Here is a 121,896-nt window from a genome sequence, read left to right as displayed (position 1 = left end):
AGTGTTTATGTCAATGTTGTGTCTGATGCAATGTGTCTGTGGTACTGCTACAAATCCGTTGTTCCTCTCACCTGTGAGTAAATAAACTCGATTTGAACTTTACATTGAAATGTCCAAATCTCTCCTTCGCTCTCCTGCTGCCCTGTGTCATGAACTGAACCTCTTAGTGTTTATTTTCACAATATTTCATTTGATTTTATTTTCATTCTGCTTTTGATATTTGCGTTTCCCTTTTCAGTTTCAGGCCGCACCCCCGCCTGTCTCTGCCCTTCTGTACTTCCTCCCGCATTAAACGACAGCGGTAACCGCCACACATTGGCGCCACTTCCCATCCACCAGCGTTCTGATTGGTGATTCATTTCTCCAAACAGCCAATGGAAATGCTCAGCATTCCCATCCTCATTAACATACCACTTTGGGCGCTGCCTATTTAACCCGCGCTCCAAACAGCTTCTGCATTATTGTGTTTGAAACCGACGAGGAAATGCCTGATCCACCGAAACCCGCTCCCAAGAAGGGCGCCAAGAAAACTCTGGCCAAACCGGCGAGCAAGTCTGGCAAGAAGCGCAAGAGGTCGAGGAAGGAGAGTTACGCCATCTACATCTACAAAGTGATGAAGCAGGTTCACCCCGACACCGGCATCTCTTCCAAGGCCATGAGTATCATGAACTCGTTCGTGAGCGATATTTTCGAGCGCATCGCAGGTGAGGCTTCCCGCCTGGCCCACTACAACAAGCGGTCCACCATCAGCTCCCGGGAGATCCAGACCGCCGTGCGCCTGCTGCTGCCCGGGGAGCTGGCCAAGCACGCCGTGTCCGAAGGAACAAAGGCGGTGACCAAGTACACCAGCTCCAAGTAAAGCTCCCCAGTGAGATGATCATAAACAAAACGGCTCTTTTAAGAGCCACTCACAATTTCAATGAAAGAGTTGTACTAGCACTAGGTAATAAATTACACATACTTTATGTCTGGTGACTTTTACAACAGCTAAATCACGGTTTTAGTAAGCTCCCACTGAACTGACAAGGAATTGTTACCCCCCCCCCCCCCCAATCAGTCCGTCCCACTCGGTATCCATGCCAAGCGGAGGATTGCTGCCGTTGTTTTATTTGTGGCTTCTGGAGTTTATAGGTTCCAGTTGGGTAACTCCTGAATCTCATTTCAACTCGAGCCTGAAAGACATCATGGCTCTTTCATATGGAGAAGCGTCGACACTGCTTCTTATAGATGTTGCCTGGCCTGCTGTGTTCCATCAGCATTTTGTGTGTCTTGTTTGAATTTCCAGCATCTGCAGATTTCCTTCTGATGGCTCTTTCATATAATAACTTTATAAAATTGCAGACTATACTCTGGTCAAAGTTTGAGAAGAGTTGTTTTCCATAACCTGATAACGTTCACACAGAGACCGACCGCGGGCAGAAGCTGAGGGTCAGTTTTATTCGGTTCCGTTACGGGTTGAAATAAATTAGAGAATTCAGTTCCCAGACACTCCAATATCAACTACACTTAAATCAAATGTGCCCGGTTTCAGTAACAGAGGGAAATGCGAAGACCCAATCTTAAAACAGAACTGCAATTATTTAACTTGAAAATACATTTGAACAATAGATTTATTTTTTGGCGGACTTTTTTTCCAGATTTCAGTGCACTTTGGGGAGGAGACGGTTATTTTCCGCGCTTCTACCTTTACGGACTGCTGATTGGTGATTAAGGCAGTTCTTCGATTGGAGCATTTCTCTTCACCAATGAGAATAAGCAGGATCAGACCAATCACAAATATCAGTTTGCATTCTCAAAGAGGGTATAAAAAGGGCGAGTTGGGGCTGTTTGAACATTCCTTCATTCTCGTTGGAGTAATATCGTGACGGTGGAAATGTCTGGACGTGGAAAAGGCGGCGCTGGCAAAGCTCGGTCCAAGGCCAAATCTCGCTCGTCTCGGGCTGGACTGCAGTTCCCGGTCGGCCGTGTTCACAGACTCCTAAGAAAGGGCAACTATGCTGAGCGGGTGGGTGCCGGAGCCCCGGTCTATCTGGCTGCTGTGCTCGAGTATCTGACGGCCGAAATCCTCGAATTGGCCGGCAACGCGGCCCGGGACAATAAGAAGACCCGCATCATCCCCCGGCACCTGCAGCTGGCCGTCCGCAACGACGAGGAGCTGAACAAGCTGCTGGGAGGAGTGACTATCGCTCAGGGCGGTGTGTTACCCAATATCCAGGCCGTCCTGTTGCCCAAGAAAACCGGCGCTGCCAGTAAGTGAAGCGACGTAAGCTGAATCTATTTACCCAAAGGCTCTTTTCAGAGCCGCTCACAATGTCTGTGGAAGGGCTGAGCGGCGGGTGTTTTCCGTCTGTTTGATATCCTGCATCTGTCAATGCCTCGACATGTTTCTTCCGCGAATAAACCGATATAAATCTGCAGGGAAACCGGTTCGTTTCAGTACCGGCTCGTTTTCCCCTCTCAGCCGACCGAATGTAGCTCTCTCCCCTTGCAGAGAGTCAGCGGGTTCACTAGGCGCAGAGTCGTGAAATGAACTTCCGGAGTCAGCCCCGAGAGGGAGAATTTAATCTCCGACCACTGAACGACTCCGCTCTTCATCACCCAGAACCGCGTTGTCTGGGTTCCACATTGCGGGTTGACCCCGGACCGTTCCGGTGTGCAGAAGGCGGGAACATCGCCTGTTCGTTGCTTCATGAGCGATTCCCATCGCCTGACAGAAAAATAACATTTGCTTTTTACATTTCAGAATCAAGTTTATTATCACCGGCAAGTGACGTGAAATTTGTTAACTTAGCAGCAGCAGTTCAATGCAATACATAATCTAGCACAGAGAGAGAAAAATAATAATAAATAAAATAACACATAATGAGAAAACAAGTAAATTAGTTACGTATACTGAATACACTATTTTAAAAATGTGCAAAGTCAGAGAAACTGTATATTGGAAAAGTGAGGTATTATCCAAAGCTTCAATGTCCATTTAGGAATCGGATGGCAGAGGGGAAGAAGCTGTTCCTGAGTGGCTGAGTGTGTGTCTTCAGGCTTCTGTATCTCCTGCCTGACGATAACAGTGAGAAAAGGGCATGCCCTGATGTTGGAGGTCTTTAATAATGGACGCTGCCTTTATGAGCACCGCTCCCTAAAGATGTCCTGGGTACTATCAGCAGCTTCTTTCGGTGCTGTGCAGTAGCCCCTCCACACCAGACAGATGCAGCCTGTCAGAATGCTCTCCGCGGTACAGCTACACAGGTCTCTGACTGTCTACAAAGGTACGTTTACCCTGTGGAACCGACCGTATTTACTGAAAAAAAAACCTCGTCCATCCAGGCCTCTGAATATAAATGAACATTTTGCGAAAGAGACCCTAATGACTGTCTTCATGCCAAAGAAACGCATTGATTGATCACCTTCTGACGAAAGAAATTACTCATCTCTATTCTAGAGGGGCATCTTTGTATTGAGGGTGTGGTCTGGTTCTAGATTCTTCCATTATTGGAAACATCCTCTCATATAAACGCTATCTAGGCTTTTCAACATTCAATGTGTTTCTATACGATGCTCCCTCATTCTTCTAGATTCCAGTGAGTACAGGCCCAGATCATCAAACATCCCAGTATTCTTCTAACACATGCAGTGATATCTAAGCCCCTGAGTCTAAGGGAGTCCCAGTCAACATTGGGGAAATTAGTCACCCTCTACAATGAGCCTGTTGCTTTTACATCTTTCATTCCCTGCTACATTTCAGTTTCTTTACCTCCTGCTGTGCATTTGGGAGGCCTGTAGCACAACTCCGTCAGTGAATGCACCTCTCTTATCCTGAGCTCTATTCACACTGTCTCACTGGATAAACCCTCCAGTGTGTTCTCTCTTAGTCCCTCACCCACAATTCCATGCAAAGGCTGATCTGTCTCTTGTATGTCAATCACAATTCCATGATTTTATAAACAGTTATCTTGCTTCTCTTTAAATCTTTATGGTCATCCAGCATCTCCACTCCTCTCAGTTACGGGATTCTCGTGTTTGTTATACAGTGTTTTGTTTGTTTTATCATTTGTGGCCTTGTGGAACAGTGCAGGCATGTACTTTGGTTTCCTGCATTTCACAATTTTGTGTGCCACAGTCATATGATTATGCAAAGGCAGAGGGAGTTTAAATGAAGTAAACATGGGGATTTGGCACATTTTGCATGTCATAGTTCCCAGGGGGATGTTTGATTGTGCATAGTTAGGCTCTTAGCACGATCCAATAAAAAGAAGTTAGATTTAAAGAGAGCGGTCATTGTATGAGTGGGCCAGAATTGGAGTGGGGAGTTGAGGCTTCGGCATTTCTGAGAGGTGTAGGCTGTAGAAAGATATGTTTTCCTTTATTTTTTATTTCTTCTGTATTACACATTTGGATCAGAAAGGATGCCAGAGAAGATTCTTCCCAATATCAGCATCACAAAATTGTCTTGGTGGAAGGAGAGAGAGGGTGGTTGTGGCAGCTTGTCATTCAGGTTGGAGGCCTCTGACCAGTGACGTTCACAGGGATCGGTTCTGGTACTGTCATTTGTCATCGATGTGAACAGTTCCTCTGACATTGTTGTGAACTTGATTAGTGAGGTTGCAGATGACAGCAATGTTGTTGGCAGAGTGGACAGTGAAGATTCTTTGAGAGTACAATGGGATCGAGATGACCTGGGGAAGTCGGACAAAGAATGACAGATGGATGTTGATGTGGACAAGTATGAGCTCTTGCATTTTGAGAAGTCCAACCAGGGAAGGACCTGCACAGTAAATTCTTGTTCCTTGGAGAGTATTGCAGACAGAGTGTCCATGGAATACAGGAACATCATTCACTGAAAGTGACAACACAGGTAGTCAGGATGGTGAAGATGATGTTTGGCCTATTTGTCTTCATTGGTCAGGGAACTGAGTTACAGGATTTGGGATGTCATATGACAACTGTAGTCGTCAAAGTGAGATTGCACTGTATTGTGCACAGTTCTAGTCACCCAGCTACAGGAAGGATGTCATGAAGCTGGAAAGTGTGGAAGGAAGTTTGATGAGGGTGTTACTGACACTGGAGGATTTGAATTATTAGCAGAAGTTTGGACAGACTGGGACTCTCTTTCTCACCAGAGAGATTAAGGAGCTGTCTGATGACCATCCAAAGGTTTACAAAATAATTAGGCAATCACTCTTTGTGTCTGGGTAGGGAAGCATAAATTTACAGGACAATTGTTTAAGGTGAAGGGGAAACATTTAATGGCTACCTGACAGGTGGGGCGATGTGGCATGTTTGATTAGGGAGACCAACACTACAGTAATAAGTGAGGAATTTGATGAGGTCTTGTAAGTAGAGGTTTTAAATAAAATGATGAATGGTGATTTTGATGGGATTACACTGCTGGCCTCCCAGTAGGCTCAGGTATTGTGGAGCAGACATGTTGGTAAATAACACAGAGGTGTAATCAGAACAGGCTTACAGCAGTCGGGCATTTTGACTTCCCCAGCATTAACCAGATTACCTTTGTATGAAAAGCTTGAGTTTCCAGGAGTAATTTGGCAGATGCAGGATCAGTTCATCCCTCAGCAGAAACAATATTCGAAAGGGAGAATGAGGCAACCATCAGCAACAACGGAAGACAAAGGCAGCATAAAGGAACATGAGAGAGCAGAGAATATCACAAAAGTTAGTGGGGAGCTAAAGGATTAGAGTACTTCAAAAGAACAGAATGTAACTAAATAGCAATATGGAGAGAACAGATGAATAATTAAAGTAACTGGCCAATAGTATAAAGGGGAATAAGGATTTCTTTCAGATATTTAAAGAGTAAAAGAGGCAAGAATGGATCAGGTTTCAGGTTTCCCATTCTCACCTTCGGAATCACATCGCTCACTGATCCTCTTTTACACTGTTTAGTTTATTCTGTATTTCTTATTTAACCGGGCAATCTTGATCATTTAGCACAGCGTGATAAATGCATTTCAATGGTAAGATAGATAGATAGATAGATAGATACTTTATTCATCCCCATGGGAAAATTCAACTTTTTTTTTCCAATGTCCCATACACTTGTTGTAGCAAAACTAATTACACACAATACTTAACTCAGTAAAAAATATGATATGCATCTAAATCACTATCTCAAAAAGCATTCATAATAGTTTTTAAAAAGTTCTTAAGTTCTGGCGGTTGAATTGTAAAGCCTAATGGCATTGGGGAGTATTGACCTCTTCATCCTGTCTGAGGAGCATTGCATCGATAGTAACCTGTCGCTGAAACTGCTTCTCTGTCTCTGGATGGTGCTATGTAGAGGATGTTCAGAGTTTTCCATAATTGACCGTAGCCTACTCAGCGCCCTTCGCTCAGCTACCGATGTTAAACTCTCCATCACTTTGCCCACGACAGAGCCCGCCTTCCTTATCAGCTTATTAAGACGTGAGGCGTCCCTCTTCTTAATGCTTCCTCCCCAACACGCCACCACAAAGAAGAGGGCGCTCTCCACAACTGACCTATAGAACATCTTCAGCATCTCACTACAGACATTGAATGACGCCAACCTTCTAAGGAAGTACAGTCGACTCTGTGCCTTCCTGCACAAGGCATCTGTGTTGGCAGTCCAGTCTAGCTTCTCGTCTAACTGTACTCCCAGATACTTGTTGGTCTTAACCTGCTCCACACATTCTCCATTAATGATCACTGGCTCCATATGAGGCCTAGATCTCCTAAAGTCCACCACCATCTCCTTGGTCTTGGTGATATTGAGACGCAGGTAGTTTGAGTTGCACCATATCACAAAGTCCTGTATCAGTTTCCTATACTCCTCCTCCTGTCCATTCCTGACACACCCCACTATGGCCGTGTCATCAGCGAACTTCTGCACATGGCAGGACTCCGAGTTATATTGGAAGTCTGATGTGTACAGGGTGAACAGGACCGGAGAGAGTACGGTTCCCTGCGGCGCTCCTGTGCTGCTGACCACCGTGTCAGACCTACAGTCTCCCAACCGCACATACTGAGGTCTATCTTTCAAGTAGTCTACTATCCAATCCACCATGTGAGAGTCTACTCCCATCTCCGTTAGTTTGTGCCTTAAGATCTTGGGCTGGATGGTGTTAAAGGCACTAGAGAAGTCAAGGAATGTAATCCTCGCAGCACAAGGCAGTGCACATTGCAATAGACAATAGACAAAATCAAACCAGTGTAGAACTTACACTATGAATGATCGGTCATCAGGGAGTGTAATGGGCCGGAGAGATTTAGGGGTAAATCTCTCACACACAGTTAATTGAAAGTCGTGTCACTGGTAGACAGGGTGGTGACGAACGGGGTTTAACATGCTGGTCTTCATTAGCCAGGGGATTGAGTATATCAGTTGGGGCATTATGTTACAGTTGTGTAAGTGACTGGAGGCCACACTTGTATTGTGTACAGCTCTTGTCACCGTTTTAGGAAACGGGGTTAAACTGGGGAGAGTGTAGAAAAGATTTCCAAGGATGTTTCCCGGACCTGAGGTTCTCAGTTACACAGAGGTTGGTCAGACAATGTCCGTTGTCCTTTATTCCTTGGAATCACAATCATTGATCACTGTGTTATATGACAAGGAATCTGTCATTTTATTTTGACGGCAGTACAATGCGATGAAGGTGCAGATGTGAACATTGTGTCAGCAGAACGCCAAGGGATTCTGGGAATCGCGAACAACGCGGACAAAATGGTGCAGGAACCCAGTAAGTCAGGCAACATCTCCCACCAGAGTCCTGATGAAGGGTCTCAGCCCGAAATGTCGGCTGTTTATTCCCACCATTGATGCTGCCTGACTTGCTGATTTCCGCGAGCATTGAGTGTGTATTGTGTCAGAGAGAGTGAGTTAAAGGAGCGGGCGGGTTAGACCAGTGTCACTGTGTTTGTGGGTCCGAACACATCGTAGGATTTCTCAGCGCCTCCTGTCGAAAATGAAAATATTTTTCTGTTACGGAAGCGCCCCACTCCCCAGCTCAGTCCCGAAGAGGGAATTAACCGCAAAGTTTTAATTAGATTAAATATTTCAGCAAAAAGCAGAGAACAGGTCAACGATCGGGAGAGAGAACGCGGGCAATGCAGTAATGAAACGGGTTGAAATAGAAAGTGCTGCCTTTAATCCCGATTAAACTTTCTTTCCAGCGAACATTCCAGTCTCAGGGACGGACAGGGACTAGTCAGAGTCTCCGCAGTGTCCGATTTGAATTGGAATCGGCGAGTTTTTGAGGAGAGAGAAACACAGAAAAATGAAGCCGCCGGGAGCTGACAGCAGGATGTCTCCGCCCCGTCCGCTCGCTGCCTTTAAATTGCTCTGTGCCGCCGCCTTTCGCTTCATTTCTCATTCGTTCTGATTGTGAGAAGGATTTACCACAGTCGCCGACATGACTGAGACAGCACCCGCCGAAACGGCTCCTCCAGCCGCACCCGCCGCCGCAAAGAAGACTCCCAAGAAGAAGGCGGCTGCCCGGAGCAAACCAACCGGTCCCTCGCTGGGCGAACAGATCGATAAGATCGTGGCGGGTTGTCGCGATAGGAAGGGTATGTCGGGTACGGCCATCATTAAGGCTCTGGCCGGCAGCGGTGTCGATGTGGTGAAACTTCGCCCCCAGATCAAGATGAGCATCAAGAGGAAAGTGGAAAACGGCTCCTTGGTTCAGGCCAAGGGCTCGGGTGTTTCGGGATCCTTTAAATCCGGTAAAGGAAAAACTGCCGTGAAGGTGGTGAAGAAAGCGAAGAAGCCAGCGGCAAAGAAATCTGCCACCAAGAAATCTCCCAGCAAGAAGCTTGGCGCCAAGAAACCCGCGGCTAAGAAAGTGGGAGGTAAGAAACCAACAGCTAAGAAACCAGCGGCTAAGAAAGCGGCGCCGAAGCCCAAGAGCCCCAAGAAAGCCGCAGCCCCGAAGACGAAGGCGGCCAAGAAGCCGAAGTCGAAATCCGCAAAACCCAAGAAGACAGCAGTCAAAAAGTGAATTGAGAATACACCATTTGTGTGTATCTGAACCCAACGGCTCTTCTCAGAGCCACCCACATCTCAGAAAAGAGCTGATTCAGAGTGTTGTGATTCCCGCGCCGGGTCCGATTGAGTTTTCCGGGGGAACTTCTCACATGGAACCCGAGATTACCGGTACCTCTGACATTTGGTGCGGCCGTGCCGTCTCAGTGTCTGAAATGAGACGTGGATTCCCGAGCTGAGATTGAGAGATAGGGGATGTGGGCAGTTTCAGGCCCAATTCCTTCTCCGATCCGGGAGAGAGTGACTGAGACATTGACACCAGCGGAGATTCAGCTGAGTTGATTGGGAACTGCTGAAAGCTACGCGAGAGGGGAGGGGGCGTGTTGAGAGAGGGATCCGTCTCTGGGGACGGACTGCAGCGGGAGGATATGTGATAAACTACCCGGTGGCATTGCCGACTGACCTTCATTCAGGCCCCAGCTACAAAACTACATAGTTAATTTACAAAAAACACCAATACCAAAAATGTACGAGAGTGAAATCTAATGTAAAAAAAAACACTATTTCCTGGTAGTCACCACCCCCCGAAATCCCCCACTGTACCCCTCGCGTCGGCATGCTCCCACTCCAAGCACAGCGGGCACGAACGTATCCCCATGTCCAAAGCAAACAAAACGGTAACAGCCGCACCAGCTGTACATGACAGGTTTGTGGGAGAAGTGAAGGGCCAGATGAGATCCTGACGGGGAGGGAAGCGCGTTAATCTCTGGATGCATTCAAGAGAGAGTTAGGTAGAGCTCATAGATAGCGGTGTCAAGGGATATGGGGAGAGGGCAGGGACTGGGTACTGATCGTGTATGATCAGCCATGATCACAGTGAATGGCGGTGCTGGCTAGAAAGGCCGAATGGCCTACTCCTGCACCTACTGTCCATTGTCTATTATCTCCTGTCCCTCGCTGAATTACCCTGTCTGCACAGAACTGATGCTCGGGGTCAATTACTGCAAAACCGATCGGGAAGGCAGATCGCTACTACAATAATGATCAGCAAGGTACAGCCCTTTCCTTTGCCGTGGTAGTGGCTCTTAAAAGAGCCGTTTCTTGTGTTCGGTGTGTAGGCTGGGCTTAGGCGCGCTCCCCGCGGATGCGGCGGGCCAACTGGATGTCCTTGGGCATAATGGTGACTCGCTTGGCGTGGATGGCGCACAGGTTAGTGTCCTCAAAGAGCCCGACCAGGTAAGCCTCACTTGCCTCCTGCAGGGCCATGACCGCCGAGCTCTGGAAACGCAGATCGGTTTTGAAGTCCTGAGCGATCTCCCGGACCAGGCGCTGGAAGGGAAGTTTGCGGATGAGCAGCTCGGTGGATTTCTGGTAGCGCCGGATCTCCCTCAGAGCCACGGTGCCGGGCCGGTAGCGATGAGGCTTCTTCACTCCGCCGGTGGCAGGAGCGCTCTTCCGCGCCGCTTTGGTCGCCAACTGTTTGCGAGGAGCTTTTCCGCCAGTCGATTTGCGCGCTGTCTGCTTGGTGCGGGCCATTCTGCTACGGGAGTGAGAACACAGGCTGAAATACACGAGCAAGATAGACGAAATGGGCTCCAGGACAGCATTTTATACAGCTGGGAGGGCCGTCCCATCGATTATGATTGGCTCAACACCAACTGTCTATTAAAGGATCTAGTTGCTGCGACTGGTTTATTGATTTCATGCAGGCTGGCGGCGAATAACAATTTTCGACAAAATGGGAAACTGTTAACTGGCGGTCGGACTTTATCCAATCGGAATGCACTGTGATTGGCGCCCGATTAATTTCAAACCGCCCGCCAATTTCAGAGCACCCAGCGATGGTGCTTGATAACTTTTTATTTACAATTAATTCTATCACGGATCATGGATTTTCAGTTTCATTTAATATCTAATTCCCTCAGTTAAGATTTGAATGCATGATTACGGAATCGATTCTCTAAACGAGGGAACTGATTTTTGTCCGAGATGGACAGAATGATTAAGATCGATATGAATGCATTCAACATTTACGGTAATCACCGCCTGGAAAGGCACAATCGCAGCTATATATATTTCAAGCGGAATGATTAATCTATTTCAAATGGAACCAGATTAATATATCGACAAAAAATAATTAAAAGGTTGTGGTCACGGCTCCCTCTGTGAGGTGGTGGGTGGCTCTTAGAAGAGCCTTTGTTTTGTGCTCGGGAGGAAGTGGGAGTTTTTCAGCCGCCGAAGCCATAGAGAGTGCGGCCCTGGCGTTTCAGAGCGTACACCACATCCATGGCAGTGACCGTCTTGCGCTTGGCGTGTTCAGTGTAGGTGACCGCATCTCGGATCACATTCTCCAGGAAAACCTTCAGCACCCCGCGGGTCTCCTCGTAGATCAGACCCGAGATCCGCTTGACGCCGCCACGGCGAGCCAGACGGCGGATGGCCGGTTTGGTGATGCCCTGGATGTTATCACGGAGCACTTTACGGTGCCGCTTGGCTCCGCCTTTGCCCAGTCCTTTGCCTCCTTTCCCTCTGTCAGACATGATGCTGCTTCACTCAGGTTGCTGCTCAGTGACAAACTTAATAATTAAATAATAATAAGTAAATTATGCCGTGGAAATAAGTCCAGGACCAGCCTATTGGCTCAGGTTGTCTGACACTCCGAGGGACGAGTTGTAACGTTTGATGGCCACAGGCAGGAATGACTTCCTATGACGCTCAGTGTTGCATCTCGGTGGAATGAGTCTCTGGCTGAATGTACTCCTGTGCCTAACCAGTACATTATGGAGTGGATGGGAGACATTGTCCAAGATGGCATGCAACACGTACAGACTGGAAGATTTCTGGAAATTTGCTGATTCTCCTGCTTTAAGTTATAGGAAGTGCTTTTCCATTCCGCAAATCCCCGAGGACCTCAGTCTGTCCCTCCCCGGCCCCATGACCAGTGCCAGCGTCCTCACACACAGCAGTTGGTGGGCGAGGGTGCAGTCACTTCCAGTGATGAGAGGGTTAATACATCAGAACAATTGTTCCTCTGGGTCGCGAGGGAAATGAAAGTCCGGTCACATAAAGGAACAGGATACATAGGCAGATAGAAGGATATACAGACCTCGCTTTGGCGCCTTCTAAGGCCAGGTAAAGTGGTGGCTGAGGAGCTGGTGCGAGGTGGGTGGGGGCTTTAGGTACGAGGATCATTGAGGTCCCGAGGGAAAGGTGAGACGAGTCCAAGGAGGGGAGCCAATATGTTTACCGGATCATTCTTCGTGCTACACGGAAGGGTTTAAATGAGCATGTATGAGGTCCTACACAGTGATTTTCGGAAAAAAGGTTAAAAAGCAGGACTTCCAGGATTGTAATTACGGAATTGTGGCCCAAACCTTGTGCTGGTGTGGTGAGAAAACAATTGCTGCTGAGGAACTGATGCAGGAGTGAGGGCTTCAGATTCATGGATCAATGGGCTCCCTTCCAGTCAGGTGGGAGACCGGGACAAACAAGGCCATTTCCATCTGAACGGAGGGGAACCAATATCCTCACCAGGAGGTTTGATGGTGTCACTTGGCAGAGTTTGAACTGGAGTAGCAAGTGGGAGAATGTATGTATGACAAGACAGTCTGTAAAGAACGAGAGCTAATGGCAGGCCAATAAACATGGTGGGATTGATGGGCTGAAATAAGTTTATTTCAGCATTAGGGAGTATTATGTTGTCGGACGTTCAGGGCTGGCAGCTCAACATCTCTAGGTTTCATTGTTTTACATGTGAGTGGGGGGGAGGAGGGTTATAAGATGCAGAGGTTATCCCACTGGGAATGTCACAGCAAACTGGAGGGCTCACTTACAGAGGCAATCTACAGTCACACAGATTGGATTATAGTATTGGCCCCCAATAACCACCGGGAGGTGGAGGAACACAGAGGTTTATGTTTATGGAGAGGTGCAGAACAGAACTGTCATAGTGGGGGACTTTATCTTCCCTAGGATTGACTGCATCTTGATCAATGCTTAGATGCTCAAGATTTCTTCAGCGATTCCGAGGAGTGTTTGAAACATTATGTACAGAGCCCCACCAGAGGCGAGAACAGATGGGAATTAGTTCAGGGAAACGAGCCAGGCCAGCTGACGATCACAATAATTACCGTTGGCTCTGTATGGATAGGTCTCCATCCGCTTTGCACATCTGGACACTGAAAATTCTCCCCATTTTTCTTTACAAAACTGCTGAAGCTCTGTCAGATTGCATGCGGTTCATGAGTGAACAGATCTTTTCAAGTCCAGTTACAAATACTCAATTGGATTGAGGTCCGGACTCTGACTTGGCCACTCCAGGACATTAACTTTGGTTTTAAGTCATTCCTGTGTAGTTTTGAATTTATACTTGCAGTCATTCTCCTGCTAGAAAATGAATCTTCTCCTAAGTCACAGTTCACTTGCAGACTGAATTAGGTTTTCCTCCAAGATTTCACTGTATTAGGCTGCATTCATTTTACCCTCTACTTTTATGAGCCTTTCAGGGCCTGCTGCAGTGAAACAGCCCCACAGCATGATGCAGCCTCACCATGCTGGGATGGTGTGTTTTTGATGCTGTGCGGTGTTTGTCTTGTGCCAAGCTTAGTGTTTAATCTGATGGCCAAAATGGTCAATTTTGTTTCATCAGACTATAGAACCTTCTACCAGTTGACTTCAGAGACTTCTGGCAAACTCCAGGTGAGATTTCATGAGAGCTTTTTTCAACAGTGGCTTTCTCTTTGCCACTCTCCCAGAAAGCTCTGACAAGTGATGCATCTGGGCAACAGTTGTTGTATACACAGTCTCTCCCATCTCAGCCACTGAAGATTGTGATTTCTCTAGAGTTAGCATAGGTCTGTTGGTGGCCTCCCTCACTCATCCCCTTCTTGCACAGTCACTCAGTTTTTGAGGATGGCCTGATCCTGGCAGATTTACAGCTCTGCCATATTCTTTCCATTTCAGGATGAGTGACTTAACTGTACTCCAAGGGATATTCAGTGACTTGAAAATTTTCTTGTATCCATCTCCTGAATTGTGTTTTTCAATTACCTTTTTGCAGAGCTGCTCAGAATGTTAATTTGTTTTTATGGTGTAGTTTCTCCCAGGATACTGACTACCAACAGTCGTGTATTTTTACTACAATCAATTGAGACAGATTGACTGCACCCAGTGACCTCCACTGAACTGATAATGTAATTCCTAAAACTACTTGGCTGTACCAGTGATAATTTGGGGGTGAATATTTATACAGTCCATTATTTTGAGTTTTATAACTGTAATTAATTTAAAGCACTTTGTGGAGATCTGTTTTCACTTTGACACAAAAGTCTTTTTCTCTTGATCGGTAAAACAAATGCCAAATTCAATCCACTGTCATTCAACGTTGTAAAACAATAAAACATGACAACTTTAAAGCAGCATGAATACTTTTCATAGGTACCTTACATGTAGGGACAGTGACGGTGAAAAGGGAGGGAAAGAAGACATGGGGAGGAGTGGTCTCAAGATCCTCAGGTGTTCCTTCCGATGGGATAAAGCACAAAAGGGGAAATATCAAACAGAGGTGAGAATGGAAATGTGATTGTCATGAGAGATTTAATCGGAAGCAGATTGGGGTACCACTACATCGAGTAACTTTGCTCTGTGAGCTGCAACAACCACATTGGGGACAAGCTGTCACTTCCTATTAATTGCTGCTTCAAATTGCCTCTGTCAACCAAGTCCAGCTCCTGGCTTTTACATATGGCTTAGCTACGAAGCCTGACAAACTCTTTCCAGTGACGAGGAGGGTCTAAATGGGTTTACTGGCATCATATAACTAACTGCTATGGGCAGATGGAGCTTTCACCCATGGTTGGCAGCTCATCTAGTGGAAGGAAAATTCTGATCTGAAACCTCTTCCGGCTTGTGGCTCGACCCATTCATGGGGAAGGCTTCGGGAGTAAACCCCGAGGAACAATCCAGAGCTGGATTCCCTGTCAGTCCGATATTCAATGCAGACTGGCAATCCTGTGACACCGTTGGTGCCTGACCCCACCGGTCTCTGTCGTTGATCTGGATTCATCAGCTGTGTGGAGAGCAGGAGCCCCTGCATGGGCAACAGCTTGCTTTACGTATCGTACTACCCTGGCTTGCATATTGACTTTCAGAGCGAGGGTACAATATCCATAGTCGACCCTGACCCAGCAGAGGGCCATCACTAACATCTCTGTCCATGGCCTCCTCTCCTGCTACGATGAGGCCAAATACAGGTTGGACGAGCAACATCTCATATTCTGATATTGATTTCTCCAAATTTCAGAAATCAGTGCCCTCTGTTTCCACACATTCACCGAACTACTATTTATCTTCTGACTTTTCCCCCATTCTGGTGCCATTTACCCGCTTCACCTTGTGAATGGGTAACTATGATGTTGTTGGGATAACGGAGACATGGCTGCAGGGAGATCAGACCTGGGAAATGAATGTACAAGGGTATACGTGCTATCGTAGGGACAGAAATGTGGGCAGAGGTGGTGGGGTGGCCCTGTTGGTGAGGAATGAGATTCAGTCCTTTGCAAGGGGGACATAAGATCAGAAGTAGAGTCTGTGTGGATAGAACTGAGGAACAGTAAGGGCAAAACGACCCTAATGGGTGTTGACTACAGGCCACCAAACAGTAGCATGGATATTGGGTGCAAGTTGAATAGGGAGTTAACGTTGGCATGTGGCAAAGGTAATGTCGCAGTAGTTATGGGGGATTTCAACATGCAGGTGAACTGGGAGAATCAGGTTGGTGCTGGACCCCCGGATAGGGAGTTTGTAGAGTGACTACGGGATGCATTCTTGGAACTGCTTGTACGAGAGCCGACCAGGGACAAGGCTATTCTGGATTTAGTGTTATGTAATGAACAGGATTTGATAAGCGATCTTGAAGTAAAGGAGCCATTAGGAGGTAGTGATCATAACATGATAAGTTTTTATCTGCAATTTGAGAAGGATAAGGGCAGCTCGGAGGTGTCAGTGTTGCAGTTGAACAGGGGAAACTATGGAGCCATGAGGGGGGAGCTGGCCAAAATTGACTGGACGGATATCCTAGCAGAAAAGACAGTGGAACAGCAATGGCGGGTATTCTTGGGAATAATGCACAAGTTGCAAAATCAGTTCATCCCCCGGAGAACGAAGGATTCAAAGGGGGGAAAGGGGCCACAGTGGTTGACAAAGGAAGTCATTAAAAAATGCATAGCATTAAAAAAAAAAGGAAGTATGACAGAGCTAAGGTGAGTGGGAGGACAGATGATTGGGAAGTTTTTAAGGAACAACTGAACTTAACTAAAAAGGCAATACGGGGAGAAAAAAATTAGGTACGAACGCAAGCTAGCCAGGAATACAAAGGAGGATAGCAAAAGCTTTTTTAGGTATATGAAGAGAAAGAAGATAGTTAAGAACAATGTTGGGCCCTTGAAGAATGAATTGGGTGAAATTGTTATGGGAAACAGAAATGGCAGAAGAATTTAATAAGTACTTTAGATTTGTCTTCACTAAGGAAGACACAAGCAATCTCCCAGATGTATGGATGGGCCAAGGACATAGGGTAACAGAGGAAATGAAACAGATTGACATTAGGTAGGAAACTGTGATGAGTAGACTGATGGGACTGAAGGCTGACAAATCCCCAGGTCCAGATGGTCTGCATCCTAGGGTACTAAAGGAGGTGGCCCCGGAAATTGCGGATGCATTGGTAATCATTTTCCAATGTTCCTTAGATTCAGGATCAGTTCCTGAGGATTGGAGAATGGCTAATGTTATCCCACTTTTTAAGAAAGGTGGGAGTGAGAAAACAGAACTATCGACCTGTCAGCCTGACATCGGTGGTGGGGAAGATGCTAGAGTCCATTATTAAAGATGAAATAGTGGCATATCTAGATAGCAATGATAGGATTGGGCCAAGCCAGCATGGATTTACCAAGGGTAAATCATACTCGACTTATCTGTTGGAGTTTTTCGAGGATATGACCAGGAAGTTAGATGGGAGAGATCCAGTGGATGTAGTTTACCTCGATTTTCAGAAGGCATTTGATAAGGTCCCACATAGGAGATTGGTGGGTAAAATCAAAGCTCATGGAATTGGGGGGAAGACATTGACATGGATAGTAAACTGGTTGGCAGATAGAAAGCAAAGGGTAGCGGTGAATGGGTGTTTCTCGGAATGGCAGGTGGTGACTAGTGGGGTGCCACAGGGCTTGGTATTGGGACCACAGCTGTTTACGATTTACGTCAAGGATTTAGATGAAGGCATTGAGAATAACATCAGCAAATTTGCTGATGATACTAAGCTGGGTGGCAGTGTGACATGTGATGAGGATGTTAGGAGAATTCAGGGTGACTTGGATAGGCTGGGTGAGTGGGCAGATACTTGGCAGATGGCGTTTAATGTGAATAAGTGTGAGGTTATCCACTTTGGGAGTAAGAACAGGAAGGCAGATTATTATCTGAACGGTGTAGAGTTAGGTAAGGGAGAAATACAAAGAGATCTAGGAGTCCTTGTTCATCAGTCACTGAAGGTGAATGAGCAAGTGCAGCAGGCAGTGAAGAAGGCTAATGAAATGTAGGCCTTTAATTACAAAGGGAATTGATTACAAGAGCAAGGAAATCCTCTTGCATTTGTACAGAGCCCTGGTGAGACCACACCTGGAGTATTGTATACAGTTTTGGTCTCCAGGGTTAAGGAAGGACATCCTGGCTGTAGAGGAAGTGCAGCGTCGATTCACGAGGTTAATTCCTGGGATGTCTGGACTGTCTTACGCAAAGAGGTTAGAGAGACTGGGCTTGTACACGCTGGAATTAAGGAGATTGAGAGGGGATCTGATTGAAACATATAAGATTATTAAGGGATTGGACAAGATAGAGGCAGAAAATATGTTCCAGATGCTGGGAAAGTCCTGTACCAGAGGGCATGGTTTGAGAATAAGGGGTAGGGCATTTAGGACAGAGTTAAGGAAAAACTTCTTCTCCCAGAGAGTTGTGGGGGTCTGGAATGCACTGCCTCGGAAGGTAGTGGAGGCCAATTCTCTGGATGCTTTCAAGAAGGAGCTAGATAGGTATCTTATGGATAGGGGAATTGAGGGATATGGGGACAAGGCAGGAACCGGGTATTGATAGTAGATGATCAGCCATGTTTTCAAAATGGCGGTGCAGGCTCGAAGGGCCAAATGGTCTACTTCTGCACCTATTGTCTATTCACCTCTCTTCACGCACCGTCATGACCTGCCCATCAACTCTCTCTGGTTCTCCACCTCCTTCGTGTCATCCCATGGTCCAACGTTCTCTCCTACTGGATTCCTTTCTCTTCATCTCTTTGCCTTTCCTGTCTGTCACCCAGGTCCTCACATCATCATCCCTCCACAAACCACACCCCTCCCCCACTCACTTGTCCTCCTCCCCTTCGCCAGCACCTTATTCTGGCTTTTGTCCCTTTCTTTCTAATCCTGATGAAGGTTCTCAGCCTGAAATGTCGACTCTTTGCTGAGTTCCTGCAGTATTTTGTGCGTGTTTGCGTCAGTCTGTGTGTTGATTAAGCTGATCAAACTGGTACAGTGGAAGAGGAATTTGTGGAGTGGTCAGAGACAGTTTCTTACAGCAGGATCTTACCCAGGAACAGGCCATTTCAGATGTAATCTGTGTACTGAGGTGGGATTAAAGAGAGATCTTTTGGTGAAGGATCCCTGAAGAAGTGATCACAATGTGGGAGAACTCCAGACCACAGATTGAGGGTGAACTCCAGGGTCCAGAACCAGTGTCCTCAACCTAAATAAAGGCAATTACAGAGACATGACAGTGGAGTTGTCTGGGGCAGATGGGGTAAATATGCTCAGGGACAGGTCAGTAATGAGCAGTGGCGATGTTTAAGGAGACTGTTCATAACAGTCAGCAGACATTGATCCCGATTCTACAGAGGGATCACACAGAGCAAAGAACATTCTGTGGTCAATGGAGTTCAAGGGAAATATTAAATCAAAGAGTATAAAAAGAGGCAAGGGTTGGCAGTAGAAAAGAGGATCGGGATTTTTCCAGGAACCAGTGATGAGACAAAAGCTAAAATTAACAAGGAAAAAGCAGATAGGTTAACTCAATAATTTTAATTACCGGTAGTGTTCACAGTGGGGACACAGCAAACTTCCCAGAGATATCTAACAGTGACATTTCAACATTGTGCCATAATGTGTAACAATCACCATCTGGATGGAGAAACTAATGGGACTAAATGCAAACATTTCCAGGTCCCAACGACCTGCACTGGAGGGTTTCACAGGAAGTCTGGAGAGAAAGTAGAGACACTGAAGTCCGTCAAAACTCACTGTTACAGAAAGGTCACAGTGGAGTTGAAAACCATTGTTGAAGAAGGGTGGAAGATAAAATCCAGGTGACTGTAGTCAAGTTAACTTCACTTCAAGTACTGGAGTCTATAATCTGTGAAGAAATAACAAGTCATTTAGAAAAGTTTAATGTCATTGTACTAAGTCAACAGGGTTTACAGTCAGATTCACACAGCACAGAAATGAGCCCTTCAGCTCAAATGGTCCACGCTGACCAAAGTTCCCATCTGAGATTGTGGTCTGTAACCCCCCTCACCACCACATTAAGAGCAAGGCTATCCTCCTCCTTAGCCCATATTCTTCAAAACTTTTCCTTCCCATCTACCTGTCCAAGTACTTTTTTTAAACATACCTGTCTCAACCACTCCCCCCGGCAGCTCACTCCATACACTAACCAGCCTGTGTGTGGAAAAGTTGCCCTTCAGGTTCCTATTAAATCTCATCTCAAACCAATGCCCTCCAGTTCCTGATTCCCCAACCCTGGCAAAAATATTGTTATCTTTGACTCAACCCAGGCCCTTATAATTTTATACACCTCTGCAATATCGCCACTCATTCACCATTCCAAGTAAAACCATCCAAAACACTTTCCACAAATCAGACCTTCGAGATCCAGTAACATGCTCGTAAATCACCTCTGTACTCTTTCCAGCTCAATGGTGCCTGTCATATAACATGGTCATTCTCCAACATTCCAAGGAGGAGGAGCAGAGAGTGATGAATCCCCGATTGTTAATGATGGGAATGTGGTACGGGCATGTTCTGATTGGACATTTGGTCTCTACAACAGGATATGGGGAAGCTGGTGTTGGATACTTGGTAAATGGAGCTTAATGTGGTGAAGTGTGATGGCATGTGGTAGGAGAAATCAAAATTCCCTACTACTTATGTGGAGATAAATTGTAATTGAGAGAAACAGAGAGGGGTGAAGGTGTTGCCTGCACAACAAAATAGACACGGGTGCAGTGAGGGGTTCATAAGACCATATATGACAAAGGTTCAGAGGTGAATGGTTCATTACTTATTGCTGGGGCATTAGTGCAGAGAAACAGAGAAGTGTTGTTACAGTGTCAGACAAATGCACAATGATGGATTTTGGGAAGTTAAAGCAGGTCAGAACATACCCAGTGAATGGCAGGGTCCTGAGGAGTGTTAATGAAAAGATAAACCTGAGGCACAGGTAAATAGTTCCCTGAAAGTGCCAACACAGGTAGACAAAGTGGTGAAGAAGGTGCACAACATGCTTACCTTCAACAGCAAAGGCTCTGAGAGGAGTTGGGACATCACATTACAGTTGAACAAATCAATAATTACACCACACTAGGAGTACCCTGTGCAGTTCTGGTCACCACGAGAGGAAGGATGTGATTAAGCTGGAAAGGTGCAGAAACGATTCACAGGAATGTTACCTGGACTGGGGGCTTGAGTTACAAGGAAAGATCAGACTGACTGGGACTGTTTTCCCTGGAGTGAAGGAGTCTGAGGGGAGACCTGACAGAAGTTTATAAAACTATGAGAGGTGTAGACAAGGTAGACAGTCAGAATCACTTCCCCAGGGTAGAAATATCAAATATCAGAAGGCACAGCTTTAAAATGCCAGGGTGAGAATTTAAAAGTGGATTTCAGGGCAGGTAAGATTTCTGTTTCCGTACAGAGAGTGGTGAGGGCCGGGTTTGGGCTGCTATGAGGAGTGGTGGAAGCAGATATGATAATGACATTTAACAGGGTTTTAGATAAGGCCATGAATATTCAGAGGATTGAAGCACATGAATTATACGCAGGCTGAAGAGATTTAGTTTCATTTGACATCGTGTTCAGCACAGACATCATGGGAAGAAGGGCCTGTTCCTGTGCTGTACTGTTCTGTGTTCTCGGTGAGCCTCAGTGACGGGGGATTCTTTAGCCGGGGTCACAGACAGGTGTATCTGTGGCAAGGAGAGAGACTGCAGGATGGTGCATTACCTCCCTGGTACCAGGGCCAAGGATGTAACTGAACAAGTACAGGCCATTCTGAAAGGTCAGGGTGAGCAGACAGAGGCCATGTCCATATTGGTTCTAACAAAGGAGACAAAGTCCTGCAAAGAGAACTTAGGGAGTTGGGGAAAAAATTAAGTAGAAACACTGTGGTGAGGAGGGGGGTAATCCCAATGTCACCTGCTAGTGAGGGAAGAAAGAAAAAGGTGGTACAGTTATATGTGTGGCTCACAAGCTGGTGCAGGATGGAGGATTTTTGTTACATGGATCATCAGGCTCTCTTTCAGGAGAAGAGTGAAAGGTCAGTAGTGGCATTGATGGATGTGGATTAACACAGAAAGTAAGTCCAAATAGATAAATTACAGTGTCTCAGTAGCACTACAAGTGCATAGATAAACAAATATTAGAAGTAAGAGAAAGAATAAAAAGTTTGCAGATGACAAGAAGGCAGGTACTGTTCAGGAAACAGGTAGGCTGTAGAAGTACTTTGACAGATTAGGAGAATTGGCAAGACAATGGCAAAGGAAATACACTGTTGGAAAATGCATGGTCGTGCACTTTGGTAGTAGAAATAAACGTACAGACTATTTTCCAAATAGGGAGAAAATCCAAAAACCTGAGATGCAAAGGGACCTGGAGTCTTTGTGCAGACCAACCTAAAGATAATAGGCAGGTAGAGTCGGAGGTGAGGAAAGCAAAAGCAATGTTAGCATTCATATCAAGCGATTACAATACAAGAGCAGGGATGTGATGCTGAGACTTTATAAGGCATTGGTGAGGCCTCACCTTGAGTATTGTGATGAGCTTTGGCCTCCGCATCGAAGAAAAGATGTGCTGGCACTGGAAAAGGTTCAGAAGAGGTTCACAAGGGTGATTCTGGGAATGAAAAGGTTATCATACGAGGAACATTTGATAGCTCTGGGTCTGTACTCGCTGGAATTTCGAAGGAAGGTGGGGGGGGGGGGGGGAATTTCATTTCAAATGCTGAAAGGCCTAGACTGAGTAGATGTGGAAAGGATGTTTCCTATGGTGGGGGAGTCTAGGACGAGAAGGCACAATCTCAGGATAGAGGGCTGTCCATTCAAAACAGAAATGCGGAGAAATTCTTTAGTCAGAGGGTGGTGAATTAGTGCAATTTATAACCACAGGCTGCTGTGGAGGCCACATCCTTGGGTGTATTTAAGGCAGAGCTTGATAGGCTCATGATTGGACACGGCATCAAAGTTTGCAAGGAGAAGGCCAGGGAGTGGGGCTGCACAGAGAGAAAAGGGTCAGCCATGATTGAATGGCAGAGCAGACTCGATGGGCCAAATAGCCTAATTCTGCTGCTATGTCGTACAGCATTACTCAGTAAATCCAAGAACCACAACAGAAAGACCGCAACCAACAGGGTGGCTAAATCACCAATGTGCAAACGACAATAACTTGTGTAAATACAAGAGAGAAAATAATAATATTGTGGTGACTCACTTCCCAGCGCACTCGAACCGGCTCACAAAGTGGCGTGTGCCGGCATTGAGGCCAGTCCCAAAAAGGGCACCAAGCCTGCTTCTCCAGCAAGGGGAAAGCCCGTGCGCGGGACGGGACTGAGGGCGGGAACAGGAAGGCTTTAAAGCGAGGCCACCAAGTTTGAATAAACCTCTTTTGCAACTGCAGCTCACCGACTACGTGTCGTTATTTCAGCGCTGCGTGTAGCACACCGCTACAATTGGTGACCCCGACGGCCCAAACGATATTTAGACCGGAGATGAATGACGCCGCATCTGTTCATGCATTTTCATTAAAACTGCCAAGCTTCAGGACGCTGCGACCTCACCTATGGTTCCAGCAAGCAGAAGCCCAAGTCCACATTCGGCACATAACCTCGGATGCCACATGTTACTACTACGTGGTGAGCTCCCTCGACCAGGAGACAGCCACCCAGGTTGAGGAGTTCATACAGTCGCCCCCGGAGGACGGCAAATACACAAAATTCAAAGCCCTGCTCATAAGGACTTTTGGACTGTCATGGCGCGAGCGAGCTGTCCGCTTACTGCACCTGGATGGTTTGGGTGACAGGCCACCGTTGGCTTTGATGAACGAGATGCTGTCCCTGGCCGGAGGTCACAGCCCTGCCTCATGTTTGAGCAGGCGTTCCTGGCGCAGCTGCCCGAGGACAAACGCCTGCTGCTGTCAGACGTGGATTTCAGCAACCCCTGGAAGGTGGCAGCCCGTGCAGACATGCTGTGGAAAGCCAAAGAGAGTGGGGCGTCCGTCGCATAGCTCACCAGGCGACGCTCCCAGCAGCATACCAGACCAGGCCCGGCCGCAGAGCCCACTAACCCCAGATGGAGGGGTAAGGAGACCAACAGACAATGGTGCTTCTACCACCAGCTGTGGGGCGCAGAAGCCTGCCGCTGTAGCCCGCCCTGCAAGTTCCTGGGAAACGCCAGGGCCTGCCGCCGATGGCTACAGCGGCTGGCCATCGGGATAGCCTCCTGTATGTCTGGGACAAGCAGTCCGGACGCCGCTTTTTGGTTGACACCCGAGCCGAGATCAGCATCTTACCTCTGACAAGTTACGACACCCGCCACAGAGAACTGGGTCCCACACTGCGGGCCACGAACGGCAGCACAGTAAGGACCTACGGCACCCATATGGTGCGGCAACAGTTCGGCTCCAGCCGGTTCACGTGGGACTTCACACTGGCCGCCGTAGTCCAAACGCTCCTGGGAGCGGATTTTTTGCGAGGTCACAGCCTACTGGTTGACCTGCCAAGGAAGAGACTGGTCCACGCTGAGACCTTTCAAACGTTCTCCCTGGGTGAAGCCCAGTTGCCGGCCCCACACCTGGGCTCCATCACGCTGTCCGACAATGATTTCACCAGAGTCCTGGTGGGTTTCCCATCGGTTCTGGCGCCGCAGTTCACGGCAGCCATGCCCAGACACGGCGTACAGCACCACATCCCGACACAAGGACCACCCCTCCACGCCCGTGCTCGACGGCTTCCCCCGGACAAGCTCCGACTGGCGAAGGAGGAGATCAAGAGGATGGAGGAACTGGGGATCTTACGGCGGTCCGACAACCCATGGGCCTCCCCACTGCACATGGTGCCCAAAGCAACAGGGGGCTGGAGACCATGCGGCGACTACCGCACGCTGAACGAGGCTACAACACCGGACCACTACCCTGTGCCGCACATCCAGGACTTTGCAGCAAACCTGCACGGGGCACGGATCTTCTCCAAGGTAGACCTCGTCCGGGAATACCATCAAACTCCGATGCATCTGGACGACGTCCCGAAAACGGCACTCATCACCCCGTTCGGCCTTTTCAAGTTCCTCCGCATGCCGTTCGGCCTAAAGAATGCCGCACAGACATTTCAGCGATTAATGGACGCGGTGAAAGGCAACCTGGACTTCGCTTTCATCTATTTGGATGACATCCTCATAGCCAGCAGTAGTCGTCAGGAGCATCTGTCCCACCTTCGTCAACTCTACACCCGACTGAGTGAATACAGCCTGACAATCAACCCGGCCAAATGCCAGTTCGGACTCGACACCATCAACTTCCTGTTCCACAGGATTACTAAAGACGGGGCAACCCCTCTGCCCGCCAAGGTAGCCACGGTCCATCATTTCCCCCGACACAACACAATCAAAGGCCTTCCGGAATTTGTGGGTATGGTAAATATCTACCACCGCTTCCTCCCTTCAGCTGCCCGAATCATGCGCCCCCTGTTCGCCCTGATGTCGGGTAAAGGCAAGGACATTACCTGGGACGAGGAGTCCACCGCCGCTTTCATTAAAACCAAAGAAACCTTGAAAAACGCCGCGATGCTAGTGCATCCCAGAACGGACGTCCCTACCGCCCTCACAGTGGACGCATCTAACACGGCAGTCGGTGGGGCGCTGGAACAACTCATCGAGGGTCGCTGGCAACCTCTGGTGTTTTTCAGCAAACACCTACGTCCACCCGAGCTCAAATACAGTGCTTTCGACTAGGAACTGTTGGCGCTATACCTGGCAATCTGGCATTTCAGGTACTTCTTAGAAGGTAGGCCCTTCACCGCGTTCACAGACCACAAACCTCTTATGTTTGCGTTCACGAAAGCATCCGACCCCTGGTCGTCCCGCCAGCAGCGACATCTGTCCTACATCTCCAAATACACGATGGATGTCCTGCATGTCTCGGGAAAGGACGATGTTGTGGCGGACGCCCTCTCCCGCCCTAACATCCAAGCCCTGTCCCAGGGGGTAGACTATAAAGCGCTGGCGGAGGCGCAGCAGGCAGACGAGGAGATCCCTGGTTACAGAACAGCAGTCTCCAGTTTGCAGCTCCAGGACCTCCCTGCAGGCCCGGTGAGAGGACCCTACTCTGTGACGTCACCACCGGCCAACCCCGCCCCGTCGTCCCGGCAGCCTGGCGGCGGCACATTTTCATCTCCACCCACAAATTAGCTCACCCCTCCATCAGGACAACCGTCCGGATGGTAGCAAACAGGTTCGTTTGGCACGGACTCCGCAAGCAGGTCAGTGAATGGGCCAAAACGAGCATGCACTGCCAAACAGCCAAGGTGCAGCGGCACACCATAGCCCTGCTGCAGCAGTTCCACCCCACCCGCCGGCGTTTCAACCACATTCATGTGGATATCGTGGGCCCCCTGCCAGTGTCGCGAGGAGCGCGGCACCTATTGACTATTGTGGACCGGTTCACAAGATGGCCAGAGGCAGTCCCGCTCACCGACACCGCCTCCGAATCTTGCGCCCGAGCACTGATTGCAACCTGGGTATCTCGGTTTGGTGTACCGGCCCACATTACCTCCGACAGAGGCGCCCAGTTCACCTCCAGCCTGTGGTCAGCTGTGCCCAGCCTTTTAGGGACACACCTGCACCACACAACTGCCTACCACCCACAGTCGAACGGACTAGTGGAGCGTTTCCACCGTCACCTGAATTCGGCTCTCATGGCCCGCCTCAAAGGGCCTAACTGGGTGGACGAGCTGCCCTGGGTCCTGCTCGGAATCCGCACGGCGCCCAAAGAGGATCTGCACATCTCGTTGGCCGAGTTGGTGTACGGCGCACCCCTGGTCGTCCCAGGATGAACACTTCCCAGGAACCTGTCATTACTGTGTTCATCCTGCCCTGGTTTACCTCCCCAGTGCTGGGTCCATTGTTGTTTTCCATCTGTATAAACGAGCTGGATGAGAACGTGGTAAACTGGATCAGCAAGTTTGCAGATGACACCAAGATTAGGGGTACAATGGACAGCAAAGGCGGCTAGCAAAACTTGATGTGGGATGTGGACCAGCTGGCAAAATTAAGTTAGTTACAATCTGGAACACTCTGGCAGATGGAATTTAATGCACACAAGTATGAGGTGTCTGCAACATAAATTTAACAAGAGAAATGGGTGGTTTACAGAGGACCTGAGGTCCTCTCTCCTCTGAAGGTGGTTACAATTGGGAACACACTGCCTGTGGGGGTGGTGCAGGCTGGTATTTAAGGACCATCTGACTGAGCATTTGAATCACCAGGGCAGGGTAGGAGACAGACCAAGTGCTGAGTTAGTGGAGACAGATTCTCGATGGTCAGTATAGACATGCAGAAACCACTGACTGTGAAAGTTCAGTGGGAACCTGGAACACAGAACTTCAGGATGGACTTACCTAAAACACTCAGAACCCAGGACAATGGATTTCTGTTAATGCATTAAGGTTAATAGTGAACCAACCCCCTCAAAAGGCTACCAAAATGCATCCATTCCCCGTGCACCAGTAACAGGACTTTTAAATGGGAATTTGGTGAAGAACACCGGTTAGTATTAGGAGAGATGGCGGACAGCTTGGTCACAAAGGAGGGGTGCAAATATCTTCTCAGAGGATAAGGGGTTCAGTGGAACAAGCCCACAGCTGAGAATGAAGGTAACAAACCCCACTGCAGTGGAGGACTGCTGTTGCCAGGGTTGTCCAGGATAGAAACAGACCCTCTGACCCATCACATTTATGCTCCCCATCACGCACAGCTATATACAGTTCCCTGTATGTGGCATCACAGGTAGACAGGGTTGTGTGTTCTTCTTGCCTTATCAGCCAAAGAACTGCCTCTCATTAGAATTGTACAAAATTGTTTAAAGACAGATTTAAAGGGGATCTGAAGGGTACACACTTCACACAGAGAATAGCTGCTGTCCCAAATCAGCTGCCGGAGGAGGTGTGGGGACAGAAACCCACAAAGTCTCTGTTCATTAAACCTTCTCAGGAACCTGTCATTCACTGTGTACATCCTGCCCTGGTTGAACCGCCCAGAATAGAGTCAGTGATTTATACAGAACTGAAACCTTCCCTTCGGTAAAACTCATCCACGCCGACCAAGTTGTCGACCTGAACTCGTCCCATCCGCCTGCATTAGGCCCGTGTCCCTCTCAACCTTTCCTATCCATGTAACTGTGTAAATATGGTTGAAATATTGTACCTGAGGCAGAGAGCCGGTGCGGTGAGGCGCTGACAGACACTCACTGTTCCGTGGGCAGGAAGAGGAGAGGCCGATTCCCACAGTGGAGCCGAAACCCAAAGTAGAGACCGACTCCACTTTACTACAACCCCGTGCCCACCATCCCGGACTAACCGCCCGCCCCGGACCGTTCCCCTGGAAACGACGTCGGTGAAGGCGGGTCATGAATGACGTCAGCTCGTCACAGATCAGCACACTCGCATATTCACGTGACGGTGTCCATCAGCTCGGGAGGCGGGGCCGGGAGAACTGTCAATCAGTGGAGCCGCTGAGAAATTGCGAGCATTGTAACAAAGTGGGTACAGAGGGGCATTTCCGGGAATAGTGACCCCCCTTCCCACACCCACAGGAATTGAATGTCTTACATACAGTAATATTCACATTTTAATTTGACTCTTGGGTCTTATAAATAGTTAATGTTTGTATTTTATATAATCTTGTGTATATAATCTTTTATAATTTGGGGTGAAATAACGTTGCATCTGGATCACTGAACCTCTTCATGAAAACAGAACGTATTGGAAAAATATTGTCAAAGTCAACATTTTAATCCAAATTAAGTTAGTAGAAACGTAGAAAACCTCCAGCACAATACAGACTCTTCGGCCCACAAAGTTGTGCTGAACATGTCCCTACCTTAGAACTTACTGGGCTTACCCATAGCCCTCTATTTTTCTAAGCTCCATGTACCTATCTGAAAGTCTCCTAAAAGACCCTATCTTATCTGCCTCCACCACCGTTGCCAGCAGCCCATTCCACGCACTCACCACTCTCTGAATAAAAAACTTGCCACTGACATCTCCTCTGTACCTACTCCCCAGCACCTTAAACCTGTGTCCACTTGTGGCAGCCATTTCAGTCCTGGGAAAAAGCCTCTGACTATCCACACGATCAATGCCTCTCATCATCTTATACACCTCTATCAGGTCACCTCTCATTCTCTGTCGCTCCAAGTGGAAAAGGCCTAGTTCACTCAACCTATTCTCATAAGGCATGCTCCCCAATCCCAGCAACATCCTTGTAAATCTCACCTGAACCATTTCTATGGTTTCCACATCCTTCCTGTAGTGAGGGACCAGAACTGAGCACAATACTCCAAGTGGGGTCTGTCCAGGGTCTTATATAGCTGCAACAATACTTCTCGGCTCCGAAGCTCAATCCTACGATTAATGAATACCAAGGCACCGTATGCCTTCTGAACCACAACGTCAGACTGTGTAGCATCTTTGAGTGTCCTATGGATTCAGACCTCTGATCCTGCACACTGCCAAGAGTCTTATCATTAATGCTACATCCTACCATCATATTTTAACTACCAAAATGAACCACATCACACTTTCCTGCCACTTCTCAGCCCAGATTTGCATCCTATCAATGTCCCGCTGTTACCTCTGACCGTGCTCCACACTATCCACAACACCTCCAACCTTTGTGTCATCAGCAGATTCGCTAACCCATCCCTCCACTTCCTCATCCAGGTCATTTATAAAAATCACGAAGAGTAGGGGTCCCAGTACAGATCTCTGGGGTGCACCACTGTTCACCAGCCTCCATGTAGAATATATCAACTCTATAACCACTTTTTGCCTTCTGTGGGTTGTGGGATGCAGTTCTGGATCCACAAAGCAACGTCCCCTTGGATCCCATGCCTCCTTACTTTCTCAATGTGCCTTGCATTGTGTTCCTTATCGAATGCCTTGCTGAAATCCATATACACTACATCTACGGCTCTGCCTTCATCACTGTGTGCAGTCACATCCTCAAAAAATTCAACCAGGCTCATAAGGCACGACCTGCCTTTCACAAAGCCATGCTGAATAATCCTAATCATATGATGCCTTCATAAATCCTGCCTCTCAGTATCTTCTCCATCAACTTACCGACCTCTGATGTAAGACTCATTTTTTGAGACTTGGTCAGAGCACAGCAATGGTTCGATTTTGTTTTGCATCGGCCTTGCCTGAAAACCTGGACTTTGGAGTCAACTGACTCTGAAGACTCACGCTATTCGTTCAATAATTAGATGTTCTTTTGAGCCCGTTACCTGTTTGAGAGTTTTGGTTACTAGTCCTGTTTTTGCCTAGCATTTATTGATTTACTTTCATTTGAACACTGTTCGCATGAAAGATTTGTGAACTATCGACCCGCTTCAGTGTCTCTCACATTGCACTTTGGCCATATCCAAACCAGGGCAACAAAACAAACCCAATTTCAACAATGTATCGGATCACTGAAATATCACACCTTAGAATTAATGTCTTTGCTGATGTATGGAACCCACAGATGAACCCAATACTCTGAGAAACAGAGAAAATGCTGAATAGTTCAGGCGGCATCTGTGTAAAGTTAATGTTGCATATGGAGTCATTAATTCAGCTACTATTGACTGCTGTGTGATGTGTGTCTTCATCACTGTCAGTTTCGGTTTTCACGTTCATTTTCTTCCACACAACCTAAAACACCTTGACCTGTCACACAACCCCAAGCCCCACGCACTACCACCACAGTGTGTAAAAGGACGTACTCACCAGGACTCCCTCCCTTTGCTTCCCAATATAAGTCCAGGACTAAATCAGCCCGATTCTACTGACATAGGAAATTCCATTTTCACTGGTAGGTTTGCAAATGCCACATTACGTTAATCAAGGTTGCTTTGTAGTTTAACAGAATTGCTTCAATAGCAATTCCTACCCACAATCGTACGGCTGTGGATCGTATCTGATCTCAGGACCTCATATTATATTCAATAACGCTGAACAAACAGCATCGTTTTGGGCCATTCTGAGGGCGTTTTTTCAACTGATAACTTTGTCATTCCAGGCATTCGGTGTAGCCTCCTGAGCATTCCCAGGTTTACTGAGTCTCAGTTTGAACTTAAAAGAAATTCATAGAATCAGGTAGAGACAAAAGTCACCAAGAGAAACTCGCTTATGAACTACTGCGCTCTGATATTGAAGATCTCGGACAGCAGGCCCACAGGTGAAGTATTGAATGGTGGGAATTGAAAGTGACCGCACTGGTTTCCTTTCGTAGACCAAAGTCCAGCTGGATGGACTATCTGCGACTCTCTTTCTTTCTCTCTCTCTCTCTCTCTCTCATCTATTTTGTATCTTATGCTTGTCTGTTTCTCTTTCACTTCCAGCATCTATTCCTCTCCCAATTTCGAGCACAATTTTTATTATTTAACCGGACTGTCCATTCCATGGCAGAATGGAGCATTTCTTCTCAATATTCTTTTGACCTATGGCAGATTGAGATGCTCATAAAAGACTGTTCATCAGCAACATCACACACAACATTCTGGTGGAAATCAGCAGAGTTCCGTGGGTTACCTTGGATTTCCACCATCTGTAAATTTTCTCCTGTTTGAACATTAAAAACGCGTTCATTTGACCGTTTCCATATTGACGTCTGTCTCCCTATTGTATCTTTGTTCGAACCTGTGTTTCTGTGTGTGTGTGTGTGTGTGTGTGTGTGTGTGTGTGTGTGTGTGTGTGTGTGTATGTGTGTGAATGTTGGTGTGTATATGTGTGTGCATGTGTGTGTATGCGTGTATGTGTGTGTGCATGTGTGTGAGTGTGTGTGTGTGTGTGTGTGTGTGTGTGTATGTGTGTGAATGTTGGTGTGTATATGTGTGTGCATGTGTGTGTATGCGTGTATGTGTGTGTGCATGTGTGTGAGTGTGTGTGTGTGCGTGTGTGTGTGTGTGAGTGTGTGTGTGTGCGTGTGTGTGTGTGTGTGTGTGTATGAGTGTGCGTGTGCGTGTGCGCGCGCGCGCGTGTGTGTGTGCGTGTGAGACCAGTAAGGAACTGAAGGATAAAGGACGGTACCAAATGGGAAACTGCAGGGAGAGAAGGTAATTGTCGGACAGTGTCGCTGGTCTCCGTTTATCGATGAACAATTAGCCAGAAGAACGTTGAAATCTATAAATGTAGCTGCTCCGTGACCAGGCCCAGTACTTATAATTAAATCGTGAGGCCGCATTGTCACCAGAGACAGTGCTGATGTAATGCACAAGATTTCCGATGTATTTTACTTCAGTTGGCGCAATACTTACATCAGAGACAATGGTGTTGAATTAAAATGTTTGTTTCTGCAACTGTAGTTGAATTAAAGTGTTTGTTCAAGTGACTGTAACTAGGAAAGTTAGTGAGGTGTATAACCGTATCTCTGGAGATTAATACTCTGTATAAATCAGCGCTGCTTTGAATGGATGATCTGTCTGCCGGAGCTGTGAATTCTGGAGGAACAGAAATCACCGATTCTCACTGAAATGGTGTATCCAGTCATCCAGCGCATACGAGAAGTTTACTATCCTTTTATTTCAGCCTTTGGAATTCCCGGTAAGCCGCAGTGTCAGCTGCCGATGGTGGAAAATGAAGTTTAATTCTAATGTTTCTATCTCTGGTTCCACTGTTACATCCCCATTCCTAGAGTTCTACATTTCAGGAATGGAATAGACCCACTGGGATGTGGGTTCTGGGATCTGGATTTAAAATCAAACTGTTGCAGGAATTCAGCGAATCCACAAACATCTGTGATTCAGAGCGGGTCCGGCAGCGTTCTTCCAGCGGATTGTGATCAATGACGGGACGTTATTGGGCTTTTGGGCTCTTAGCAGCTGCACTGCATTTGCAAATATTGTGTTTATACAGCCCGCGGAGATCATGCCAATTGATTATCTGCATTTGTATGTGAGCGGTTGTCTGAATGAGATGCAACAATCAAGCCAACGACTGGTAGTGACACTTCAGCAATCTGCGATATGGCTGAATGCAAAGCGATTGATGGACAGCACAATGAAGTCTTTGCCGAGCTAATTAGCGAAAGCGAGGTGGTGTTTCATAGTCATCAGTACAGTGAAATGTATTCTATTATATCTACATCTGACACCGTTACAGGCATTTCACTGCGGCGTCGAGTTTGCTGCTGGGCGATGAATCCCTCCCCCCTGTGATGGATTCAGTGGGAGGCGTCATGTTTGTCTGTGAGGTTGTGTCAGACCGCGCTGTATCTGTTGGAATCAGTCAGTGTTCTGTTTTCAAGTCACTGCACCGCGCACACCCCTCATACAAACTATTCTCCCTCCTGGCATCTGGCAAAAGGTACCGAAGCATTCGGGCTCTCACGACCAGACTGTGCAACAGTTTCTTCCCCCAAACTATTAGACTCCTCAATTCCTGCTAAAACATTACATCATTTATTAATACATTGTAATTTGCCCTTTACAGTGTCTATTGTCTTGTTTGTTAATTATTGTACTGTCTTTATTTATGTAGTTCCGTGTTGGTCTGAAGTTTAATATAGCTTTGTGTTGTTTCACGTAGTCCAGAGTAGTTTTGTGTTGTTCCATGTAGCACAGTGGTCCTGGAGGAACGTTGTTCCGTTTTCACTGTGTACTGTACCAGCAGTTATGGTTGAAACGACAAAAGAAGCGACTTGACTTGACTTGAGGAGAGATACTTCAACTCTTTTACCATATCGTCTGTTTTCCCTTGAAGAGTTTTCCGGCATTTCCTGTTTTTCTTCCTTCCTTCACCTGCTCTGCTGCTGACAGGGATCGCCATGGAAGCTGATGATTGGCTAATGGAGAGAACCCCGCCATCAGAGCCCGGATTTATTCACTTCATCCAGACGAGACGCGGGTAGAAAATGTTCCACCCAGTATTGACTCTGAGGAGGTAGTTTCCCAGTTTTAGCTTTCAGCTGTCACTTCACATTTCTGTCATCAGTAAGGAATCCGTATTCAGATCATTTTGACTTTATTTTACCGTGCAAACTCCTTCTCTGTCTCTGCCAGCTCTGCGCCCTTTCTCGACCCTCCCACCACTAATTGTAAAAATAAAGTGGAAATATCACAGGATCCCCCCACCCCCCACAAACAGCTGTATTCTTCAACTTTCTGTTTCCTGTCTCTCCTCCAGCGAACTTGGTGTCGATTGTGATCCTGTCCCGGGGAAAGTGCGGTCTCTCCAAATGTGTCACTCGCTACCTGGTGGGAATGGCAGCGGCTGATCTCCTGGTCGTTATCTCGGAACCGCTGCTGAAGTGGACTTCTGAGATTTATTTCCCCCGATCATTCCTGCGAATCACTCCTGTGTGCAGACTCGTCGAATGGTTGATTTCTGCGAGCACTGTGTCCTCAGTCTGGCTGACTGTCGCTTTCACCGTCGATCGATTTGTGGTTATTTGCTGTGAGAAGCTGAAAACAAAATATTGCACCGAGAGAACGGCGGCTGTGGTTATCGGGACAGTGAGTGTACTGGCCTGTTTGCAGACTGTCCCCTGGGGCTTTGCATTGGAGCCTGGAGAAATAATTGATGGTGTTCCCTGGGGTTGTGTTCCCTCACGGAGCTTCACAAACTCTCCCTCATGGGCGGCATTTGAGATGTGTATTCTCATTTTAACCCCTTGTGTCCCATTCTTTCTGATTTTTCTGTTCAATATTCTGACTGTCAGGCGGATTCTAGCGGCCAGTCGAGCCCGCAGGGGCCTCCGGGGACAAAAGAGTGGAGAGAATGACAAGGACCGGGAGATGGAGAACCGACGCAAATCCATCGTTTTGCTCTTCAGCATAACCGGTAGTTTCATATTGTTGTGGGGAACATTCGTGGTATTTCATATCTATAGACGGATTTCAATAAGTTTTGTTTATTCTGTCACGTATTCCAGTTACATCACAAAACACGCATCTTTAATGCTGCAGATTCTCAGTTCCTGCACCAACACGTGTATTTACGCCCTGACTCAGAGCAAATTCCGAGAGGAACTGAAGAATGTGGTGAAATACCCACTGAATCGGATTTTAACATTCGTTAATCATTTGAAATAAATGCTGTAAAGTTGTACCATTCGCTGCCTTCATGTTCCCTATTCTATACCCCCTCTTGTGAGTAAAGGGAAACAATGTGATGAACAGAGTTACGAAACAAACACGAGAAAATCTGCAGATGATCGAAATATAAAAGAACACACACACAAAATCAGTTCATAATGAAGGGTCTTGGTCCTAAAAGTCGACCGTTTACTCTTTTCCACACACAGAATGATGGAGGAATTCAGCAGGTCAGGCTATGGAAAAGAATAAACTGTCGTCGTTTCGGCCCACGATACTTCATCAGAGTCTGTCAACCGTTCACTCTTTTCCATTTTGTGTGCGTTGCCTTAGAGTTACAAAACAGCTGATCACAGTTGATTCGGACGGCATCACTGTCCACACCATCGCAGAGAGATCCCCTTTGCAGCCCTGTTAAATTGAAGCTTGAGGCGAACACGTTCCCCCCGCTTCCCGGTTTTGACAAAACTGCCTGATCTTGGGGTATGTTATCGTCTGTATCAACCACTCCTGCTCCCGTCATTATCCGTCCTTCCTTTCACCCTCTTTTTCTCCTCAAGGGAGCTTGAGAGAGCGTGATTGAAAGAGAGAGAGAGAGAGAGAGAGAGAGAGAGAGAGAGAGAGAGAGAGAGAGAGAGAGAGAGAGAGAGAGAGAGAGAGAGAGCGAAAGAACGAAAGATCGAACAGAATGTGTGGCATTATCGCATCTGTGATCCCCCCAATCACTGAGACCTGCTTGATTCTTGGATGAGAAGTGTTATTTTGATTTATACACTGCTCCTATTGTATTTATTGTTTTCTTTCTACATTGATATCGTACGAGTTTTAATAAAGCGTGCAGTCTCCTTTCTTTGCGTATACATATGTAAATACAGTGAACGGAAACAAAAAAGAGCATACTGAATTTTGAAATAATTTTTATGACAAAGAGCCTATCACATAAACACAGGAATATAGTTGGATGGATATGAGTCACATTCAGCAAGCACTTTAGCGGGGGCACAAATAGGAGTATCAGTGGAAATGAGTGAGATTGCAGGATGATGCGTTACCCCCATCATACCAGGGCCAAGGATGTCTGTGAGAAGGTAGAGAAAACTCTAAAAGGGCCGGGTGAGCAGCCAGAGGTCGTGGTCCTTATTGGAACAAACAACAGAGAAACATGGTCCTGCAAAGAGAATTTAGGGAGTAAGGCCGAAAGTTAAGAAGTAGGAACTCTCGGGTGGTGATCTCAGAATTAATTCTGGTGTCACATGCGAGCGAGGAATGAAATGGCAACTTTCGTCCAATTAAATGTGTAGCTACCAATCTGGGACACGGGAAAGGGCATCAGGTATACAGATCATTGGGAGTTCTTCCAAGATATATGGGACTTGTGCAAGAAGGATGGGTTACCCCTGCAGTGAAGGGGAGCTGATATTCTGCCAGGGAATTTCGCTGGAGACACCCTGAAGAGTTTTATCATGTGGCATGCAGAGGCCGGGGTGGGGGGCGGGGGAGTTGGGAACTCGAACTACAGTTCATCAAGTCGCATTCAGCGGAAGATAGAGACGAGGTCAAGAAACGCCAAAAGGAAGTCAAGCTGGAGCCACGTTAATGAGCACAGTGCACCAAAGGGCAGAAGTGTGTTTATTTCAGTGCCCGATGTAGAACAATTAAGGTAGACATATTTCGAGTCCGGTTAAGAGAAGAGCAGGACTGGTAGCTAAACATTCCAGGATTCAGATGATTTAGAGAGTCCAGAGGGAGGTAAAATATGTTGCTGAGATGCACTGCTGATCAGTCAGAATGTCACAAATTCAACGTCTTCCCAGAGGCTCATCCAATGAGACAATGAGGGTGGAACTCAGGAATGAGAAAGGTGCAATCACTGTGATGGGATTACACTGTAGGCCTCCAAATAGCCAGTGTGAGAGAGGAACAGATATGTCGGCATGTTGTGGATTGATATAAAAATCTACAGTAGCTCCAGTGGGTGAATAATCTCCCCAGAATGACTGGGACTCCCTAACCGCCTAAGACTTGAATGGGGCATTATTTATTCGTTTTCTTTGGGACGTTTTCCTGAAACAGTATGTAGATGGTCCACCAGGGAGGGGGAGATAGTTGACTTAATGCTGCAAAATGATACTAGCAAGATGGTTGGACTTTCATTTGGAAAAAAATGTAAAGATTATAATTATGGAGGTTTTTGGACTGTTATTAGTAAGGGTCAGAATGGACCTGCAGATGGAGAAATGCAAATTTGGGGAAGGCAAATTACAACAGAATTGGGCAGGAATCGTAGAGAGTAGTCTGGGAGCCGATCATTCTGGTTAAGTCCAGGTCTGATATGTGAGAGTCACTTACTGTCTTGCTGATCAGAATTCAGGACTTCCCTGTCCCTGTGGGGAAGGAGAAGGAAGGCGAAATTCAGGAACTTCAGATGATGAGTGATATTGTATTCAATTAAAACAAGTAAGAGGAGGTATATGTAAGGTTTAGAAAGCCGAAATTGCACAAGGCCTTGGAGCAAGATACAGGAAGAAAGAAGAAAGTCACAGTGTGAACCAGGAGAATGAACAGTGACCAGGAAATGTCCTCGCTGAGGAGAATCAACGAGAATCCTGAGATAGTTTATGCAGACACTGGAAACAATAGTATACTGCGGAAGAGGACAGGACCACATAAGGACAAAAAGGGAGATTATGTCCGGAGCCAGAGTTAACATGCGAGGTAGAGAATGAATACTTTGCCTTCATTGGTGTTCACTAAGGAGAAGGAAATAGGGGGAAACGAGATTATGGTGGCTAAATTGATATTCTCAGGTGTTTTGTTACTAAGGGGAAGGCAGTGTTGGGCTCTAAAAGAGTACAAAGACGGGTAAATCCTTACAAAATGCTGGTGAATGCAACAGGCCAGGCAGCATCTATAGGAAGAAGTAGAGTCGACGTTTCGGGCCGAGACCCTTCGACAAGACTAACTGAAAGAAGAGATAGTAAGAGATTTGAAAGTAGGAGGGGGAGAGGGAAATCCGAAATGATAGAAGACAGGAGGGGAGGGATGAAGCTAAGAGCTGGAAAGCTGATTGGCAAAAGGGATACATAGCTGGAGAAGGGAAAGGACCATGGGACGGGAGGCCTAGGGAGAAAGAAAGGGGGAGTAGAGCACAAGAGGGAGATGGAGAACAGGCAAGGAGTGATTGTGAGAGGGGCAGAGAGAGAAAAAAATGCGGGGGAATAAAAAAATAAGGGATGGGGTAAGAAGGGGAGGAGTGGCATTACCAGAAGTTAGAGAAATCAATGTTCATGTCACCAGGCTGAAGGATACCTAGACAGAATATAAGGTGTTGTTCCTCCAACCTGACTGTGGCTTCAGCTTGACAGTAGAGGAGGCCAAGGATAGACATATCAGAATGGGAATGGGACGTGGACACACATTTCCTGGTCTTCTGGTCCCACAGCACCAGTTTCAGGCATAGCCATTACCCCTCAAAGGTAAGGGTTTTGAAACAGAGGGGAATCTTTCAGTCACCCCAATAATGAATCCACATTCAGGGACACCACAACTCTATGTTCTCGATATTAACTTCATATTGATTATATATTTTTATAGCATTTGTTTTCTTTTGTGCACTGGTGGTCTGTCTGTCTTAGTTGTGTTCTGCTTTTCATTGATCCATTGTGTTTCTTTTTATTTACTGTGTATGCCTGAAGAAAATGAGTCACGGGGTAGCATATTGCGACACATAAGTACTTTGAAAAATAAATGTACTTTAAATGCTGTATTTGACGGAACATGTTTTGTGAGGATACGTGGAGTAAGAATGGACTTTTCTCATGGGAGGGTATCAGGATGACAAGTGTCTTACGCTTTTCCGTTGATGCTGACTGGCCTGCTGAGTATCTCCAGCATTGTGTGTGCATTCCAGGCGAACGAGAACTATGTCAGGCAGGAACTGGCGAGAGTAGAGATTGCGAGCAGCTGTGATTCGGTGAACTCACATCTCATCTGTGAGAGTTATTTAAAGACAAGTGGTTCAGAATTCAAATTGTTTCCATGAGGGGAAAATACACGGATGCAAGATCTGAGAACATTAGATGATGAGAGATGCTGCAATTGCAGTAAGAAAGAAAAATAACCTGTGTGGAAGGTTTAGGGAGTGGAAATTAGACAAGACCCTTGATAACTTTTCAGCAATGTGCAACTTGAACATAGAATAGCAGTGCTCAGTGATGTTGTGGAAGGGGGCTGATTTTGCTGAGCATGTCTGGAGAGAATAACAAGGCATTTTATGCATACATTAGAAAAAACAGCAGCCCGGCTGAGAAGGTAGGATTGTCGACAATTCCAGAGCAAAGGAGGAACGTATGCCTGGAGTTAGAGGAAGTGGGAAAGCACCAAATGAATATTTCATGTCAATATCCATCAAAGAGAAAGTGATAGTGGATAGAATGATCAGGAAGGATGCACCGATATTCCATGGCACTTTGATAATAAGCTGTTGGGAGCTTCGGGACTCTCCAAGAACATTAGGTGGATAAATTACCAGGATTTGTTAGGATGCATCCCACGTTATTGAGTGAGTGAAGCAAGATTGCAGATTGCTGGGGACTTCACAGAGATCTTTGTAGTATTTTTTTTAATTACACATAGTGTTGCAGAGGACTGAAGATGAGCCAATATTGTCCAGCTGCTTAACAATGGCTCATAGAGACAAATGAGGAAACTACATCACTGACACAGAAATTTGGTGCAGATGTGGATGGTGATAGGCATTGCCAAAAGATTCAATAGAACAGAGTCCAGCTGGAAATGTGGGCAGAGAAATGGCATATGAGGTGTTGTACGCTGGGAAGTCAAATTTCAGAGGTTCTTTTTTCAGAATCACTCTCCGGTTTGGAATGGGCTGTTATGGCAGGGACATGCTCTTTGTCAGAATGTGGCAGATCAGGGAGTCAGTCAGTGCCCCATTAACTTCACACGAGTGAAGTGCACCAGCTGCAGCTCCTGACTGACCGTGTGAACTCTGCGCTCTTTCGACATTTTTGATAAATTTCCCATAGATCGGTGACAGAACTGAAAACAATACCTTATATTAGACCTCACCAACACCTTCCACATCTTCAACAGAACACCTCAAATCCTGTACTCAGTACATACATTTATAAAGTCCAGTGTGCCAAAAGCTATTTTTATAACTCTCTCTACCTTGATTGAAAGGGAAGCCTATAAAGACCTTTTCAAGTATATCAGAACTGATATCATACCCAACAAGGTGATTATACAAGTCACTTCTTTGGTCACGGAACTTGAATCTTTCATGCTATCTGGTGGAGTTACACTCCTGCAGGATTCTACAAGGAAGTACATTCGTAGGAAACTGGAATCTGAGCTGGGAAATTCGGTAGATATATTTCCAGATGACAGGGGAAAATTGTTAATGTTTCCTGAAAGTGTATCATTAAGGGACGTTGTCTTGGAAAATCAAACTCTACAGAGGGAACTCAAAGTTTGGAGGGCCAAGGCAACCAATCAGGAAGGTTGCTGCCACTGTTGGCATAGAGGTTTGTAGGGCTCTCATCGGGTTGCACGCATATACAGGATGTGACACTGTAAGCCTGCTGTTGGCAAAGGGAAGACAAGTGCCCTGAATCTTCTGACCAGCAACAGGGAAACTCAGGACACATTCTTAGAGTTGGTCAGGAATGGGGCCTGTCCCCAGAACTGATGGACAAACTGGAGGCATTTACATGTCTCCTGTATGCCCGCAAAGCATCGACCACCAAGTTCAATGAGCTCAGATATCACCATTTCTGTGCCAAACAAAAGGTGACATCGAAATTTATCAACTCCCACCATGCAAGGACTGCTTAAACAAAACATGCACAGCGAGCCAACTACAATGCTGGTATCTGGAGAAGATGTTTGGAGAAGGACCCACAAGTGCCAAGCCCTGTTGGTGGAGGATGGAAGATGGACAGAGTAGAGGAAGCTGAAGAGTTGGTGGTGCACTGGATGGAAGGCCAGCCAGCACCCGATGCCGTCCTGGATCTACTGGCCTGTAACTGTCCAAAGAAATGTTCAATCCCAAGAAGTATGTGTGTTGCAAATGGCCTCAGGTGTACTGACATGTGTAGACTGGCAGACTGCGAGCACCAGGCATCCACCTCGGAGAGTGTGGAAAGTTCAGATGAAGATGTGGAAGACGTGGAAGACATGGAAAATTATTATGATTCTTAATAGGTTCTGTAAGTATTGAAAACAAAGTATGGAAAACAGTCTTTGATTAAATATATTCATTTTACAACCAAATGGGGCCTAGGTTATGGCCGTTTGGAACCCCACATTTGAATTATTGTACTGTAATTCTATATGCTATGACAAGAGCTTAAGATTGTTTTGATTTGATACAATGATATGGAAATATCATGACATTGATAAAACTCCAGAAATCTCTCCAAATGTTTTTTTTACCCTTTGGGGGGTGTGGTAACATTTTCTGCTGTACTGATATTATTACAGAATATATACAAAAAGGGATTGCTTATCTGAATCCCTGAATAACTTCTCTACAAATCCACGTAATTATATGTGTCCTGGGGTTTTTAATTGACTTTTCCAAAATAAACAAAAGACAAACATTTTTCTAAAAATGAAATGATTCACTCTACTGAAATTCGCACTGTATTGTGAGTGCCACCAGTGACATAGTTTTCAATGCAGAATTTCATAACAACATTTGATGAAAAGTGCTTGAACTTGGCTATCATTGCTACAAATTTCAATGTTGAGGGATCATTGATGACAAAGTACCACTAGTTTGAATATATATGTTGTACTTTATATTGGCCACTTTTCAGAAATGCTTATTTTTGGGTAGTGTTATCAAATGCATGATAGCATACACAAAGCTACCACTGGTGCAATGTTATCACATATTTTCTAACTCTAGAGATGCATACCTTGCCAAAAACCACTATAAGCATTATTCCCCTCAGATGGTACTGTCCAACCCTACTGGCCCACGGACTATCAGTGCCCGACTGCCCACCCGACAAGTCAACCATTGCTTCTCCTTGCAAAGTGTAACACCTAAGACTTGTCTGCATTAAACTCCATTTTTTGAACTGGTCCATATCCCATAGCAAGCTTTGATAACATTTCTTGCTGTCCACTATGCCCCCAATCTTGGTGTCATCCACACATTTGCTGATCCAATTTATCACATTATCATCAAGATTCTTGCTATAGATGGTCAATAACAACAGACACAGCACCGATTCCTGCATCACACCATTAATCACTGGCCTCTAGTCAGAGAGGCAACATATGCTACCACACTCTAGCTTCTCCAGCAAAGCAAATATGTAATCCAACTTACTACCTCATCTGGAATACCATTCAAAAATTGCCATTTACAATGCGGGAACTTGTCAACGGGCTTCCTGAAGCCCATACGGACAACATCTACTGCCTTTTCCTCGTCTATCCTCCTGGTAACTTCATTGAAAAATGCCATGATAAGGTCACGTCCACTTCTTCCATGGGCAGAGAATTCTGCAGATTCACTACTCTCTGGGAGGAGCAGTTTCTCCTCAACACCATCCTAAATCTATTTCCCTGAATCTTAATCACAATGCTATATCCCCTAGTTTTAGTCTTACTGAGCAGTGGAGACAATATTCCCGACTCCACCTCATTCATCCCTTTTCACAATTTTGTATATTTCTCTAATGTCCCCTCTCATTCTTCTGAATTCCATCATGTAGAGTCCCAGGCAACTCAATCTCTTCTCATTGACTAACTCCACCTTCTCCAGAATCAACCTGGTGAACCTCCTCTGCAAATCCAGCAAACCCAGTATCTTTCCTGAACAAAGAAAACCAGATCTGCATGCAGTTTTCAATGTACAAAGTAAATTTGTCACCAAGACACATACAACGTCACCATGTAATTGAGATTTTTTTCCTGCAGACATTCGGAGTAGAACAAATAAAAGCAATAGGATCAAAGAAATAAAACACACAAAGACTAACATTTTGCAACTAGAAATAAAGGAACAAACAAACAAATAATACTGAGTTAAAGAGTCATTGCTGGTGAGTGCAGAGGTTGCTCGGGGTTGAAGTGAGTGAAGTTATCCACGCTGCTTCATCCAGCTACCCCCTGTATTTTGCACATTCAGGAGATGGACACAGTGTCTATAGAAGCGAGACAAAGCAGCATCTATTTCATGGACCCTATACAGATTACAGAGGAGGAGATGTTTGCTCTCCTCAGATAAATTAGGATAGATAAATCCCCAGGGTGTTCCCTCGGACTCTGCAGGAGGGAAGTGCAGAGAGTGCCAGACCTCTACCAGAGATATTTAAATCATGCTTTGCAACAGATGTGCTACCAGAGGACTGTAGGGTAGCAATGTTGTTCCGCTCTTTAAGGATGGCTCAAAACTTAAACCTGGAAATGATAAGCCCTTAAGCCAGACATCATTATTTGTAAAGTAAATGGAATGTATTTAGAGGGGCTGGATTTATAAGTATTTGGATAAATATGAACTGATTAAGGATATTCATCGGCGTCGAGCGTGGTAGGTCATGTCAACTAATCTTATAGAGTTTTCAAGGAAGTTATCAGAAAAGTTCACAAAGGGAAGGAAGTGGATGTTGTCTACATGGACTTCAGCAAGGTATTTGACAAGGTCCTGCATAATGGGTTGGATAAAACGTTTCAGGGATTTGTGTTGGGTCTATTGTTGTCTGTCATCTATATCAATGATCTGTGTGATAATGTGGTGAACTGGATCACAAATATACGGCTCACATCCAGATTAGGGCTGCTGTGGACAGCGAGGAACGCTATCATAGATTGCAGTGGGATGTGGACCAGCTGGTAAAATGGGCTGAAATTGGCAGATGGAACTTAACGCTGACAAGCGTGAGTTCTTGCACTTCTGTGGGGTACAGTGAACCGTGGGGAAGTAAGGAGTATGCTAGAACAAAGGGAACTGGGATTACATGTCCATAATAGTTGAAAGGGGTGTCAAGGTAGATAGTGTCATAAAGAAAGCTTTTGGCATATCAAAGTATCGAGTGCAGGAGATGGGGTGTATTTTGAAGTTGAATAAGTCAGTGGCGAGGCATAATTTGAAGTATTGTGTGCAGTTTTGTTTGCCAACTCACAGGAATGCAAATAAGTTTGAAAGAGTGAAGGGAAATATTACAAGGACGTTGCTGGGTCTGGAGGACCTGAGTAATAAGGAAAGATTGAATAGATTAGAACTTTATTTCTCGGAATGGAGAGGATTGAGAGGATATTTGAAAGGGGTACACAAAATTATGAGGGGTATTGTTCGGGTACATGCAAGCAAGCTTTTCCCGCTAAGGTTGGGTGGGACGACAACCGGAGGTCATGGGTTGAGGGTGAAAGGTGAAATGTTTAAGGGATCATGAGGGGAAAGTTCGTCACTCAGAAGGTTGTGGAAAACACAAGTGGTACGTGCAAGCTAGATTTCAATGTACCAGAGAAGTCTGGATAGGTTCATGGCTGATAGGGTTATGGAGGTCAATAGCCTTGGTGCACGCAGATGGGATTAGGCAATTTAAATAGTTATGGGGTGAAGGGCCTGCTTCGGTGTTGTACATTTCTGTGACATTATGGCCTCACCAGTACCCTGTAAAGTTGCAGCATAACCTCCCTGCTCTAAAATTCAATTTCTCTAGCCAACATTCTATTTGCAGGTTGATAACCAATTGAACGGAACGTTTGCAATCGCGGTCCCAAGTCACCCTGCACAGCAGCTTACTGCATGTTTTCAGCATTTAAATTATCATCTGAACTGTATTTTTTCTTACAAATGGATGACGTTGCTCTTGTCAGCATTTTACTCCATCTGCCAGACAATCCCCCATTGCTATCGATGTTGTCAGCTCATCCCACCACCCCTTAGAATGATCTCTGACTTCTCTGACCCTGCTACCTTGTTTGGCAACATATTGGCAACGCACTCTAGTCCGGTCTGCTGCGTAAGTCTAGGGAAGACAATATAAGGCCCGACCAAACATCTGAGATAGAGGTGCAAGCCCAGCTCAAACCCCTGTTTATGTGGATGCTGAGTGATTTGTTACCGTGTTCAAAATGAACCACGGAATAACAGGTAGTACACCATATACAATTAAACTATTTAGCTTTATAATTCTTAATTTGACTAAAGGGTTAGTAGGAAAAACAAAGAAAATGGCCAATTTTAATAAAACAGTCTGAAGTGGACAAGTTAGAGCTGATAGTTTCCCATTCGCCGATCCTCCTTCTACGTCCCCGGACGATGTTAAATCATGGTCCCACTCCGGGTCGAGTCCTATGACCTCTTCCCTCCGGCGTCTCCTTCCTTCATCTCCCGCCGAACAGAAGACCCGGCTCTACACCGGTGTCAGGCACACAACACGAAAACACACAGCCTTCATTGGGCGGTTTACATTCCAAATCACTCGTTATCTTTTACCATAATCCAAACACTGCTTCTGCAGAAGGACTATTACGTCAGCATTGAAAAGTGATAGCATTAATCATGTCCTCATGACATTGAGATAATTTGCTACCCCTTCATACAAAGCACAGAGTGCAACCCAGGTGTACACTTAGAGAGCATCAGAAGGAGAACTTCATGCAGATGGTGTTTGGAAACCGGAATCCATGCCTGAGTGACCGGCGGAAGCAGGTACACTCACAACATTAAAGAATTGTCGGCGAGTACTTGAATTATCAAGACACTGAAGGAAATAGCTGCTGAGCGAGGTCGTTTTTGGTATGATCGGTACTTGATCGTCAGCACGGACATTGTGGGCCGAACGGCCTGTTTCAGCGGTGCGGGGGGGGGGAGGTGCATGATTCTGTGACTGTATGTTGCATTTATTAATCACAATAAAGGGGTTAGTTTACTCTCGTAGTGGGGGGGGGGTGGTGTTTGGTGATGAGAGAGTGGATGGCGAGTAGACTGACAGCACTCAGTGTGAACACATCATCCGACATGTTTTGTTGTTGGTTGTGGGAAGCTGGGTTAGAGTGAGAGCAGGAAGCTGCCGAGATCGGTTGACCGGGGAAAATGTGAGGGAGAGCAATTCCATCGTTGATGGACTGGCCTGGCCAGCCCATAATAATTTTCGAGTGACCCATGGATTGAAATGACTTGTGGAATTGGTAGGCGAGTTGTGAGGGTTGGAGCAGTGGGACGCTGGAAGTGCATGAGTGTGGCTGGAGGTGATTCTGGATGTTGTCGGTCGGATTCTTCAGTGCGGTGCAGTTCGTGTTATGTCCAGTTGGGGTCGCGATCGTCCGACAGAGCGGAGATACAGAAGCCGTGTTTGAGTGAAGTTGATTGAAGTGGGAGTGATGGCTTCAGAATTGGATGAGCTACATGTCGTTTCCCGCCCGTGGCATTACGAAGGCAGAAATATAAATGTATGACTGTGATGAAAATGTTGATTGGAAGACGGAGTTGGGCTGGAATGAGAGCACCTGGTTTGGTAAATCGTTGAAGATAATAGGTGACTGAAAGGCTGGAGAAAAGTGAGAGACTGCTGTGGGAAGGACACGTGTGAAAGGCTCCAGTATCGCAGTGAACAAACATCAAGATGATTCTGTTCGCTGTGGTGTGTTCTGAAATCTGCAAAAGCCAGGGCATGCATTCCTCGTTAGTATAGTGGTTAGTATCCCCGCCTGTCACGCGGGAGACCGGGGTTCAATTCCCCGACGGGGAGTTTCAAATTTTACTGCATCATTCAAGGGGATTGTTGAATGAAGAAGACAAATTAAAGCGGACAAAGCATTTGTGTTTACGCTAATTCAGTTCATTGGGCATTGGCAAGGTGGAATATAGTTCGGACTGCTGTGAGGCCGGGTCAGTAGAGTCTTCCGAGAAGAAAGGGGCGTTGTTCTCAGCCTCTTTCCTCAAATATCCCCTGACAATCTGTATCTCAGAACCGTTCCTCGTTACTTGTTCGTTATTCGTTTTTACACTCAGTGACAGAGTCCGTCATTCCGAGCATATTAATCCGGGGCATTTGTTGTCAACTATGAGTTCCCGCATGGTCCCACCACAGTAGTAAAGTAACTGACCAATATCAGTCCAGACAAAGGGTGCCGGTCGGAAACGTCGTCTGTTTACCCTTTTCCATCGATTATGCTTGTTCTGCCGAGTTCCTTCAGCATTTTCTGTGTTGCTTGGATTTCCAGCATCTGCAGATTTCTCTTGTTTCTGACCAATATTATGTGTCACCCTGGAACACTTCCTTTGCATCCTCATCTTGTTTTGGTATGCAAATGTCTCCTGTTACCCTGCTATGCAAAAGGGAACCAGGGCCTTTAACGACCTTTCTTGCCGAGGTTGACTGCACACGATCTGTAAACTCTCCTTGCCAAGACGCGACATTAACTTGACTCGCTGTGACTTCCACACGCCCCACTTCCCTTTCGTCCTGTAAAGGACAGCATGGATTGTGGCTGCAGTTGAACTGCACAGAGAATTCGGGTCTCCTCAGTGACCCTGTCATCGTCTGTCTGAAGAGGAGGATTGCGGAACGATAGGAGGCAGCGATCCTTTGGGTCCTCTCTCCATAGAGAGCTCTCAGTAAGAAACTTCAACAAGTTTCAACAGCAGCAAGAATATAAACCGCCTTGCCCACTGTACACTGGAGTTGCACGAGCATCCCAGCAAGGAATGAAGCTGATCAAGGGGGGTTCATTATAACAGAATCACTCGGTACAATTGAGGGGTTCAGACTCCACTGTTAACCCACCTTCCGTATGTATGGCCCCCTACAACACACTCAACAACTCGAGCGTTTAGTACCAACATACGTTCATAAGTAAGCGTCATGTTCTTTGAGTGGAACAGGAGCTGTGCCGCTTCATCTATGACATGAGGCGAAGAATCCATCAAGGCCAAGAATTGAGAGGCAGGCATACATCAGGAGGCATTTTACAGCGGGCAGAATTACAATTGTACAAATTCTACAGTACAGTTTGGGAAAGGATTATTTAAAGTAAACTTCATAGTCTGTGGTGGTTGTGGCGGCTGAGGCTGAAACTGTTATCAAAGTTGCTTTGACGCTGAGGGCATCTTTGAACTCAGTGGCGAGGCTGTCCACAAACAATGTGCACCTCTCACTGACGCCTCCACCTTTTACCAGTAACTGTCCTCCGCCATCTCCCCATGTTTCTTGAAGTGAATCAAAGAACTGCAAAATCCATAATTTAGAACAGCTGTTTTTTTTTCTAAATAACACTATACAATGTTCAAAACAAAATAAATACCAGTCACAAGTGGATGACGTCAAATGCATTTGAAGCAGGTAACGTTCAAACAAAATTTAGAATGAAATTGTAAACAGATTTAATCTAGTAATGATGAGCAACAATGTGGTCACTGTCATCTTTATTAAATATAAAACAGAATACAAGTTAAAATAACATTCAAATCATACAGGGCAGCTGTCACAATACAACGGTCAATATTAATGAGACAATGGTAGAGCAGTCCAGGGAGTCTCCAGTCCTCACACAAATATTATCCACTCCCTTAACAGCTTGAAGCACTTGATTTCATCTGAAATTATTCTAAACCACTCAGAATTTTACTTACCTCTTTTCATCTCACACAAGTAACAATCTACATTTCCTTTAACCTGGACTCATTTAATCATCATTTGCAATAACATTCATTACGATCGAGTAAATCTGTGTATTTCTGAAATACCTTGTTTATCTACTTTACACATTTATTAAGGTGCCCATCTGCTTTTTGTGCAATACGGTGTATCGTATGTCACTATGGAGTGTGAAGGAAACACGTCAATATAACATGACATTTTAGTTCAAAGTGCATAAATGTCTCCATATTGCTCATTCTCCCATCGAGCTTTTGAGAGATTTACACCAGCCTCATCAAGAACTCAGGAGACACTACTGGGGTGGGCTTTGTTGTAACCGTACCTGTGGGGGGCAGGGGTAAAACAGGTTCCTACTACTTCCTACTCAGACATTGGTACGAGTTGTGTCTTGTTAAACATAGAATAGTACAGCACATTACAGGCCCTTCGGCCCACAATGTTGTGCCAACCCTCAAACCCTGCCTCCCATATAACCTCCCCCCATCTTAAGTTCCTCCATATACCTGTCTAGTAGTCTCTTAACACTGAGGTAGGCTCGATTACATTTTCCTCTTCTTTCTGACTCTTTTTCTCTTATTTTTTTTTCATCTTCTCTGATCTTACTGCGAGAAGCAACCAATTATTTTTGCATTTCACTCCAGGTGAACACCACAGGGCACCTGAAAGTTTCCTCTCTCCTTTATCTGTACTTCTGCAAGCACTCACTTCTTCCACTCCACCCACTTCTCAACATACTTAATTCTTTCTGCTCCATAACGTAGAAATAGACATGTCACCGGAGTCGTCTTAGATGTCCAGTAAGGGACTCTCACGTGACCATTCAGACACACAATCAAGTCACTCACTCATACTTCAGAATTCCCTTTCTTTCGTGCATCATGGGATCAAATCCACCCCAAGGCACATGCATCATGACCAATGGGATTCAATCCAGCAGCAGACATCCTCTTTTCCTGTAGACTCATGAGATCCAGCCCTGCCCGAGGCAGCCACAGTTTCCCTCTATTCACTCAGCTGATTCAAACCCACCTAATGCTCCTTCTTTACTGTTGCAGCTTTCCTACAGTGGACAAAGGTGATGGACTACTCCACACACGAGGAATTATGTTTGAAGATTGATCGGCTACAGGGGCTGAATTCCTTTCTCTTGTACAACAAAGCCAAGGGTTCAGTTTCTCAGAGGAAACTCCATGTTTCCACCATCACCCATTAGCTGGAATCTGAAAACTCACACTCGTTCTTCAATCAAACCTTAGTTACCTGTGCACAAGGAGAACAACATGGCCTCTGAACCAAACTGTTCTCAAATTTGATCAAAGAAATATCACTTTTTACAGAGTTGTTTATTCGGAGACTGATAATGACCAAATGGTAATCTCCTCACCCACCCCCACTCTCCACTTCCCGCAGCGATTGTTCCCTATGTGACTGTCTTGTCCACTCATCGCTCCAGACTGATCCCCCTCCTGGTACTTACACTTGCAAAGTGTCATACCCACCCCTACCCCTCCTCCCTCACTACCATTCAGGGCCCTAAACAGTCCTTCCAGGTGAGGCAAAAATTCACCTGGGAGTCTGTTGGGGTTGTCTACTGTCTCCAGTGCTCCCGGTGTGGCCTCCTGCATATCAGTGCATCCTGATGTAGATTGGAGGACACTTCGTCAAGCATCTTTGCTCCGTCTGCCAGGAAAAGAGGCATCTCCCCGTGGCTATTATTTCAATTCCGCTTCCTATTCACTTTCCAATATGTCAGTCCATCACCACCTCTACTGCCGCAATGAGTCCACACTCAGGTTGGAGGAGCAACGCCTTATATTCCAAAAGGGTAGCCTCCAACCTGATGGCATGAACATCAATTTCTTGCACTTCCACTAATTGCCCCCTGCTCTCCTTCACCATTCCACATTCCTGTTTCCTTCTCCTACTTAATCTCCTTACCTGTCCATCCCTTCCTTCTTCCACGGTCTTCTCTTCTCTGCTATCGGATTCCCCTTCCTCTAGCCCTTCATCTCTATCACCAATCTATTTTCCAGCTCTTTCCTTAGCCCCTCCCCTCTCCCAGTTTCACACATCACCTACCATCTTTTACTTCTTCCTTCCGCCCCACCTTCTTAATCGGACTTATCTTCTTTTTTCAAATCATGATTAAGGGCCTCGCCTCAAACGCACATTGAATCTTTACTCTTTATCATAGATGCTGCCCGGCCTGCTGAGTTCCTCCAGCATTTTGTGTGTGTTGCTTTGGATTTCCAGCATCTGCTCATTTTCTCATGTTTGAAATGGAACTTGTTTATGTTCAAATTCCTTATTTGTCTGTTTCATCCACATTGAAACTACGATAATACAGAATAAATAGTCAAAACAATCTGCACATTAAATGCCAATAATAATCCAGAATTAGTAAAGCAACTATTACACGGCAATCTGTCACTTGAATGATTATCTTGTCTTGGAATGTAAAATGGGTCCATCCCCTGCTGTGCAAAGGGAAGCTCTGCTCTTCAACACCCTTTCTGCCCAGGTTGATTGCACCTACCTGTAAACTATCCTTGCCTGAGCAGTAACTTTACCCTAGCCTTGTTTCAACCTCAACTAGCTCAGCCACTGAAAAGTCAGTCACCTGGCTCACTTCTCAGAACAAGACAGACCTCCCAACTAGTTGGACAACACACACACTGCTTAAAGAATCCCTTTTAGACATGGCTAACAAATTCTGCCACATCGAATATTGTGCTCCGTGGAATTCCCAGTCAGTGCTCAAATTTCAAAAGTTTAAAGCACATTTATTATTACAATTATGCTGACATTATAGAACCTTGAGATTCCTCTCCTAACAGGCAGCCATGAAACAAAGGAACATAAAAGGAACAAAACAAAAATGAAAAGAGGACCATCAAACACTCAATGTGCAGAGAGAAAAAAAAACATGCAAACAAACAGAGAGCCCAAAGTTCAGCGGAGGGCAGAGTAAACATCGTGGAGCAGTGATCTGAACCAACTTGTTCAGTCGGATATGGGTGCCTCCTGGAAGAGAGCTTTCCTCGGCCTGGACCAGATGGACTGAAAGTTCCATTTTTATGCAGTGTGTCGCTGCAAATCTGAACATTGTTCACTCGGTTTGATGACATTTCACTTCTTTCAATGACTTGTAATTTCCTCATAGATCAGACTCCAGCATCTTGCCCTCAACACTTGTGAAAGTAACAGGACGACAATTACCTTCTGTTGTATTCTAACTTTCTTGAACAATGGAAGCAGTTGAGGTTTTTCACTCCATTGGGACCTTCCTGGAACACAGTGTGTTCTGGCAAACAGCAACTTCTACCCGCACTATCTCTCCAGCCACTTCCCTGTTAAACTCTCGAGTGCAGGTCATTGTGACTTGGTGATGTTAACTTTTAGTCTCATTAGATTTTTTTCTCATGATGGTGAGTGTTGTAAGTCATTGCACAGTGTTGAAATGTCAAGCAATATATCATTGAGATGTGTCCCATGTCCCCAATGTGAACAATATTCACATATCGAGTTTAATTTATTGCAATTTTATTTGTTAGAGTAGCTTTGAGGCTCTTGCCACTGGTTCCTGAGTTAATCTCAGTCTGTTAGTCTATCTCTAGGCCTTGTCACTATCTGTGCTCTAGGCTTTGATTTAATGTTTCCCTTGACCCCATTGGCCCATCATTCTCCTGGGTCCCTCTGTCTAATTTGGATCAATGTCTGCTGAGTGTTATGATCCAGTAGTTTAAACATCCACTACTGCTCGTCCGTTGAGCTGTCATGATCTTATTTACCCTGTCGACCCCATGCAACCCCACCTTCACATCTATATAATTGTCCTTAATTATGTTGAGGACATTGGTTGTGGACATGGATGTTCACCCTCAAATTGTATCTGGAATCCTCCCATGTTTTGTTGACTTCTTCTTCAGGTATCCCTGACCACAGGATCTCTTATTAATCCCACACCATCACATCTGAAATGTCCAGTTCCTGGGTAAGTTCTGTAACATTATGCTGTAGGAAGCAGTCTCTGGCCACTCCACAAATTCCTTTTCCTGTGCCAGATTGATTAGTCTTATCAATGAACAAAGGCACCCTCCTCATTTCACTTTTGCAGACTTGTGTGGAACATTGCATATGCTGGAATACTGAGTTCCCAGTCCCAGTCTGCCTGCAACCATATCTCTGGAATACCTATAACATCAAACACATTTGTCACAATACAATGCAATTTTCACACTGTATTTTCGCATTTATAAGAAATAGTATATAACTTCAATTCCTACACTTTGCTTATTTTAATGTAATATTCTTCTTCAGTTGTAATTTTTATTTCACTTCCACGGTGAAGGAATTTGCATTCAAAGTCAACAGCATCTCCTCCACAATCACCAGCAACACTGGTGCACCACAAGGCTGTGTGCTTGGCCACTACTCTACTCACTCTATACCTGTGATTGTGTGGCTCAGTACATCTCCAATGCCACATTTAAGTTTGCAGATGACACCACTGTTGCTGGATGAATCAAAGGTGGTGGCAAATTTGCCATCAGGAGGGAAATGGAAAATCAAGTTGAATGGAGTCTCAACAATAATCACTCACTCAACATCAACAAAACCAAAGAGTTAATTATTGACTACAGGTTAATCATTGACTACAGGAGAAGGGAAGTGCAGGTCTATGTGCCTCTTATCATCGGGGAATTCGAGGTGGAGAGAGTCGATAACTTTAAATTCCTTGTCATTATCATTTCAGAGGATCTGTCCTGGGACAGACAGTAAATGCCATCATAAAGAAGGCATGGCAGTGACTACTTAGAAGTTTGCTTATAATCAGCATGATATTGAAAACTTTGACACACTTCTATAGATGCACAGTGGAGAGTATCCTGACTGGTTGTTGCATCACAGCCTGATATGGAAACACAATGATCAGGAATGGAAAAGTCTACAAGAAGTGGTGGATACATCCCAGTCCATCACAGGCAAAGCCCTCCGCATCACTCAGTACATTTACAGGAAGCGCTTCTACAAGCAAACTGCATCCATCATCAACAACTTCCTTCATCCACCTCATGCCCTCTTTGCACAGCTGCCATCGGGAAGGACGACCAGGAGCCCCAGTTCCCACAGCACCAGGTTCAGAATGAGTTATTACCCTACACAGGTCATGCTCTTGAAACAGAGTAAATAACTTCTCTGAACTGAGTCCATAACTTGCAGACTCACTTTGAAGTATTCTACAATTGAATTTCACAGTAATATTTATTTTATTTTATTTTTCCACTATTTGTCTTCTTTTGCACATTAGTTGTCTGTCAGTCTTTGCTGTTTATATTTTTTTGTCAATTCTATGGTATTTATTTTCCTGTAAATACCTGAAAGAAAATGAATCTGAAGTCATAACCTTTTACATCAGAGGTCCCAACACACTAGGCCACTGCTACACCACAATAAGGAATGCCTATTGTTGTTAAGTCAGATCATTTGACTATACTCCTGCTACCTGCATGCAGACAGAGCCTAAGGAACAAGGCTCCAGAGATCCAGATAACCAAGGGTTGGTCATGAGAGGCAGAGGAATGGTTACAGGATTGCCTTGAGTCAGCAGTCTGAGCCATGTTCAAGAACTCATCTAACTATCTGACCGATTAGGCCAGGGTCATTACAGAGTTCATTAAAACATCTGTGGAGGTGTGTGTCCCCCACAAAATCACTCAGGGTTTTCCCAAATCAAAAGCTCTGGATAAGCACTGAGATCCAGAACCTGCTGAGCACCAGATCAGTGGCATTCAAGTCTGGAGATCAGGAGTGTTACAAGAGGTGCGATCTCCAGAAAGCCTCCTGGGCAATGTGGAGAGTCCGGACTAAACTGGAATAAAATAGGGATTCTGGACAGTTGTGGCAGGGTTTGAATTCCAGAACCTCCTGCAAAGGTAAATCCTGTGACAAAGGGGACAGCAGAGCTTTGCTTCCAGATGAGCTCAATGCCATCTTTGCTCGCTTTGACCACCAGAAGAGGAAGGAATCATCGTGCACCCCAATGTCTCCCGATGATCATTTGGTCTCAGTATCTGAAGATGACGTGCAGGCTGCCTTCAAGAGAGTGAATCCAAGGAGAGCATCCAGTGTGGATGGAGTACCGGGCCGAGTACTGAAGACCTGTGCTGACCAGCTGGCTGGTGTATTCACAGATACCTTCAACCTTCCTATCTGGCAGTGTGTGGTACCCTCCTGCTGGAAGAAAGCTTCAATCATATCGGTGCCCAACAGCAGCATGGTAACTTGTTTAAATGACTGTTGCCCAGTGGCTGTTACATCCATGGTGATTAAGTGTGTTGAGAGGCTGGTGTTGAAGCATATCAGCTCTTGTCTGAATGGTGACTTGGATCACCTCTAATTCACCTACCGAAGCAAAAGCAGATGTGTCTCGTTGGCTCTTCACACAACTCTGGAACATCTGGACACCAAAGAAGCAAACATCAGGATGCCCTTTATTGACTACAGCTCAGCATTTAACACTGTCATCCCCTCAAATCTAATCAGTAAACTCCAAGACTGGGCCTCAAGTAGGGACATGTTCAGCACAACTTTGTGGGCCGAAAGGCCTGTTTGGTGCTGTAGGTTTTCTATGCTTCTATTAACTTACTTTGGATTAAAATGTTGACGTTGACAATTTTTTTCCGTGACGTTCTGTTTTCATGAAGGGTTCAGTGATGTTGTTACAACGTTTTTCTACCCCAAGTTGTAAAAGATTATCCACACAAAAATAAACAAAATAAAAACGTTAAATATTTATAAGACCGAAGAGTCAAATTAAAATGCGAATATTACTGTCTATAACACACTCAATTCCCGTGGGTGGAGGGGGGATCACTGTTCCCGGAAATGCCCCTCTGTACCCACTGTGTTACAATGCTCGCAATTTCTCAGCGTCTCCACTGATTGACAGCTCTCTATGCCCCGCCTCCAGGGCTTTTGACACCGCGTCACGTGATACCGTGTACCGTATGCCGATTTGTGACGAGCTGACGTCATAGATGTTTCACCGTCTCCGACGTCGTTTCCAGGGGAACGGTCCGGGGCGGGCGGTTAGTCCGGGATGGTGGGCACGGGGTTGTAGTAAAGTGGAGTCGGTCTCTACTTTGGGTTTCGGCTCCACTGTGGGAATCGGCCTCTCCTCTTCCTGCCCACGGAACAGTGAGTGTCTGTCAGCGCCTCACCGCACCGGCTCTCTGCCTCAGGTACAATATTTCAACCATATTTGCACAGTTACATGGATAGGAAAGGTTGAGAGGGACACGGGCCTAATGCAGGCGGATGGGACGAGTTCAGGTCGACAACTTGGTCGGCGTGGATGAGTTTTACCGAAGGGACGGTTTCAGTTCTGTATAAATCACTGACTCTATTCTGGGCGGTTCAACCAGGGCAGGATGTTCACAGTGAATGACAGGTTCCTGAGAAGTTTTAATGAACAGAGTCTTTATGGGTTTCTGCTCCCAGTCCTCTGGCAGCTCATTCGGGATACCAGTTATTCTCTGTGTGAAATATTTACACTTCAGATCCCCTACTCACTGTTACCTTAAAACGATTCCCTTTAGTTTTAAAAAGCCAGTCAGGATGCTCTCAATCATGCCCCGATAGAAAGTTCTTAAGATTTGGGGGCCCACACCAAATTTCCTCAACTGTCTGAGGCGAAAGATGCACAGTTATGCCTTTTCCACCACACAGCCGATATGCTGAGTCCACGTGAGATCCTCGGTGATGTTTATGCCGAGGGATTTAAAGCTGTTCACCCTCTCAACCCCAGATCCATTGATGTCGGTATGGGTTAGCCTGTCTCCATTCATCTTGTAGTTCACAACAAGCTCCTTTGTTTTTGCGATATAGTCGGAGAGGTTGTTTTCTTGACAGCACTGTGTCAGGGTGATGACTTCTTCTCTGTAGGTTGCCTCATCATTATTTGAAATAGGCCAATCAGTGCAGTGTCGTCAGCGAATTTAATTCGCAGATTGGAGCTGCGGGTGGCGACACAGACATGGGAATATAGACAGTAAAGAAGGGAGCTTAGTATACAGACCTGAGGGGCACCTGTGTTGTGGGTCAGAGGGACAGCGGTGAGGGAGTCCACTCTTACCACCTGCCAGCAGTCTGACAGGAAGTCCAGGATCCTGCTACAGAAATAGGATGAGGCTGAGGTCTCTAAGCTTCTTGTGGAGCCTGGAGGGAATTACGGTGTTGAACGCTCAACTGTAGTCCAAGAACAGCATTCTGACATAAGCATCCCTCTTCTCCAAGGACGATGTACACGAAACACCCTTCCCACTCCATTCTAGGCCTTTCGATATTTGATCGGTTTCGATGAGAGTCCCTCATTCTTCTGAAGTCTAGCGAGTACAGTCCCAGAGCCATCAAACAATCCTCGTGTATTAACCCTTTTATTGCAGGGATCATTTTTGTGAACCTCCTCTGGACTCTCTCCAATGCTAGCACATACTTTTTTAGAGAAGGGGCCCAAAACTGCTCACAATACAGGTGTCCGCCACTTTTCGAATGTTCACTTTTCGCCACTTCGCTTTTACAAAAGACCTACATTAGTAACCGGTTTTCCCATTACAAAGAGGAATTTCGCTTTTACCAAAATTTTTCTCATATAAATTAATGGTTCTTCACTTCACGCCATTTTGGCTTAAGAAAGTTTTCATAGGAACGCTCTACCCTTTGTATAGGGGTGACACCTGTACTCCAAGTGTGATTTGCCGATGCCTTATCAACCCTAGCATTCTAGCCTTGCTTCTGTGTCGTGGACCACTGGAAATTAATGCTAACATTGCATTTGGCTTCCTTACCACCGACTCTAACGGTAAGTTTATCTTTTGGAAATCGTACTTATCTCAGACATACCTGACCCTGGTACCCAGGAGGTAAAACATCATCCTGGCATCTCTGTTGCTGCCACAGAATCTCCTGCATGCCCCCGTACTGTAAGGCTGCTGCCATTACTGCTCTGCTTCTCCTTTCCTCCCGCAGAGCATCAGACCGGGGTGTCAGTACCAATGACATGACAGGCTGAACTGCTCTGGTTTCTCTTCCTCCCAAGGGTGTCTGAAGGAATATACAGCCACAGGGAGACGTTGAACTGTCTGTCCCTTCCCCTTTCCTGTCATGGTGGTCACTAAACTATCTGCAGCCTGACCTTAGGTGTGACCAACTGACTGAATCTCTGGTCTCAGCATCCTGGAAACTCTAAATCTGTCCATCTCCAGCTCAGTTTCCTTCACACAGTCAGTCAGGAGCTGCAGATGGTGAACATCCCTGATGTGAAGTTGTCGGGGACACTGACTGACTCCCTGATCTCCAACATCTTGAGGTGGAGCTTGTCATTGCCATAAATACCATTTCAACTACTCCAGCAGGGAGAGGAATTCCAAAGAAAACCTCAGAAATTTGACTTCCAAAAGTTATTTGGCTCATCTGCCATTTCTCTGTCCACATCTACAGCTGGTCTATATTCTGCTGAATCCTTTGTGAACCTTGCTCTGCATCCACAACTCCACTAATTTCTGTGTCTCTGCAGACCTACAAATCAGCCCAGCTTCATTTTCATCCAAATCGCTCCACAAACCGCAGAGTTCCCAGCTCTGATCCTTGGGGGGCCCCACTGGTCACAGGTCTCCAGTCAGAATCACACCCCTCAACCATGAGCTTCTCTGTTCTCTGACCGAGTACATTTTGAATATATTCTAGCAAATATCTATTCAGCCCGTGTGCCTTCTTGCTTTTGATCAGGGCCCTTGTTGAAAGTCCATGTGTTCTATATCCACCACCCGGCCCTCATCTGCTTAACACTTTGAGTACCGTATTGCTACCCTTTGATGCTGCATCCCTCATGCACTGATACTCACCCTGCTGGCTGTAGTTATGTCCTATCATCTGCCTGCCCTTCCTGGCAGTCTAATTTCATGCTATCTTTGCTTTTTTACCCTCCATGCTATCCTGAGTGCCTTCACTCTGGTTTCTACACCCTCCCCTCCACCAAATTAGTTTAACCCTCCCCTATCTAACAAACTGGCAGTATACCCACAAGAAAACTAATCTCAGGCTTGCATATGGTGACAGAAATGATTTTGGTAATACATTTACTTTCAGCTTTGAACTTTGTAGTAGAGAGCCGGGTGTTGTACTGGTCTGTGTCCTCACTGGCCGGTGCTGTGCTCTGGCAGCTCAGTGTGCTTGGAATACAGTGTCAGTGTTTTTACAGAAGTGTGTCCTTATTACACAATTGACCTTGTCTACCCTGGAGCTTAGAAGATTCACTGGAGACCAGAATGATTTGTTTTGGTCACCCTGCTGTATGACAGACACCATTAAGCTGGAAAGAATGCAGAGGAGATTTCTGGAAAGTATTTTAGACAATTTTCTCTGGAATGTTGCAGAATGAGTGCTGATATTGCAGAGGTGTATAAATTAATGAGGACTTGGGGTGGGTCAAAGAGAACAGTCTTTTTGCCAGTACTGGGGAATCAAGAACTAGAGGACATTGGTTTAGGATGAGATTTAATAGGGACCTGAATGGCAACTTTTCCACACACAGGCTGGTCAGTAAATGGAATGAGCTGCTCGGGGAGTCGTTGAGTCAGGTATATTTAAAAGGCATTTGGGTAGGTAGATGGAAAGGAAAGGTTTTGAAGGATATGGGCCAAATGCAAGGAAATGGGACAAGGAGGAGGATAGCCTTGTTCTTAATGTGGTGGTGAGGGGGTTACAGACCACAAGCTCAGATGGGAACGTTGGTCAGTGTGGACCACTTGAGCTGAGGGGCTCGTTTCTGTGCTGTGTGAATCTGACTGTAAACCCTGTTGACTTAGTTCAATCACATTAAACTTTTCTAAATGACTTGTTATTTCTTCACAGATTATAGACTCCAGTCCTTGAAGTGAAGTTAACTGGACTACAGTCACCTGGTTTTTATCTTCCACCCTTCTTCAACAATGGTTTTCAACTCCACTGGGACCTTTCTGTAACAGTGAGTTTTGACAGACTTCAATGTCTCCACTTTCTCTCCAGACGTCCTGTGAAAGCCTGCAGTGCAGGGCGTTGGGACCTGGTAATGTTTGCTTTTAGTCCCATTAGTTTTTTCCCTCGTGATGGTGATTGTTACACATTGTGGCACAATGTTGAAATGATACCATCAGATATCTGTGGGATGTTTGTTGTGTCCCCACTGTGAACACTAATGCAAATTCTTGAGTCGATTTATCTGCTTTTGTCGTGGTTTTTCGTGCCTCACAAATGACCAAGAGACGCAGAAGATTCTTCAAGAAGGGTTAAACTTTAATTTGCAAATCAAAGCTGAGACAGTCATTGAGCTAGTCGCTGATTGCCTACCGATCCCCGGACACAGCATTCTTTATAGCAATCTCCTGGTCCAGTTGCATTAGCATATGTAATCGATCTATAGTTGCTTATTACACGTACCTCTCGTACATCTTGTCCCTATTGTTTCTATCAATTGACTTAATCATGTTCTAATCTACATCTCTTTAACTCACCATTGTCTTCTACGTTCTTAAGATTTCATTCTCTAGCAAATAGCAAGTTTACATTCTTAATACTTCGTGACTTAATTATGTTCTAATCTACATCTCTTAGCCACCTCTCATTAACACACCATTGTCTTCAGCAAACAACTGACTTCATAGTTTTGGTTACACACAAAATTTATACTTTTATAAAATTACTACTTTTATACTCCAATATATACCCCCTTTGAGACCCAGAGTGTCTCACAGAGAAAGAAGACCAAGAGTCCGCGCACAAAAGCCCCAATAAACTCAAGCATTTATTCCCAAATCTTGGGTTAAACTATAATTTTCTGCGCCAAGACCTCAAAGTATTCTCTCTCTGTTACCCTGGGCCGCTGAGCCAAAAACCTGTCCCTCTGTATCTGAGACAGGTAAAAAGACTCAGCAGCCCTACAATCTACTCCCACACTGTCGTTTTGCTCCTGTTCATCCTGCAGGTGTTGTAGGCTGTAACGATACATTTTCGGTGTTTCTTTCTCCACCAAGCTTGCTTCAGTAATTGCCACGAGCATCGGAAATTGTTTGGTTGCAGCACGCACTACAAGAGATTTGAGACAAGGAAGAAAACAGCACAGCACAAACACACAGCTCAACAATATAATACTGACAGTTATTGCTATTTTAGTCAGCCATGCTCCCCATCCTCCGAGTCTACTTTCTAACCAATCAAAGAACTGATGTCCGAACCCTGCATTCTGTTTGACCTCCGTCTGCAGATTCTTTAACTTATTCATTGCTCTGGTGAAAGACCCTTCTGGGCTAGTATTGTTCGGTATGAAAGTGCAGCATTGTTCTCCAAACATTACACACACACCCCCCTTTTCTGCCAAAAGCCAATCCAGTACCTGTCTGTTTTGCCACGCCACCCTGCTAGTTGCATCTAGCTGTTGCCCTAAGGCCTCCAGTGCATCATCGGTGTAGTTGATGAACCTCTGTTGATTGTAGTATATATAGTTTATCCATTCAACATTTTTGCTTACCCCTATTACAGGTATGATAGCTTCCCAGTGAGCATCTCATGCGGTGTCAGGCATGTCATTCGATTAGTTTGCATGCGGTAACTCATCAATGCTAACGGTAAAGCATTGACCCAATTAAGTTTAGTGTCTGCACAAATTTTGTTTAGTTTGGCTTTCAGGGTTCCATTAATTCTCTCTACCATGCCCTGCGACTGAGGCTGGTATACACATCCAAATCTTTGCTTTATCCTCAGCGCCTGTAGTACCAGTTTGACCACTTTCTGGATAAAAGCTGAACCATTGTCTGAGCTAACTTCTATAGGTATTCCAAACCTTGGGATCACTTCATTTGTCAGGAATTTTACCACTGTCTTTGCCCCTTGATCTCTTGAAGGTACCGCCTCCACCCATCTGCTAAATCAATCAATTACTACCAGCATGTATCTTTTCCCTCTCACTGTCTTTATCATGTCTACGTAATCGATCACTTAATGTTTAAATGGTCCTTCAGGTACAGGAATGTGACCTATTGGGGTTGTAATTCCCTTCCGAACATTATTTTGTGCGCATACCTCACACTGTGACAAGACAAAGTACACTGAAGCCTGTAAATAAGGTGACCAAAAACCATCCTTCTTTATTTTCCTTATCACTTCCCCCCTTGCACAATGGCCCATCCCATGCGCTTCTGAAATCAGAATCGTCAGTAGAGGGGTGGATGCTTCCAACAAACCGTCTTCCGTGCTCCACAAGCCTTCTGGGTTCTGCTTGGCCCCCTGTTTTCTCCACATTGTCTGTTCTGCCAAAGTTGCCTTACCTTGTATTTCAATTAGGTCCTCTACCTCAGGTTCTGGAGTTAGGCTTACCTGGGGGGCAGTGACAGCTGATGTATACCCAGACGCTTTTCTGGCTGCCTCGTCCGCAGCTTGATTTCCCTTTGTTACTACATCATTTCCCTTTTTATGTGCCTGGCATTTTACTATAGCCAATGCTTTAGTTTTCATTATGGCTTTTATTAAGTCTAGAATTTGCTGACAATGTTGTATGGGATCTCCATTACCTTTTTTAAAACCTCTCTGCTTCCACACTGCCCCGAACAAATGGCATACTCCGTGAGCATATGCTGAATCAGTATAGATATCTACTTTCTCACCTTCCATCATTTCACACGCAGCTGTCAGGGCTTTGATTTCTGCTAGTTGGGCGGAACACGGTTGGGGACAGAACTCCATCCTAATAATCTTACAGCTCGACTGATCCTGCTGCACCACTGAGAATCCTGCGTGATTTCCATCATAATCCCTATAACAAGAGCCATCTACGAACAGAACCTTTTTATCTATATCCTCTAGTGGTTCTGACCGTAAATCTGCTCTCAATTTGGCAAATGCCATCGTCTTCCCTACACAATCATGGGGTTCTCCTTCATAGTCTAAAGGGACAAAATCGACTATATTACTGGTAGTGCATCTCTGTATAGTTATGTCAGGAAATGTCAATAGCATCTGATACGCTGCTATCCTGGCTGGCATCAGCATAAATTTCCCCCTTTCTAGCAATTCTGCTACTTTGTGGTGTGTGTACAGAATCACAGGATAGCCCAGGGTTACCGAAGATGCCTTTTCATATGCATAGTACAGCGCTGCCAATCCCTGATAACAGGGTGGGTACCCCTGAGCCACCTCATCTAGTCTCGTACTGTAGTATGCTATCAGCTGCTTTGCTTTTCCTGTGCCTGTCTCCTGTGTTAGAACCGTTGTGACATAACCCTCCTGTCAGTTGGATACATACAAATAAAAATCCTTCTCGTAGTCAGGCAAAGCTAATGCTGGTGCTGACTGCAATTCCTGCTTAATAGTATTGAAAGCTATCTCCGCCTCTCCATTCCACTGTAAGCCGTACTTCAAATTTGTATGTCCTGCTTCTTTCATTATCTTTCTCAAAGGTGCCACAATCTCAGCATATTCTCCTATCCAATCTGAGCTGTACCCTGCCATTCCCAAAAATGTCATCATCTGCCCTACAGTCTGGGGTTTTGGGGCCTTAGTTATTGCCTCAATCTGATCTCGTGATATCGCCTTCATTCCCTTGGATATTACCCTGCCTAAGTGCTCCACTTGCTGTGTGCAAAATTGCAGTTTCTTTTTGGATACTTTATGTCCTCCGCACGCTAATTTCTCTAACAGAGTTATAGTGTCCTGCTCACACTGTTCCTTACTGTGGGAGCAAATTAACAGGTCATCCACATACTGTAACAATGTACTTTCCAACGGCATGCCCTCTAGGTCTGCCTTCAATACCTGATTATAAATGTGTGGTGAATGTTTAAATCCTTGCGGCATTCTGGTATAGGTATACTGAGCACCTCTGTAAGTAAATGCAAACAAATACTGACACTGATTGGCTAGAGGAATGCTGAAGAAAGCCGAACACAAATCAAACACTGAAAAGTAACTTGCTTCTGGTGGAACATTAGTCAAAAGCGTGTGTGGGTTGGGGACTACCGCTGGCCAGTCCTCTACCACATCATTTACCGCTCGCAAATCATGCACCAATCTCCACATAGATTTATCTGCTTTTAAGACCGGCAACAACGGGGTATTGCATGGACTGTTTGTTCTTTTAAGCACTCCTATTTCAAGCAACCCCTGCACTGTCGACGCTATTCCCTCTTCTGCTTCTGGTCTTAGTGGGTATTGTGGTCTCCTGGGTGGAATTGCTCCTTTTTTCAGCCTTATTTCCACCGGAATAGCTGTTTTTATTTTCTCTATGTCCGTGTCATGCTGTGACCACAGAATAGACGGCAACTCATCTAACCTCTTATCTTTCTGCTGGCCTCTTTCCTTTCCCAGCAAGGGCATGTGTGGTTGGGGAGTTATTTCGACCTCTCTCACTGTCCCTACCATATCTACACTTACCATTATTTTAATACAATTGTTGTCTTCTGATATCCACACCTCTGGCGTGATTTTCCACCACACTGTTACGGTTTCAGCACTCTTAACTAAAGGTCCTAAGTCTTTAAACTGATATCGCTTATTTACCAACAACGTTACGTGGGGCGCAGTCTCCGGTATCCTGTACCATTTTTCTAAAAAGGTGTTCCACTTAACTTGTAAAGCTGCCCCTTGCTTTCCAATTATCACAGCCTCCACTTCCAGGTGCTGTTGGGTACATACCTCCAGGTGCCATTTCTCCTCTAACTCCCTGTTCTGAGTCTCGTCAAAAATCACTGTACAATGTAGCTCAGATTTGGACATTACAGCCCTGGGTAATATAGCCTGCACGCCCTTTTTCCATTTTTCCCAGGTTTCCTGAATCTGATCTGCGATGTCTCCTATCCAAAAGACATTAGTCTTCTTGTCTTCTCGCACTATCAATTGAGCCCCTGCTCTTTTCACACTCAGCCCATTTCTGGTGCATTCTAATTTTAATTGCAGTTTCAATAAGGCATCTCTGCCTAACAAATTAAATACTATCCTTTAATTCCTTTAAATACTAGCACCGGCAAAACAATTTCTTTATTTCCCATTCTCAACCGCACTGGAGCCGTGCACTGTGTCAACTTTGTTTTCCCCGAGAACCCTAACGTCTTAATAAACTTTCCTGACCTGGGAAGGTGAAGGGCATACTGTGGCTGTACACAAGTGTACGTGGCTCCAGTATCTATCATCATTGGTGTCAGTTGCCCTTCTAACATAACCTGAACAATGGGTTCCTCATCTGCCTCCCTTGTTATCATTGGGTAATGTCCCTTCCCACTCAAGTTCTCGGGGCACCCCTAATACCTCGCATAGGGGTTCACAGGTCTGCTTGGGCCTGTGGGGGCTGGTCCTGGGATAAACTTTAGTTCCCTTCTTATCGGTTCCTGCTGGTGTGTGACAGGCCATAGTGTAAACGGACAATCTCTTCTTATGTGACCTGGCTGATGACATTCCCAGCACAATCTCTCTACCTCTCTTTCCCACTGTTTCCTCACTGGTCCCCTTTGCCCATAGCTCCTCTGTCCCCCTCCTTGGGACTTCCAGTTCTGTCTGGGCTGTTTGAATTCAGTATGTTCCTGGTAGGGCATTTGTGGGAATGCTCCCTCAAAGGCAATTATTGGCATGGGGTTTTCCAGCCCTTGTCTTACAGTATGATCTTACAGCATATAGCAGTGCTTTGTCCAGTTTGATGGCTGTACTCGAACCAGTGGTTGCTGACAGCATCTTTTTGTTTTTCTCTTTTTCCTTCTTTTTGAGTTCTTCGAGCTGCATTTGTATTAACTTTCTTTGCGCCTCTTCCTGCTGCTCAGCCAACCTTTGTTTGTCTTTCCGGTATTTCTCAACCGCATGGACTACGTGGCCTCTAAATTCTTGTGGGGTCTTTGACGTTAGCCCAACCACTTCCTCTGGTTTGGATTTTACTTGTGGTGGCATTGCATCCACCTTTTCAACTGGTTTTCTACGTAGGCTGCTGGGTTTTCAGTGTCTCCCAGTGGATCCCCTTTTAAGGCTTTGGGGTCCACTTTGGGTGGATAAAGCTTTCTGAGGGCCTGCCATACCCTCTGCCTCACTCTGTCAAACCCGTCTCCATCAGTTCTCGGGTCGTTCGAGTTTACTATGCCAGCCATTTCCATTAGTTCGTTAAATTTGGAGGTGCCCATCAACCTTATCAACAGTGCCTTCAAATCTCCCATAGCCAATAATCGTCCCGCTGTTTCTTCCTCAAAGGCTCTAATCCATTTCCCTGCTCCTTCATGTAAATTGGGCAGTGTGTTTTTCAGCCCTTCTAGATCCTGGGATCCCCAAGGGATATACTGCACGTCCTGATCCTTTTACTAACAACGGCATCATTCTTCCTCCTTCTTCCCACCTGCCCTGGCTCTCCTCCTCGCCTGACTCCCCATCTGCCTCAGGGTATGTCTTTACTGCCTCCCACACAAATGTCTCCGGGGTCCTCTTCTTCCCTCGGTCTCCCTGTGGAGTCCTTTCTTTTTGCCTTTATTCAATACTTGGTTGTCCCCTAGAGTATTTTTCGCATCTCTCCTGGCAATCCCCTCTCAGTAACTTATCTGGCTCTCTCTCTACTTCCGCAAGTCGCTCCCCTACCACCTCCTTCTGCTCTTCTAGGCTTCTGCCTCCTACCTCTTCCCCGAAAATTCTCACATCCTCTCTCCACTTAACTCTTGCTCCTCCAATGAGTCACTTTCTCTTTCTTCCTGTCCTGATGAGCCACTATCTTTTCTAGTCTGTTTATTTCTATAGTATAACCGATACTCCTCATACTCCTTTACCTCTCTCAAGTATTTCATCCGTTCAATCTCTTCTCCCATTTCTCTCTGTACCTGTTCTATCTTTATCATTTCTGCCTGTATTTCCTTCCATATCGCCGCTTTTTCCTTCTCGTATTATTGTTTTTTTTCCTCCTCATTATCCCAAACCTGTACTTCTCCCTGCATGTTTACTGTTCCCGTCAGCAGGGGGCACTACTTAGGGGTTCCTTCCCCATTATAGGGAGGGGGTTTTTCTGTTTCTTTCACATCCGGGTACGGAGCTGAAGCCAGTTTCTCACCTTCTCTCTCTCTAACAGGCTGTTTCTCCAGCACCTTAGTGTTTTCCTCGCTTGTAATCAATATTCTACCTGTCCTCCTCAGCCTTTCCCCCTCCGTTCTGAAGAGTTTTAGCACTTCCACTTCTCGTTCTCTGTTTTGCCCTGTTTTCTTAGATTTATCTTTTGGTTTGTAATTTTTAATGAGTCCCTCCATATCTTCGCACAAACTTTCATCAAACGTTCCTTCTCTTGGCCACTTTGTGACCAGGTTTTTGGTTCTTTTTTCCCATTTTTCTGAAGTTTTTGTGATCTCATTTTGAATTAACGGGAATTTTTTGCTCAGAATCTCTACTGCTGTTCCTTTCCCTGTCATGTTATTCTCTCTATTTAAGGTATTTCAGAGATTCACAGTTTGTTTACTGGATAATATTATTTACTCTAATTCTACACCTAGTCCTAGTCTAACACCACGTGGATTTTTTCTTCCTAGTCTAACACCACGTGGATTTTTTCTTCCTAGAACACCACATGGACTTTTTCTTAACTAAACTTATTCTAATTCTACGCCTAGTCTAACACCTCTCCCGTTCAGACCCTTATCTCTTAAGGCGGTATCCACGAGGATTTTCTACTCTAATTCTATTCTAACACCTCGCCCGTTCAGACCCTTATCTCTTAAGGCGGTATCCACGAGGATTTTCTACTCTAATTCTATTCTAACAGCTCGCCTGTTCAGACCCTTATCTCTTAAGGCAGTATCCACGAGGATTTTCTACTCTAATTCTATTCTATTTTCCTTTCCCTGCCCGTTCAGCCCTTCATTTCATACGAAGCGGTACCCACAGGGATTTACCAACACCACGTGGACTTTTTCTTAACGTCTTATTAACTTATTTGTACTTACCCTCACTGCAGTGTTCTTGAGCAATCCTCTGAGCCTCCTCTGTTAACCCCCAATTCTGCCAGATTCTTTGGACCGGCAGTGGTTCCACACTTCTGAGACTCCAAGACCTCCCCAAAGCCAACAGAATTCTTAGTCCAAATTGTCGCAAAAAGTGCTTTCCTTTTGTTTGTGTGCACCCTTAATTCTGTTAGCCTTGTGGGGGTCCCTAGAGGACTGGAAAGCGTCCCCAATCTGCCGTTTCCCTTCCGCGGGTCTCTATCCGGTCCTGCCGCGGTTGCCAATTTTGTCGTGGTTTTTCGTGCCTCACAAATGACCAAGAGACGCAGAAGATTCTTCAAGAAGGGTTAAACTTTAATTTGCAAATCAAAGCTGAGACAGTCATTGAGCTAGTCGCTGATTGCCTACCGATCCCCGGACACAGCATTTTTTCTAGCAATCTCCTGGTCCAGTTGTATTAGCATATGTAATCGATCTATAGTTGCGTATTACACGTACCTCTCGTACATCATGTCCCTATTGTTTCTATCAATTGACTTAATCATGTTCTAATCTACATCTCTTTAACACACCATTGTCTTCTACGTTCTTAAGATTTCATTCTCTAGCAAATAGCAAGTTTACATTCTTAATACTTCCTGACTTAATTATGTTCTAATCTACATCTCTTAGCTACCTGTCATTAACACACCATTGTCTTCAGCAAATAACTGACTTCATAGTTTTGGTTACACACAAAATTTGTACTTTTATAAAAAAACTACTTTTATACTCCATTACTTTTTCCTTGTTAGTTTTAAGCTTTAGTCTTATCGCTGGTTCCTGGAAAAATCCTGCTCCTCTTGTCTGCCTCCTTTGACCACAGAAGGTTCTTTGCTCTCTGTGATCCCTCTGTAGAATCAGGATCAACGTCTGCTGTGTGTTACGAACAGTCTCCTTAAACATCTGCTACTATTTTCCCACATTGTGATCACTTCTTCAGGGATCCTTCACCACAAGATCTCTCTGTAATCCCACCTCATTACACAGATTACATCTGAGATGTCTTGTTCCTGGGAAGATCCTGCTGTAAGAAACTGTCTCTGACCACTCCACAAATTCCTCTTCCACTGTACCAGTTTGATTAGCTTACCGTAGATTCCGGACTACAGAGCGCAGCTGATTAAAAGCCGCTGGCTCTAACTTTAGAAAGAAAATCAATTTTTTACTTGTACAGGCCGCACCGGATTTTCGGCCGCAGGTGTCCCACGTTGTAATATGAGATATTTACACAGAAAGATATTACACGTGAGGATTTTTTAACTTTTAATTAAATCCATATGGTAACATAAACAAATACATATTGCAAATGCTTTTTTTCGAACCGTGCCTGTAACGCGGCTACTTTTAAATATACGTTGCGTATACTTTTTTACTGAACAACATTCCAATATCTCCTAACGACTGGTAAAAAATATATATACTGCAGCCTACCAGGAAAAGTTATTGATCGTCTTTAACTTAAAAGCAGCGTTCGCTCAGATCCAATGCCGCTCGCCCCCGCCTTCCCGTTTATCGCAAACCGGTATATTTCCCACAAGACGTGGCGAAACCGGGTGTGACATCATAGCATCCCGCGATGTAGTACAGAAAACAAATATAGTTAAAACACTTCTAACTTTAACTAGAAAATGAATTACTAAGCGAAAATATTATAAACTAAATAACTGCCATAAAGGCAGCACAATGCTTTTCTTCGAGTGTTTTCCATGTTGATGAGGGTGAGTACAAATGACTGATTTACAATAATTTAATTGTGAAAGTGCGCTTGATTTATCGTACAATTTCATTGGACCTCTGTGAACTACTCATCAATTTTATTGGTCTACAGTTACGAGGCAAAATGTTTTTGGCGGCATGAAAAAAATCATGTATTAGCCGCTCCGTATTAAAGGACGCAGAGTTCAAAGCTGTTCAAAATGTGGGAAAAAAGTAGCGGCTTATAATCCGACATCTACGGTAATCAACACACAGACTGAAGCAAACATGCACAAAATACTGCAGGAACTCAGCAAAGAGTCGACATTTCGGTCTGAGAACCTTCATCAGGATTAGAAAGAAAGGGACAAAAGCCAGAATAAGGTGCTGGGGAGGGGGAGGAGGACAAGTGAGTGGGGGAGGGGGGTGGTTTGTGGAGGGATGATGATGTGAGGAGCTGGGTGACAGGCAGAAAAGGCAAAGAGAGGAAGAGAAAGGAATCCATTAGGACAGAACGTTAGACGATGGGATGACACAAAGGAGGTGGAGAACCAGAGAGAGTTGATGGGCAGGTCATGAGGGTGTGTGAGGAGAAGTCAAGGGGTTAAATGGCACCAGAATTGGGGGAAAAGTCAGAAAAAAGGAGCAGTTTGGGAGGTGTAGTGATTTCAAGAACTTGGAGAAATCAATGTTCATTCCATCGAGATTGGAGGCGGCACAGTTAGTGTATGAGGTGTTGCTCATCTAACCCGTAGTTGGCCTCATTGTAGCAGGAGAGGAGGCCATGGACAGACATGTTAGTGATGGCCCTCTGCTGCGTCAGGTTCGACCATGGATATTGTACTCTCGCTGTGAAAGTCAATTTGCAAGCCAGGGTAGTACGATACGTAAAGCAAGCTGTTGCCCATGCAGGGGCTCCTGCTCTCCACGCAGCTGATGAATCCAGATCAATGGCACAGACCGATGGGGTCAGGCACCAACGGTGTCACAGGATTGCCAGTCTGCATTCAACATCGGACTGACAGGGAATCCAGCTCTGGATTGTTCCTCGGGGTTTACTCCCGAAGCCTTCCCCATGAATGGGTCGAGCCACGAGCCAGTAGAGGTTTCAGATCAGAATTTTCCTTCCACTAGATGAGCTGCCAATCGTGGGTGAAAGCCCCATCTGCCCATAGCAGTTAGTTATATGATGCCAGTAAACCCATTTGCTACTGTCCACTGTCACTAGTTCTTTGGGCTTAGTAGCTAAGCCATATATAAAAGCCTGGAGCTGGATTTGGTTAACAGAGGCAATTTGAGGCACACACCATTGGCAGCATTTAATGGGAAGTGGCAGCTTGTCCCATTACCACCCCATCACCAGTTAAGACAGCTGTAAGATGGTATGTGAATGGGAAACTCAATTGGAATGAGCTGCCACCAGTAGATCGTGGTTGTTGCAGCTCTCAGAGCAAAGTTACTCGATGCAGCAGTACTCCAATCTGCTTCTGATTAAATCTCTCATGACAATCACAGCTCCATTCTCATCTCTCTTTGATATTTCCCCTTTTGTGCTTTATCCCATCGGGAGGAACACCTGAGGATCTTGAGACCACTCCTCCCCGTGTCTTCTTTCCCTCCCCTTTCATCATCACTGTCCCTACATGTAAAGTGCCTATTAAGAAGTATTCCCGCCTCTTGGAACTTTCCATATTTTATTTCTTTACAACATTGAATCATAGTGGCTTGAATTTGGCTTTTTTTGATACTGATCAGCGGTTTAAAAAAAAACTCGTGTCAAAGTGAAAACAGATCTCTACAAAGTGCTCTAAATTAATTACAAATATAATACATAAAATAATTGCCTGTGTAAGTATTCTCCCCCTTTAATATGACACATCAAATCATTACTGGTGTAGCCAATTGGTTTTAGGAGTTAGATTATCAGTTAAATGGAGATCACCGTGTGCAGTCAAGCTGTTTCAGTTGATAGTAGTAATAATACACAATACACAGGTAGTCAGTATCCTGGCAAACACTACACCATGAAGACAAAAGAACACTACAAGCAGCTCTGCAAAAAAGCTTCTTGAAGAGCACAGGTCAGGAGATGGTTACAAGAAGATTTCCAAGTCACTGAATATCCTTGGTGTACAATTTAGTCAATCATCCAGAAATGGAAAGAACATGTCACTGCTATTAATCTCGTTACAAACCCCGTAACTGGGTGACTTACCAGCAAAGATAGAGATGTCCGTTGAAGTCTGATGATACTATTTTTAACAGTATTTATTAGTAAAAATACACAAAAATAATATCAATGCAAATATACAGATAATATACGTCATCAATACTAAACCTAAAAGTGCGGGTATAATAATAATCAATAAGAAATAAGCTCTATCGTTGTCGAGGGGATAATGTATTGTCTGATGGAAATATAAAGTTCACTGCAGTTCACACAAGCTGCCGTCTTTTGGTTGTCGCTGTGTTGCAATTGTTGGAGAGAGAGAGAGAGAGAATGGGAACATTTACCGCGACGGGTTTTGCCAAACTTCCTTTATGATTTCGATCCGTCAGGTGTCTCGTTGTCGTGGCCGTTCAATTGTGACCTCTCCTTTAGCTAAACCGTTCTTCTATGGTGAGCCCGCCACCCCGGCAAGGGAGGACGCACACGAGCCCCCACCGGCTTTCACTGTAAAACGCTGTCTCGGGATTTCTAGCGTTTCTCCTGGTGCGTCTAAAGGGGTGTTCCCCAGACCCCTCTTTTATCCTTATTCAAGGGGTCTCAGATCAATCAGGTTGGGATGATGCAATCCCTCAACCAGACCACTCTGGTTGTCCCCTGAGGGGTTTCAATGAATAGTACAGTACTCAATACACAATTCCTTCTCCAAGAGACAATGGTCATTATCAGTGGTTCCGTTCCGCTTATGTCAGGAGACATTCCATCTGGTTGTGTATTCTGTGTCTCTCCCTCTCATTTCCTGGCATGCTGTGTATCTCTGTCATCTCCTGGGTCTCAGACCCGAAATACTAGCGATCTTGCAATTCTCAAAGGGGTGGGGGGGCGGGCATTGGCGATTCTGGACCCTTCTGCCCATCAGATTTGCTCCACATTCGTAACACCCCCATCCTTCTAAGGATTTTTGCCACAGGAAAAAATTAATTAATACAGAGTCTTATAGGATTTCAGAATCTAACACAATACAAACGTTTTTTTTCCCACTGCAGAGTAATAGTTATACATTTAATCCAGCATCTAAACAGTTAGCGATTACATTGTCACTTCCTTTAATATCTTAATATCTTGTACCTTAATAAATTCCTGTAACACCAGACTCCAATTTAGTAACCACCTATTTTTATTCCTTTTCTTCAGCAAAAAAAATGAAAGAGTTGTGATCTTAGCTTACGTGTATGTTACAAAAGTTCATGCAAATCTAATCTTTATTTTACTTTCAAACTTAACAGTCAATCTTCTATGGTGTTGTCTTTATTATTTACATGCTTTATCGAAATCCCTTAAAACCGGATCCTGTTATTTAAAGTGGCATCCCATCAACCCTCGCCCCTTTTCCAGTTAACTCCCACGTGGTTAGCTTGTGTACCAGTGTGGAATAGGCTTTTGCATGCTCCTTTCATAGGAGTTATTTTATCAACAATGTTTTCCAAACGTAGCCCATTTTCTGAATTTCCACACAATTCTTTATTTTTAAGCAAGTCGTTAATTTTATCTTCAGGACCCTTCATTCTATTAGTTGTCAGTTTAATATCTCTTTGTCCAAACAACATTTCAAATTCTGCCTCTTCACAGCACACCCTTGAATAACATTAGCGCATGGGGCACCTTTACATTCCAAATCAAACTGTAATTGATTTGCAGGCACCGTGTTAACAAGCCATTGTCCCTTCAGCCTGGTTACTGTTTCTGACACCAATCCAGACTTTAAATTTTCTTCATTCAATTTAGGAACTACACTTTTCCCTTTCCCTTCAATAATAATATCCACATCACCACCTTTTATCTCCTCACTAACTTTTAACACACCTTCGAACACAAACAACTGGGAATTCTCACTTCCCACTATTACCAAGGTTAACCCTTTTTTCACTGAACCAAGTCCATCTGACCCACAAGGACTGCATTCCTTTTTAACTGAATCAAATACCTCAGACTTTTCCTGAGTTTCATTACTAGGTTCAGTACCACGTGCATCCACATCTTGAACACACTCAAACGGGACATCTGCCTCCTCCAGGCTTTCAATACCTGTCTCCTTTTCAAATTCTACGTTCCCCTGATCCTCCCAGTTACTCTCTGGGCAACACCATTCCGGAGTAAATTCAACCCTGCGGGCTGAAACAACCTCATCTGCCAACCCAGCAGACTCCTTCAAGGTAATGACATCCTTTTCATCTAGGACTGCCCTCATTTCATTATCGGGAACACCTTTAAAATTTTCAACTTGTTCAAACAGTTCTGTCAAGCCAGACAGATCATCTATGTCCAACCCTGGACCTTCTACCAGCCTTATCTGTTTCTCATCTTTACTCTGTGCTTCTATAAATTTCCTCCTGGCTAGGGGTAGGTCTACCTCCTCTCCCTTACTCTCTTTCACCTCCCTATTCTCCGTTTTACCACCCTCTAACCCCTCTTGGTACAGGGTCGGTAAAAACGTCTCAGCCAAATCGATACTGGCCTGAATTAAACTGGTCTCTGTCTCAGCTGCCTTTCTCGACATGCTGCGAGTGGTTGCGCATGCGGGATAGATCTTGGAACCTAGGGGCGGGTCCTCAGCACTTACAGGCTGGCTCTTCAGCTCCATGGACGACCAAACTTCACCACCAGCTAAATCGTTACCCAGAAGGATGTCTACGTCAGTTCTCGGGAATTCTGATCGCACCCCTATTTCAACTGGTCCAGATACCAGCTCACAATTTATAATGATCCTATGCAAAGGCACAGCTTCTGTCCCTTTTCCTATGCCTCTCAAAGCTACCTCTCCAGTCTCGGGACCAAAATCTAGTACCTTACTGAGAATCAATGACTGCTCAGCTCCAGTGTCTCTCCAGATCCGCACTGGAACTGGTGTTTCTCCCTCTTTCACAGACACGGTCCCTTCTGAAATAAATTTCTCACGCCCCTCTTGTATTCTATCTACCTGGGGCTTTCTCGTAGATTTACTGATCAACACAATACATCCTGTAGGGACTACTGCTTTCCCTTTTCCTGTCTCCTTCCTTGGAGCAAAGCACTTAGATGCAATATGACCCACATTTCCACAATTAAAAATTAAAACAGGTCAAGCCAGGACCCCTCCTGCCGTCTTCCCTTTCTTCCTCCTTATTTTTACCACTAGCTCCTGGCTGAATCTCTGCCTCAGCCGGCGGGCTTTCTCTACCGTTCCCATGGTCTTTCTGGTAACTTTAATTCGAGGAAAACTTTGTCTTGTGGGTTAGGGCATATTGATCTGCGAACCTGGCAAATTCGGATATGGAGTTACTCGGCTTCTCGTTCAAATACATCCGGATATCATCCGAAACACAACCTTTAAATTCCTCAATCAGAATTAACTCCCTTAAACGCCGAAAATCTTCTTCCACCATTTCTGCTGCACACCAACGATCCAAGAGCACACCCTTCTTATAGCCAAACTCTGCATACGTCTGATTCCACACTTTATTTAAATTTCTGAACTTTTGTCTATAGGCCTCAGGTACCAATTCGTAGGCCTGAGGAATGGCCTCTTTTACTTCCTCATAATTCTCAGACTCCTCCTCCTCCTCCATAGACAACGCCGCATATGCCCGTTGTGCCTTCCCTTTTAACAGACTTTGTAACAACGCCACCCACTGATCTCTGGGCCACTTCTGACTCACTGCCACCTTTTCAAAATGCAAGAAATAACTATCAACATCTGTCTCTTCGAACGGAGGTACTAACCTAAACTCCCTACTAAAATTAAACCTCTCCTCTCGGTCTGGCCCTTGAGCTCTTTGCTCTTGCCTGAACTTCCCCATGTCCAGCTCATGTTTCCTCTGTTTCTCCTTCTCCTCATACTCCCTCTCCTTTTCGGCTCCTTCCTATTCCTTTTCAGCTTCTTCCAGCTGTTTTAACTTAATTTCATGCTCCAACCTTAATTTTTCACACCCTAACTGAGCCGTCCCACCAGCTGGTACCTTTTCAGGGATATTTTCCAATACCTCAGCCGAAAAAACATTGTTCACAATATAATACTGAGTTATTGCCCTCCGCTCATCCCGCTTTTTCATTGACAACCTCACCTCTGCGAGACTTAGTCCTTTCGCAATATTTATCAAGACCGACTTTGTGGCAGCCTTTTTTATAATTTCGTCTACGTCCATCTTTGCTGGTTTCCCGTCTGGTTACCTGCACAACCAGATCCAAGTTTGGACTTAAAAGCCCGGTTTACTGGCCCTCCAATTTGGTATCAGATCTCAAGACGAGGCCCCAAGTTGTTACGAACTCCGTAACTGGGTGACTTACCAGCAAAGATAGAGACGTCCGTTGAAGTCTGATGATACTATTTTTAACAGTATTTATTAGTAAAAATACACAAAAATAATATCAATGCAAATATACAGATAAAATACATCGTCAATATTAAATCTAAAAGTGCGGGTATAATAATAATCAATAAGAAATAAGCTCTATCGTTGTCGAGGGGATAATGTATTGTCCGATGGAAATATAAAGTTCACTGCAGTTCACACAAGCTGCCGTCTTTTGGTTGTCGCTGTGTTGCACTTGTTGGAGAGAGAGAGAGAGAGAGAAAGAGAATGGGAACATTTACCGCTATGGGTTTTGCCAACCTTCCTTTATGATTTCAATCTGTCAAGTGTCTCGTTATCGTGGCCGTTCAATTGTGACCTCTCCTTTAGCTAAACCGTTCTTCCGTGGTGAGCCCGCCACCCCGGCAAGGGAGGACGCACACGAGCTCCCACCGGCTTTCGCTATAAAATGCTGTCACGGGATTTCTAGCATTTCTCCTGGTGCGTCAAAAGGAGTGTTCCCCAGACCCCTCTTTTATCCTTATTCAAGGGGTCTCAGATGTCAATCAGATTGGGATGATGCAATCCCTCAACCAGACCACTCTGGTTGTCCCCTGAGGGGTTTCAATGAATAGTACAGTACTCAATACACAATTCCTTCTCCAAGAGACAATGGCAGTAATCAGTGGTTCTGTTCCACTTATGCCAGGAGTCATTCCACCTGGTTGTGTATTCTACATCTCTCCCTCTCATTTCCTGGCATGCTGTGTATCTCTCTCATCTCCTGGATCTGAGACCCAAAATAATAGCGATCTTGCGATTCTCAAAGGGGGGGGGGGGGGCGGGCATTGGCGATTCTGGAACCTTCTGCCCATCAGATTTGCTCCACATTCGTAACAATCTATTTTCTAAATGGTGAGAAGATACAAAAATTACGGTGCAAAGAGATTTTTGAGTCACTGTGGTTGACTGAACCACAGGCCACTGAGCTGCCTGGTTCATTTCTGAAAAACTATTTCCCGTCTGTTCTGAACTCTGATTGGGCTCTACATAATGTTTCAAACACTCCTCAGATTCGCTGAACCAGTCTGGAATATCTTAGCAATAAGCAAGTTGCAGTCAATTCTGTGGAAGATAAAGTCCCCCACTTGTTACTGGGGAGGGGCAATTCAATAATCCCGTCAGTGTAACTGAAGTTTGCCTTTGTAAATGAACCCTCCAGTTTGCTGTGACATTCTCAGTTGTGTAATCTTTGCACCTTTTAACCCCCTTTCCGCCAAGTGACACCATCAAACCTCCTGGTGAGGATATTCGTTCCCCTCCGGTTCAGATGGAAATGGTCTTGTTTGTCCCGGTCTCCCACCTGCCTGGAAGGGAGCCCATTGATCCATGAATCTGAAGACCTCACTCCTGCATCAGTTCCTCAGCAACATATTAAACTGCACGAAATATCAATTTCTCACCACACAACCACATGGTATGGGTCATAATTCTGTAATTATAATCCTGGAAGTCCTGCTGTGTTAACCTAGTTCCCGAAAATCAATTTGTAGGACCTCATACCTGCTCGTTTAAACCTTTCCGTGTAGCACGAAGAAGCTGCCAGTAAACATATTGACTCCCCTCCTCACTGGACCTGTCTAACCTTCATTTCGAGAGGCAAATGATCCTTGTAGCAGAAGCCCTACCCACCTCGCACCAGCTCCTCAGCCACCCCTTTACCTGGGCTTTAGAAGGCGCCAGAAGCGCGGTCTATATATCCTTCTATCTGCCTATGTATCCTGTTCCTTTATGTGACCGGACTTTCATTTCCCTCGCGACCCAGAGGAACAATTGTTCTGATGAATTAACCCTCTCATCACTGGAAGTGACTGCACCCTCGCCCACCAACTGCTGTGTGTGAGGACGCTCGCACTGGTCATGGGGCCGGGGAGGGACAGACTGAGGTCCTCGGGGATTTGCGGAATGGAAAAGCACTTCCTATAATTTAAAGCAGGAGAATCGGCAAATTTCCAGAAATCCTCCTGTCTGTACGTGGTGTGTGAGGGAGTTTATTTCGCTGGAGCGCTTTGTGTCGGATAAACCGTTGGAAATTGGCGGGTGTGGTAAAGTGAAGGCGGAGCTGGACGATGAGAGGCCGCTCTCGGCTCTGTCCGTCACTCTGACTCTGTCTCCTCCCCTCCCCGCCTCTGTCTCTCTGCGCGTTTCTCGGGCAGGTCGGGGCGCTGTGTATAAAAGGAGACAGCAGCAGTCGGTTTGTCAGTGAGCAGCGACCTGAGTGAAGCAGCATCATGTCTGGCAGAGGGAAAGGAGGCAAAGGACTGGGCAAAGGCGGAGCCAAGCGGCACCGTAAAGTGCTCCGTGATAACATCCAGGGCATCACCAAACCGGCCATCCGCCGTCTGGCTCGCCGTGGCGGCGTCAAGCGGATCTCGGGTCTGATCTACGAGGAGACCCGCGGGGTGCTGAAGGTTTTCCTGGAGAATGTGATCCGGGATGCGGTCACCTACACTGAACACGCCAAGCGCAAGACGGTCACTGCCATGGATGTGGTGTACGCTCTGAAACGCCAGGGCCGCACTCTCTATGGCTTCGGCGGCTGAAAAACTCCCACTTCCGCCCGAGAACACAAAGGCTCTTCTAAGAGCCACCCACCGCCTCACAAACGGAGCCGTGTCCACAACCCTTTAATTATTTTTATCGATATATTTTGCTGAGTTACTTTTGAAGCAGATAATCCGTTCCGCTTGAAATATGTTTGCTGCGATTCTGCCTTTTCTGTCGGTGATTACGGCAGAAGTTCTGAATGCATTAAGATCGATCATCATCCCCTCGTCCGTCTCGGACAGAAATCAGTTCCCTCATTCAGAGAAACGATTCTGTAATCATCCATTTAAATCTTCACTGTGGCAATCATATATTAAATGAAACTGAAATTGTAGAATCCGTGATACAATTAATGGTAAATAATATAAAAAAGTAATCAAGCACCGTTGCTGGGTGCTCTGAAATTGGCGGGCGATTTGAAATTAATCCTGCGCCAATCACACTGTATTCTGATTGCATGAAGTCCGACCGCCAGTAAATTCCTACAAATCCTTCACTGTGTACGTGGTGTGTGAGGGAGTTTTTTCCCCTCTCTGGAGCTCTGTGTTTCGGATAAACCGTTGAAAATTGCCGGGTGTAGTAAAGTGAAGACGGAGCTGGAAGATGAGAGGCCGGTCTCGTCCCTGTCTGTCACTCTGACTCTGTCCCCTCCCCTCCCCGCCTCTGTCTCTCTGCGCGTTTCTCGGGCAGGAGTAGTGGCAGAGGATTGGAGGATGGGTTATGTTATCCAGTCACGTAGGAAAAGATCGAAGGAAAACCAAACACAAGACATTGTTCAGATTCTGGAGGGAATGACAGGTAAATGTGAGATAGAAACATAGAAAATAGGTGCAGGAGTAGTCCATTCGGCCCTTCGAGTCTGCAAACAAGAACAAGAGTTGTTCCATTGTCATTGATGAACCAGGGCAGAACTGCCGTGGGGAATGGTCGGTCCCTGGGAGTGCTGTAAAACAGAGAGATATCGGGGTGCAGATATCGAATTCCTTCAAAGTGTAAACACAGGTAGGCAGGACGGTGAAGAAGGTGTTTGCCACACTTGCATTCATCGGGAGAGTATTGGACACTGTACCGTAACGTCACATTACAGCTCTACCAGCCTTGGGGAAACTACTCTTGGAGCACGGCGTACAGTTATAGTTGCCCTGTGATGAGAGGGTGACATTAAACTGGAGAGGGTGCAAAAGGGATTTAACAGGAGGCCGGATAGGCTGGAACATTTTCATCACAGTGTATGTGACATTAGAGAAGCTGATAAAATAATGGTAGACATTGATACGGACAATAGTGAATCTGTTATCTTCAGGGTCATTGAGTTGGAAGCTAGAGATTACAGGTATAAAATGCGAGAGGAAAGATTTAACTGGGACCCTGAGGAGCAGGTTTTGTTCACAGAATGTGCTGTTTACATGGAACAAACTACCTCCAGTGATGGTATAGGGGGGCACAGTTGCCAAATCTCTTGGACTGTGGAGAGGGAAGTTTCACAGCGACATGGGCCAAATTCAGGTAACTGACAATGGTTTTGTTTGGCCGCTTGGTCAGCATGGATGTGTTGGGCTGAAGGGCCTGTTTCTGTGCTACATAATTCAGTAACTAGGTCTGTTGCTGTGGCAGAGCGGGAGGGACAGGGTCAGTAGTGAGAAGGTTTGGGGGATGTATACAGGAGAGTAAATGGTTGAGGATGGGGCAGATGGAACAGAATGTGGGGAAATGTGAGATTACCCATTCCCAGGAACAAACTGTAAGAGTTATTTCCACATGGAGATGGTCAGAGAGACCTGGGCGTACTTGTAAACAAATCACTTGAGTTAACATGCAGATACAACAAGCAATGAGAGAGGCAAACAGTATTTTGTCCTGTGATCCAGGAGGAGTGGAGAAGAGGGATACAGATGTCTCACTGGGATTCTATAGGGCCCTGGTGAGAGCACACCTTGAATATAGTGTCCGGGTTTGGTCACACTTCCTCAGGAAGGATATCCCTGCAATAGAGGGAGTTCAGTGACTGTTCCCCACACTGACTGGGCTGGTTCCAGGGATGGAGGATTGGTTATGTGAGAGGAGAGTGAGTGGGCTGGGTCTGTATTCCCTGCAGTTAATGAGAAAACAAGGAAATCTGTTAGATTCTTTCAGGATGTGACAGACAGCAGGCAAGGAGGATCTTTCCCCTGAATGAGATCTCCATAACTGAGGAAAATACCCTCAGAATGAGGCATAAATCACAAACACCAGAGAATCTGCTGATGCTGGAAATTCAAGCAAAACATACAAAATGCTGAAGGAACTCAGCAGGACAGGCATCCTTTCTGGAAAAGAGTAAACAGTCGACAATTCGGCCCGAGACCCTTCCAGCAGATCTCTCCCTGGTGAAGGTTCTCAGCCTGAAGCATCGACTCGTTACTCTTTCCCATAGATGCTGCCCGGCCTGCAGACTTCCTCCAGTATTTTGTGTCTGTTGATCAGAGTGAGGTGACAAGCATTCAGGATGGAAATCAGATCATATTCCTTTAATCTGAGAACAAAGAACTTCTGTATTCTTTATATAAGGAATCTGGAGCGTCAGGTGCTGGGTTGAGTCAAAGCTGAGATCAACAGTCTCTGGGAAAATTTTAGTATCTAAGTGAGTCCATAAGACCATCAGATTTAGGAGCAGAATTCAGCCATTTGGCCCATCGAGCCTGCTCTGCCATTTCATCATCACTGATCAATTTTTCCTCAGCCCCAATCTCTGCCTATATCCAGTGATTTGGCCTCTACAGCTGCCTGTGGACACAAATTCCACCGATTCACCACTCTCTGGCTGAAGAAATTCCTCCTCAACTCCACTCTAAAAGGATGCCCCTCTATTTTGAAACTGTGTGGTCTGGTTACAGACACTCCTACCACAGGAAAAGTCCTCTCCACATCCACTCACTCAAGCCCTTTCACTATTTGATAGGTTTCAATTCAGTAACCCTTCTTTCTTTGAATTTCCAGTGAATAGAGGCCTAGTGACATGAAACACTCTTCATTAGACAAGCCATTTAATCCTGGGTAAAATTCCCCATTTGTGACGTAATGTCAGTACAATAAATTCTGGATTTCAGAGATTTTTGCGTTTTGGAATCATGGATCAATCTGCCCAACATTAATCACTAGTTTGTACTGCAGTAAACACTGTTAATTTAACCCATGCAATCCCAGGAACACAGAGGCAAAATAAAGACAGGTGTAAATTTAGAGTAGGGAAGTTGAACTGTACTTGGAGGTAAAGCCTGATTACTACGCCTCAGAACATTCTATTCCCCAAATGGTCAAAATAAAGCCAAGTAACAAGGTCGACAATACCCACAACTTGCAGAATTACACGCCTCTCTTTTTTTTGCTCCCTGGGATAAACACGGCGGGCCTGATCCACCCTGGCTGGGTGGCCTGGGCGAGATTCTCTCATACAGCCCCGCCTGTCTCTGCCCTTCTGTACTTCCTCCCGCATTAAACGACAACGGTAACCGCCACACATTGGCGCCGCGTCCCATCCCCCAGCGTTCTGATTGGTGATTCATTTCTCCAAACAGCCAATGGAAATGCTCAGTATTCCCATCCTCATTAACATACCACTTTGGGCGCTGCCTACTTAATCCGCGCTCCAAACAGCTTCTGCTTATTGTTGTGTTTGAAACCGACGAGGAAATGCCTGATCCACCGAAACCCGCTCCCAAGAAGGGCGCCAAGAAAGCTCTGGCCAAACCGGCGAGCAAGTCTGGCAAGAAGCGCAAGAGGTCGAGGAAGGAGAGTTACGCCATCTACATCTACAAAGTGATGAAGCAGGTTCACCCCGACACCGGCATCTCCTCCAAAGCCATGAGCATCATGAATTCATTCGTGAACGATATTTTCGAGCGCATCGCGGGTGAGGCTTCCCGCCTGGCCCATTACAACAAGCGGTCCACCATCAGCTCCCGGGAGATCCAGACCGCCGTGCGCCTGCTGCTGCCCGGGGAGCTGGCCAAGCACGCCGTGTCCGAAGGAACAAAGGCGGTGACCAAGTACACCAGCTCCAAGTAAAGCTCCCCAGTGAGATGATCGAAAACAAAACGGCTCTTTTAAGAGCCACTCACAATTTCAATGAAAGAGTTGTACTAGCATTTAGGTAATAAATTACACATACTTTATGTCTGGTGACTTTTACAAGAGCTAAATCGTGGTTGGAATAAGCTCCCACTGAACTGACAAGGAATTGTTACCCGCCCCCCCCTTCCCCATCAGTCCGTCCCACTCGGTATCCATGCCAAGCGGAGGATTGCTGCCGTTGTTTTATTTGTGGCTTCAGGAGTTTGTTGGTTACAGTTGGGTAACTCCTGAATCTCATTTCAACTCGAGCCTGAAAGACATCATGGCTCTTTCATACGGAGAAGCGTCGACAGTGCTTCTCCTTATCGATGCTGCCTGGCCTGCTGGATTCCACCAGCATTTTGTGTGTGTTGTTTGAATTTCCAGCATCTGCAGATTTCCTCGTGATGGCTCTTTCATATAATAACTTTATAAAATTGCAGACTAGACTCTGGTCAAAGTTTGAGAAGAGCCGTTTTCCATAACCTGATAACGTTCACACAGAGACCGACCGCGGGCAGAAGCTGAGGGTCAGTTTTATTCGGTTCCGTTACGGGTTGAAATAAATTAGAGAATTGAGTTACCAGACACTCCAATATCAACTACACTTAAATCAAATGTGCCCGGTTTCAGTAACAGAGGGAAATGCGAAGACCCAATCTTAAAACAGAACTGCAATTATTTAACTTGAAATTAAATTTGAACAATAGATTTATTTTTTGGCGGGCTGTTTTCCAGATTTCAGTGCTCTTTGGGGAGGAGACTGTTAATTTCCGCGCTTCTACCTTTACGGACTGCTGATTGGTGATTAAGGAAGTTCTTTGATTGGAGTATTTCTCTTCACCAGTTAGAATAAGCAGGATCACACCTATCACAAAGATCAGTTTGCATTCTCAAAGAGGGTATAAAATCGGCGAGTTGGGGGGGGGGGTTTGAACATTCCTTTATTCTCGTTGGAGTAATATCGTGACGGTGGAAATGTCTGGACGTGGAAAAGGCGGCGCTGGCAAAGCTCGGTCCAAGGCCAAATCTCGCTCGTCTCGTGCTGGGCTGCAGTTCCCGGTCGGCCGGGTTCACAGACTCCTAAGAAAGGGCAACTATGCTGAGCGGGTGGGTGCCGGTGCCCCGGTCTATCTGGCTGCTGTGCTCGAGTATCTGACGGCCGAAATCCTCGAATTGGCCGGCAACGCGGCCCGGGACAATAAGAAGACCCGCATCATCCCCCGACACCTGCAGCTGGCTGTCCGCAACGACGAGGAACTGAACAAGCTGCTGGGAGGGGTGACTATCGCTCAGGGCGGTGTGTTACCCAATATCCAGGCTGTCCTGTTGCCCAAGAAAACCGGCGCTGCCAGTAAGTGAAGCGACGTAAACTGAATCTATTTACCCAAAGGCTCTTTTCAGAGCCACTCACAATGTCTGTGGAAGGGCTGAGCGGCGGGTGTTTTCCGTCCGTTTGATATCCTGCATCTGTCAATGCCTCGACATGTTTCTTCCGCGAATAAACCAATATAAATCTGCAGGGAAACCGGTTCGTTTCAGTCCCGGCTCGTTTTTCCCTCTCAGCCGACCGAATGTAGCTCTCTCCCGTTGCAGAGAGTCAGCGGGTTCCCTAGGCGCAGAGTCGTGAAATGAACTTTCGGAGTCAGCCCCGAGAGGGAGAATTTAATCTCCGACCACTGAACGACTCCGCTCTTCATCACCCAGAACCGCGTTGTCTGGGTTCCACATTGCGGGTTGACCCCGGACCGTTCCGGTGTGCAGAAGGCAGGAACATCGCCTGTTCGTTGCTTCATGAGCGATTCCCATCGCCTCACAGAAAAATAACATTTGCGTTTTACATTTCAGAATCAAGTTTATTATCACCGGCATGTGGCGTGAAATTTGTTAACTTAGCAGCAGCAGTTCAATACAATACATAATCTAGCAGAGAGAGAAAAATAATAATAAATAAAATAACACATAATGAAAAAAAAGTAAATTAGTTACGTATTTACTATTTTAAAAATGTGCAAAGTCAGAGAAACTGTATATTGGAAAAGTGAGGTATTATCCAACGCTTCAATGTCCATTTGGGAATCGGATGGCAGAGGGGAAGAAGCTGTTCCTGAATGGCTGAGTGTGTGTCTTCAGGCTTCTGTATCTCCTGCCTGACGGTAACAGTGAGAAAAGGGCATGCCCTGGGTGTTGGAGGTCTTTAATAATGGACGCTGCCTTTATGAGCACCGCTCCCTAAAGATGTCCTGGGTACTATCAGCAGCTTCTTTCGGTGCTGTGCAGTAGCCCCTCCACACCAGACAGATGCAGCCTGTCAGAATGCTCTCCGCGGTACAGCTACACAGGTCTCTGACTGTCTACAAAGGTACGTTTACCCTGTGGAACCGACCGTATTTACTGAAAAAAACTCGTCCACCCAGGCCTCTGAATATAAATGAACATTTTGCGAAAGAGACCCTACTGACTGTCTTCATGCCAAAGAAACCCATTGATTGATCACCTTATGACTAAAGAAATTACTCATCTCTATTCTAGAGGGGCATCTTTGTATTGAGGGTGTGGTCTGGTTCTAGATTCTTCCATTATTGGAAACATCCTCTCATATCAACGCTATCTAGGCTTTTCAACATTCAATGTGTTTCCAAACGATACTCCCTCATTTTTCTAGATTCCAGTGAGTACAGGCCCAGATCATCAAACATCCCAGTATTCTTCTAACACATGCAGTGATATCTAAGCCCCTGAGTCTAAGGGAGTCCCAGTCAACATTGGGGAAATTAGTCGCCCTCTACAATGAGCCTGTTGTTTTTACATCTTTCATTTCCTGCTACATTTCAGTTTCTTTACCTCCTGCTGGCATTTGGGAGGCCTGTAGCACAACTCCGTCAGTGAATGCACCTCTCTTATCCTGAGCTCTATCCACACTGTCTCACTGGATGAAGCCTCCAGTGTGTTCTCTCTTAGTCCCTCACCCACAATTCCATGCAAAGGCTGATCTGCCTCTTGTATGTCAATCCCAATTCCCTGATTTTATAAACATTTATCTTGCTTCTCTTTAAATATTTTTGGTCATCCAGCATCTCCATTCCTCTCAGTTAGGGATTCTAGTGTTTGTTATACAGTGTTTTGTTTGTTTTATCATTTGTGGCCTTGTTGAACAGTGCAGGCATGTACTTTGGTTTCCTGCATTCACAATTTTGTGTGCCACAGTCATATGATTATGCAAAGGCAGAGGGAGTTTAAATGAAGTGAACATGGGCATTTGGCGTTTGATTGTGCATAGTTATGCACTTACCAAGATCCAATAAAAAGAAGTTCGATTTTAACAGAGCGGACATTCAATGAGTGGGCCAGAAATTGGAGTGGGGAGTTGAGGCTTCGGCACTTCTGAGAGGTGTAGGCTGTAGGAAGATATGTTTTTCTTTATTCTTTATTTCCTCTGTATTACACATTTGTAGCAGAAAGGTTGCCAGACAAGATTCTGCCTAATGTCAGTGTCACAAAATTGTCTTGGTGGAAGGAGAGAGAGGGTGTTGGTGGCAGCTTGTCATTTAGGTTGGAGGCCTCTGACCAGTGACGTTCACAGGGATCGGTTCTGGTACTGTCATTTGTCATCAATGTGAACAGTTCCTCTGACATTGCTGTGAATGCGAATAGTGAGGTTGCAGATGACAGCAATGTTGGTGGTAAAGTAGAGAGTGAAGATCCTTTGAGAGTACAATGGGATCGAGATGACCTGGGGAAGTCGGCCAAAGAATGGCAGATGAATGTTGAAGTGGACAAGTGTGAGCCCTTGCATTTTGAGAAATTCAACCAGGGAAGGACCTGCACAGTAAATTCTTGTTCCTTGGAGAGTATTGCAGACAGTGTCCATGGAATACAGGAACATCATTGACTGAAAGTGACAACACAGGTAGTCAGGATGGTGAAGATGATGTTTGGCCTATTTGTCTTCATTGCTCAGGGAACTGAGTTACAGGATTTGGGATGTCATATGACAACTGTAATCATCAAAGTGAGATTGCACTGTATTGTGCACAGTTCTAGTCACCCAGCTACAGGAAGGATGTCATGAAGCTGGAAAGTGTGGAGGGAAGTTTGATGAGGGTGTTACTGACACTGGAGGATTTGAATTATTAGCAGAAGTTTGGACAGACTGGGACCCTCTTTCTCACCAGAGAGATTAAGAAGCTGTCTGGTGACCATCCAAAGGTTTACAAAATCAGTAGGCAATCACTCTTTGTGTCAGGGTAGGGAAGCATCAATTTACAAGACAATTGTTTAAGGTGAAGGGGAAACATTTAAAGGCTACCTGACAGGTGGGGGGATGTTGCATGTTTGATTGGGGAGACTAACACTACAGTAATAACTGAGGGATTTGATGAGGTCTTGTAAGTAGAGGTTTTAAATAAAATGATGAATGGTGATTTTGATGGGATTACACTGCTGGCCTCCCAATAGGCTCAGGTATTGTGGAGCAGACATATTGGTAAATCACACAGAGGTGTAATGGGAACAGGCTTACAGCAGTCGGGCATTTTGACTTCCCCAGCATTAACCAGATTACCTTTGTATGAAAAGCTTGAGTTTCCAGTAGTAATTTGGCAGATGCAGGATCAGTTCATCCCTCAGCAGAAACAATATTTGAAAGGGAGAATGAGGCAACCATCAGCAACAACGGAAGACAAAGGCAGCATAAAGGAACATGAGAGAGCAGAGAATATCACAAAAGTTAGTGGGGAGCTAAAGGATTAGTGGACTTAAAAGGAACAAAAGGGAACTAAATAGCAAAATGGAGAGTACAGATGAATTATTAAAGTAACTGGCCAATAGTATAAAGGGGAATAAGAATTTCTTTCAGATAGTTAAAGAGTAAAAGAGGCAAGAATGGATCAGGTTTCAGGTTTCCCATTCTCACCTTTGTAATCACATCCCTCCCTGATCCTCTTTTACACTGTTTAGTTTATTCTGTATTTCTTATTTAACTGGGCAATCTTGATCATTTAGCACAGCGTGATAAATGCATTTCAATGGTGAGGCAGTGCACATTGCAATAGACAATAGAGAGTAGTTGCAGGAGTAGGCCATTCGGCCCTTCTGGCCAGCACCACCATTCACTGTGATCATGGCTGATCATGCACAATCAGTACCCCATTCCTGCCCTCTTCCCATATCCCTTGACACCGCTATCTATAAGAGCTCTATCTAACTCTCTCTTGAAAGCATCCAGAGTCTTGGCCTCCACTGCCTTCTGGAGCAGAGCATTCCATCTATCGACCACTCTCTGGGTGAAAAAGTTTTTCAGCATCTCTGTTCTAAATGGCCTACCACTTATTCTTAAACTGTGGCCTCTAGTTCTGGACTCACCCATCAGCGGGAACATGCTTCCTGCCTTCAGTGTGTCCAATCTCTTAATAATCTTATATGTTTCAATCAGATCCCCTCTCATCCTTCTAAATTCCAGTGTATACAAGCCCAATCGCTCCAATCTTTCAACATATGACAGTCCCGCCATTCCGGGAATTAACCTTGTGAACCTACGCTGCACTCCCTCAATAGCAAGAATGTCCTTCCTCAAATTTGTTGACCAAAACTGCACACAAAGTCAAACCAGTGTAGAACTTACACTGTGAATGGTCGGTCATTAGGGAGTGTAATGGGCCGGAGAGATTTAGGGGTAAATCTCTCACACACAGTTCATTGAAAGTGGTGTCACTGGTAGACAGGGTGGTGAAGAACGGATTTAACATGCTGATCTTCATTCGTCAGGGGACTGAGTATATCAGTTGCGATATTATGTTACAGTTGTGTAAGTGACTGGAGGCCACACTGGTATTGTGTACAGCTCTTGTCACCGTTATAGGAAAGGTGGTTAAACTGGGGAGAGTGTAGAAAAGATTTCCAAGGATGTTTCCCGGATCTGAGGTTCTCAGTTACGCAGAGAGGTTGGTCAGACAATGTCCGTTGTCCTTTATTCCTTGGAATCAGAATCATTTATCACCGTGTTATATGACAAGGAATCTGTCATTTTATTTTGACGGCAGTACAATGCGATGAAGGTGCAGATGTGAACATTGTGTCAGCAGAACGCCAAGAGATTCTGGGTATGGCGAACAACGCGGACAAAATGCTGGAGGAACCCAGTAAGTCAGGCAACATCTCCCACCAGAGTCCTGATGAAGGGTCTTAGCCCGAAATGTCGACTGTTTATTCCCACCATTGATGCTGCCTGACTTGTTGATTTCCACCAGCATTGAGAGTGTATTGTGTCAGAGAGAGTGAGTTAAAGGGGCGGGCGGCTTAGACCAGAGTCACTGTGTTTGTGGGTCCGAACACATCGTAGGATTTCTCAGCGCCTCCTGTAGAAAATGAAAAGATTTTTCTGTTACGGAAGCGCCCCACTCCCCAGCTCAGTCCCGAAGAGGGAATTAACCGCAAAGTTTTAATTCGATTAAATATTTCAGCCATATAACAGAGAACAGGTCAACGATCGGGAGAGCGAACGCGGGCAATGCAGTAATGAAACGAGTTAAAATAGAAAGCGCTGCCTTTAATCCCGATTAAACTTTCTTTCCAGCGAACATTCCGGTCTCAGCGACGGACAGGGACTAGTCAGAGTCTCCGCAGTGTCCGATTTGAATTGGAATCGGCGAGTTTTTGAGGAGAGAGAAACACAGAAAAATGAAGCCGCCGGGAGCTGACAGCAGGATGTCTCCGCCCCGTCCGCTCGCTGCCTTTAAATTGCTCTGTGCCGCCGCCTTTCGCTTCATTTCTCATTCAGTTCTGATTGTGAGAAGGATTTACCAGAGTCGCCGACATGACTGAGACAGCACCCGCCGAAACGGCTCCTCCAGCCGCACCCGCCGCCGCAAAGAAGAGTCCCAAGAAGAAGGCGGCAGCCCGGAGCAAACCAACCGGTCCCTCGCTGGGCGAACAGATCGATAAGATCGTGGCGGGTTGTCGCGATAGGAAGGGTATGTCCGGTACGGCCATCATTAAGGCTCTGGCCGGCAGCGGTGTCGATGTGGTGAAACGTCGCCACCAGGTCAAAATGAGCATCAAGAGGAGAGTGGAAAGCGGCTCCTTGGTTCAGGCCAAGGGCTCGGGTATTTCGGGATCCTTTAAATCCGGTAAAGGAAAAACTGCCGTGAAGGTGGTGAAGAAAGCGAACAAGCCAGCGGCAAAGAAATCTCCCAGTAAGAAGCTTGGCGCCAAGAAACCAGCGGCTAAAAAGGTAGGAGGTAAGAAACCAGCGGCTAAAAAAGCGGCAGCTAAGAAACCCGCGGCTAAGAAAGCGGGAGGTAAGAAACCCGCGGCTAAGAAACCAGCAGCTAAGAAACCCGCGGCTAAGAAACCAGCAGCGAAGAAGCCCGCGGCTAAGAAAGCGGCGCCGAAGCCCAAGAGCCCCAAGAAAGCCGCAGCCCCGAAGACGAAGGCGGCCAAGAAGCCGAAGTCGAAATCCGCGAAACCCAAGAAGACAGCAGTCAAAAAGTGAATTGAGAATACACCATTTGTGTGTATCTGAACCCAACGGCTCTTCTCAGAGCCACCCACATCCCAGAAAAGAGCTGATTCAGAGTGTTGTGATTCCCGCGCCGGGTCCGATTGAGTTTTCCGGGGGAACTTCTCACATGGAACCCGAGATTACCGGTACCTCTGACATTTGGTGCGGCCGTGCCGTCTCAGTGTCTGAAATGAGACGTGGATGCCCGAGCTGAGATTGAGAGATATGGGATGTGGGCAGTTTCAGGCCCAATTCCTTCTCCTATCCGGGAGAGAGTGACTGAGACATTGACACCAGCGGAGATTCAGCTGAGTTGATTGGGAACTGCTGAAACCTACGCGAGAGGGGAGGGGGCGTGTTGAGAGAGGGATCCGTCTCTGGGGACGGACTGCAGCGGGAGGATATGTGATAAACTACCCGGTGGCATTGCCGACTGACCTTCATGCGGGTCCCAGCTACAAAACTACATAGTTAATTTACACAAAACACCAATACCAAAAATGTACAAGAGAGTGAAATCTAATGTAAAAATTCACTATTTCCTGGTAGTCACCAACCCCCGAAATCCCCCACTGTACCCCTCGCGTCGGCATGCTCCCACTCCAAGCACAGCTGGCACGAACGTATCCCCATGTCCAAAGCAAACAATACGGTAACAGCCGCACCAGCTGTACATGACAGGTTTGTGGGAGAAGTGAAGGGCCAAATGAGACCCTGACAGGGAGGGAAGCGCGTTAATCTCTGGATGGATTCAAGAGAGAGTTAGATAGAGCTCTTATAGATAGCGGTGTCAAGGGATATGGGGAGAGGGCAGGGACCGTGTACTGATCGTGTATGATAAGCCATGATCACAGTGAATGGCGGTGCTGGCTAGAAGAGCCGAATGGCCTACTCCTACACCTACTGTGCATTGTCTATTATCTCCTGTCCCTCGCTGAATTACCCTGTCTGCACAAAACTGATGCTCGGGGTCAATTAGTGCAAAACCGATCGGGAAGGCAGATCGCTACTACAATAATGATCAGCAAGCTATAGTCCTTTCCTTTGCCGAGGTATTGGCTCTTAAAAGAGCCTTTTCTGGTGTTCGGTGTGCAGGCTGGGCTTAGGCGCGCTCCCCGCGGATGCGGCGGGCCAACTGGATGTCCTTGGGCATAATGGTGACTCGCTTGGCGTGGATGGCGCACAGGTTAGTGTCCTCAAAGAGCCCGACCAGGTAAGCCTCACTTGCCTCCTGCAGGGCCATGACGGCCGAGCTCTGGAAACGCAGATCGGTTTTGAAGTCCTGAGCGATCTCCCGCACCAGGCGCTGGAAGGGAAGTTTGCGGATGAGCAGCTCGGTGGATTTCTGGTAGCGCCGGATCTCCCTCAGAGCCACGGTGCCGGGCCGGTAGCGATGAGGCTTCTTCACTCCGCCGGTGGCAGGAGCGCTCTTCCGCGCCGCTTTGGTCGCCAACTGTTTGCGAGGAGCTTTTCCGCCAGTCGATTTGCGCGCTGTCTGCTTGGTGCGGGCCATTCTGCTTCGGGACTGAGAACACAGGCTGAAATACACGAACAAGATAGACGAAACGGGCTCCAGCACAGGCTTTTATACAGCTGGGAATGGCCGTCCCACCGCTTATGATTGGCTGAACAGCGACTGTCTATTAAAGGAGCTAGTTTCTGCGATTGGTTTATTGATTTCATGCAGACTGGCGGCGAATAACAATTTACGACAAAATGGGAAATTGTTAACTGGCGGTCGGACATCATCCAATCGGAATGCACTGTGATTGGCGCCCGATTAATTTCGAACCGCCCGCCAATTTCAGAGCACCCAGCTTGATAACTTTTTATTTACAATTAATTCTATCACGGATCATGGATTTTCAGTTTCATTTAATATCTAATTCCCTCAGTTAAGATTTGAATGCATGATTACGGAATCGACTCTCTAAACGACTTAACTGATTTCTGTCCGAGATGGACAGAATGATTAAGATCGATATAAATGCATCCAGCATTTACGGTAATCACCGCCTGGAAAGGCACAATCGCAGCTATATATATTTCAAGCGGAATATTTAAGTGAAACCAGATTAATATATCGACAAAAATTATTAAAAGGTTGTGGACACAGCTCCCTCTGTGAGGTGGTGGGTGGCTCTTAGAAGAGCCTTTGTGTTCTCGGGAGGAAGTGGGAGTTTTTCAGCCGCCGAAGCCATAGAGAGTGCGGCCCTGGCGTTTCAGAGCGTACACCACATCCATGGCAGTGACCGTCTTGCGCTTGGCGTGTTCAGTGTAGGTGACCGCATCCCGGATCACATTCTCCAGGAAAACCTTCAGCACCCCGCGGGTCTCCTCGTAGATTAGACCCGAGATCCGCTTGACGCCGCCACGGCGAGCCAGACGGCGGATGGCCGGTTTGGTGATGCCCTGGATGTTATCACGGAGCACTTTACGGTGCCGCTTGGCTCCGCCTTTGCCCAGTCCTTTGCCTCCTTTCCCTCTGCCGGACATGATGCTGCTTCACTCAGGTCGCTGCTCACTGACGAACCGACTGCTGCTGTCTCCTTTTATACACAGCGCCCCGACCTGCCCGAGAAACGCGCAGAGAGACAGAGGCGGGGAGGGGAGGAGACAGAGTCAGAGTGACGGACAGAGCCGAGAGTGACCTCTCATCGTCCAGCTCCGCCTTCACTTTACCACACCCGCCAATTTCCAACGGTTTATCCGACACAAAGCGCTCCAGCTCCATCTGTGTCCTCTGATCCGAGACTCCCCCACTATAGGAAACATCCACTCTAGACAGACAGAGAGACATACTTTATTGATCCCGGGGGAAATTGGGTTTCGTTACAGTCGCACCAACCAAGAATAGTGTAGAAATATAGCAATATAAAACCACAAATAATTCAACAATAAGTAAATTATGTCAAGTGGAAATAAGTCCAGGACCAGCCTATTGGCTCAGGATGTCTGACACTCCGAGGGACGAGTTGTAAAGTTTGATGGCCACAGGCAGGAATGACTTCCAATGACGCTCAGTGTTGCATCTCTGTGGAATGAGTCTTTGGCTGAATGTACTCCTGTGCCTAACCTGTGCATTGGATGGGAGACATTGTCCAAGATGGCATGCAACTTGGACAGCATCCTCTTTTGAGACACCACCCTCAGAGAGTCCAGTTCCACCCCCACAAGTCTCAGTTTTCTTGCATACTGTGTTACGTTTTCCTCCAGGATTTCCCTGTATTTTGCTGCATTCATTTTACCCTCTACCTTCACAAGCTTTCCAGGGCTTGCTGCAGTGAAGCACAATGCACCATGCTCCACAGTAGGGATGGTGTGTTTTTGATGATGTGCAGTGTTTGGCTTACATCAAACTTACGAGTTTAGTCTGATTGCAAAAAAAGTTCTACTTTAGTTTCAGACCATAGAACCTTCTTCCAGCTGGCTTCAGAGTCCCTCTTGTCCTCTGACAAACTCCAGGTGAGATTTCATGACAGCTTTTTTCAACAGTGGCTTTCTCTTTGCCATTCCCTGATAAACCTGTGACAGGTGAAACACCTGGGCAACTATCATTGTATGCAAAATCTCTCCCATTTTAGCCATGGAAGCTTGAGTTATCAAAGGTTGAGTTATCTAGAGTTATCAAAGCTGTTTTGGTAGCCTCTCTCTCTAGTTCTCTTCTTGCACAGCTGCTCAATTTTTGAACACTGTCTGCTCGAGGTAGATTTACAGCTGTGCCATATTCTTTCCACTTCTGGGTGATAGAGATCTAGAAGATTATAAGGCTACTAGGAAGGTGCTTAAGGAGGAAATTAGGAGAGCCAGAAGGCCTTGGCGGGCAGGATTAAGGAAAACCCCAAGGCATTCTACAAGTATGTGAAGAGCAAGAGGATAAGACATAAAAGAATAGGACCTATCAGGCCTGACAGTGGGAAAGCGTGTATGCAACCGGAGGAAATAGCAGAGGTACCTAATGAATACTTTACTTCAGTATTCACTATGGAAAAGGATCTTAGTGATTGTCGTGATGACTTGCAGCAGACTGAAAAGCCTGGACATATAGATATTAAGAAAGAGGATGTGCTGGAGCTTTTGGAAAGTTGGATAAGTCACTGGGACCAGACGAAATGTAGCCCAGGCTACATGGGGTAGGCGAGGGGCGGAGATTGCTGAGCCTCTGGCGATGATCTTTGCATCATCAATGGGGACGGGAGAGGTTCCGGAGGATTGGAGGGTTGCGGATGTTGTTCCTTTATTCAAGAAAGGGAGTAGAGATAGCCCAGGAAATTACAGACCTGTGAGTCTTACCTCAGTGGTTGGTAAGATGATGGAGAAGATCCTGAGAGGCAGGATTTCTGAAGATTTGGAGAGCTATAATATGATTAGGAGTAGTTAGCGTGGCTTTGTCAAGGGCAGGATGTGCCTTACAAGCCTGATTGGATTTTTTGAGGATGTAACTAAACACATTCATGAAGGAAGAGCAGTAGATATAGTGTATATGGATTTCAGCAAGGCATTTGATAAGGTACGCCATGCAAGGCTTACTGAGAAAGTAAGGAAGCATGGGATCCAAGGGGACATTGCTTTGTAGATCCAGAACTGGCTTGCCAACAGAAGGCAAAGAATGGTTGTAGACGGGTCATATTCTGCATGGAGGTCGGTCACCAGTTCTGGGACCCTTCGTGATCTTTATAAATGACCTAGATGAGGAAGTGGAGGGATGGGTTAGTAAGTTTGCTGATGACACAAAGGTTGGAGGAGTAGTGGATAGTGTGGACGGCTGTCAAAGGTTACAGCGGGACATTGATGGGATGCAAAACTGGGCTGAGAAGTGGCAGATGGAGTTCAACCCAGTTAAGTCTGAAGTGGTTCATTTTGATAGGTCAAATATGATGGCAGAATATAGTATTAATGGTAAGACTCTTTGCAGTGTGGAGAATCAGAGGGATCTTGGGGTCCGAGTCCACAGACGCTCAAAGCAGCTACGCAGGTTGACTCAGTGGTTAAAAAGGCATACGGTGTATTGGCCTTCATCAATCGTGGAATTGAATTTAGGAGCCGAGAGGTAATGTTGCAGCAATACACAACCCTGGTCAGAACCCACTTGGAGTACTGTGCTCAGTTCTGGTCACCTCTCTACAGGAAGGATGTGGAAGCCATAGAAAGTGTGCAGAGGAGATTTACAAGGACATTGCCTGGATTGGGGTGCATACCTTATGATAATAGGTTGAATGAACTCAGCCTATTCTCTTTGCAGCAAAGGAGGATGAGAGGTGACCTGATAGAGGTGTACAAGATGCTGAGAGGCATTGATCGTGTGGATAGTCAGAGGCTTTTTCCCAAGGCTGAAATGGCTGCCACAAGCGGACACAGGTTGAAGGTACTGGGGAGTAGGTACAGAGGAGATGTCAGGGGTAAGTTTTTTTACTCAGAGAGTGGTGAGTGCGTGGAATGGGCTGCTGGCAACGGTGGTGGAAGCGGATACGATAGGGTTTTTTAAGAGGCTTTTCGTTAGGTCCATGGAGCTTCAAAAAAATAGAGGGCTATAGGTGAGCCTGGTAATTTCTAAGATAGGGACATGTTCGGCACAACTTTGTGGGCCGAAGGGCCTGTATGGTGCTGTAGGTTTTCTATGTTTCTATGACTAAACTGGACTCCAAGGGTATTCAGTGACTTGGAAATTTTCTTGTATCAGTCTCCTGGCTTGTGCTTTTCAATAAGCTTTTTGCAGAGCTACTTGGAGTGTTCTTTTGTCTTCATGGTGTAGTGCTTGCCAGGACACTGACTACCAACAGTCGTGTATTTTTACTACAATCAATTGAAACACCTTGACTGCACACGGTGATCTCCATTTAACTGATAATGTAACTCCTAAAACCAATTGGCTGCACCAGTGATGATTTGGTGTGTTATATTAAAGGAGGTGAATACTTATACAGACAATTATTTTGTGACTTCTATCTGTAATTAATTTAGAGCACTTTGTAGAGATCTGTTTTCACTTTGACACAAGAGTCTTTTTCTGTTGATCAGTTAAAAAAAGCCAAATTTAATCCACTGTGATTCAATATCTTAAAACAATAAAACATGAAATCTTCCAAGGGGCATGAATACTTTTCATAGGCACTTTACGTGTAGGGACAGTGATGGTGAAAGGGGAGGGAAAGAAGACACAGGGAGGAGTGGTCTCAGGATCCTCAGGTGTTCCTCCCGATGGGATAAAACACAAAAGGGGAAATATCAAAGAGAGAGAGATTTAATCAGAAGCAGATTGGAGTACTGCTGCATCGAGTACCTTTGCTCTGAGAGCTGCAACAACAACGATCAGCTGGTGGCAACCCATTCCAACTGAGTTTCCCATTCACATACCGACATATCGGTGCCTTACAGCTGTCTTAACCAGTGGTGGAGTGATAATGGGACATTCTCCCACTTCCCATTAAATGCTGCCAATGGTGTGCACTTCAAATTGCCTCTGTCAGCCAAATCCAGCTCCTGACTTTAACATATGGCTTAGCTACTAAGCCCGACGGAACTGTTTCTAGTGACAGGGGAAGGTGCAAATCGGTTTGCTAATGTCATACAACCAACTGCTATGAGCAGATGGGCTCGTCAACCATGCTTGGCAGCTCATCTAGTGGAAGGAAAACCCTGACCTGAAACCTGGACCCTGAATTCACCCTCAATCTGTGGTCTGGAGTTCTCCCTCATTGTGATCACTTCTTCAGGGATCCTTCACCACAAGATCTCTCTGTAATCGCACCTCATTACACAGATTACATCTGAAATGTCCTGTTCCTGGGTAAGGTCCTGCTGTAAGAAACTGTCTCTGACCACTCCACAAATTCCTCTTCCACTGTGCCAGTTTGATCAACTTAATCAACACACAGACTGAAGCAAACACACATAAAATACTGGAGGAACTCAACAAACAGTCGACATTTCGGGCTGAGAACCTTCATCGGGATGAGAAAGAAAGGGACAAAAGCCAGAATAAGGTGGTGGGGAGGGGGAGGAGGACAAGTGAGTGGGGGAGGGGGTGGTTTGTGGAGGGATGATGATGTGAGGAGGTGGGTGACAGACAGAAAAGGCAAAGAGATGAAGAGAAAGGAATCCAATAGGAGAGAATGTCGGACCATGGGATGACACGAAGGAGGTAAAGAATCAGAGAGAGATGATGGGCAGGTCATGAGGGTGCGTGAGAAGAGGTGAAGGGATTAAATTGCATCAGAATGGGGGAAAGAAGTGGGCGTGAAGGAAAAAGAGTGTAGTGATATCCGGAATTTGGAGAAATCAATGTTCATGCCATCAAGATTGGAGGCTACACAGTCAAAACACGAGGCGCTGCTCTTCCAATCTGTATTTGGCCCCAACGTAGCAGGAGAGGAGGCCATGGACAGACATGTTGGTGATGGCCCTCTGCTGGTCAGGGTCGATCATGGATATTGCGCCCTGGCTGTCGAAGTCAATATGCAGACCAGGGTAGTACGATACGTAAAGCCAGCTGTTGCCCATGCAGGAGCTGATGAACCCAGAGCAACGGCAGAGACCGATGGAGTCAGGCACCAGTGGTGTCACAGGATTGCCAGCCTGCACTGAACATAGGACCGACAGGGAATTAGTGTTCACAGTGGGGACACAGCAAACATCCCACAGATATCTGATGCTGACATTTCAATATTGTGCAATAATGTGTAACAACCGCCATCACGAGGGAGAAACTAATGGGACTAAAAGCAAACATTACCAGGTCCCAATGATCCGCACTGAAGTCTGGAGAGAAAGTAGAGACATTGAAGTCTGTCAAAACTCACTGTTACAGAAAGGTCCCAGTGGAGTTGAAAACCATTGTTGAAGATTGGTGGAAGATAAAAACCTGGTGACTGTAGTCCAGTTAACTTCACTTCAGGTACTGGAGGCTATAATCTGTGAAGAAATAACAAGTCATTTAGAAAAGTTTAATGTGATTGAACTAAGTCAACAGGGTTTACAGTCAGATTCACACAGCACAGAAACGAACCCCTCAGTGCAAATGCTCCACGCTGACCAAAGTTGCCATCTGAGCTTGTGGTCTGTAACCCCCTCACCACCACATTATGAACAAGGCTATCCTCCTCATTGTCCCATTTCCCTGCATTTGACTCATATCCTTCAAAACCTTTCCTTCCCATCTACCTGTCCAAATGCCTTTTTAATATGCCTGACTCAACGACTCCCCCGGCAGCTCACTCCATACACTGATCAGCCTGTGTGTGGAAAAGTTGCCCTTCAGGTTCCTATTAAATCTCATCTTAAACCAATGCCCTCCAGTTCCTGATTCCCCAACCCTGACAAAAATAGTTATCTTTGACTCAACCCAGGCCCCTTATTATTTAATACAGCTCTGCAATATCAGCACTCATTCTCCAACTTTCCAGGGAAAATTGTCCAAAAGTCTTTCCATGAATCGGTCCTTCGCGATCCAACAACATCCCCGTAAATCACCTCTGCACTCTTTCCAGCTCAATGGTGTCTGTCATACTGCATGGTCACTAAAACCAAACACTATTTATGAAATGCGGCCAAACTAACGTGTTGTACAACTGCACCATTTCATCCCAGCTTCTATATTCGGTGCTCTGACTGAAGGCCACGGTTCCAAAATGAAAGTATGTTTGTCAAAAATCATATAAATCATTAAAATCATACCAGAGATGTGAGACTTTACAGGGGAAGTTGGAGAAGTGGTGATTTTGGATTGTCAAGAGCCATTTGCCAAGATGCCACATGAAAGGGTGGTGCACAAGACCAGATCTCAGTACTGGGAAGGAAGTGTGTTAATATTGACTGAAGACTGGTTATCATACTGAGACAGAATAACAGGTCTGATTCAGACTGGAATGATATAACTTGTGGAGTGTCCCAGCAACCAGTTCTAGATTGCCAATGATTTATTACTGATTTTAGTAACCCGGAGGAGGGAGGAATCCATGGTTGTCAATAACAGGGAATGTGGTGGGGGACATGTTGTGATTGGACATTTGATCTCTCCAACAGGATAAGAAGTTGGTGAGTAGAATATTTGGAAAATGGAGTTTAAGGTGGCAAAACGTGATGGCATGTAAAGTGGCAGGAGAAATCAAAAGTCAGACTATGATGTGGAGATAAATTGTAAATGAGAGAAATAGAGAGGGGTCGAGGAGTTGCCTGCACAACAAAATAGAGACGGGTGCAGTCAGGGGTTCATAAGACCATTTATGAGCAAGGTTCAAAGGTGAATGGTTCACTGACATTTATTGCTGGGGTGTTGGTGCAGAGAAACAGAGAATTGTTGTTACAGTGTCAGACAAATGCACGATGATGGATTTTGGGAAGTTAAAGCAGGTCAGGACATACCCAGTGAATGGCAGGGTCCTGAGGAGTGTTGATGAAAAGATAAACCTGAGGCACAGGTACATAGTTCCCTGAAAGTGCCAACACAGGTAGACAAGGTGGTGAAGAAGGTGCACGACATGCTTACCTTCATCGGCAAAGACTCTGAGCGGAGTTGGGACATCATGTTATAGTTGTACAAATCAATAGTTACACCACACCAGGAGTACCCTGTGCAGTTCTGGTCACCACGAGAGGAAGGATGTGATTAAGCTGGAAAGGTGCAGAAATGATTCACAGGAATGTTACCTGGACTGCTGGCTTGAGTTATAAGGAAAGACCAGACCGACTGGGACTGTTTTCCCTGGAGTGAAGGAGGCTGAGGGGAGACCTGACAGAAGTTTATAAAACTATGAGAGGTGTAGACAAGGTAGACAGTCAGAATCACTTCCCCAGGGTAGAAATATCAAATATGAGAAGGCACAACTTTAAAACACCAGGATTTAAAGGTGAATTTCAGGGCAGGTAAGATTTCTGTTTCCGTGCAGAGAGTGGTGAGGGCCGGGTTTGGGCTGCCACGGGGAGTGGTGGAAGTAGATATGATAATGACATTTGTCAGGATCTTAGATAAACACAGGCTGAAGAGATTTAGTTTCATTTGACATCGTATTCAGCACAGACATCATGGGAAGAAGGGCCTGTTCCTGTGCTGTACTGTTCTGTGTTCTCGGTGAGCCTCAGTGACGGGGGATTCTTTAGCCGGGGTCACAGACAGGTGTATCTGTGGCAAGGAGAGAGACTGCAGGATGGTGCATTACCTCCCTGGTACCAGGGCCAAGGATGTAACTGAACAAGTACAGGCCATTCTGAAAGGGCAGGGTGAGCAGCCAGAGGTCGTGTCCATATTGGTTCTAACAAAAGAGACAAAGTCATGCAAACAGAACTTAGGGAGTTGGGGAAAAAATTAAGTAGAAACTCTGGTGAGGAGGGGGGTTAATCCCAGTGTCACCTGCTAGCGAGGGAAGAAAGAAAAAGGTGGTACAGTTATTTGTGTGGCTAACAAGCTGGTGGAGGACGGAGGGTTTTAGTTACATGGTTCATTGGGCTCTCTTTCAGGAGAGGGGATGGGAAGAGTGAAAGGTCAGTAGTGGCATTGACGGATGTGGATTAACACAGAAAGCAAGTCCAAATAGATAAATTACAGTGTCTCAGTAGCACTACAAGTGCACAGATAAACAAATATTAGAAGTAAGAGAAAGAATAAAAAGTAAGTTACCTCCAACAGTCTAACATGAGGGGTGTCATCACTTCCCCGGCTACAGGTTGACTCATTACAGAGCCTAATGGCCCAGTGTAAGGATGACTTCATACAGCGCTCCTCGGAGCAGCACAGTTGTCTTAGTCTGTTACTGAAGATGCTCCTCTGTTCAGCCAAGGAGGCATGCAGAGGGTGAGAAACATTGTCCAGTCCGTAGGGTCCTTTGTTCTACCTCGGCCTCCAGTGTGTCCAGTTTGACTCCTATAACAGAGCCAGCCTTTCTAATCAGTTTATTCTCAGATGGCATCACCCGTGTTGATGGCATTTGCCCAGTACACCACTGCATAGTTAATGAGCACAGTGGCACCGAGGGGCTGAAGTGTGTTTGTATCAGTGCCGGGTGTGGAACATGTTATGAAGGATGAACAACTTTGATGGGCAGAAGGGTACAGAGTTGCCCATGTCCCCACCCCTGGGAGAATTACAAACCGTTACTGTTGCTAGGCTGCTCATGAGAGAGAAAGAGCTGGAACAAAAGCATACTGGGACTGGAACATTTGCTTCAGATAAGGGAGAGATAACACAGGGAGAAAGAGACTTGTTGTTCCACCATATTATGACTCCTGAAAGACTTATGGCTTCGGAGAAGGATTGTTTACGGTACCATTCTGTTCATTAAAATTCCTCAGTGGACAGCCGGAGTGGGCTGGTTTGATGGACTAAGCCATTCAAAACTGATTGACACCTGAGACCACATGGGTAGGGATAAAAGTGAGGTCTGGGGAGATACCCCTCAGACACACCAGGAGACGCACCAAGAGACACACTGGTGAGCACTGTTTAAGGATTGGAACCCACGAGGAAGTGTGGGGGCATCGGAGACCGAACGAAGGATCGGTCAATTTTAACTCACAGTGTTTATAGCGAGGCCGGTGGGGGCTTGTGTGTGTGTCCATCCTTGCCTGGGTGACAAGTCCACCATAGAAGAATGGTCTAGCTAAAGGACAGAGGGGTCATACCTGAATGGCCACAACAACACATCGACGGATCATGATCGTAAAGGAAGGTTTGACTGGGTGTCACTGTTTGATCTCTCTCTCTCTCTCTCCAAGAATTACAACACATCGACCAACAACGACCTCAGCCTGTATGAACTGAACTGAACTTTATATTCACATATGACAATTCATTATCCCCTAGACATCGATAGAGCTTGTTTATTATTGATTATTATTATACCCACACTTTTAGGTTTAGTATTGCTAACGTGTATTATCTGTATATTTGCATTGTTGATATTGATTTGTATATTTTACTAATAAACACTGTTTTGAAAATAGGACCAAACTCCAACAGATACTTCTATCTTTGCTGGTAAGATACCCAGTTACGGGGTATGTAACAAACAGTTAATGCAGATGTACTTAGAGCCTGGATTAGTACATGGCACAGTGATTCAGCCATTACAGAGAAGGGCAGGACTGGTAGCGAAACATTCCAGGATTCAGATTCAGACAGTCCAGAGGGAGGTGAATGAGGCTGGGGGAGCTGTACTGCTGATCAGGCAGAATGTCACAAATTCAAGGTCATCCCAGAGGCTCATCCAGTGAGACAATGTGGGTGGAACTCAGGAATGAGAAAGGTGCAATCACTGTGATGGGATTATACTGTAGCCAGTGAGCCAATAGCCAGTGAGAGGAATAGATATGTCAGCAGGTTGTGGACTGATGTAAAAACAATAGAGTAGCTTTGGTGAATGAATAATCTCCCCAGAGTGACTGGGATTCCCTTACCACCTGAGACTTGGTTGGGGCATTATTTGTTAAGTGTGTTCAGCAAGGTTTACTGAAACAGTATGTAGATGGTCTACCAGGGAGGGAGACATTCTTGACTTTGCCTTGGGAAATATGGGACTCACCAGAGTGGTGGCGGGAACAACCAGTGTTCAAAGAGGAATTAGACAGGTCCTTCAGGGGAAATAACCTGCAGAGCTGTGGGGACAGAGTGGGCAATGGGACTGTGGAAATGTAGCAGGAGTTTGTATAAACTTGATGGTCAGATAGTCCAGACCATCCCAGAATGATCCTGTGACCAATAATAGTCTGAAAAAATCATTCTGGTCTCCAGTCAATCTTCCAAGCTCCAGGGTGGACAAGATCAATTGTGTAATAAGGACACACTTCTGTAAAAACACTGACACTGTATTCCAAGCACACTGAGCTGCCAGAGCACAGCACCGGCCAGTGAGGACACAGACCAGTACAACACCCGGCTCTCTACTACAAAGTTCAAAGCTGAAAGTAAATGTATTACCAAAATCATTTCTGTCACCATATGCAAAACTGAGATTAGTTTTCTTGTGTGAAATGTGTGGTTTAAAGAGGATAGGAGGAAAACTGTCCTCTCTCCCCAGAAGGTGGTTACAATCTGGAACACACTGCCTGTGGGGGTGGTGCAGGCTGGTATTTAAGGACCATCTGATTGAGCATTTGAATCACCAGGGCAGGGTAGGAGACAGACCAAGTGCTGAGTTAGTGGAGACAGATTCTCGATGTTCAGTATAGACATGCAGAAACCACTGACTTTGAAAGTTCAGTGGGAACCTGGAACACAGAACTTCAGGATGGACTTACCTAAAACACCCAGAACCCAGGACAATGGATTTCTGTGCAAATGGGCAAATAGTGAACCAACCCCCTCAAAAAGCTTCCAAAATGCTCCCACTCCCTGTGCACCAGTAACAGGACTTTTATATGGGAATTTGGTGAAGAGCTCTGGATAATATTAGGAGATGGCTAACAGCTTGGTCAAAGTGGGAGGGTGCAGATATCTTCTCAGAGTATAATGCATTCAGTGGAACAAGCTCACAGCTGAGAATGAAGGTAACAAACCCCACTGCAGTGGAGGACTGCTGTTGCCAGGGTTGTCCAGGTGTTACGTACCCGTGACACGTGACAGTGGTACCCTTGTCACGTGACTGGGGTTGAAGTTATACTGGACTTGAGGTAATGGTCTTGTGATGGTGGAGTGACATCATTTTCCCGCCAGTAGAGATCATGTGACAGGTTTTTTTTTTACAGGGTATAAGAGGAGGACCCCTCCCTGTGGGGTGGGGCAGTTTGTGGCTGGATTTGCCATGTTGACTTCATGCCACTGCGTGATTTAATGTGATGACGCAGTTTAGTTGAAAAATGAAGTTTTATCTAATGCCTAAAGTTTAAAAGGTCATTGCCAGCAGTTTCTTTACAATACTACTAGTGGAGAGTGAAGATAAGAGTTCGGGAGTTAAAGATCGAGGAGAATCGAATTTCGATGGTGAAACAGGTTCGACCTTATTTGATCCTCATTCGGAAGGATTTCGTTGACTGTTCTCGTGTTAATCTCTGCGGGATAGCAGAAGATTGAGGACAGTGTGATAATGGAAAGGTCAGTGCCTTTAAGCCGTTACGTTTCATAAAATTCTTCGTGGGAAGTGTTCGACGCCGGGGATCAAAGGAAAACGACGTGGAAGAGAATTTAAATCGCTTTAAAAAGTCTCTCCTTTTAAATGGACTGAGCACTTTGAACTTTTGGCAATATTGCTTTAAACAACTGTTTTTGCAACATCGCTTTAAGAACTGTTAGAGCTGCATCGCTTTAAGAACTGTTAAGCTGCCGCACAGCAGCTGTGTTTTCCGGTTAAGTTAGTGTTTGTTTACTTTTGGGGGGTTTGTTTTCAGTGTTTAATAAACGTGTTATTATAAAAACCCTTGCCTAACTCACATATATTTATTGTTGCCTGAATACATAACACAGGATAGAAACTGACCCTCTGCCCCATCACATTAATGCTCCTCATCACGCACAGCAACAATAATCCCACTTTCCTGAATTAGTTTCATATCCCTCCAGGCCTTGCTCACTGAAGTACCTGTGCATGTGTCTCTAATATTGTTACACAGTTCCCTGTATGTGGCATCACAGGTAGACAGAGTTGTGTGTTCTACTTGCCTTATCAGCCAAAGAACTGCCTCTCATTAGAATTGTACAAAACTGTTTAAAGACAGATTTAAAGAGGATCTGAGGGGTAAATATTTCACACAGAGAATATCTGGCATCCGGAATTAACCTCCCAAAATATAATCACTGATTTATACAGAACTGAAACCGTCCCTTCGGTAAAACTCATCCACGCCGACCAAGTTGTCGACCTGAACTCATCCCATCCGCCTGCATTAGGCCCGTGTCCCTCTCAACCTTTCCTATCCATGTAACTGTGCAAATATGGTTGAAATATTGTACCTGAGGCAGAGAGCCGGTGCGGTGAGGCGCTGACAGACACTCACTGTTCCGTGGGCAGGAAGAGGAGAGGCCGATTCCCACAGTGGAGCCGAATCCCGAACAAGACCGACTCCACTTAACCGCAGATCCGTTCCCCTGGAAAAAACGTCGGTAAAACTGGGACATTTGTGACGTCAACGCGTCACGGGCCGGAAATATCTAGTGTCACGTGACGTGAGGCAACACCCCCCGGGAGGCGGGACAGAGGAAGCTGTCAATCAGTGGAGCCGCTCAAAAACTTGTGAGAATTGTAAACAGAGTGGGAATAGTGGGGGATTTCGGTGAATGGTGACCCCTCTCCCTCCCTCGGGAATTCAGTGTGTTATAGACAATAATATTCATATTTTCATTTGACTCTTCGGTCTTATTTAATGTTTGTATTTTGTATATTTTTCTTTCGATGATCTTTTACACTTTTGGGTAAAAAACATTGGAACAAGATCATTGAACATTTCATGAAAAAAGAAAGTTACGGAAAAATATTGCAAAGCCAAAAATTTAATCCAAATTAAGTTGTTATCACAATACGCATATGTCACCATATAGTCCAAAGTACAAAGTAAAATTTATTCTTACAATACAGACGTGTCACCAGATACAACGCTGAGATTCTTTTTCTGCGGTTATTCTTAGCAAAACTATAGAACAGTAACTGTGAACTGTAAATATGAGGAACTATATAAACTGTTATCAAACTGTGCAAATGCAGAAAAATAAATAGCAATAAATATCGAGCATGAATTAACGATATAACAGAATCCTGAAATGAATGTAACTATCCACTTTTGTTCAAGCACCTGATGGTTGAGGGGTAGTAACTGTTCTTGAACCTGGTGCTGCGAGTCCTGAGGTACCTGTACCTTCTGCCTGATGGTAGCAGTGAGAAAAGAGCATTGTCTGGGTGGTGAGGATCTTTGATGATGGATGTTGCTTTCCTACAGCAATATTTCATGTGGAAGTGCTCAGTGGTAATGAATGTTTTAACTGTGATATACCTGGGCTGAATCTACTACCCTTCGTGGTATTTTCCACTCAAAGGCCTATGTTCCTATATGTTCTATATGTTCCACTATGTTCCTATACCAGGCTGTATTACAGCCAGTCAGCACACTTTCCACCACACATTTATAGAAGCTTGCCAAGGTTTTCAATGACATGCTGAACCTCCGCAGAGTCCTGAGCAAGTACAGGTGCTGTTGTGCTTTCATTGTATAAGGTCCAGGACAGGTCAGGAATTTAAAGTTACTGACTCTCTCCAACTCAGTTCGTCCTTTGAGTACTGGCTCCTGTATCTCCCGTTTCCTCTCCTAAAGTCCACAATCAGTCCCTTGGTTTACTGTCATTGAGTAAGTGGTTGTTGTTATTATGTCAATCAGCCAAATTTTCGATCTCCCTCCTGTATGATAATTCATAACTCCCTTTGATACAGCCCACAACAGTAGTGTAATCAGTAAACTTGTATATGGTAACACAGACAAAATGCTGGTGGAACGCAGCAGGCCAGGCAACATCTATAGGAAGAAGTACAGTCGACGTTTCGGGCAGAGACCCTTCGTCAGGACTAACTGAAAGAAGAGATAGTAGGAGATTTGAAAGTGGGAGGGAGAGGGGGAGATCCGAAATGATAGGAGAAGACCGGAGAGGGAGGGATGAAGCTAAGAGCTGGAAAGTTGATTGGCAAAAGGGGTACACAGCTGGAAAAGGATCATGGGACGGGAGGCTGAGGGAAAGAAAGGGGTAGGGGAGCACCAGAGGGAGCTGGACAGCAGGCAAGGAGTGATTGTGAAAGGGACAGAGGGAGAAAAAAAAGGATAAAAGAGGGAAAAGGGTGAAAATAAATAAAAATAAATAAATAAGTGGATGGATGGATGAATGAATAAGCAAACAATAAATAAATAAATAGATAGGTGATGGGGTAAGAAGGGGAGGAGGGGCATTAACGGAAGTTAGAGAAATCAGTCTTCATGCCATCAGGTTGGAGGTTACCCAGACAGAATATAAGGTGTTGTTCCTCCAACCTGAATGTGGCTTCATCTCGACAGTAGAGGAGGCCATAGATTGACATATCAGAATGGGAATGGGACGTGGAATTAAAATGTGTGGCCACTGGGAGATCCTGCATGTTTGCAAACTTGTATATGGTGTTGGAGCTGTACTTCGCCACACAGTTATAGGTCGAAAGCGAGTGGAGCTGGGGGCTAAGCTCACGTCCCTGTGGTGCTCCTGTGCTGACAGAGATTGTGGAGGAGATGTTTTTGCCAATCCGAACTGACTGCGGTTTGCAACTGAGGAAATCCAGGAACCAATCGCACGAGTGGGTATTGAAGCCCATGTCTTGCAGTGTGCTGATTAGTTCTGAGGGCATGATGGTGTTAAATGCTGAGCTGTAGTCAATAAAGGGCATCCAGATGTTTGCATCTTTGGTGTCCAGATGTTCCAGTGTTGTGTGAAGAGCCAACGAGACACATCTGCTGTTGCTTCAGTAAGTGAATTGGAGAGGATGCAAGTCACCATTCAGAGAAGAGCTGATATGCTTCAAAACCTGCCTCTCAAAACATATGTGGTTTCAGCGTTTTCAGTTTTATGTCGTCCGTCACCCTCTGGTGCAAACCATTCATGTAGACCGTGAAAAGCCTGGTCACAGCATCAATTGTTAGTCACCATCTTGCAACGCTGGAGTGGACCATTTATAGAAGCCTTTTCTGGATAGTCTCTGTGGCGCAATCGGTGAGCGCGTTCGGCTGTTAACCGAAAGGTTGGTGGTTCGAGCCCACCCAGGGACGCTGGTGTCCAGCAGCTTTTGCCGTGCGTTGTATTGCCCGCTGGGAAACCCTGAGCTGTCCGGAGATCGACGTTCCTGCTACTGCCTCACCACGTTCAGTGGCATTTAAAATGTTTGTTGTCGCGTACCGAGATACAGAAAGCTTCGCTTTCACGCTGTTCCGAGAGATCAAATCATTCCACAGTGTATTGAGAGAGAACAATGTTCTCCTCCCAATCTTTTTTTTTTATTTTATCTAAAAAGTCTTGTCTAGAATCAATCAACAAGTTATAGATACCGGTAATAGAACCATTAACAAAAGGTTTTAAATTTAAAAGATCGTCCAGTAAATTTTGATCAGGACCTATAGGAAAAGTAGTTAATTGGGAACGTAAGAAATCTCTAATTTGAAGGTATCTGTAAAAATGTGTTTTTGGGAGTGCAAATGTAGTTGACAATTGGTCAAATGAAGCAAAAGATCCTGAGATAAACAGGTCCCAAAAACACTTAATACCTGGTTCATCCCAATCCTTAAAGACTTTGTCACTCATAGAAGGGATAAAAAAAAAATTAAGGAGAATGGGAGATGATAATGAAAAATTCGCTCAACCAAAGAATTTCCTAAATTGAGACCAAATCCTTAAAGTTTGCTTAACAAATATGTAATCTGTTATTCCATTTGCTGAAAAAGAAGAGTATGATCCAAGAAGAGAGACAATAGAGGATTTTTTTACAGAATTAATTTCTAAGGAGACCCATGATGGGCAATCTTTATGATAAATATAATAGGACCAGAAAGTTATATTCCTTATATTGGCAGCCCAATAGTAAAACCTAAAATTGGGTAGGACTACTACACCCATCTCTTTATTTCTTGGGAGGATGACCTAAATTGTAAGATTTCTGATGATAGATGGAATACAATTCTTCAACGGGTTAATAAATCATCCTTCTGTGCTCGTCATTCTCTTCTACACTTTAAAGTGGTTCAGAGAGCTTACATTTCTAAACAGAAGCTGTGCAGTTTTTATCCGAATGTTTCTCCACTTTGTAATAAATACAACTCTGCTGATGTCTCTTTAATTCATATGTTTTGGTTTTGCCCTGAAATTGAAAAGTTTTGGCGGGAAGTATTCCATACCTTCTCACAACTTTTTAGGGTCCAATTTGACCCAAATCCCCTTACTGCCTTGTTTGGTATTATTGCAAATGAAGATAAAACTTTAAATACTCCTAACCTACAGGTTTTAGTTTTTACCTCTCTTTTAGCAAGAAGAGCAATCTTGTTTAAATGGAAGGAGTCTACCCTCCAACACATCTTCAATGACTACGTGATATTATGTCTTATTTAAATTTAGAAAAGATCCGCTGCTCAGTCTTAAAGTCGAAACAATTTTTTTAATAATATCTGGGGACCTTTCCTAAATTACTTTTCCAATTTATAAAGTTTAACAGTCCACAGACTTTTATGTATATTTTTATCATCTCTTCTTAAGCGAATATGTTTTTTTTTCCCCTAATTATCCATTAACATCCATCAGCTTTTTTCTTTGGTAATTGGGTTGGTAGGGGTTTGACTGTTTTTATATATAAAAAAGAATATTTTATGATGTATGACCTATCTTTAAAATTTTGATTACAGAGTGGTATACATTTATGCGTTATGCTATAACATTTTGATCAATTTTATTACAATATATGAATGTACACAAGTTATGTTGAGATGTATCTATGTGTTGCACTTTGTAAATCTTGTTTTTTTTCTTCTGAATAAAAATATTGTAAAAAGAAAAGAGAGAGAACAACGTTAAGCAATAACAGAATGCAGAATAAAATGTCACTGCGACAGAGAAAGCACAGTGCGGGTAAATAATCAGGTGTCGCATCATAACGGGTGGATTGTGAGGTCAAGGGTCCATCTTATTGTGCTCGGACACCATTCAACCGACAGAACAGCGGAGTTGAAGCTACCCATGAGTTTGTACCTTCAGCCGGATGGAAGAAGGGAAAACAGAGAATGCCCGGGGCGCATGATATCTTTCTGTCAGGAAAATGGTAGGACACCGAGGAGTGCAGTAGAACAGAGGGATCTGGGAGTACAGATACAGAATTCCCTAAAAATGGCATCACAAGTAGATAGGGCCGTAAAGAGAGCTTTAGGTACATTGGCCTTTATAAGTCAAAGTATTGAGTATAAGAGTTGGAATGTAATGGTGAGGTTGTATAAGACATTGGTGGGACCGTATTTGGAGTATTGTGTGCAGTTTTGGTCACCTAATTACAGGAAGGATATTAATAAGGTTGAAAGAGTGCAAAGAAAGTTTACAAGGATGTCGCCGGGACTTTAGAAACTGAGTTACAGAGAAAGGTTGAATAGGTTAGTACTTTATTCCCTGAAGTGTAGGAGAATGAGTGGTAATTTGATTGAGGTGTATAAAATTATGATGGGTATAGATAGAGTGAATGCAAGCAGGCTTTTTCCACCGAGGCCAGAGGAAAAAAACAGAGGTCATGGGTTAAGGGTGAAGGGGGAAAAGTTTAAAGGGATAATTGGGGGGGGGGTCTTCTTCACGCAGAGATTGGTGGGAGTGTGGAATGAACTGCCAGATGAAGTGGTAAATGCGGGATCACTTTGACATTTAAGGAAAACTTGGACAGGTACACAGATGAGAGGGGTTTGGAGGGATATGGCTCAGGTGCAGGTCAGTGGGACTAGGCAGAAAAATGGTTCGGCACAGCCACGAAGGGCCAAAAGGCCTGTTTCTGTGCTGTAATGTTCTATGGTTCTATGAGTGTGTAAGATCCGCTTCTCTTTGTCCATAAGTGTGCGTTGCCTCGAGCGACATCCGTGGAACTAACCGACTTGCCGGGTCTAATGTCGTGGTTTTGATTTAATTTGGTCATTCAGTTGGAGTCTAATTGTTTTCATCCCACATAGGTCCTCGACCATCTTATTTTCACTATGGATGTCCAAACAGTATACACGTCCAGCAACTCCACATCCACCACCCACCCCCCGCACCAGGAAGGTCTCAAAGCTCTCCGCTTCCATCTGGATAACAAACCCAGCCAGCTCCCCTCTACCACCATTCACCTCCTTCCGGCCGAACGTCCTCCCACTTCCTTTAAACACACGGTGTAGCCATGGACGCTGTCATGGGTCCCAGCTGTGCCTGCCTGTTTGTCGGTTACATGGAACAGTCTCTGTTCCAAGCCAACACCGGTATCGCTCCCTCACTTTTCCTGTACTACATACATAAACGGCAGCATTGCCGGTTCTTTCTGCACCCGCGTGGAACTCGTCCACTTCATTAGCTTTGCTTGTAACTTCCACCCAGCCCAAAAGTTTACCTGGTCCCTATCCGACACCTCCCTCCCTTTTCTCGATCTCTCTGCAGACAGCTTGTCTACTGATGCCTATTATAACCACACAGACTCCCACAGATACCTGGACTATACCTCTTCCCACCCCGTTACTTGTAAAAGTGCCAGCCCCTTCTCTCAATTCCTCCGTGTCCGCAGGAGATTCATTCAAGAGCAAAGGAGATATCGTGTGTTTTTTTTTCAAAGAAAGGGGCCTCCCTTCTTCCACCATCAAAGCTGCCCTCAACAGAATCTCTCAAATTTTGCCCTCACCCCATCCTCGCACCCTCCACCAGGATAGGGTTCGTCTTGTGGTCACCTACTTCCCCCCGCCCCCCACCAGCCTCCGCCTCCAGCACACAATTCTCGGTAACTTCCGCCATCTCTGGACATCGATTTCTCAAACGTCCGGTAATACCCCCTCCTTCACGAAGCCCCATTCTCTTTTCCATCTCTGACCTTATCCGTTATCTGTCCGTCACCTCCCCCTGGTGTTCCTCCCCCTTTTCTTTCTTCCATGGCCTTCTCCCAATCCCTGTTATCCAGCCCAGTATCTCTTTCACCAATCAAAGTTTCAGGTCTTTAATTTACCTGACAACACCACCCCCCGCCGGTTTCACCTGTCACCTCGTGTTTCTTCCTCTCCCCTCACCCCCCCCCCCCAGTCTGGCTCCGATTCCTCGTCGTTTTTTTCTCCAGCCGGGATGAAGGGACTCGGCCCGAAACGTCCTCTGTATTTTTCCCACAGGTGCTACCTGGCCTGCTGACTTCCTCCAACATTTTCTGTGTTGCTTGGATTTCCATCACCTGCGATTTTCTCTTTGTGCCTCTATCCATGTCGCTGCACACTAACATATTCATGTGCTGATCTAAGAACATCGTACACCCTTCCGTCTCTGAACCTGGCAGCCCGTTCCAAGCACCCACCCCACTCCGTCTGAAAACGTGAGCCGCACATCTTCTTTAAACTCTCTCCCACTCCGACCTTACATTCATTCCTGCTAGAATTTCAAATCCTTACCCTGGGAACCAATTCTGACTCTGTCCAATCTATGTCTCTCATAAAAACACAAAATGCTGGCAGACGGCGTCACTACCTCCTCCCATAGATGCTGTCTGGCCTGCTGAGTTCTGCCAGCATTTTGTGTTTTTATTCATTTCCAGCATCTGCAGATTCACTCGTGTTGCCCATATCTCTCATAATTTTCTACCTCACAATTCGATCAAGTTTCCTCTCAGGCTCTGACATTCCAATGAAAACTCAAACACTTTGATCAGGCAACGTCCGAGCAACGCTTTATAAATCCTGCCGATCCTTCTTGCTGAATCTGAAATAGAGTCAGAACAGGATTTAACGGGAAACTCTTGAGCGACGTTAATTCCATCTCTGATCCACGACACAGTGAATGATAACTAATGAACCAATCTTAAACTCGCAGCGTCAATTAGCCTGAGTCATTACTCGGCCCTTGGAGTTCCGCGTAGACCGTGTCTATGTAAGAGGTTTATTTGTTCTGTAGTCTAAAACTGCGATGGCCGGGAATCGAACCCGGGTCAACTGCTTGGAAGGCAGCTATGCTCACCACTATACCACCATCGCTCAATGACGTTGCAAAGGATTTGAGTAGTGAGGCGTCTTCCATAGTTCCGTGTGACTCCATCAGTCTCCAAGCTGCTGTCTGTCGGGTCATTCCTCACTCTGCTGCAGGTCCTGTTCCGGTAAATTAATGTCGCCATCACCAACAAACCGGAGTTATACAACTCACAGCGGGCATACTCCAAGAATCAGACCGAGTTAGAACCGAGTCGTAGACCCTACTAATGAGATCCTTCCCTACCTCACGCATCACCAAATGGATAACCAAATCCTGATTGGAATTGTCCTTTCAAACCACATGCTGATGGGAGCCCTTGAACACAGTAAGTGACGGGATCGCTAAAGAATCCCGACACCCCTCCAGTTACACAGTGAGAAGGGGATGTGTGAAAAGCGCCAGATCCACACTCAACAAACAAACGTCAGGGTGACTGTGTACCCTGAAAACGTGCGGCAGATTCCATATTCTCGTATATTCCTCGTCAGTACAGTGGTTAGAATCCCCGCCCGTCATGTGAGAGACACCCGATCGGGACACCGTTTCCTGCTTCAAATATAAGGTGTTGAAGTGATCATTGAGACTATGGGACGGGAGAGTTTCCCGAGAACATGGGCCGTTGGGTTCAACCTCTTTCCCCAGACATACTCTCAGCGAGTCGGTATCTAAGCGCCGTTCCGAGTTACACTCAGTGTCCCGAATCCGTCAGTCCGAACACATTAAACCGGGGCTGTTGCTGTGAGCACGTCTCCTTCAGTACGTCTGCATGACTGTGTGGAGAAGACAGGCAAAGGGACTCTTGAGACACTTGGCACAGAACAATCCAAGTGGACATATGAATTGCTCGAACGCATGCGCAGTGAGGCTCCGCCCCTAGACCTGATTGACAGTGCACAGCTGAAGACATGCGCAGTCCCATTCCCTCGCCCACCGGCAGCGGCGCCTTGGAATCAGCCGTGAGTGGGGAGTACCCGGGCCCGAAGCGGTAAATTGAGGAGGTGAGCCGGTGAGATCCGGGGGACACCTCGGCCCGGCAATCGGAACTGGGTTCTGGAAGACCGGTGACAGGGGGAGGGGGAGACAACCGGAGAGTGTTGGGGCGACAGTGACGGGTGCTGGCGGTTTGACCACCTGTAATGACTGAGAGGAGCCGATGACAGGGAAATTCAGATGGGGAGTTCAGTGACAGAATGGAATGGATTTTGGCAAGAAATAAAAGGATAATGAGTCGGGAGGGACGGGTTTGGATGAGGAGGATCGCCCGGTAAGGGAAGAAGGACTGGGGTAGAAGATGCTGTCGAGTTCACGGTAATGATTAATTTTATATCTTTTTTGTGATAAGCGTCTTCATCCCGGTAAATTAACTAAGGGTATTCAGAAGGATTTTGGTAACGTCAGCAATATGTCTGAGCAATGAGCGGGAGTAGGCTACGTGTGCTGATTTGAAACAACAGGAGAAAATACTGAAAATGCAGACTCTGGACGGAAGCAAAAGTGTCAGTACATTGGTGGGGAAAACGAGGTTCGGGGGTGTGTGTGTGTGTGTGTGTGTGTGTGTGTGTGTGTGTGTGTGTGTGTGTGTGTGTGTGTGTGTGTGTGTGTGTGTGTGTGTGTGTGTGTGTGTGTGTGTGTGTGTGTGTGTGTGTGTGTGTGTGTGTGATAGTGGGACAACTTGAGAGGGGGTAAGGTAGCTTTGGCTAAGAGATTACAGACTTGGAGAGAAAGAGAAGGGGTTTCCCTGTTATGTTGTGCTTTTCTGGTGAATGGCTACCGTTGAAAAGTATATTTGGGCTGCATTAGTTAATCTGTCAGACGGGTTGACCCTCCACCGTTGCGGGTTTTCAAATGCCAAAGGGTGGGACGTGTTTCTGCTGCTCGTGGCGGGAAATAGCGATGTGCGAAATGCGGAGGTGAACAGGAATATGCGGATTGCGATGTCGGTGCTGAGGCGAGATGCTGCAACTGTGCGCATGCTCAGAGAGCTGCTTATCCAGGTTGCCCGTCGTCCTCGTTAGGTCGCATCTGGAATTCCCAGTTGGCGGACGATTTCCCTCCACGCCGCTCTGTCCCGACACTTGTCCACAACATCCCCAGTCTTGTCTAGCTTGGTCCAATCCTTGATGTTATCCAGCCACGTTGTTCTTTGTCCTCCTCTTCGTTTCTTTCCCTCCACTTTCCATCTAGCAAGTCCGACAAGATGTCATCTCTCCGCGTAACTTGTCCAGAATAAGCAACTTTTACCTTCATGCTCTTCTCCAGCAGTATCCGTGGTCTATCAGCTTCGGACAAAACCCTCTCATTTGAAACCTTCTCCACCCAGCTGATCTCCAACAGTCGTCGATAGCACCACATTTCAAAAGCATTAATTCTGTCATGTCAGCTTTCTCCAGGGTCCATGTTTCTGATCCACACCTCAGCACTGACCGTACGTAACACTCGAGGAAGCGGATTTACTTCGGTTGTCCGTTTTTACAAAAGGCTCAAGGAGCTCGGAAGGTGAAAACGGCGATCAGCATTTCTCATGCCGAAGCTGAGAGAAGCTGCGATTCGTCCACATCTGATGGATGTCGGGTTTCTACAGACAACTACTGGGATTCAGATGGAGAGAAGTTGTGCAGGGGAATGTGGGAGATGTGACATCTAGTGAGGTGTTGATTTAATAAAAAAAGTTTTTTTGTGGCTCTATGTGCTGTGGTTAATGGAACAGTGTAGGTGGGAATGAAATCTGATAGATTCAGAATAGTGACGGATACGGCATGAAGGTATTTGGGATTAGCGGGGATTACTGCACAACAGGTGCATGAAGTACTTTAGAGAGTAGATTCAGAGAATGATAGTAGAGGGAAACTCCCTGTTGAGAGTGATTGGTAAATAGTCTGCTGGAGGGTGATTGGGAATGGGCTGGTGGTGGAGGGTAATTGGAGGATGATTGTAGAGGGAATGGGCTGGTGGTGGAGGGTAATTGGAGGATGATAGGAGAGGGGATAGGCTGGTGGTGGAGGGTAATTCTACACAGGGTGCTAGACATTGATATTTTCCAATCAAATTACAGTTTTGCATTGGATTGAATTATTCAACGGAGAGGAATTTTAAGAATCTGTTTTGGTGTTCCCTCGGGTGTTATCTGTGTACAAGAAACTTGTTGCAATCACATTTATTGTTTAATATTCCGGGTTATGAGTTTGTAAGCTAAACACAGAGCAGTGGGGGAGGGGTGTTACCGTTGTGAAGAAAGGTTTATTGTAAAGAATTCTGCCTTCTCCAAAGAATAATGAATGCATAATTACTGACTTATTTTATCCACATGGTGGTATCAAAATTATGAGCTTTTATAATCCAGTCTGCGGAAGGGTTGTGGAGAATGCTCTGAATTAATTCTGGTAAAATTATTTTTTGTGGTCACGTTAACGCACATGCCGGTCTTTGTGGCAGTAAGACTAACGGGACTGCATTAGATAAGTGTCTGGAAGAATCTGATTTAGTCTATTTAAATGATGGAAGAGAGATATGAGTGGATATTGCCAAAGGTGGGGTTCTTGTCTGCACTTGACTCTTATCTGTGCTCTACTTGCTGGACTGGAGCTGGGATGTAAGAGCTGAGGGTATGGGGAGTAATCATTTTCTAGTCCTGTGTACTGTAGGGGTCAAAGTTCACCGTCAGAATTTGAGTCATGGTACTAAAAGTTGTTTTAGAGAGGACACACTTTCGGGTGTGAGAAATCATTTGATGAATTGTCTCTCGGCAGTACCATGGAAGAAGACTATCAGAGTGTAATTTCTGGATTGTGTGGACCTGCCCATCAAGCAGGTGTCCAGCAGAGCTGATAAGAACATATTCCTTGTTGGACACAGGAATGATCAGAGGCCATCAGAGACTGGAGAGGGGCGTTTTGTGTTTTGCCACGCAGGTCAACGCAAGAGGCTTTGCTGAAGCATTTGTGAGGAGAAGAGCAATAGCAAGGAGAGTTATTAGGAATGCGAGAAGGGCAGCTTGGAAGGGATTTTACTGAACAATTGGGAAGGAAACTGGCCTGGGAGTGGTGTGGAGAATGCTGAAGAAAATGAATGGTGTCAGAGGTTATAACCAGATTCCAGTATTAGTGGAAAATTTGGCTGCAATAGACAAATTGCAGAATGTCTGCAAAATACATTTATAAAGAGACACAGACCAGACAATTTAGGGGATGAGTATATTAAGAAACGAGAGTGTATTTTGATGAACTGTGGGAAGATTTTTGACAAACAAGAGGCGTTTGAGATTGCCATGGATGATGACTTTACGTTTGCTGAATTGAAACTTGCTGTCAATAGGACAAGTACTACAGCCCAGGACAGGATATGGAAAGCTATCATATACTCCAGTATCTCCATGAGGCAGCCTAAAAGAAGTTGCTTGAGTTTTATAAGAAGGTCTGGAAGCAAGGAATGTTCGCAGGAGACTGGAAGAGGTCTGTGGTGAAGTCGATTGTAAAATCTGGGAAGGATCCGATGCTGTCACATCTTCACTGTGTAAAATAATGACAAAAATGACAGCAATTAGGCTGATGATTGTTTTGGAGAGGAGAGAATTACTTCATCACTCCCAATGTGGGCTTCGTAAAGGGAGATCTATGATGCCCCTGTACTACTGGGAATGATATTTGGAAATCTTGTTACGCTGAAAGAATCAGTAGTTGCAGTGTTTTTGGACATTGAAACAATTTATGATATCCTATGGAGGGAGAGGCTTTTGATTAGACTCAGTAAGTTTGCTATTGGTGGGAGGTTTTCAAATGGGTATCGTTTTTTATTGTTTGGGCGGTCATGTAGAGTGAGGGTGTGTGAAAAGAGTGTCATCAGAGTTTGTGGAGGGTAACGTGCCTCCTTCCCCAGGATAATGTAATCAGTTCAATGTTGTTTAATCTGATGGTTAATGAACCGAACGCTCTCACACTGTACCAGAGACTGACAGGTACAGAATGAACCCCACACTCTCACACTGTACCAGAGACTGACAGGTACTGAATGAACCCCACGCTCTCACACTGTACCAGAGAGTGACAGGTACAGAATGAACCCCACACTCTCACACTGTACCAGAGACTGACAGATTCAGAATGAACCCCACAATCTCACACTGTACCAGAGACTGATAGGTACAGAATGAACCCCACACTCTCAAACGGTACCAGAGAGTGACAGGTACAGAATGAACCCCACACTCTCGTACTGTACCAGAGAGTGACAGGTACAGAATGAAACCCACACTCTCACACTGTACCAGAGACTGACAGGTACTGAATGAACCCCACACTCTCACACTGTACCAGAGACTGACAGATTCAGAATGAATCCCACAATCTCACACTGTACCAGAGACTGATAGGTACAGAATGAACCCCACACTCTCAAACTGTACCAGAGAGTGACAGGTACAGAATGAACCCCACACTCTCGTACTGTACCAGAGAGTGACAGGTACAGAATGAACCCCACACTCTCACACTGTACCAGAGACTGACAGGTACAGAATGAACCCTACACTCTCACACTGTACCAGAGACTGACAGGTACAGAATGAACCCCACACTCTCACATTGTACCAGAGACTGACAGATACAGAATGAACCCGACACGCTCACACTGTACCAGAGACTGACAGGTACAGAATGAACCCCACATGCTCACACTGTACCAGAGACAGACAGGTACAGAATGAACCCCACACTCTCACACTGTACCAGAGACTGACAGGAACAGAATGAACCCCAGACTCTCACACTGTACCAGAGACTGACAGGTACTGAATGAACCCCACACTCTCACACTGTACCAGAGACTGACAGGTACAGAATGAACCCCACACTCTCACACTGTACCAGAGACTGACAGATACAGAATAAACCCCACACTCTCACACTGTACCAGAGACTGACAGGTACAGAATGAACCCCACACTCTCACACTGTACCAGAGACTGACAGGTACAGAATGAACCCCACATGCTCACACTGTACCAGAGACTGACAGGGACAGAATGAACCCCACACGCTCTCACTGTACCAGAGACTGACAGGTACAGAATGAACACCACACTCTCACAATGTACCAGAGACTGACAGGTACAGAATGAACCCACACTCTCACACTGTACCAGAGAGTGACAGGAACAGAATGAACCCCACAGTCACACATTGTACCAGAGACTGACAGGTACACAATGAACCCCACACTCTCACATTGTACCAGAGACTGACAGATACAGAATAAACCCCACACTCTCACACTGTACCAGAGACTGACAGATACAGAATGAACCCCAGACTGTCACTCTGTTCCAGAGATTGACAGGTACAGAATGAACCCCACATGCTCACACTGTACCAGAGACTGACAGGTACAGAATGAACCCCACTCTCTCACACTATAACAGAGACTGACAGGTACAGAATGAACCCCACACTGTCACAATGTACCAGAGACTGACAGGTACAGAATGAACCCCACAGGCTCACACTGTACCAGAGACTGACAGGGACAGAATGAACCCCACACTCTCTCACTGTACCAGAGACTGACAGGTACAGAATGAACCCCACACTCTCACACTATAACAGAGACTGACAGGTACAGAATGAACCCCACACTGTCACAATGTACCAGAGACTGACAGGTACAGAATGAACCCCACAGGCTCACACTGTACCAGAGACTGACAGGGACAGAATGAACCCCACACTCTCTCACTGTACCAGAGACTGACAGGTACAGAATGAACCCCACATGCTCACACTGTACCAGAGACTGACAGGGACAGAATGAACCCCACACTCTCACAAAGTACCTGAGACTGACAGGTACACAATGAACCCCACACTCTCACATTCTACCAGAGACTGACAGGGACACAATGAACCCCACACTGCACCAGAGACTGACAGGTACTGAATGAACCCCACACTCTCACATTGTACCAGAGACTGACAGGTACAGAATGAACCCCACACTCTCACACTGTACCAGAGACTGACAGGTACTGAATGAACCCCACGCTCTCACACTGTACCAGAGAGTGACAGGTACAGAAAGAACCCCACACTCTCACAATGTACCAGAGACTGACAGGTACAGAATGAACACCACACTCTCACAGTGTACCAGAGACTGACGAGTACAGATTGAACCCCACACTCTCACACTGTACCAGAGACTGACAGGTACTGAATGAACCCCACACTCTCACACTGTACCAGAGACTGACAGATTCAGAATGAATCCCACAATCTCACACTGTACCAGAGACTGATAGGTACAGAATGAACCCCACACTCTCAAACTGTACCAGAGAGTGACAGGTACAGAATGAACCCCACACTCTCGTACTGTACCAGAGAGTGACAGGTACAGAATGAACCCCACACTCTCACACTGTACCAGAGACTGACAGGTACAGAATGAACCCTACACTCTCACACTGTACCAGAGACTGACAGGTACAGAATGAACCCCACACTCTCACATTGTACCAGAGACTGACAGATACAGAATGAACCCGACACGCTCACACTGTACCAGAGACTGACAGGTACAGAATGAACCCCACATGCTCACACTGTACCAGAGACAGACAGGTACAGAATGAACCCCACACTCTCACACTGTACCAGAGACTGACAGGTACAGAATGAACCCCAGACTCTCACACTGTACCAGAGACTGACAGGTACTGAATGAACCCCACACTCTCACACTGTACCAGAGACTGACAGGTACAGAATGAACCCCACACTCTCACACTGTACCAGAGACTGACAGATACAGAATAAACCCCACACTCTCACACTGTACCAGAGACTGACAGGTACAGAATGAACCCCACATGCTCACACTGTACCAGAGACTGACAGGGACAGAATGAACCCCACACTCTCACACTGTACCAGAGACTGACAGGTACAGAATGAACCCCACATGCTCACACTGTACCAGAGACTGGCAGGGACAGAATGTACCCCACACTCTCTCACTGTACCAGAGACTGACAGGTACAGAATGAACCCCACACTCTCACACTGTACCAGAGACTGACAGATACAGAATAAACCCCACACTCTCACACTGTACCAGAGACTGACAGGTACAGAATGAACCCCACATGCTCACACTGTACCAGAGACTGACAGGGACAGAATGAACCCCACACTCTCACACTGTACCAGAGACTGACAGGTACAGAATGAACCCCACATGCTCACACTGTACCAGAGACTGACAGGGACAGAATGAACCCCACACTCTCTCACTGTACCAGAGACTGACAGGTACAGAATGAACACCACACTCTCACAATGTACCAGAGACTGACAGATACAGAATAAACCCCACACTCTCACACTGTACCAGAGACTGACAGGTACAGAATGAACCCCACATGCTCACACTGTACCAGAGACTGACAGGGACAGAATGAACCCCACACTCTCACAATGTACCAGAGACTGACAGTTACAGAATGAACCCCACATGCTCACACTGTACCAGAGACTGACAGGGACAGAATGAACCCCACACTCTCTCACTGTACCAGAGACTGACAGGTACAGAATGAACACCACACTCTCACAATGTACCAGAGACTGACAGGTACACAATGAACCCCACACTCTCACATTGTACCAGAGACTGACAGATACAGAATGAACCCCAGACTCTCACTCTGTTCCAGAGATTGACAGGTACAGAATGAACCCCACATGCTCACACTGTACCAGAGACTGACAGGTACAGAATGAACCCCACTCTCTCACACTGTACCAGAGACTGACAGTACAGAATGAACCCCACATGCTCACACTGTACCAGAGACTGACAGGGACAGAATGAACCCCACACTCTCTCACTGTACCAGAGACTGACAGGTACAGAATGAACACCACACTCTCACAATGTACCAGAGACTGACAGGTACACAATGAACCCCACACTCTCACATTGTACCAGAGACTGACAGATACAGAATGAACCCCACACTCTCTCACTGTACCAGAGACTGACAGGTACAGAATGAACCCCACATGCTCACACTGTACCAGAGACTGACAGGTACAGAATGAACCCCACTCTCTCACACTGTACCAGAGACTGACAGTACAGAATGAACCCCACATGCTCACACTGTACCAGAGACTGACAGGGACAGAATGAACCCCACACTCTCACAAAGTACCTGAGTGACAGGTACAGAATGAACCCCACACTCTCACACTGTACCAGAGACTGACAGGTACAGAATGAACCCCACAGGCTCACACTGTACCAGAGACTGACAGGGACAGAATGAACCCCACACTCTCTCACTGTACCAGAGACTGACAGTACAGAATGAACCCCACATGCTCACAAAGTACCTGAGACTGACAGGTACACAATGAACCCCACACTCTCACATTCTACCAGAGACTGACAGGGACACAATGAACCCCACACTGCACCAGAGACTGACAGGTACACAATGAACCCCACACTCTCACAAAGTACCTGAGACTGACAGGTACACAATGAACCCCACACTCTCACATTCTACCAGAGACTGACAGGGACACAATGAACCCCACACTGCAC

General features: G+C 45.7%; 10 protein-coding genes, 1 long non-coding RNA gene and 3 other non-coding genes across 19 annotated transcripts; 8 read left to right on the top strand and 6 right to left on the bottom strand.

Moving 5' to 3' along the window:
- The first annotated feature begins 463 nt into the window (after positions 1 to 463).
- Positions 464 to 873, top strand: LOC140717508 (histone H2B-like). Its single transcript, XM_073031084.1, has one exon. The coding sequence runs from the start codon at positions 485 to 487 to the stop codon at positions 857 to 859; it is 375 nt and encodes a 124-aa protein (XP_072887185.1). The 5' UTR covers positions 464 to 484; the 3' UTR covers positions 860 to 873.
- A 966-nt stretch (positions 874 to 1,839) lies between these two features.
- Positions 1,840 to 83,664, top strand: LOC140717774 (uncharacterized). Its single transcript, XM_073031492.1, has 3 exons — positions 1,840 to 2,253; positions 20,667 to 20,675; positions 83,122 to 83,664. The coding sequence occupies exons 1-3, from the start codon at positions 1,874 to 1,876 to the stop codon at positions 83,522 to 83,524; spliced, it is 792 nt and encodes a 263-aa protein (XP_072887593.1). The 5' UTR covers positions 1,840 to 1,873; the 3' UTR covers positions 83,525 to 83,664.
- Positions 8,369 to 9,137, top strand: LOC140717507 (histone H1-like). The gene has a single exon (XM_073031083.1). The coding sequence runs from the start codon at positions 8,385 to 8,387 to the stop codon at positions 8,970 to 8,972; it is 588 nt and encodes a 195-aa protein (XP_072887184.1). The 5' UTR covers positions 8,369 to 8,384; the 3' UTR covers positions 8,973 to 9,137.
- Positions 10,054 to 10,531, bottom strand: LOC140717506 (histone H3). The gene has a single exon (XM_073031082.1). It carries the CDS (start codon positions 10,490 to 10,492, stop codon positions 10,082 to 10,084), a length of 411 nt encoding a protein of 136 aa, XP_072887183.1. The 5' UTR covers positions 10,493 to 10,531; the 3' UTR covers positions 10,054 to 10,081.
- LOC140717505 (histone H4-like) lies at positions 11,131 to 11,496 on the bottom strand. The gene has a single exon (XM_073031081.1). The coding sequence runs from the start codon at positions 11,494 to 11,496 to the stop codon at positions 11,185 to 11,187; it is 312 nt and encodes a 103-aa protein (XP_072887182.1). The 3' UTR covers positions 11,131 to 11,184.
- On the bottom strand, positions 19,056 to 27,899 carry LOC140717777 (uncharacterized). Its single transcript, XR_012096603.1, has 2 exons — positions 27,738 to 27,899; positions 19,056 to 19,405 (listed from the first exon to the last, which is right to left on the bottom strand). It is a non-coding gene; the product is annotated as an uncharacterized lncRNA (long non-coding RNA).
- trnad-guc (transfer RNA aspartic acid (anticodon GUC)) lies at positions 46,275 to 46,346 on the top strand. The gene has a single exon. It is a non-coding gene; the product is annotated as a tRNA-Asp (tRNA).
- LOC140717504 (histone H4) lies at positions 77,758 to 78,519 on the top strand. The gene has a single exon (XM_073031080.1). The coding sequence runs from the start codon at positions 77,758 to 77,760 to the stop codon at positions 78,067 to 78,069; it is 312 nt and encodes a 103-aa protein (XP_072887181.1). The 3' UTR covers positions 78,070 to 78,519.
- On the top strand, positions 81,722 to 82,243 carry LOC140717503 (histone H2B-like). Its single transcript, XM_073031079.1, has one exon. It carries the CDS (start codon positions 81,743 to 81,745, stop codon positions 82,115 to 82,117), a length of 375 nt encoding a protein of 124 aa, XP_072887180.1. The 5' UTR covers positions 81,722 to 81,742; the 3' UTR covers positions 82,118 to 82,243.
- Positions 83,665 to 88,919: 5,255 nt separating the features above from the next.
- Positions 88,920 to 89,702, top strand: LOC140717502 (histone H1-like). Of its 2 annotated transcripts, XM_073031078.1 has the most exons (2): positions 88,920 to 89,460; positions 89,491 to 89,702. In XM_073031078.1, the coding sequence occupies exons 1-2, from the start codon at positions 88,977 to 88,979 to the stop codon at positions 89,652 to 89,654; spliced, it is 648 nt and encodes a 215-aa protein (XP_072887179.1). In that variant the 5' UTR covers positions 88,920 to 88,976; the 3' UTR covers positions 89,655 to 89,702. The 2 variants fall into 2 exon arrangements, with proteins under 2 accessions (XP_072887179.1, XP_072887178.1); XM_073031077.1 differs by having other exon boundaries at positions 88,920 to 89,702.
- A 1,013-nt stretch (positions 89,703 to 90,715) lies between these two features.
- On the bottom strand, positions 90,716 to 104,690 carry LOC140717757 (histone H3). Of its 5 annotated transcripts, none has more exons than XM_073031472.1 (3): positions 104,539 to 104,690; positions 97,463 to 97,574; positions 90,716 to 91,201 (listed from the first exon to the last, which is right to left on the bottom strand). In XM_073031472.1, the coding sequence occupies exon 3, from the start codon at positions 91,174 to 91,176 to the stop codon at positions 90,766 to 90,768; it is 411 nt and encodes a 136-aa protein (XP_072887573.1). In that variant the 5' UTR covers positions 91,177 to 91,201; positions 97,463 to 97,574; positions 104,539 to 104,690; the 3' UTR covers positions 90,716 to 90,765. The 5 variants fall into 5 exon arrangements, 2 of the variants coding, with proteins under 2 accessions (XP_072887573.1, XP_072887574.1); XM_073031473.1 differs by lacking the exon at positions 104,539 to 104,690 and adding an exon at positions 100,276 to 100,467; XR_012096596.1 differs by lacking the exon at positions 90,716 to 91,201 and adding an exon at positions 92,454 to 97,243 and having other exon boundaries at positions 97,396 to 97,574.
- LOC140717769 (histone H4) lies at positions 91,812 to 92,159 on the bottom strand. Its single transcript, XM_073031488.1, has one exon. The coding sequence runs from the start codon at positions 92,157 to 92,159 to the stop codon at positions 91,848 to 91,850; it is 312 nt and encodes a 103-aa protein (XP_072887589.1). The 3' UTR covers positions 91,812 to 91,847.
- Positions 104,691 to 107,286: 2,596 nt separating the features above from the next.
- Positions 107,287 to 107,360, top strand: trnan-guu (transfer RNA asparagine (anticodon GUU)). Its single transcript has one exon. It is a non-coding gene; the product is annotated as a tRNA-Asn (tRNA).
- Positions 107,361 to 112,229: 4,869 nt separating this feature from the next.
- Positions 112,230 to 112,301, bottom strand: trnag-ucc (transfer RNA glycine (anticodon UCC)). Its single transcript has one exon. It is a non-coding gene; the product is annotated as a tRNA-Gly (tRNA).
- Positions 112,302 to 121,896: the final 9,595 nt, after the last annotated feature.

The sequence above is a fragment of the Hemitrygon akajei genome, chromosome 28, assembly GCF_048418815.1.
Source record: "Hemitrygon akajei chromosome 28, sHemAka1.3, whole genome shotgun sequence".
Taxonomy (NCBI): domain Eukaryota; kingdom Metazoa; phylum Chordata; class Chondrichthyes; order Myliobatiformes; family Dasyatidae; genus Hemitrygon; species Hemitrygon akajei.
This window is presented reverse-complemented; position numbering and strand designations above follow the sequence as displayed.

Bases quoted from the DNA above. Each gene is read 5' to 3' on its own strand.
- LOC140717508 (XM_073031084.1), top strand. From the start codon at position 485: ATGCCTGATCCACCGAAACCCGCTCCCAAGAAGGGCGCCAAGAAAACT.
- LOC140717774 (XM_073031492.1), top strand. From the start codon at position 1,874: ATGTCTGGACGTGGAAAAGGCGGCGCTGGCAAAGCTCGGTCCAAGGCC.
- LOC140717507 (XM_073031083.1), top strand. From the start codon at position 8,385: ATGACTGAGACAGCACCCGCCGAAACGGCTCCTCCAGCCGCACCCGCC.
- LOC140717506 (XM_073031082.1), bottom strand. From the start codon at position 10,492: ATGGCCCGCACCAAGCAGACAGCGCGCAAATCGACTGGCGGAAAAGCT.
- LOC140717505 (XM_073031081.1), bottom strand. From the start codon at position 11,496: ATGTCTGACAGAGGGAAAGGAGGCAAAGGACTGGGCAAAGGCGGAGCC.
- LOC140717504 (XM_073031080.1), top strand. From the start codon at position 77,758: ATGTCTGGCAGAGGGAAAGGAGGCAAAGGACTGGGCAAAGGCGGAGCC.
- LOC140717503 (XM_073031079.1), top strand. From the start codon at position 81,743: ATGCCTGATCCACCGAAACCCGCTCCCAAGAAGGGCGCCAAGAAAGCT.
- LOC140717502 (XM_073031077.1), top strand. From the start codon at position 88,977: ATGACTGAGACAGCACCCGCCGAAACGGCTCCTCCAGCCGCACCCGCC.
- LOC140717757 (XM_073031472.1), bottom strand. From the start codon at position 91,176: ATGGCCCGCACCAAGCAGACAGCGCGCAAATCGACTGGCGGAAAAGCT.
- LOC140717769 (XM_073031488.1), bottom strand. From the start codon at position 92,159: ATGTCCGGCAGAGGGAAAGGAGGCAAAGGACTGGGCAAAGGCGGAGCC.